Source organism: Anomaloglossus baeobatrachus, chromosome 10 (genome assembly GCF_048569485.1).
Source record: "Anomaloglossus baeobatrachus isolate aAnoBae1 chromosome 10, aAnoBae1.hap1, whole genome shotgun sequence".
NCBI lineage: Eukaryota > Metazoa > Chordata > Amphibia > Anura > Aromobatidae > Anomaloglossus > Anomaloglossus baeobatrachus.
The window spans coordinates 188,136,871-188,281,049 of record NC_134362.1 but is presented as its reverse complement, the minus strand read 5'-3'; the positions used below and the strand labels follow the sequence as shown (position 1 = coordinate 188,281,049).

General features: G+C 46.5%; 1 protein-coding gene across 3 annotated transcripts; it reads right to left on the bottom strand.

The window, feature by feature from the left end:
- Positions 1-39,070: 39,070 nt before the first annotated feature.
- LOC142254742 (cadherin-1-like) lies at positions 39,071-116,608 on the bottom strand. Of its 3 annotated transcripts, none has more exons than XM_075325999.1 (17): positions 116,489-116,608; positions 107,517-107,713; positions 105,059-105,167; positions 66,311-66,516; positions 56,261-56,386; positions 55,976-56,131; positions 55,748-55,892; positions 52,250-52,425; positions 50,282-50,410; positions 50,018-50,200; positions 49,680-49,927; positions 47,739-47,881; positions 46,858-47,082; positions 45,538-45,750; positions 45,288-45,418; positions 45,048-45,191; positions 39,071-43,003 (listed from the first exon to the last, which is right to left on the bottom strand). In XM_075325999.1, exons 2-17 carry the CDS (start codon positions 107,571-107,573, stop codon positions 42,797-42,799), a joined length of 2,598 nt encoding a protein of 865 aa, XP_075182114.1. In that variant the 5' UTR covers positions 107,574-107,713; positions 116,489-116,608; the 3' UTR covers positions 39,071-42,796. The 3 variants fall into 3 exon arrangements, with proteins under 3 accessions (XP_075182114.1, XP_075182117.1, XP_075182116.1); XM_075326002.1 differs by lacking the exon at positions 116,489-116,608 and adding an exon at positions 114,093-114,173; XM_075326001.1 differs by lacking the exon at positions 116,489-116,608 and having other exon boundaries at positions 107,517-107,890.
- Positions 116,609-144,179: the final 27,571 nt, after the last annotated feature.

Below are 144,179 nucleotides of genomic sequence, written 5' to 3'. Positions count from 1 at the left end.
TGAAAATAAAGACAACTCTTTGAATGATAAGGCGTGTCCAACCGTTTGGTTTGTACTATATATATATATATATATATATATTGTTGTATTTTAGGCAAACTTTGTGCCCTATGAAATAGATTATGCTGGGGGCATACTTTCTTGAGGAGAGCAAATCTACTTTACTTACTTTATATCTAGTCAAGGGTTGTTATATATCATTAATATATATATGTATATATATATATATATATATATATATATATATATATATACATACACACGAGTATATATATATTCTTAGTAAAATTAAGACTGATCAAATGGTGGTATTTCTTTTGTAGGGAAAATAAGTAAAATGCTCCCCCTTTCCGGTAAATGTGAGAGACAATATTTGCACAAGTATAGCCCATATGAGTTATTAGGAGAATGTGAATATACGGATCTTTCCGGTATCTTATTTGCCACTACACATCATGCAGTGGCCTTTCTAGTGACTCAGGTTTTCATTCATTGACAACAAGATGGGCTAGGTTCACATAAAAAGAAGCGTGAAGGCAAACCTATTTCTCTATCTGGCACAGATTACATGCGTTGTCATGGAAACAAACAGAGAGCAGAGGCTTCGGCCTAGTTGTCACAGTTCTCTGCTCTGCTACTATGGCAACGGATCAGTCAGCGTGGCAGTATGATGAGGCTGACAAGTTTTATAGGACTTATTGCAACCCATAGTCTATATTCCACCTTTTTTTTTTATTAGGGTAGACTTGACAACTGTCCCAAATTTGCCAGGACTGTACCAATTTATCGGTACCAGTCCTGGCAAATTTGCAGTGTCCTCGGCTGTTTATGGACTTTGTACACAAAACCAGTGGCCATTTTTGTAGGATTGTGGTGGTCCTAGGGGGCGAGAGGGGTCCCAAACTAAAGCGTGGATAAATCACTTACACCAATGTTAGCCATTTTTGGGGGATTTCGGTGGCTGTAGAGGCAAGCGGGGTCCCAAACTAAGGCGTGGACAAATCACCTACACCGATGTTGGCCATTTTTGTGGGATTGTGGTGGTCCTAAGTGACAAGGGGGGTGCCAAACTAAGGCATGGATAAATCACCTTCCCCGATGTTGGTCATTTTTAAGGGATTGTGGTGGTCCTAGAGAGCAAGGGGGTCCCAAACTAAGGCATGGATAAATCACCTACACCGATCTTGGCCATTTTTGTGGGATTATTGTGGTCCTAAATGGCGAGGGGGTCCCAAACTAAGGCGTGGATAAATCACCTACAACAATGTTGGCCATTTTTGGAGGATTTCGGTGGTCATAGAGGGCGAGGGGGTCCCAAACTAGGGCGTGGACAAATCACCCACAACGATGTTGGCCATTTTTGTGGGATTGTGGTGGTCATAGAGGGCGAGGGGGATTCCAAACTGAGGCGTGGATAAATCACCTACACTGATGTTGGCCAATTTTGTGAGATTGTGGTGGTCCTAGGTGACGAGGGAGGTCCCAAACTAATGCATGGATAAATCACCTACACCGATGTTGGCCATTTTTGAGGGATTATGGTGGTCCCAGAGGGCGAGAGAGGTCCCAAACTAAAGCGTGGATAAATCACTAACACCGATGTTAGCCATTTTTGAGGGATTGTGGTGGTCCTAGAGGGCGAGGGGGGTCCCAAACTAAGGCGTGGATAAAGTGCAACCCACGGGCAATCGGCTTTATTTTGGGAGACCCTTTCTCAGAAAATGGGTTTGTAAAAAGTTAAAAAATGCAGTTTACAGACATCTTTCTCGGTAACACCTTCTATATTCACGCATCTTGTGACCTCTAGAAAAGTCAGGATCTCCTTATTGATCTCATCCAGTGTCAACAAAGAAAATGCAGACAATGGCTAAAAAGATAACAGAATTCATTAGGCGCAGCAGATATTGTGTCCCATTAAGCAAAGGGGATCGATTGGGTAGTAAATATATCCTTATCTGCACATAATCTCATACCTCCCAACCGCCTCTGATTCAGGGGGATAGTCCTGAATTCGGGGAGCTGTTTCAGGAGGTCGAGGGCTATCTTCCAAGTTCATCTGTAACTGTATCTCTAGGTCATAGATATAGTTGATCGAATGGTGGAGCAGAGGACGGTCAGATCTCTGCTTTATCAATGGTCCAAGTAATGAAAGCCCAGCAAAAAAAACACAATCCACCGCTTTTTTTTTGCTAAAAAAAAGTTTTCTTTTAATGTTTTTTTTTCTGTTGTAAAAATGCAAAAAAATCACAAGAAAACTGCATCAACAAATCCGCATGGAATTTTACACATTTTTTTTTATGTGCTTTTAGTGCATTTATATATTTTGGGGGTTTTTTTTGTTTGTTTTTTTTTAGTGGAAAATGAGTCTTATTTATTTGAATGGGAAAAAAAGTAGTAAAAACACTGCAAGAATTAGGATACTACATCTATAACAAATAAGCAAATAACAGACATAAAAAATACACATAAAATGACATTATGGCTGAGAAAAGGATTAGAAAGGCTCCACCCCAAAAAAAGATGTTCTGATATGTACTATGTCGGGTGTTGGTATATGGCGTCTATCCTGAGCCCACTTGACACATGGCGGATGCTGGCTGTTTTACATTGCTGGAATCCAACTTAACAGCAGCGACCAGAGCTTGGATATTCAATCACTGCTGTTTAAAGGGAATCTGTCACCAGGTTTTTGCTCCCCCATCTGAGAGCAGCATAATGTAGAGACAGAAACCCTGATTTCAGCGGTGTCACTTACTGAGCTGTTTGCTGTTATTTTGATAAAATCAATGTTTTCTCTGCGGCAGATAGCTCTGTATAAGCTGGACTACCGGCAGCACTCCAAGTAGTCCTTTAATGATAATCTACTGCTGATTTCATCAAAACTACACTAAGCAGCTCAGTAAGTGACGCATCGCTGGAATCAGGATCTCTGCCCCTACATTATGCTGCTCTCAGATTAAGTGGCAAAAACCTGGTGACATATTCCCTTTATTAAGCCCCAGTCAATCTCAGACAGCAGCATTTTAATTCTGCAATCTCTGGAGAGTGACGTTTTGTGCGCCCAGTGTCTACTCTCCTCTTGTGATGCAATAGTTTGGTACTGAAGGGTTGCATTGGCAACCTGGAGCCTGCTAAAGTGAAAGGCTTGGCTTCACAGAAGACCATCCCTATACCCTATTATTTAACTGGTCGTACAGCAAAAAAAAAAGATCAACGTGTCAGAATTGCCGTTTTTTAGTCGCCGCATCTACCCCAAAAAAACCCCCGATAAATAGCGATCAAAACATTGTTTACACCGCAAAATGACATTAATGAATAGTTCAGTTCACCATGCAATAAAACAAACCCTAATAAAGGTCCACTGGCGCAAAAATGAAAATGAGTCAGAAAATAGCGACACAAACCATTTTTTTTTTCTTTAAAAAATTTCTTGATTTTTTTCCCACCATTGATATAATATAAACACTAAAATTTTGGTATCACCGTATTCATACTGACCTGGAATATTAACTTGACCGGTTATTTTGACATCACAATGAACGCCGTAAAAAAAAAACAAACCCAAAAAACTCAATAGGACCATGGCGGAATTGTTGATTTTTTTCCCATCATTTCCTATTTTTCAACGCATTATACGGTAAAGTCAATCATGACCTTCAAAACTTCAACTCGGGCCTCCGAAAAAATGAGCTATGGAAACGTAAATATAAAAAAAAGTTATGGCTCTTGGATGTAGAGGAGGAAAAAAAAAGCAAAGGCGTAAAAACGGATAGAAATGGTTAAAAAACCTTTGGAACTTCAACAACTTTTTATTAATAAGCTTTAAAATTGTAGATATTGGACCAGCAGCGTTTGCTCTTGGAATGACACTTTCATTGTAACAGGGATTTACTTTCCTAATCTCACCCATCCCCGCAGTGTACCTATTAATAGAAGCCTGGGGAGCCCGTCCTCTGCCCTCCCCCAATGCTGAAAAATGAACAGAGCGGCAGAAATTGGCAGTTTATCACAGTGGGTAATTAAGAAATTGAATTCACGCAGGAGCTGAGCTTAAAATACTCACACAGGCTGCTGCTGTATACTACGGGAACGGAATTAACCCTAAAAGACGACTTTAAGGTTTGACGTCCTCACTCGAGGTCCGTACTCGAAGTTCCACACTCTAGGTCAACACTCTAGGTCCACACTCGAGGTCCGCACTTGAGGTCCGCACTTGAGGTCCGCACTTGAGGTCCGCACTCGAGGTCCGCACTCGAGGTCCGCACTCGAGGTCTGCACTCGAGGTCAACAATCGAGGTCAACAATCGAGGTCTCCATACTTGAGGTCCACACTCTTGGTCCGCACTCTAGGTCCACACTCGAGGTCCACACTTAAGGTCCACACTCGAAGTCAAGACTCGAGGTCCCCACTCTAGGTCTTTCACTCGAGGTCAACACTCGAGGTCAACAATTGAGGTCCACACTTGAGGTCCATGTGAAGATGTAATTTACCCTCTCACTGTATATGCTGTGATACTATGTCATGATATGTATATTTCCCTGGTTGTATTAGTTGTAATTCATGTATTTTCTTGGGGGAGCTACTGGTCTCAATGTGTCTCTCTCATACAATTGCAGTCTTGGCATCTAATGTGATTATGTAAATAGCCTGTCCTCTTCTTTCCAGAGTTGTGTATCTAATCTGTAATTGCATTGGCCAGTGAAGGAATAGTCATTGTTCTGCACAGCAGGGGATCCCTTCATCTACTGTGGCTGGCAGACATATTGGAGCCCTGTGATGGACCAAACCATTGATGATAGGATGTGTGACCCCTACCCCCTGAACAAACATGGTGGGCTGGTCAAGCAGCCCAGACAATGCATTTCCCTTTTTGTAACTTCAGAGTGAGCTGAAACTTGAAGGGAGCAGGAGCTCCAGCCTGTGTGGCTGTGGACACGGACGGAGCTAGGCCTGTGTGGCGGCCCGTGGGATTGTGTGGAACTCTTTGGACTACTGTAAGGACGATTGCTTTGTAATCCGGTCCGAGGATTGTCGGGAAGGGCCCCCGAATCTGTTTTACGTGGACTTATCGTGTGCTGTTCCAGTGTTCTGGTGAATAAACCTGTTGGATCGTTCCTCGGCCTGTTGTCTCTCCTTGCTCTGCTGTACACCCCGTCACAAACTGGTGGCAGCAGTGGGATCAGAGCAGAAGGAATGGAGGACAATGGCTCAACATCAGGAACCAGCACTGCAGAGTACAAGACCTGGACTTTGGGGAGCCTGCAATCAAAGGCCCGTGAAGTAGGAGTTTGTTTCAAAGGACTCTCCAAGGAGCAGCTGATTGAGGCGCTAGAAGGAGTCTGCTCGCAAAATGACGTGGAGGAAGGATCCTCACAGCAAAGGGAGGAAAGACGGGAGCTGGAGGTAAATACCCAAAAAAGTCAATGGATTGTGTGGTACAAGGAAAAGATGGCACTGCTTGGAGATGAGGCCACCATAGAAGATAAGAGGGAGGCCATGCGTGGAGCTGAAGAGAAGGAGCGCAGGATGGAGGAGATGGCATTGCTGGATAAGCAGCTCGCTGTGGAAGCCGCGAGAGGTTCCAGACAGACTGTAACCCCAGCACCCATCATGAGGGAACTTCCCAGAGTGTCCCGCAAAGACTTCAAGCAGTTTAATGAGGCTGCTGGTGACATTGAGGGCTTCTTCCAGGACTTTGAGCATCAGTGTCGATTAATGGAAGTCCCGGACAGGGAGCGTGTCCGGCATCTGGTTGGGCTCCTAGAGGGGGGAGCTGCTGAAGCCTATAGAACTATGGACCCTCGGTGGAACTGTGAGTATGCGGATATTAAACAGACTATTCTAGAACATTATGCTGTGACCCCAGACACTTACAGGACTCAGTTCCGTGCTTTAGCCTGTGATGGGGAAGTGTCTTTTAAGATATATGCTCATAGACTCAAACAAATATGTAATCGCTGGCTGGAGGCAGAGGAGGCCTTATCTTGGGAGACCTTCCTGCAGGTCATCCTAAAAGAACAATTCTTTGCCCAGTGCCCCGCTGAGATCCGGGAATGGGTGCGTGAGAGAAAACCAGCGACAGTGGAGGAAGCTGCTGCTCTAGCTGATGAGGTGCTCACTATCAAGCCTCAGTGGAGGGTTCTGTTGGAGGATGGAGAGACGCCTAACAGCTCCACAACACCGGATGCCCCCAGTTATTCTGTCCCCATTGTTCCCCGTTCCTCTAAGCCACCACATGTTGATACCCGTGTTAATGTGCCTCCAGTTGCTTCTACTGCACTTTCTGGAATACGCCGGGGAGAGGAAGTAACAGAGCGCAGGTGTTATGTTTGTAGGCATCCCGGGCATTTGCAGGCCTCATGCCCAGCCAGCCCATGGAGGAATCATCCTCAAACCCCTACAGCACCTTCAGGTGGGAGCCGGCCTCCAAGTTCCCCTACCCCTTACCCAAGAGGACGCCTTGGATGGAGGGAGACCCAGCTCAGATGCTATCAATGTGGACAGCCAGGGCATCGGCAAGTCTCCTGCCCAGCTGTTCAAATGAGGACTGATCCTGCACCCAATCGGATTGTTAATTATTTACAGCCCAGCGCCATGGAGGAAGATGTGGCACCGCTATGTGAGGACTGGCCTAGTGACTCAGCCCCCCATGTTGCACCACCAGGAGTTTACGGGGTGCGACCCGCAGTTATGACGACTTCTGCTCATCGAGGTAAGCACTTGCAGGAGGTTGTGCTGGATGGACAGAGACTTGTTGGATTTTGTGACTCGGGTGCTTTCCTCACACTGGCTGATCCCCGAGTGGTTCGGCCTGAGGCAATCCATAGAGGACCTGGGATTGTTATTGAACTGGCTGGTGGACAATGGAGGACTATTCCCACAGCCACTGTGGATCTGAACTTTGGTTTTGGGGTCAAGCGATGTGTGGTTGGGGTGATGGGTGGTCTGCCTGCAGCTGTTCTCCTGGGCAATGATGTGGGAGAGCTACGATGCCAATTCGTGGCTGCATGAAGCCACATGTAAGTAACGCTCTGCCTGTGTGTACTTAACCAGTGACCTGTAGAGGTCCCTAGTACGTACACAAGTTGGGAGGGGGAGGGATTGTGAAGATGTAATTTACCCTCTCACTGTATATGCTGTGATACTATGTCATGATATGTATATTTCCCTGGTTGTATTAGTTGTAATTCATGTATTTTCTTGGGGGAGCTACTGGTCTCAATGTGTCTCTCTCATACAATTGCAGTCTTGGCATCTAATGTGATTATGTAAATAGCCTGTCCTCTTCTTTCCAGAGTTGTGTATCTAATCTGTAATTGCATTGGCCAGTGAAGGAATAGTCATTGTTCTGCACAGCAGGGGATCCCTTCATCTACTGTGGCTGGCAGACATATTGGAGCCCTGTGATGGACCAAACCATTGATGATAGGATGTGTGACCCCTACCCCCTGAACAAACATGGTGGGCTGGTCAAGCAGCCCAGACAATGCATTTCCCTTTTTGTAACTTCAGAGTGAGCTGAAACTTGAAGGGAGCAGGAGCTCCAGCCTGTGTGGCTGTGGACACGGACGGAGCTAGGCCTGTGTGGCGGCCCGTGGGATTGTGTGGAACTCTTTGGACTACTGTAAGGACGATTGCTTTGTAATCCGGTCCGAGGATTGTCGGGAAGGGCCCCCGAATCTGTTTTACGTGGACTTATCGTGTGCTGTTCCAGTGTTCTGGTGAATAAACCTGTTGGATCGTTCCTCGGCCTGTTGTCTCTCCTTGCTCTGCTGTACACCCCGTCACAGTCCACACTCGAGGTCCACACTCTAGGTCCACACTCTAGGTCCACACTCTAGGTCCACACTCTAGGTCTTTCACTCGAGGTCCACACTCTAGATCAACAATCGAGGTCGATATTTGAGGTCCACATTCTAGGTCCACACTCGAGGTCCGCACTCGAGGTTCACACATGGTCAAAAAGTGCATCACAAGAATTTCCTTTTACAATATGTTCTTGTTTTTTTTAATATGTGTTTTATATGTAGTGATTTTTTTTCTTCAATTAAACATCAGTATATTAACGTGCGTTACTATGTCATTCCCATATGGTACAAAAGAAAAGCAGTGCCAGATTCAGAAGAACAGCAGAGTTTACACCAGGCAAAACCTTTTAAGATATTCATGGAAGGTGACGAGTCTTGTTTAAATTATGTTTTTAAAAATTATTTAAAATAAATCATTGTCTATAACAAAAGCTTCCAACATGGTATTATTCATAAAGAAATAGAAAAAAAACAGTAATACTCGTGGTGATAACATCCAGCCAGTAACTGGTTACGATTCGGTGGTTGCAGGTGTCATAGCTCCATCTCGGTTGCTCTTCACATCAAGAAATTGGATAGTATTGATCGTCTGGTGCCTCTACCGCGTCCTGTGAGCTGAGTCAGCAATGTGCCGCTATACTACGCCACTCACTGACTGTCCCTGAGAGATCAGCGTGATGGGCGGGAAGTTTATTTTAATAACTTCCATATATTATTTTTTGTTAGCCCCCCAAAATACATTGCTGCATCACATACTGGGCTATTTGCTGCAGTTTTGATAAGATCATTGTTTTATCTGCTGCAGATCTAGCAGTTCTCTGAATGCTGAGCTCTGTATAACCCAGTTCACATCACTATATGACAGATTTCTGTGTACACTGTGTAGTCAGAAAGCTGCTAATCAGTGGTGGGGGTGTAGTTGGACTACTGTCAAGCTACCACTAGGGGGCGTAGGGACTAAGTTAGCTACAGTATAGAGTCCTGAGTGCAGTAATATAGAGACCCACTAGAGGATGCTAACAATCGCAGGTATAGTCAATCAGTCAAAGTCTATGTCAGGATGACACGTCTTTACAGAAGAGTAATTAAGGCAAAGTCAGATAACAGAGACGAGGTCAGGTACCAGGAGGACAAGTAAGCACTGGGAAGGATAAAGGAGAGGATACGGAACAGGACCAGAAACAGGAGGAAAGGGAGGTACAGAGGTCAGGTCAGGCAGGAGGAATAGAGGTCAGGTCGGGCAGGAGGGACAGAGGTCAGGTCGGGCAGGAGGGACGGAGGTCAGGTCGGGCAGGAGGGACGGAAGTCAGGTCGGGCAGGAGGGACGGAGGTCAGGTCGGGCAGGAGGAACGGAGGTCAGGTCGGGCAGGAGGGACAGAGGTCAGGTCGGGCAGGAGGGACAGAGGTCAGGTCGGGCAGGAGGGACAGAGGTCAGGTCGGGCAGGAGGAACGTAGGTCAGGTCGGGCAGGAGGGACGGAGGTCAGGTCGGGCAGGAGGGACGGAGGTCAGGTCGGGCAGGATGGACGGAGGTCAGGTCGGGCAGGAGGGACGGAGGTCAGGTCGGGCAGGGGGGACGGAGGTTAGGTCGGGCAGGGGGGACGGAGGTCAGGACGGGCAGGAGGGACGGAGGTCAGGTCGGGCAGGAGGGACGGAGGTCAGGTCGGGCAGGAGGGACGGAGTTCAGGTCGGGCAGGAGGGACGGAGGTCAGGTCGGCAGGGGGGACGGAGGTCAGGTCGGGCAGGAGGGACGGAGGTCAGGTCGGGCAGTAGGGACGGAGGTCAGCACTGGGGAGGGAAAAGGAGAGGACATGGAACAGGACCAGAAACAGGAGGACAGGGAAGTACAGAGGTCAGGTCAGGCAGGAGGAACAGAGGTAGGTCAGAAAGGAGGGAAAGAGGTCAGGTTGGGCAGGAGGGGCAGAGGTCAGGTCGGGCAGGAGGGACAGAGGTCAGGTCGGGCAGGAGGGACGGAGGTCAGTTCGGGCAGTAGGGACGGTACTGAAATAGAACAGAGAACTCTCACAGGAACATTTGCACACAGCAGAGCCAGAATAAGGCACTACCGAGCAAGCCGTCCGACAAGACTTAACCCCATCGGAGTCCTGCTACAGTCATGACACATGGCAGCAGGTTTACTACTTCTCTAGTGATAATCTCCTGCTGATAAAACAATGATTTTAAAGAAGTTACAGCAAGCAGCCCAGTAAGTGACACATCGATGGACTCTATTTCTACGAATTTGGAATATGCGCATTTTTATTGGCTGAGCTTAGAAGATGTACAAATAGGTAGAGCAAGCAAAATCCCATGTGTTGCCCAGTGCTGGGTCTGATATGGCGGCAATGGTGATATATGGGAAACCTGTACCCAGATCACTGGTTTTCTTGCACACGCCCAAAAGGGTTACTGTAAAAAAAAAAGTGAAGAAGTGATCATTAACAATACTGCTAATATAACATCATAAAATGTAATAATAAAACTGTACAAGATATTAAAGCAGTGTCTACCGTCCTAATAAAATACACCGAAACGCGTTCACTGCTATTGATTTGACAATATCTTTCTTGCACCGTCTCACTCAGGCTTTATTTTATTGAAATGCCACATAAGAAGAGTACAGCAGCCAATAAAGATGGATATCCTCCAAGGCCGAGCAGTCTTTGTCATTTTAATTTGTGCAATGAGACATGTTGGATTAAGTCTTACACCGGTGGCATCCGATCCAATTACTGCAATGCTAAAAGGGCACAGAATACAATCTTAGAAAATGCTAATTGTGTATGTCTGCGGGAGAGAAATGCATGTCATTTACCCTACTTCAATCTGTTTGAAATAAAGTATCATGGAGCATTGATTATTAATTACCTTCTATCCTGAAGCCATGTAAAATCATAAAAATATGTGTCTGCTGCTACTTAAAATATTGAATCCAGAATATCTGTTGCGACCTGGAGAAAATCTATACTAACTACTGTCAATCTATCTCCGGGTCACAGCAGTATTCAGAAAGACAGGGTGAACAGCAGTGTAAGCAATCTCTTCTTACCGCAGCTCCCCTGGTATCTACAGCATAAGATCAGATATACAAAGTGAACAGCAGTGTGAGCAGCCTCTTCTTACTGCAGCACCCCTGATATCTCCAGTAGAAGTCCAGATATACAAAGTGAACAGGAGTGTGAGCAGCCTCTTCTTACTGCAGCACCCCTGATATCTCCAGTAGAAGTCCAGATATACAAAGTGAACAGGAGTGTGAGCAGCCTCTTCTTACTGCAGCACCCCTGATATCTCCAGTAGAAGAGCAGATATACAAAGTGAACAGCAGTGTGAGCAGCCTCTTCTTACTGCAGCACCCCTGATATCTCCAGTAGAAGACCAGATATGCAAAGTTAACAGCAGTATGAGCAGCCTCTTCTTACCTGAGTGTTACGTGTATCTTCAGTTTTAGATCATGAAGACAGGGTGGATAGAAGTGTAAGCAGCCTTTTCTTATTTGAGCAATTCTGGTATCTCCAGTATCATATCAGAAAGACAGGGTGGACAGCAGTGTGAACAGCCTCTTCTTATCTCAGCACCGCTGGTATCTCCAGTATTAGATCAGGTAGATATGGTGGATATCAGTATGAGAGACATCTTTTTACCTCTGCACCCCTGGTATCTCCAGTATTAGATCAAATAGACAGGGTGGACAACAGTGTGAAAAGCCTCTTCTTGTCTCATCATTCTTAGTATCCCCAGTATTAGATCATATAATAAAGATGGACAGCAGTGTGAGCAGCCTCTTCTTATCTCAGCACTCATAGAATATCTAGTATTAGATAAGAAAGACAGGGTGAACAGCAGTGTGAGCAGCCTCTTTTTTGCCTCAGCACCCCTGGTATCTTTAGTATTCCATCATACAGATAAAGGAGACAGCAGTTTGAGCAGCCTCTTCTTTCCCTCAGCTCTCCTGGTATCTTCAGTGTTAGATAAGATAGACAGAGTGGATAGCAGTGTGATCAGCCTATTATTACCTTAGAATCCCTGATATCTCTAGTATTAGATCAGTTGGACAGGGTGGACAGCAGTGTGAGAAGCCTCTTCTTACCTTAGAACCCCTGATATCTCCAGTATTAGATCAGATAGACAGGGTGGACAGCAGAGTGAACAGTTTCTTCTTACCTCAGCACCCCTGCTATCTTTAGTATTAGATCAGATAAACAGGGTGGGCAGCAGTGTGAGCAAATCTTCTTACCTTGGAACCCCTGCTATCTCCAGTATTAGATCAGATAGACAGGTTGGACAGGAGGATGAGGAGCCTCTCCTTACCTTGGAACCCCTAGTATCTCCAGTATTGGGTAATATAGATAGAGTGGACAGCAGCGTGAGCAGCCTCTCCTTACATTAGAACGCCTGGTATCTCCAGTATTAGATCAGATAAACAGGGTGGTCAGCAGTGTGAGAAGCCTCTTCTTACTTTGGAACACCTGGTATTTCTAGTATTACAGCAGATAGACAGTGTGAACAGCCTCTCCTTATCCTAGAACCCCTGGTATCTCCAGTTTTAGATCAGATAGATATGCTGGACAGCAATGTGAGCAGCCTCTTCTTACCTTGGAATTCCTGCTATCTCCAGTATTAAATCAGATAGACAGGGTGGATAGCAGTGTGAACAGCCTCTCCTTACTTTGAAATCTCTAGTATCTACAGTATTAGATCAGATATTCAAGGTGGGCAGCAGCGTGAGCAGCCTCTCCTTACCTTGGTACCCCTTGTAACTCTAGTATTAGATCAGATAGACAGGTTAGATAGCAGCGTGAGCAGCTTCTTCTTACCTTGGTACCCCTGCTGTCTCCAGTATTAAATTAGATAGACAGGGTGGACAGCAGTGCAGTGTGAGCAGCCTCTTCTTACCGTGTAACCCCTGGTATCTCTAGTATTAGAGCAGATAGACAGTGTGGACAGCAGTGTGAGCAGTCTCTTCTTACCTCAGCACCTAGATACAAATACTACATATCATTATTCCCAGCCATACAGCACCCTATATTGTCCAAAAGATTGACCATTTCCCCATTGAAATCAGTGGGAGCTACAGAAACCTTTAGGTGAGGGCATCATCCAGATTCTCGGTGATGGATCTGCTTTACCACTGAGTGTTGGATAATTATTAGGATATTCCTTGTGGGATCTTCTTCCTTCTAGACACATGGCTGAATGACTAAGAATCTGCATGGGATACTGATGGTTTCACACCCAGGATATTTCTCCCGTCATCATCAAAGCGTCTTTTCCCACATTTCCTCAGACTTTTCTGTCTTTACTTGCCTGTTTACAGTGTCTGATGCTCGGACATGTAGACGACAAAGCCAATATTAAATGAGGCAGTAAAATCTCTGAATAGGCTTGTTGGCCGGTGGTGGGGGGACATTGTTAAAGATTGCTTCAAGAAAGTAGCATTTTAGGGTCCGCATTATGCCCCCTACACTAAGACTCGCAGTTATAGGCTGTGTTCACACCACAGAGCGCGCAAGTTCATTACATGATATTGGAGATCCTTCAACTAACGAGGTCTGAATATATATATATATAATAGACCCAGCTGATGCCAAAATAGTGACATCCATAAGGATCATATTGCAAGATGCCCACTCCACAGGAACCCATATAGGCTGTGTTCACACCTCAGTGAGTGTATGAGTCAGGAGTTACATTTACCATATAAACTGAACCGCAGACCCTGTGGCGTAACTAGAGTTGGATGGCTCCTGGTGCAAAATTTGGACCTGCCCCCCCTTATGTTGGTCAGATGTATGTATACATTTAGCATTCTAAATCCTATAAAGACATATGAGTTGCCTCCCCCCATTATGTAGTAATGTCCCCCAACCTGTTCTAATGTCCCCCATCCTGGTCTCCTTCCTCGTAAATATGTCCCTCATCCTGGTATATATGTCCCTTATCCTGGTATATCCCCCATCCTGGCATATATGTCCCCCCATCCTAGTATATATGTTCCCCATTCTAGCACAAATCCTGGTGTATATATCACCCCATCCTGGTAAAAATGTCCCCATCCTGGTATATATGTGACCATCCTGGTATATATGTCCCCATCCTGAGCCCCTCCTGGTATCTACTTTCCCCCTCCTGGTATCTACTGTCCCCCTCCTGGTAACTACTGCCCCCCTCCTGGTATCTACTGTCCCTCTCCTGGTATATATTGTCCCCCTCCTGGGGCCCTTCTGGTATATACTGTGCCCCTCCTGGTATCTACTGTCCCCCTCTTGGTATCTACTGTCCCCCTCCTGGTATCTACTGTCCCCCTCCTGGTATCTACTGTCCCCCTCCTGGTATATATTGTCCCCCTCCTGGGGCCCTTCTGGTATATACTGTGCCCCTCCTGGTATCTACTGTCCCCCTACTAGTAACTACTGTCCCCTCCTGGTAACTACTGTCCCCCTCCTGGTAACTACTGTCCCCATCCTGGTAACTACTGTCCCCCTTCTGGTATCTACTGTCCCCCCTCCTGGGGCCCTTCTGGTATATACTGTGCCCCTCCTGGTATTTACTGTCCCCCTTCTGGTATCTACTGTCCCCCTCCTGGGGCCCTTCTGGTATATACTGTGCCCCTCCTGGTATTTACTGTCCCCCTTCTGGGGCCCTCCTGTTGTATACTGTTCTCCTGCTGGGCCCCTCCGCGTATATACTGTCCCCTTCCTGGTATCTAATGTCCCCCTCCTAGTATATATGTCCCCAGCCTGGTAAATATTTCTCCGTTCTGTCTAATGCACAACACAACAACATTGTACTCACCGTCTTTGTCTCCTAAGTCGCACAGCGTCCTCCTGTGTAGCCAGTGCACAGTGGCCGGCAGCTTTTATCAGTGTCCGTGCTATTGCAACGCATGACGTCATTGCCATGCACTGCCCTCAGTCACTGAGACACAGAGGAAAGCTGTCTCTGCACTGGATGTGCACCAAGCTGAGGCAGGGGCTGGGGCCGGCAGGCCCCCTACACCCCTGGGCTCGGTCGCGATCCTTGTGACCGCGATCGTTCCACCCCTGTGCAGACCTCTAAAGGTTTGATGGCTGCCAACAGAGTGGCATCTGCAGGGCGGATATACTTTACCGGTTGCACTTTGGGTCTTGATTGTCCTACCTAGTAGTGCCATGGGAGTCGCACTGCAATCCCATTCATCTGCAATGTAGATGCAGCATGCCCTGTGTCGCTGCTAAGTAAATGTGACTCTTGATGTTGCAGATTTTCCCATTTCCAGTATGCTTATTTTTGTGCAGATGCAAATTTGCTCAATGCATATGGCAAAATCAGCGAGCAAATTTGCCATGGATTTGTTGCGAATTTGCGGCAAAATTTGCTGCGGCTATTCATTGACTTACCTTATATTGGCAATGTAGTTTATTATTTGTGTAGTTGTAACGGGGTGCCAGGGGTGCCTCCGGCCTTGTAGTCGTGGCCCTCGGTATCAGGCTTACCCCTGGTTCCACCGTCACTATGGGGACAGGAGCTGACTTGGTGGGGCAGAGTGTGGTCGTGGTGCAGATGTTGTCCGGCGCACAAACACTCTTCAGGCAGGGTACAATGCGATGAACAAACATTCTTTTATTCTTCACAGTTAAAAGTCCAGACAAAGCAATCCGGTCAGCAATAAATCTGGCAGATGACAATTCCTGTGGAGCTGGGGACACCCTGACCAAACGTCACCTCGGGTGGGGATATGCCCTCCGTACTCTACTTCCTTCGGGCACCCACTATTCAGCCAAGCATACACCGGACCCACACCGGCAGAATAGGCTCTGAGGTTACGTCCACCTCCTTCTCTCCGGTGTCCCCTGCTGTTCTGCTCACACACTCTGCCCGACGTGCACACACTGCTGTCCCGGATGCTACTTCTCACAAAGTCCCGAACAAAGCCATAAAGGTGCTGAGACGCTTTCTTAGCTGGGGGAAGCCTGTCCTTGCGTCCCCTCCAGTGGTGATGTGCCTGACTACTCCACTTCGCCCGGCTCCCACTGCTGGCTACCCACAGTCCGGACCCACACCGGACTGCTTCACACTATGAGGTTCCGCTCGCTCCTTTTCTCACCGGCTTCCCTGATTTCCAGCTCCCTTCTTTCTTTCTTGCTTTCTGCCCACTCAGCTCCACACTCTGCCCCGGCTCTGCTGCTCCGCTCCTGTCCCCGAGACAACTGCTCCCTTGATCTAATCTTTTCCTCACACCCTTGTCTCTGCCGGCTCCTCCTCCCCACTGTGGTGACAGCCGTCCCACCCGGCCACTAGGGGTACCCTAACACAATGCACATGCACATACAAATAAAACATTTTTATTAATAACATTTCCGGGTTAACTATGCTCCCTTTTGCAGGGGGTCTGCTCACCCACTGCATAGTCAATTCTGTTTTATCTAAAAATATAGATGTGCTCCAAAGGGGTAAGTCTAAAAAGAGCCGCCGGGGCATGCTCATGGTGCGGCCATGACGCGACTGCAAACCGGAGTGGCAATTATCTGCTGCTTGATTTTGAAGGGGAAGAGCGGTTTCTTGAGTAAAAGCATGCGACCCATTGTAATTGGGGCACTGGCGGACACATACAGAAAAGGGCCCCTGTGCAAGAACAATACATGGGCCCTTGGCGGCCTAAAAGCTCATCAAAATGCACAATTCCACCTATTTTGGAGGTAGAAATGGGCCCCTAACCTCTCGGGCTCCTGTGCAAATGATCTGTCCGGCCCTGGTTTGGGCGTAAACAACGGTTCCCCTACAAAGTCAATTGAAAAATTATTAAACAATCACCAAACATTAGCATTTAATTGCAGCTACGGTTTGTGACCGAGTGGTGGATATACAATGGGCGCAACCTGGCCGCTCCGTCTGGCTTCACAGGTGTTCCCCAATTTAGATATTCTCCATTTATCCACAGGGTGTGCCATAAATGACTGATATTGTGGGGGCTCCATCAGTGTGGACTCTCAGACTTTCTCTGCATGTATCACGGTTGGCAGGCAATAAAGTGGTTTCTGGCAATAGAAGGTCACAGCATTTGGCTGCGCAGAATGCTCCCTGACTTTCTATTGTTCGTGCTGTTAGTATTCATTGTAATAGGTAGGTTTCCTGCTGGAGTTTCATATCTCCCCTTTTTGGATCCAGCAGGAGCTTGCCTTCCACCCAGCTGCTGATCATCAGTATTCTCTTGGTGCTTAAATGCTTAAATACTCCATTCTTCCCTGGACTGGTGACATTATTCAGTTCATTCTAGCTCTGGTTGCGAGCAGGGGGTTTGTTCTCATCTGATGTATCATTGCTGAAGCTTTACTGAACTTCTACCTGAGTCATCTGTGGATAAGTAGTTCAGGCTTTCCCCCCATGTGTCCTCCTTGTGTCTTCTTTTATCTTCAACCCACCCATTCCCTAATAAGAGTCCAGCACTAGGGATACCTAGGGTCAGGTATCCAGCTCAGCGCATAGGTGCGGAACCTATCGAGGGTGATGAGGGACCCCAGGGACCAGCAGTAGGGATACCTATGGTTAGGTATCCGGCTCGGTGCATAGATGCGAAACCTATCGAGGGTGGTGAGGGACACCAGGGACCAGCACTAGGGATACCTAGGGTTAGGTATCTGGCTCGACGCATAGGTGCGGAACCTATCTAGGGTGGTGAGGGATCCCAGGGACCAGCACTAGGGATACCTACGGATAAATATCCGGCTCGGCGCATAGGTGCAGAACCTATCTAGGGTGGTGAGGGACCCCAGCACTAGGGTACCTAGTGTCAGGTATCTGGCTCAGCGCATAGGTGTGGAATCTATCTAGGGTGGTGAGGGACCCCAGCACTAGGGTACCTAGTGTCAGGTATCTGGCTCAGCGCATAGGTGCAGAACCTATCTAGGGTGGTGAGGGACTCCAGGGCCCAGCACTAGGGATACCCAGGGTCAGGTACCCGGCTCGGTGTATAGGTGCAGAACCTATCTAGGGTGGTGAGGGACCCCAGGGACCAGCAGTAGGTTCCGTCAGGGGTCACTATCTCCCCCTTGCCTAGACACAGGGTTTCCCTTCTCTTACCTTTCACCGCTTGCTTGGTACTTCTCTGTACCTAGCGTGACATCATTAAGAGAGCTCTACAGTGGACCATATGTTGACAGCGTGATTAATAATACGGTTATTGTCACTTTGATCTTGCTGGGGAGGAAACAGGACGTAGTAAGAGAATTTGATTCTTTTATGAACAGATCTAATGAGATACTGTATCAACAAACATCTTCCAGATCTTATAAAAATGATCATTATACCCTGGAGCAAAAATAAGTTACACAATTCCACCCAGTAACGTGTGTTCTACATGAACAGGAAACGTCCTGGAAATTGGCTAGAAGGTTTACCGTAATATTGTTTTACGAGTTGCAATTATTTGCATAATTTCCAATTTTTCCAGATGCTATTACTATGGGGGCATCATTGTATGGGGGGCACTATGGGGGGTATCCGCGTTTGTGGGGGGGGGGGGGGTGTATCACTGCATTTGGAGCAATGGTGTCATCATAATGTGTAGGGGTACTTCGATTCCATCACAAGGACACGGTGGGGGAATCAATGTGTAAGACAGGCGCAGTGGGTGCTTTTTGATGAGGGAAGCACCGTGGGTGCGACATGTGTGGCAAGGTGTGGGGGCAACTTTGGTGCATAATAATGAGTATAGGAGCACTTACTGTGTGGAAGGGGGTACTGTGGGGGCATCAATGTGTATAGGAGGCATCATACTAAATATAGTAGTATTGGGTGCTTCCTGGGTGCTAAGGGAGCTGAGAGCAAAGGTGGGAGGCGTGACAGATGGCCAGTGTAGTTGGCTGTAGAGACAGGCTGGAGAGAGATCAGTTCTGCAGAGGGGTTCCTGGAGTTAAGACGGTACTTTGTAACTTGGGCTTGTCAGGGAACCCGGAGTAGTCCTCCAAGGGTCCGGAGCCTACAGCTCACCACGGGATGGGCTTAGAAGAGTCCAAGGATAAGGCAGATGTGACCAAGAGTTTAGTGTGTTTTGTTGTATACTGTGTTTTACTGCATAATGTGCATTTTATAGTCATTGTATTGTATAATGTATATTAACTAAATATAGTAGTATCGGGTGCTCCCTGGGTACTGAGGGAGCTGAGAAGAAAGGTGGTAGGAGTGACGGATGGCCAGAGGGGTTGCCTGCAGAGACAGGCCTAAGAGAGATCAGTTCTGCAGAGGGGCTCCTGGAGTTAAGACGGTACTTTGTAACTTGGGCTCTTCAGGAAATCCGGAGTAATCCTCCAAGGGTCCGGAGCCTACAGCTCACCACAGGATGGGCTTAGAAGAGTCCAAGTATATGGCATATGTGCCAGAGAGTTTAGTGTGTTTTACTGTATAATGTGTATTTTATAGTCATTGTATTATATAATGTATATTAACTAAGTATAGTAGTATCGGGTGCTTCATGGGTACTGAGGGAGCTGAGAACAAAGGTGGGAGGAGTGACGGATGGCCAGAGGGGTTGCCTGCAGAGACAGGCCAAAGAGAGATCAGTTCTGCAATGGGGCTCGTGGAGTTAAGACGGTACTTTGTAACTTGGGCAAGTCAGGGGACCCAGAGGAATCCTCCAAGGGTCAAAAACCTATGGCATACCTTGGGACGAACTTCGAACCGAAGAGTCCAGGTATGTGCCCAGGAGAAAGTTCCTCAGGATGGACTCAGGATGGGAAGTCGAGGGACTGGAAAGCAATGAGTTGGACCATGGATAGCCACGAAGAGAAGAACAGGGGGGAAGCGGAGGCTTAGGCCTGACAGCTGGAAGACAAGGCCCCAATATGGATACAAACTTTGGCCAAATCTCAGTGGTTTTATAAGCAATAAAAAATGGCCAATCAATGTAAAAACGCACAAACACGCTATTTTTCACTGCTCGGTGGCCGTTTCTACCATAAATGGCCACACAAGCTGAAAATTAAGGTGGCGTCTGCTATACAAGTGATCCTAAGCTCATAATAAGCCCATGATGAAGGCGACCTGAGCTCCTCTAGCACCTCTCCATAAACCTCACCTTGGGCGAAATGCCCCTTAGGCGCCTCAGAGGGTTTCTTTGAAGCCGGGCACCGCCCTAAGAGTATTTTTTAATAATGATTAGTGAGAGGCCTCTCAGCGGTAAGATGAAAGGCTGCTTGGCCGCTCGACTATTGCTCTACAACCTGGAAAGGACTACAAACATAGGTTGTATTGTCTAACTGCCACAATGGGGGCTCTCATGGATCCCCCCACCACAATAACCACTACGTGCCCTCCCCACCTCCCGCCCCGCTATTATCAGTGAAGCTGATCAATGTCTGCGTACCACATTTCTACATATAAATTATTACAAATAATTGGATGTAACGGTCTAGGATCTATATATTCACTTTGCAGTTCTTGCATCGTGACGAAAAACTGCAAAAATAAACCCATGCGACAAAAAAATCTAATAAAAATGTTGCAAATTATGGCACAAATCACGTCTTTGGATTGATTTGCAACTTTTCTGCCACTTTACGACTTGTTTTAGAAGCAAGAGGATGGGACGGCAGATTTACTATAAATTACAGCAATAATTTGCATTCATTTTTCATGCAAACCTCTGCCACGTCATTTTATTTTATGCATTTAAATCATTGGCCTAATATTCAAGACTTATATTAGGCTATGTGCCCACGCTGTGGAAAATGCGCGGATTTTGCCGCGGATTTCTCGCAGAAAAGCCGCGGATTTTCCAGAAATCTGCAGCACAGCTACTCCGCAGCCATTTCTATGGCATTTTGGAAATGCTGTGCCCACGCTGTGGATTTTTCCGCAGCGGAAATCGTGCGGATTTTCGTGCGGAAAAATCTGCAGCATGTCAATTTGTTGCGGATTTTCGTGCGGATTTTGCCTATTCAATTGAATTAAAAAAAAATCTCAAAATCCGCATCAAATCCGCGTCAAATCCGCACAAAATCCGCACCTATGGAAAGGTGCGGATTCCGGGAGAAAGCTGCGGATTTTGATGCAGAAAAATCCGCAGATACAGAGTCCCGTGGGCACATAGCCTTAAGGTTATGTGCCCACGGGCGCTCGTACCTGCGGATGTATCTGTGTCGCCCTGGACAAGCCAGGGGCCACAGAGAACAACACCACAACACCCCACACTCCCAGCAGGCACATCAAGGTCAGACACAAATCCCTTGTTGCCCTCCTCCAGGGGCTGATGTCCACACCAGGGGGTGGACCAGGCGGTTGGTCCCGCCCACCGAGGAGTTCACAGTCCTGGAGGCGGGAAAAGAGACAGTTGAGTGGAGGAAGGGAAAGAGTTGAGTTTGGACAGTGACAGTGGAAGGAGGAAAGTGTAGTAACAGAGCAACTGACTGACAGCGTCCGGGTGTGTGGCCCGGGCGAGACAGCAAGGTTGGCAGGCGGTGGTGACCGTCTGCAGGAGTGGCCGATTGGAGTCTACCATAAGGACCGTGGACAGGCGGTGGCCCGGCGGTACCGGACCGGTACGCAAAGAGAAGCCAGCACCAGTGGCAGGGGCTTTTCGGACCCCGGCAAGGCTAGGAGTCGCTGTGAATTTGCCGAATCCGTTAGTGAAGGGGACCTCCTGGGTTTCCAAACAGTCAAGTCCCGACAGAAGGCAACAGTCCAACTTAGTGAGAGAGACACCGCCACCGCCAAGGCAACCGTTTCTCAGGGCCAGCGCCTGCGGGCAAAAGGGGCTCCTCCGGCCCATATCCAAGCTGGGGAGCGGGTTACCGGTGGGAACCCATTGGAACCGTACAGACAGCGTAGGTGCAGGGAAAACACAGTCACCGCTAACCTGCCGGGAGCAACAACACCGCAGCCGTCCGAGGGACCCATCCATCCATTCGTTTGTTTTACCGTGAACTGTGTCCTCATCATTGGGCTGAGTGAGTACCACCGTGCCGTGCGGCACAGCGCTGCCCCCGCGACCCTGCACCTCATCAGGCCCCGCAACCCGCCTGTCATCCATCCCTACCCCATCACCGGGCCCCGGGACAACCAACCCCCCTACCCACGGAGGGGAGAATTAACAACAAAGCTGCTCCCTGTCACCGCTCCCGGGATCCCCGTCCAGAGCAGCGGTGGTGTCCACAAAATCACCACAACCGTGGGTGGCGTCACGGACAATATCCCTAAAACCAAAACCACCCCTTTTCACTCACGGGCGAGGAGCGCCGCTCGAGTCCCCGGGATCCGGCCCATCGCTCGAGCCACCGAGCAGCAGCAGCAGCCGGACCCGAGCAGTGGGAGAGCACAGCGTACCCTCCTCCGCCCGCGACAACTTGGCGTCACGAACAGGATCTTACCGCTCTGCCGTTGGGTAGAGGTGCGCCTTGTTACCGCCGGAGGTGTCCGGCCGGAAAATTTGAAAAGCCGCCATCTTGGGCGCGAAGAGTTCCCGCTCGAGCGTCTCCTCGAGTAGTGAAGGCGCGAAGGCCAAGACCGCGCCCCGATAGAGGAGGGGCCGGAAAGAGACTAAGGGGGACGAAATGGCGGCTGGCCGCATGTGAGCGCGGCTATGGAAGCAGGGACGCCAGGACCCTGCGGCCATTTACTGGTTCCTGGAAGAGGCCGCTGCTAAGGATGCTGAGTCCGACCGACAACACCGTGGTCCCCGCGCCTGGCACCGCAGCATGGTTGGAAGTCCGGACCGTCCAGCTAAGCAGCCTTCTGCAGGTCCACATGCAGCTCCTCCTGGAGGAGTGGGAGGCCGACATGGCGGAAGTGGTGGCGGCCATACGGAGACGCGAGGTGAAGGGAGTCTTGGAAGGGAGGGTAAGTGACCCACGCCCCTGTACCCCTAGTGGGTCGGTCATCGCGGCTGATGTCCACACCAGGGGGTGGGACAGGCGGTTGGTCCCGCCCACTGAGGAGTTCACAGTCCTGGAGGCGGGAAAACAGACAGTTGAGTGGAGGAAGGGAAAGAGTTGAGTTTGGACAGTGACAGTGGAAGGAGGAAAGTGTAGTAACAGAGCAACTGACTGACAGCATCCGGGTGTGTGGCCCGGGCGAGACAGCAAGGTTGGTAGACGGTGGTGACCATCTGCAGGAGTGGCCGATTAGAGTCTACCGTAAGGACCGTGGACGGGCGGTGGCCTGGCGGTACCGGACCGGTACACAAAGAGAAGCCAGCACCAGTGGCAGGGGCTTTTCGGACCCCGGCAAGGCTAGGAGTCATCGTGAATTTGCCGAATCCGTTAGTGAAGGGGACCTCCTGGGTTTCCAAACAGTCAAGTCCCGATGTGACGCCCTGGGCAAGCCAGGAGTCACAGGTAATGACATCACCACACCCTACACCCCGGTTAGGTACACCAAAGCTAAACCAGAAACCCTTGTTGCCTTCCTCCAGGGGCTGATGTCCACACCAGGGGGTGGGCCAGGCGGTTGGCCCCGCCCACCGAGGAGTTCACAGTCCTGGAGGCGGGAAAACCAGGCAGTTAGAGTTAAGCTAGGGAAGTGAAGGAGTAAGGAGTCGAGTTTGGACAGTGGAAGTAGTGAAGGAGTGACAGCTTAAGAGCCTGAGAGCGTCCGGGTGTGTGCCCCGGACCGAGACAGCAAGGTTAGCAGACGGCGGTGACCGTCTGCAGGAGTGGCCTATCGGAGTTACCGTAAGGACCGCGGACGGGTGGTGGCCCGGCGGTACCGGACCGGTACACAAGGAGAAGCCAGCATCATTGGCAGGGGCCTTTCGGATCCCGGCAAGGCTAGGAGTCGCCGTGAATTTGCCAAATCCGTCAGTGAAGGGGACCTCCGGGTCTCCAAACAGCTAAGTCCCAATTGAAGGCAACAGTCCAACCGTATGAGAGAGACACCGCCACCGCCAAGGCACCAGTTTCTCAGGGCCAGCGCCTGCGGGCAAAGAGGGGCTCCTCCGGCCCATATCCAAGTCGGGGAGCGGGTTACCGGTGGGAATCCATCGCTACCAACAGTGAACGTAGGTGCAGGGAAAGAGACAGTCACCGTTAACTACCGGGGAAAAGCAACCGCAGCCGTCCGTGGGAACCGTCTTACCAGCCGTGTGTTTTACCGAGAACTGTGTCATCGTCTCAGGCTGAGTGAGTACCACCGTGCCGTGAGGCACAGCGTTGCCCCCGCGACCCTGCACCTCACCAAGCCCTGCACCGGCCCCGCCATCCCTCATCCTCCAACTCATCACTGGGCCCCGGGACAACCACCCCCTACCCACGGAGGGGAGAACTAACAACTTTGCTGCTCCCTGTCACCGCTCCCGGGATCCCCATACAGAGCAGCGGTGGTGTTACCAAAAATCACCACAACCGTGGGTGGCGTCACGGACAATAAATCCCCAAAACCAGACCCCTTTCACTCACGGGCGAGGAGCGCCGCTCGAGTCCCCGGGATCCGGCCCATCGCTCGAGCCACCGAGCAGCAGCAAGCCGCAGCAGCAGCGGTAGCCGGACCCGAGCAGTGGGAGACCGCAGCGTCCCCTCCTCTGCCCGCGACACCGACAGAAGGCAACAGTCCAACCTAGTGAGAGAGACACCGCCACCGCCAAGGCAACCGTTTCTCAGGGCCAGCGCCTGCGGGCAAAAGGGGCTCCTCCGGCCCATATCCAAGCTGGGGAGCGGGTTACCGGTGGGAACCCATTGGAATCGTACAGACAGCGTAGGTGCAGGGAAAAGACAGTCACCGCTAACCTGCCGGGAGCAACAACACCGCAGCCGTCCGAGGGACCTGTCCATCCAGCCGCTTGTTTTACCGTGAACTGTGTCCTCATCATTGGGCTGAGTGAGTACCACCGTGCCGTGCGGCACAGCGCTACCCCCGCGACCCTGCACCTCATCAGGCCCCGCAACCCGCCTGTCATCCATCCCTACCCCATCACCGGGCCCCGGGACAACCAACCCCCTACCCACGGAGGGGAGAATTAACAACAAAGCTGCTTCCTGTCACCGCTCCCGGGATCCCCGTCCAGAGCAGCGGTGGTGTCCACAAAATCACCACAACCGTGGGTGGCGTCATGGACAATATCCCTAAAACCAAAACCACCCCTTTTCACTCACGGGCGAGGAGCGCCGCTCGAGTCCCCGGGATCCGGCCCATCGCTCGAGCCACCGAGCAGCAGCAGCAGCCGGACCCGAGCAGTGGGAGAGCGCAGCGTCCCTTCCTCCGCCCGCGACATATCCGCAGGTACGGCCGCATGTTTCCCGCAGCTGCCCGCCGGCATCCGCAGCTATTTTTAGCTGTGAGTTTCCAGCGGAATAGCTGCGGGAAACATGCAGACTTTCACGCGATTTACCTGCGGATGTCCCGGCCTCTATCTCCATAGCGGAGGGCCGGGATCTCCGCAAGTAAATCCGCATGAATAATTGACAGCAGTTAGGTGCGGCTGAGGGATCTCCGCAGGAGATTCCGCAGCCGCACTTTCCGCTGCGTGGACACAGACACTCTCCATGTCCCATAGGGTAACATGGGGAGTGCCTGTACATGCTAGAACCTGCGGATTTATCTGGAAAATCCAGAAAAATCCGCAGGTTTTCCGCGGCAAATTCCGCAGCAAAAAGCTCCCGTGGGCACATGGCCTAAGAGTATGTAAGAAAATTCCATCCTTATGTGATTGCCATTAATATTTCGCTGCATCAGTGGTTCAGAAAGCTGAAATACCATGTTTCCCGCAAAAAAACCCCACGGGACTCTGAATCTGTGGATTTTTCTGCATCAAAATCTGCAGCTTTCCCCCAGAATCCGCACCTTTTTATAGGTGCGGATTTGATGCGGATTTGACGCGGATTTTGTTGCGGATTCTTTTTTTTTTTTATTTCAATTGAATAGGCAAAATCCGCACGAAAATCCGCAACAATAATTGACATGCTGCAGATTTTTCCGCATGAAAATCCGCACGATTTCCGCTGCGGAAAAATCCGCAACGTGGGCACAGCATTTCCCAAATGCCATAGAAATGGCTGGGGAGTAGCTGTGCTGCAGATTTCTGTAAAAACCGCGGTTTTTTCGCGAGAAATCCGCCGCAAAATCCGCGCATTTTCCGCAGCGTGGGCACATAGCCTAATATTTGGTGCAGGAATTTTCTACTTCAAATCTGCACCTTCTGGCAGAATAAAAAAATGCACCAAAACCGGATGTGTTTTTTTGGTGCGTTTTTCTGCCAGGAGGTGCAGAAAATTTCTGCGCCAAATCTGCAGCATTTTTTAGTGTCGTCAATGGCTGGAAGGGCTAAAAAATGCAGGAAAAAACACCCCAAGAAAAAATAATCAGCATTGGCACAACACTTCAGAAATCTCTAAGACTGGTTTCACACATCCGTTTTTCACTATCAGGCACAATACGGCTAAAAAACTGATGTGATGGATCTGGCGAAAAAACGGATCTATCGCATCAGTTTTTTCCATGCTTTCCTTCCGTTTTTTGATGGATCCGTTGTGATATTGAGCATACTCAGTTCAAAAAAAAGGGATCCGTCGTTGGATTCCGTAATATGCCGGATGACGACGGATCCGGCACCCATAGGCTTCCATTATACAACATGCTGGATGGCACCGGATCCAGCGTGGTCCGTTTTTTTGTCGGAGACAAAAAACTCTGCATGCTGCGTCCTTTGCGACAGCCGGACTAAGAAATGTTGCAGGATCCGGCGGACGCCGCATGCAACGCAAGGCCATCCGGCGCTGATACAAGTCAATAGGGAATAAAACGGATTCGTCGCCGGATCTGTTTTATCCGCATTTCGCCAGATTGTGCCTGACAGCAAAAAGCGGATGTGTGAAAGCAGCCTTAGACTTTGCTGGCTTCAGGAGAGGCAGGCAGATTAAAAAAAAACTGCAGCGTGTGCACAAGGCCTAAAGCTTTGTGAAAAACGGACGTCTGAATGAGGCCTAACTTTAGAGGAAAACGTTTTATACAATTAATGTAGGGTAATGGAATACATTAGTGTTCACATTATATGGCTCTTTTGGACGCTCAGGAGGTTTGATAGGATATCCTTTCAGATGTAAAAGGTTAATGCTGCACCCCTAAGGCTGGTTTCACACATCCGGCTTTTCGCCGGTTTGCCGGATTCGGTGCACGCCAGTACAATGTATAGAGTACAATGGCAGCGCAACAAGCGCCGGTCACGTGCTGTCATGTGACTGGAGCATGTGACCCAGAAGTTGCGGCGCTGCTATTGTACTGTATACACTGTACTGGCGTGCACCGAATCCGGCAAAGCCGATGTTTGAAACCAGCTTAATGAAGGCCCTGCAGGCAGACAAGTGGAGATGGCTGCCATTACCTGTAAAAACCCTTAGAAAATGTAGGGAAAATGAGGAAGCAGATGTGGCGCCCTGGACAAGCCAGGGGCCACAGGTAACAACACACACACCCCCCCCCCCCCCAGCAGTTCACAGCAGACAAGTCCAGGCAGAGGAAGAGAGAGGAGGTGTGCAGAGAGGCAGACTGGGGCCTAGGTTGGAGCCTAGGGCCCTCGTGTAGCCAATGAGGTAGACGGTAGTGGCCGTCTACAGGAGCCGGGAAAACAGTCTTGGTGGAACTGTAGGTAGCCGGGACAGGGTAGTGGCCCGTCCGGTACCGAACCGGGGAGAAAGCTGGAAACCGGAGCACAGGAGGAGCGTACATGAAGGTGAAGGAAAGGACTTACACCACCAACCTGGGGTCAGGGGAAAAACACCGCAGCCGCCTGTGGGACCCGTCCATCCAGCCGTTTGTTTGACCAGAGACTCTGTGTGAATTACTGGCTGAGTGAGTACCACCGTGCCGTGCGGCACAGCGCTGCCCCCGCGACCCTGCACCTCACCAGGCCCCGCAACCCGCCTGCCATCCTACCCCTCACCGGGCCCCGGGACAACCAACCCCCCTACCCACGGAGGGGAGAACCAACATCCAAGCTGCTCCCTGTCATCGCTCCTGGGATCCCCGTCCAGAGCAGCGGTGGTGTCACAACCTCACCACAACCGTGGGTGGCGTCACGGACAATATCCCTAAACCAAACCACTCCCCTTTCACTCACGGGCGAGGAGCGCCGCTCGAGTCCCCGGGATCCGGCCCACCGCTCGAGCCACCACCGAGCAGCAGCATCAGCCGGACCCGAGCAGTGGGTGAGCGCAGCGTCCCCTCCTCCGCCCGCGACAACTTGGCGTCACGAACAGGATGCCCGCGACACAGACATCTTTGGTGAGAGGTTACTAGCCAGTGAAAGGGTTAATTGGTGTACGCACATTAATGGGAGAGGCTGTAATTAACTCCTTCTACATTGCAGGGCTCCTACGTGTCTGCACTGTGCCAATACACCCAGGGGTTGGGTAGAGAAGCGCAGTACGTCTCCTGCCATGTTTTCTGCACCTGTGCCTTAGGATACAAGTTCCTTATAAGACTGAACAATACGTGGAACACTTCCATATTGGGATATCATCGCTTGAGAGGCCTAAGGCTGCACTACTGAATCTGATTTTACCATTTGCTTCCATGTAGATACATTTATTTTCCACTACACACTCCAGATAGATCGTATATATATTGTCATTGTCTCCATGACAACATAGCTCCTGACAGAAATATGACAGGTGTGAGGAAAGAGTTAACTTAAAATTGAATAGATGGACATTCATGTTGTTTTGTAAGATGAACAAACAAGCCCAGCTGCGCTATGACGCTGAAAGCGGATTCAAGGACTCTAGACGCTGAGACCCAAGGACAGAGATAAGACCTGCGCCTAGTCTAAGACAATGAGAGTTGTGTTTTTACTGAGAAATGGAAAGTTACGCTTACGCCAAGAATCAAAACTCATTTATGCTTCGTTGGGAAATGAAACTTGTGTCTCTGTACACGACATAGCTACGCCCCTATTAGGTTGATAAACCCTGTATGTGATAATAAACTAGCAGTCTTCTTCGGAGCTCACACTCCTTCCTACCTTATGTGCAGATATCAGCGTCTGTCTGTATCTCATTAGGGCTGAGGGAAGCTGAGGGGGGGCCTAGGACTCCCTCCGCATTTGGTCATCGCTGGCAACAGTTGTGACCTATTGGTCAACCTAACACAGGGAAATGTCAGCAGTAGTGCAGCCTCAGGCTTTGGGCCTATAACTTCTATCACTGATATCTCACTATATGTGTAATATATTACAAAACAGCTTTCCATTTCAATTCTGTGCTCAAGGTCCATTAACCCCCTACCCACAATAGAGCAACTTCTGCTGGAACGCTGCCAGTCGTATTTCCTGCTCTGCAATGAGTTCTCTGGCTCCTGTGAGTTTTGTTGTTCTGATCTTGCCTCCCTACTCCGGACCTTTGTTACACTTCTCTGCCCGTGCCCTAACTCTGACATTATCCCTCTGGATTCTAACCTCTGGCTTGTACCCTGACCTTGTCTCCGCTCACTTCTAGTGTACCTTATCTACTTCCTGGCTTGTACCCTTGGCTCCGCTCGCTCCCTGTGTACCTTGTCTGACTTCCTGGCTTCTGACCTCCACCTTGTACCCTGACCCCGACTCTACTCGCTCCCTGTGTACCTTATCTGACTTCTTGGCTTCTGACCACCAGCGTGTTTGACTTCACTGTCTCTAGTAACTTCTAGTGACATCTAGTGGCGTATCATCACAAGTTGAACACTGCTCCAAAGAGGATTAACTCCTGCACGTCTGGGAGCAGTGAAACAACTCAGCTGATGCCCAGCAAAGCTGAGCACTTAAGAGAGACCAGATCGCCTGTCGGACTCTGCAATGGGAACAGAGTCCAACACCGTAATAGTTATCCATGAGTGCGGATCTGGTCAGCGCATGACATCACATTCACTCTATAATGGCTGCTGAATTCCCTGCTTCAACTTTTATACAGGCTGTTAGTCCTTCCTGATTGACTATTTTGTTATAGTTGTGTGAGGGCTTTGTGTCTGTATCGAGCTACAATTGTTATTAATACCTTTGTTGCATTTTTGGGGATGGGTGTGGCTATTAAAAAGTGACAATTTTGGATTTTCCTTTTTTTTTCATTACACTTTTTTCATTTGCAGCCCTAATCCGGATGTAGAATTGCCCCTGCATTACGGCCGTCAGGATGAGGCCTTACAACTAGGAGGTCTAACCTAAAATCTCTTGGGATAACCCTTCCATGAAAGTGTAATTACAGTAAATGTGACCCAGTTTTCCCGACATTTATGATCAGAGGAAATGTTACTCTCGTCTGTTCACACCATCATTCATCTGACTCATCCTTTATTCCTATAACTTACACTTTTATTAGCGCTTATTAAATAACTTTATTAGTAGAGGAGATGAAAGTTTAAACCACAGTTCACACTACAGAGGGTAATGCGTCGTTAATGCATCTCAGGATTTCAGGTGGCATCCACATTGTGCAGTATTTAGAGCTTTTGGTTATCTCTCCTCTTCTCGCCGTTAGGCCATATTCACACATCTGCACTTTTTCTCTTTCATTTTTACCATCTGTGTCACCAGTTTTTCTCAGATGCAAAAAGTAATTTAATTAAAAAAATATATAAAATTAAATAAATAAATAATTAAATAAATAAATAAATAAAAAAAATAAATAAATATATATATATATATATATATATATATATATATATATATCTAAAAAAAATAAATATATATATATATATATATATATATAGGGGTGGAAATATATATATATATATATATATATATAGGGGTGGCCATATCATAAATAAATAATTAATTAAATAAATAAAAAAATAAATATATATATATATATAAAAAAAAAATATATATAAAATATATATATATATATATATATATATAGATAGAAAATATATATATATAGATATATCTATATATATATAGGGGTGGATATATATATGTATATATATATATGTATATAGATATATATATATATATATATATATAGGGGTGGCCATATCATAAATAAATAATTAAATAAATAAATAAAAAAAAAAAAATATATATATATATATATATATATATATATATATATATAAAAATATATATATAAAATATATATATATATATATATATATATATATAGGGGTGGATATATATATATACATATATATTTATATAGGGGTGGCCATATCATTGATGCAGCTGCACAGGGGCCCTAGAAGTCAGGAGGCCACTACCACCTTCAAAGCCGTGCTGGGTCCCCAGTCTGAATGGAGCTCTATTCAATGCCCATGGGACTAAATTCAAGAAAATTGCTCGGCAAGACTCAGGTCATGTACGATAAAAATTGTAATGTCGCAGTAAGACGAGGCCTATTATTCTTAATAGGTGCCATATTCATTATGTACACCCCTTTCACATGTAAAGCGCCATGGAATTGATGGCGCTATAATAATAAATAATAATAATAATATACAGATCTTCCATTGATGTAACTTTATTAAACTCTAGAAACTTTTTTAAAATTTGAATTTAAAAGATTATAGCGCCACCTTGTGGTAAAAAGGAGCACTGATGACGACTGTGATAAATACAGTATATACTGTATATAATATGCTGGTGGTACGTTATGCTGTATATAGCTCATCACAAGTCTTCGTGGCCCATTGATCAGGAGCTGGTGGTATTCAGTGGGGGCAATGGTACCCGCTAGCTTATTGTTAGAAAGGCATCTATATAGAACAGATTTCTCTTTCAAGCCACACATCCAAGCCTTTTTCACCTCCTGCCGCCTCTAACTCAAAAATATTTCGCGGATTCATACATTCCTTTTACAAGAACCTGCAAAACCCCTAGTGCATGTGTCGCGGGCGGCGGGGAGCTGCGCTCGCTAACGCTCGGGTCCGGCGCTGCTGCTGCTCGGTGGCTCGAGCGGTGGGCCGGACCCGGGGACTCGAGCAGCGCTCCTCGCCCACGAGTGAAAAATAAGTGGTTTGTTTTGGGAGATAGTTCGTGACGCAACCCACGGGTCGTGGTGATAATGGGCACCACCGCTGCTGGTGACGGGGATCCCGGGAGCGATGGTAGGGAGCAGCTAGGATGTTGTCCCCTCCGTGGGTAGGGGTTGGTGGTCCCGGGGCCTGGTGGTGTAACGGGGAGGCTGGATGGCTGGGGTGCAGGGTTGCAGGGGCAGCACGGCGCGGTGCCGGATGGCACTGTGGTACTCACTCAGCTACAAATTCACAGAGTCTCTGGTAAACCAAACGGCTGGATGGACGGGTCCCGCAGCCAGCTGCAGTGTCTTTGCTCTCCCCGGTTGATGGTGGCTGTCTTTCCCTGTACCTGTGTAGAATGTGTTGACTCCGATGGTTTCCCAGCAGTAGTCCGCTCCCCGGCGTATAGGTACCGAAGGAGCCCGTTTTGCCCGCAGGCGCTGGCCCTTGGATCTCTAGCCTATGGCGGTGGCTGTGTATCCTCACAGTGTGGGCTGTTGCCTTCTGTCGGGTCTTGGGTGTTAGGAAACCCCTGGGGTTCCGGTCACTTTCGGATTTGACCGTTGTCGGCGGCTCCAAGCCTAGTCGGGGTCCAATGGCCCTGCCTTTGTGCTTAGCTTCACTCTGCTCCCCGGTTCGGTACCGGCGGGCCACCACCCGACCCCGGTCTTACGGTTCCGCAGAGATCCACTAACTCCTGCAGACGGCCACCACCGTCTGCCGACCTTGCTGTTTGTGTCTGGGTCCCCACCCAGGCACCGACAGTTTCTGTCCTCTCACTTTCACCTCCAAACTTAATCTGTCACTTTTCCCGCCTCCAGTCCTGTGAACTCCTCGGTGGGTGGGGGCAACCGCCTGGCTCCGCCCCACCTCGTGTGGACATCAGACCCTGGAGGGAGGCAACAAGGGTTTTTGTTTGACTGATGTGAACTATCCAGGGGAGGGTGTGTGTTATGTTTGTGGCTACCTGGCTAGTCCAGGGCGCTACACGTGCCCTTATTATCTCCCACCTGGACTAGTGCAATCTCCTGCTCTGTGGCCTCCCTTCTAAGGGGCCCTTTTCTCACTACGATATCGTAGGTGCGATGTCGGCGGGGTCAAATCGAAAGTGACGCACATCCGGCGTCGTAGTCGATATCGTAGTGTGTAAATCATTTTTGATACGATTAACAAGCGCAAAAGCGTCGTTATTGTATCATCGGTGTAGGGTCCGGCTTTTCCATGAATTGGGAAATACCGATGTTACGATGTTGTTCCTCGTTCCTGCGGCAGTACACATCGCTGTGTGTGAAGCTGCAGGAGCGAGGAACATCTCCTACCTGCATCCTGCGGCTCACGCCGGCTATGCGGAAGGAAGGAGGTGGGCGGGATGTTTACGTCCCGCTCATCTCCGCCCCTCCGCTTCTATTGGCCGCCTGCCGTGTGACGTCGCTATGACGCCGCATGACCCATCCCCTTAATAAGGAGGCGGTTTGCCGGCCAGAGCGACGTCGCAGGGCAGGTAAGTGCATGTGAAGTAGCCGTAGTAATAATGTTCGCTACGGCAGATATCACCATGATATCGCAGCTGCGACGGGGGCGGGGACTATCACGCACGGCATCGCAGCATCGGCTTGCGATGTCGTAGTGTGCAAAGTGCCCCTAACACTCTTACTCCCCTACAATCTATTCTAAACTCTGCTGCCCGAGTAATCCACCTGTCCCCCCGCTACTTCCCGGCCTCTCGTCTCTGCCAATCCCTTCCCTGGCTTTCCATTGCCCAGTGACTCCAGTTCAAAACCCTAACCATGACCTACAAAGCCAACCACAAACTGTTTCCTCCCTACGTCTGTGACCTAGTCTCCCGGTACTTACCTGCACGGAACCTTCGATCCTCACAAGATCTCCTTCTCTGCTCCCCTCTCATCTCCTCTTCCCACTATCGCATCCAAGATTTCTCCCGTGCCTCCCCCATACTCTGGAATGCTCTGCCACCATATATCAGACTCTCACCTACCTTGACAAGCTTCAAAAGGAACCTGAAGACTTACCTATTGGACAAGTCTACAACCTGCAGTAACCCCCAGTACTCCATAGCACCGCACGACCATCTCCACCCTCACCTACTGTATCCTCACCCATCCCTTGTAGACTGTGAGCCCTCGCGGGCAGGGTTCTTTCTCCTCCTGTATCCTCACCCATCCCCTGTAGACTGTGAGCCCTCGCGGGCAGGGTCCTTTCTCCTCCTGTATCCTCACCCATCCCCTGTAGACTGTGAGCCCTCGCGGGCAGGGTTCTTTCTCCTCCTGTATCCTCACCCATCCCCTGTAGACTGTGAACCCTCGTGGGCAGGGTTCTCTCTCCTCCTGTATCCTCACCCATCCCCTGTAGACTGTGAGCCCTCACGGGCAGGGTTCTCTCTCCTCCTGTATCCTCACCCATCCCCTGTAGACTGTGAACCCTCGTGGGCAGGGTTCTCTCTCCTCCTGTATCCTCACCCATCCCCTGTAGACTGTGAGCCCTCACGGGCAGGGTCCTCTCTCCTCCTGTACCTGTCTGTGCCTTGTATTGTTTATGATTATTGTACTTGTCCCTATTATGTATGCCCCTTTTCACATGTAAAGCGCCATGGAATAAATGGCGCTATAATAATAAATAATAATAATTTATAAATTGGTTTATGTAAGGAAAGCTCAAGAAACAATAAAAAGCGCAATAGAGTCCTATTCGGTGAAGGAAGATAACACGTTGCGGTTTGTCCTGATGAAGAAGTTGGATGACTTCGAAATGCGTTGACAATAAGCCACTTAGAAAATTACTTCGGTCTCCTGGATCCTTCTATTGTCATCAGCGTCAGCGCAGTTAACCCACTTCTCTCTATTACCTTTATGACAGATGAGAGATTTCTGGTGTAAATACGTTGAAAAACTTAGTGGTCAAGCATATTGTGCGCCTCGGCAAAAGCGTGGGCCAAGCTTCATAGTCATCTGTGCATATTGTGTATGTGAATTGTGCAGTATATGTATATAGTTTGTGCTTTCATACATGTAAATTGCTTACCCCTTCAGCCCCGGGGCAGTTTCCGTTTTTGCGTTTTTGTTTTTTGCTCCCCTTCTTCCGAGAGCCGTAACTTTTTTATTTTTCCGTCAATCTTGCCATATGAGGGCTTGTTTTTTGTGGGACAAGTTGTACTTTTAAATGAAACCATACGTTTTACCATATGGTGTACTGGAAAGCAGCAAAAAAATTCCAAGTGTGGAAAAATTGCAAAAAAAGTGTGATGGCACAATAGTTTTTGGGATGTTTTATTCACGGTGTTCACTATATGGTAAAACTGATGTGTGGGTATGATGCCTGAGGTTGGTGCGAGTTTGTAAACACCAAACATGTATATATTTACTTGTATCTAAGGGGTTAAAAAAAATTCACAAGTTTGTCCAATAAAAGTGGCGCACGTTTTGCGCCATTTTCCAAAACACGTAGCGTTCTTATTTTTTGGGATCTATGGCTCAGTGATGGCTTATTTTTTGCGTCTCGAGCTGATGTTTCTAATGGTAGCATTTTTGCGCAGATGCTACGTTTTGATCGCCTGTTATTGCATTTTGCGTAAAACTTGCGGCAACCAAAAAACGTAATTTTGGCGTTTGGATTTTTTTGCTACTACGCCGTTTACCAATCAGATTAATTGATTTTATATTTTGATAGATCGGGCATTTCTGAACGCGGCGATACCAAATATGTGTATATTTATTTATTTTTTAACCCTTTAATTTTCAATGGGGGGAAAGGGGGGTGATTTGAACTTTTAGGTTTTTTGTTTTTTTTTTAATTTTTTAAAACTTTTTTTTTACTTTTTTTATTTTATTTTACTAGTCCCCCTAGGGGGCTATAGCGATCAGCAATCCGATTGCTGATCGCTATCTGCTGATCACAGCTATACCGCTGTAAACAGCAGAAATAGTCACTTTCTTTTTTCCTCTGCTCCGTGCCGAGGAAGAATGAAAGTGAAACCTCATAGCATCAGGCGTCATCACATGACCCTGTGCTACGATGGCAACCACCGAACGTCACGTGATCAATCACGTGACGTCCGGAGGGGGCGGCGGTAAGTAAAAAACATGGCCGCGCGCATATAGATCTCGCTGCCAGACTTTGGCAGCGAGATCTAAGGGGTTAATGTTCCGGGTGGAATGCGATTCCACTCGGAACATGTAGGCACACATGTCAGCTGTTGAAAACAGCTGACATGTGTGCCGATCCACGCCGCCTGCCCGCGGCAGGGGGCGGGGCTTACCGGGACATGATCCATGACGGAAAGATCCGTCCATGGTCGTGAAGGGGTTAATGGGTTATCCCAAAAGTCAATGTGATGCTACCACCAGGGGGAGCCAGTGCTCAGAAAAGATGTACTGCTTCTAAGTGTAGTTAGGCACAAGCCCATTAGAGGTCACTAGCATCTGCGAAAGGATGCAATAGAATGGTCGATCAAGCCAAAGGTCCGTGCCAGGAAGTCACGTAAGTACAGAGGGGTAAGCAGAGCAAGAGTTAAGGGAGAGCCGAGGGTCGGAAAGCCAGGAGGTATCATCAGGAGCCGGAGGGAAGCAGAGCCGTAGTCAGATAGCAAGCCAAGGTCAGGAACCGATACGACAAGTCAGTATAGAAGAGGGGACGGGTTAGGGAGACAGGGCAGTAAGACAGGATGGGAAGGACAGAGGACAGAGGTCAGGGAAAAGAGAATTAGGTAGCGGGCAAGATATGAACACACTCACAGTAACCAGAAGCACCCACTGCAGAGCAGGAACTATCACTGGCAGCGTACCAAGGAAAACAGTTCCAAGATAAGGCACCCTGACCCTCGAATGAGGCGCGGCAGAATATGCTCCTCCCATCGGATCTAACCTCGGAGAATGCAGACAGCAGGAAATCGACACATACAATCAGAGCCATACGTGAATCATGACAGACTTGAGATATAATTTACTGACTTTTTAAGCATAGAATATACCTTTTTTTTACATTATATTTGCTTAGATGTGTTTGCCATTGGTGCAACTGTAATAATCTATACACAGAATCAGTCTCCTTCCCCCTCTAGCAGCTAAACATGTCACAAGTGTCTCCTGTCGTTAGGAGACTGGGAAAGGTTTGGGAATGGAGTCTCACATTGCATGGATTTTAAATGTAATTTGCTTTCTTTTGGTACAGTGAGGGTTAATGTAATTTTCCTTGCTAGCAGCTCCTGGTTAGTTCTCCTCAGGTGCAGCTGGTTTGTGACCTCTCCCATCTCCTTTAAATAGTCACATGATACATCACCTGATGCCAGTAGAATTAATTCTGCTTCTAACCACTTTAGAGGGAGGAAATTCTCTAGGAGCTGCTGGTGTTCTGCTACTGGCGCTTTTGAGGTGTTCTTTGGGGCCACGTTGTCTGCAGCCTTGATGTCTGGCTGCATCCGTGAAGTTCATGTATCCTTTTGTGTATGTCCCTGTGTCTGTCATCCTTCCCCTGTGCATCGTTACTGTTGTGGTGACGTCTAGTGTACTCACTGGCCTTGTCACTATACAGGTTGAGTGGACAGTAAGGGACTAGGCACGAGATGGCGATGACGGGACGGACTCGTATAGGGACATTAGTGGAGCTTAGGGACCAGACACAGGTCAGTGTCAGGAGATATCTCATCGCCCGCTCCTTACCATTAGGGTCCTCCTCCGCTATAACAACCCCATTGAAACCCATGTATTGCCGTGCGCCAGACAGTTGTTGGTCCATACGTGTTTCGGACTCTCGCCAGTCTGAGCGTGACAACACATCCTCCTTTTGTACTTCTCTTGCCAAAGGAGTCCTCAGCTATACTGTCCGCTATGCTGCAGCAAAAGCTCTGCTCCTGATATGAAGGCAGAAAGATAGTTTTATTGGCTGCTCCGCAATGCACAAAGGATCACTATGCAGATATCTGGCTGCCTAAATAGCACATCTCCGTGTGCTGCATGGTCGCTGCACCCCACTACTGCAGCTCTGCTCCTATTAAAGGAAATAAGCAGCAGTAAATAATGATGTCAAGGAACAAACGTGTGCAATGTTTATGTGGGAGAGGTGTACTGGCAGTGTGACTCTCAACTTTAAGGGGTTTTCCAAAAATTCCTACAGGATTGAAAAATTGGTAGGGTTTGCCTGCTGCAGCCAACAATTGCAAGACGAATGGAGTGGAATCGTATGTAGCATAGGCTGAGCATGCATTTACCATTCTTAAGGGGGATTTACACGCAGCGATATCGCTAGCGAGCATATCCGCCCCCGGACAAATCGCTGCCCATGGCGCGCAATATTGTTAGGAGCCGTCACACGGACTTACCTGCCTAGCAACGTCGCTGTGGCCGGCGAACCGCCTCCTTTCTAAGGGGGCGGTTCGTGCGGCGTCAGAGGGGCGTCACTAAGCAGCCGCCCAATAGAAGAGGAGGGGCGAAGATGAGCGGCCGTAACATCCCGCCCACCTCCTTCCTTCCTCATTGACGGCGGCCGCAGGTAAGCTGTAGTTCATCGTTCCCGAGGTGTCACACGTAGCGAGGGAACAATGAACAACCTGCGTCCTCAACAATCAACGTTTTTTTGAAAATGAACGACGTGCCAACGATGGACGATTTGGTGAGTATTTTCCATCATTAATGGCCACTTGGTGTCACACGCAACAACGTCGCTAACGATGCCGGATGTGCGTCAGGGAATCCGTAACCCCGCCGATATATCGTTAGATACGTCGTTGCGTGTAACGGGGCCTTAACTGCTACACTGGAGTAGAAGCAGCCGGGCACTTTAATGTTGTTGGACAATCTTCAATATTTTTCATGACTGATCTGCATGAAAAAAGAAATTTTGCAAACTGCTTAATTTTCCAGTATATAATATTTTTTTTTCTAACTTTTATATCCCTTTATAGAGGACCGATCACCATCAATAAGTTGTTGTGTTTTTTACCTGGTGTAAATGCCGCTGTGCTCCTGAATCTAGCGATGTTTCTTTTTTTCCTGCGCCTCTCCGTTCCTAAGATATGGGCCTCTCTTCCCTACATGTAAATCTAGTCTTATTAGCCAAGTGGGCGTAGTTCTTAACTCTGCTCTGTTGGCGCCCTCTTGAGGACCATGCCCAGTTGGCTAAAAGATTCCATTTATATAGAGGGAAGAAAAACTCATTATCTCAGGAACGGAGAGGCGCAGGAGCAAAGGAAAAACATCCCCGGATTCAGCAGAACAGCGGCATTTACACCGGGTACATAAAGTACATATTTATGATATGTGCTCTTTATGACTACATTCAAACATGGCGGAAGGAAACACTATAGATTTTCTTCTGGCTTCTGCTGTTCTTACAAGGTTTTGGTGTTTAGTGAATTAAGCAGAGACTTAATGATCACTGTAAAACATTTTATTTTATATAAACAATTTTATTTTTGTACAAAAAATATATAAGCGAGTATAAACAATGAATATCTGAAGCTTTCCTTAGGATTTTTGATGTAGACATAGAGGTTCCGTCCGGAAAGCTGCAGTTTTTGTAATATCTAAGCACATTTTCTAGGGGTTTTTTTGTGCCAGAGGCGAAACGTAAAGAAGAGGCCCAAGGTAAAGCTTGTAGCCAGATCCTCTTTAAGCCTATCCCTATGCCGGTGTTTCACGGTCCTTGTATGGACCACGATTTGCAGACTGGGTGTGGGACTCCTGGCCCCAAAATGGCTATGAGGCTGTTCAGTTCGGGTTAGGCTAGTTTCACACTTGCGTTGAACGGCATCCGTTGCATTGCGTTGTGTGACGGATGCAACGGATGCGTTGCATATAGTGGCACAACGGATGCAACGGATTGTACAAAGGAACACAATCCGTTATAGTTTTTTTTCTTGACTTTACACATCTGGGCATGCGCACTTGTGTAAAGACGGTTGCGTTAACGGAATCCGCCAAATGACGGATTCTAATGGAATCCGCCACCATAGGCGTCCATTATAAAAACAATGGACGCCAACGGAATCCGCCGCTCTGCGTCATTTTAACGCACGAAAAACGTTACATGCTGCATTCCTTCCGCCTGGCGGAAGCAACGCAGCGTCGACCAACGGAAGCAACATAGGTCCATCAGTCGCAATCCGTCGTCCATACAAGTTTATGGGAAGCAGCAGAATCCGTTGTTTTCCAAAACGGCAGATTGCGACTGAAGGAAAAAACCGCAAGTGTGAAACTAGCCTTAAGAGAACTGCAACTATTCTGGAAATCGTGGCCCATGAATCATGGACGTATGAAACTGGCATCATCCGGTGTAATAGATTTTAAGGCTACAGGTTTTACATGGCAACTTTGGATATCACAAAGGCTAAAGATCACTCTGTGCCACTGCTACATGATGGTAGCACAATGCAGTTGAATGGGGTTGCATTACGACCGCGCCAAGCAAGTAGCAAAAAATCCAACTGGTTCTGACTTTTTGCAACCTGTCATGGTACCCTACAGGTAACAACATGACCATCCACCAGCTTTATGTCTCAGTGTGGCAGCGGCACTGAGCAATCTGTGTCCATGCCACCTGTGTCGTGGTCGCAGTCATATTTTATATATATATATATATATATATATATATATATATATATATATAATATTATATTATATATCCACGTAACGTAATAGTTTCTTTACATTGGCCCATTCTGCTTTTAATTAGATCCCAGTTCCATGCTCTCTATAGTCACCATTACAGTATGGTTTCCACATTGTAGGAGCGAGAGGTTGCAATCCCCAATGACACCTAGTTTCCCAAGACACTGATTGTGTCAGACTCCACATATTTATCTAATATAACTAAAGGACAGCGCCGATCTTGAGGAGGCTCTTTAAGATTTCATTTTGCAAATAAGAGTACAATAGTTACAGAATTAATAGTTGCAGAGGTAAAAGGATAAAGGTAGAATACTTACAGGGGTTAAAGGTTAAGGGTAGAATAGTTGCAGGGGTAAAAAGTTAAGGGTAGAATAGTTGCAGGGGTAAAAGGTTAAGGGTAGAATAGTTGCAGAGGTAAAAGGTTAAGGGTAGAATAGTTGCAGAAGTAAAAGGTTAAGGGTTGAATAGTTGCAGAGGTAAAAAGTTAAGGGTAGAATAGTTGCAGGGGTAAAAGGTTAAGGGTAGAATAGTTGCAGAGGTAAAAGGTTAAAGGTAGAATAGTTGCAGAGGTAAAAGGTTAAGGGTTGAATTGTTGCAGAGGTAAAAGGTTAAGGGTTGAATTGTTGCAGAGGTAAAAGGTTAAGGGTTGAATTGTTGCAGAGGTAAAAGGTTAAGGGTTGAATTGTTGCAGAGGTATAAGGTTAAGGGTAGAATAGTTGCAGGGGTAAAAGGTTAAGGGTAGAATAGTTGCAGAGGTAAAAGGTTAAAGGTAGAATAGTTGCAGAGGTATAAGGTTAAGGGTAGAATAGTTGCAGGGGTAAAAGGTTAAGGGTAGAATAGTTGCAGAGGTAAAAGGTTAAAGGTAGAATAGTTGCAGAGGTATAAGGTTAAGGGTTGAATTGTTGCAGAGGTAAAAGGTTAAGGGTAGAATAGTTGCAGAGGTAAAAGGTTAAGGGTAGAATAGTTGCAGAGGTATAAGGTTAAGGGTTGAATAGTTGCAGAGGTAAAAGGTTAAGGGTTGAATAGTTGCAGAGGTAAAAGGTTAAGGGTAGAATAGTTGCAGAGGTAAAAGGTTAAAGGTAGAATAGTTGCAGAGGTAAAAGGTTAAGGGTAGAATAGTTGCAGAGGTAAAAGGTTAAGGGTAGAATAGTTGCAGGGGTAAAAGGTTAAGGGTTGAATAGTTGCAGAGGTAAAAGGTTAAGGGTAGAATAGTTGCAGAGGTAAAAGGTTAAGGGTAGAATAGTTGCAGGGGTAAAAGGTTAAGGGTAGAATAGTTGCAGGGGTAAAAGGTTAAGGGTTGAATAGTTGCAGAGGTAAAAGGTTAAAGGTAGAATAGTTGCAGAGGTAAAAGGTTAAGGGTTGAATTGTTGCAGAGGTAAAAGGTTAAGGGTTGAATTGTTGCAGAGGTAAAAGGTTAAGGGTTGAATTGTTGCAGAGGTAAAAGGTTAAGGGTTGAATTGTTGCAGAGGTAAAAGGTTAAGGGTTGAATTGTTGCAGAGGTAAAAGGGTAAGGGTTGAATTGTTGCAGAGGTAAAAGGTCAAGGGTTGAATTGTTGCAGAGGTAAAAGGGTAAGGGTTGAATTGTTGCAGAGGTATAAGGTTAAAGGTAGAATAGTTGCAGAGGTATAAGGTTAAGGGTGGAATTGTTGCAGAGGTAAAAGGTTAAAGGTAGAATAGTTGCAGAGGTATAAGGTTAAGGGTTGAATTGTTGCAGAGGTAAAAGGTCAAGGGTTGAATTGTTGCAGAGGTAAAAGGTTAAGGGTAGAATAGTTTCAGGGGTAGATGGGTAGGGGGTAGAATAGTTGCAAAATTAATAATTTCAGGGTTACAAGAGTAGGGGTTGAATAGTTGCAGGTGTGGAATAGTAAGAGTAGAAAAGATACAGATGTCATGTTCAATAATAATATTTTAGTACATCCCCTCCTCCCGATACATTTATTATGGGTAGGCATAAAAATATAGTTCTCTGGATAGAATCTTTATCGCATCTTCATTAACATAATTAACATATCCCAAGGATAAATTATATAAAGAGACTAAATCACATTGTATAAAATAACAAAAAAAACCCTTGTATAAGCACAATATAGACAACTGGCATATGTTTGGCAAACAGCAATTGCTTCTCTAACCTTGGGATGTTGCAAAACTACAAGGCCCAGCATGCTCTGACTACCTGTCGGGGCATAATGGGGGCTGTCATTTAGCAACAGGTGAAGAAGAACAGATCACTGCTTTAAAGGCACAAAGGACAAAGAAAATAATAGAATTTGTTAGGATTTACAGCTGCTTCTCTTATAGAGATCCTGTAGTAGTAGTAGTAGTAGTAGTAGTGATAGTATAACCACTGTCCTGTGACGACACCGCAGCTGTAGATAAAAGGGCAGCAGAGCTGAGCAAACTCCTGTCCAGGCTCTTTTTTTAACCAGTGCGAAGTGATAAAATTTCACAATTTCAGCCGTTATTCTCAGGTGTCAGCCGCAGTCACATTCTAGTCCTCATCCCCCCCGTACATGTCCGCAAGTTTACTAAAGCGTGGACCCCAGTTGTTCAGAGCAGTGTAATCCTGATCAGTATCAGAATTGGAGGAGTTCAAGGAGCTGAGAGAGGCGGCCTCTGATCCGCTGCCTTCATAATCGAACACCAGGAGGGAGTCGTACGGAGGGGCGGTGGGGTCGTTGTCAGCCGCATTCAGATTCTGGTTAAGGAAGAAAAATGCATTTTATTAGATTTATTTTTCATCATCCTTGTCATTTGACCCATTATGCTGGAAAAAAGCGTGTATAGTATATATATGTGTGTCTCTGTCTCTTACCCTGTCAGTCTGTCTATATCTGTGTCCCTGTCAGTCTGTCTCTTTCCCTGTTTGCCCCTGCCTATCTCTGTCTGGTTCTCTGTCTCTTCCCCCCCCATCTGTCTCTTTCCCTGTCTGCCCCTGTCTATCTCTGTCTGTCTGCCTGCCTCTTTCCCCCCGTCTGTCTCTTTCCCTGTCTGCCCATGCCTATCTCTTTCTGTCTGCCTGCCTCTTTCCCCCGTCTATCTCTGCCTATCTCTGTCTGGTTCTCTACCTCTTTCCGCCGTGTCTCTTTCCCTGTCTGCCCCTGCCTATCTCTGTCTGTCTGCCTGCCTCTTTCCCCCGTCTGCCTCTTTCCCCCGTCTGCCTCTTTCCCCCGTCTGCCTCTTTCCCCCCCATCTGCCTCTCCACCCCCCGTCTGCCTTTCCACCCCCCGTCTGCCTCTCCACCCCCTGTCTGCCTCTCTCCCCCCCGTCTGCCTCTCCCCCCCCCGTCTGCCTCTTCCCCCCCCCGTCTGCCTCTTCCCCCCCCGTCTGCCTCTTCCCCCCCCGTCTGCCTCTTCCCCCCCCCGTCTGCCTCTTTCCCCCCCCGTCTGCCTCTTCCCCCCCCCCCGTCTGCCTCTTTCCCTGTTTTTCTGTCTCTTTGTACCTGTCTCTGTGTATCCGTCTCTCCACAGACATTTTATTACCTCACACATAAGCTTTTTATACTAACAATGTCCTTTGTTCCTATAGCAACCAATCACAGCTCCTATTATTGACCGGTAGATTTCAGCTCCATTGACTTTAATGGAGGCAGGTTTTTTGGTAAATAACTGTAAAGCGTGGGGTTAAAATTTTCCCTCAAAACATAGTCTCTGACATTCCCTGAGTATACTGTATATTCCCTGACATATTTTATGATCCATATACAAGCCACGATGCCCAGACTGATGGTGGATCTAATGACCCAAAACTTATAAGCCTCATATATGTTGGGTTGGTGTATATCCGTATTTTTACTGATTCTAGGAGTGTTTACTTTTTGCTCTTTATTATTCTGTGTAGAATCTTAATCATATTACAGAAGGTCCAATAATTTCCATCTGCAGCCTGAATGTGTCTATGGTTCTTGATGAACCCCTGCTGACATTTCCTGACTGTCCATTCATTACTCCTTTGCTCTCCAAGTGCTGAAAATCACCTCCTGTAGTGCCTCTGTCCCTAGACCTGGGGGGGGAGAGAGGCCTGAAAACCATCCTACCTATCTGCTTACCGGCGGATATAAGGATTGGGCCTAAGGAGGACAAGGAGGCAGTAAGATTCATCCTTTGTGGGTAGCTGATGCTACGTTCAGCACCCCAGAGAGACTTGGAGAAACTGATTACCCTGGAAAAGACTATTGGAGGATGATGACTCTCATCTCCGGGCACATTTATCCCGTTACTTGACTATATTCATGTTCTTGGACTATTTTATTCTGTGTGGTTGATTTTTTTTTTTATGGACCTTTTGGTTTGCGTGTAATAAAGGTTCTTGGGACTGTTCACCCATCTCTTGCTCTGTTGATTGTGTGATACGAGGGAAGGGCGTTATGACATATGCCTATGAGGTTTTAGGTTTGGGTCAGGAGACCAGCTAACTGTCCCAGCATTGTGGTCCATATGTGGCCCATGAATAGGATGGTTTGGACATTGACTTCTACTGGAACCTCAGGGTCATAGCTGATCCTCTGTGCCAAAAGATTCCCTCGGCACATGTTATGATCATCAGGCGAAGACTATTGGGTTGGCGCCATACAAAAACAAGTCTTCAGTTGAAACTCTGACCAAGCCAATAGGGTTGTAAGGGAACTTGTCCCTACTCAAGTCTTCAAAGTTGAATTTTCATAACAAAGGGTTCTACTGGAACCACAACCACCTCTTTCCAAACAAATCAAGGAGAACCCATTTAACCAAAACCTGTCCTACCTCATCAATGAAGTTTCCTATTTCATCTGGATTGGCCGGACGTGGACGGTATTGAGGAGCCGGCATCAGTGTAGGCGCGACATCATTACGGATGATATCCGGACGAGCATCGAGACCACGGTGAAGTTGACCCAGATCGAAATCCTTTAAAGGAAGGAGAACGTTATAAGCCGTCCATTAATAAGGGGACATTTGTGAGAGGAGATCCTCATGGTACGGAGGATCCTCGTGGTACGGTACCTGGTCCTCCTCTCCTCCGCCCTCTTCGTCGTAGTGATACACATTATCACGGTTCTCATCTTCTGGAGGTAATAAAGGCTCCTTCACAACTTTCTTCTTTCTCACGAACAGTAAGAGAAGTAACAGTAGGACTAGAGATAAAGAAGCAAAGAAAATATTAGTATCCATGTAGGATTTTGTTTTCTTACTGTTTTTACTTTTTATATGTTCTTCCATTTTTTTTAAACTTTATATAAACAGAGTGACTTACTCAAAAGTGCCAGGATGCCTCCGAGTATGCCAAGTATCACAGGGATCCCGAGCCCTCCATCCAGCGCCTTTGCCTCGTTACACGTCCCGTATTCACATTGGCACACTTGTATCGTTAGCATCGTGTTGTTTTTCATCCCATCGGCGTCCAGCATGGTGACCGTCATGAAGTATATGTCTTCTTCCAGTTCCTTCTTCGGTTTTATCTCAAACTCTGAAAAACAAAATGGAAAAAACTTTGTATTTCCAGAATCATTCAGCAAAAGGGACTCCGTATCAATCGATGGCCAATGGATCAATGGTCAACTGGCCTACTTTGTCTATGAATTTCAGCCATGTTTTTAAAGGATCACACAAACAGATATATGCATTAACTGTAGGGAAAATGGGGTGCATAGTTTGGACAGCTGTTTTTTTGTTATTTTGGATACTTCCTTTGAAAACCTATTAGGGGTGTTATGGATATTTTGGTTATTAATGATATTTGAATGGTACTCTTTAAGTTAAAGAGTCAAGACAGAATTCGACATAGTGTCATCTGCTGTCCGGTTCCACACACACGGCTAACTACTTCTACGTCGGACTCTGTTCACATTGCAGAGTCCGTCATGCAGCCTGGTCTCTGTTAAGTGCTCAGCTCGCCTGGGCGTTGGCTGAGTTGTTTCAATGCTTCCAGCTGTGCAGGAGTTAATCATTTTTGGAGCAGTGTGCAACTCTTCTGTGAGCCAGGCTGCCAATTACCATCTCCAGTTGGTCTCTTCCTATTTAAGGCTGGGGAGTGTAGTAAGAGGCTGCCGAAGATAGCTTCAGCGATTCCGGTCTTAGTAGTTCTCTGTTAATGGTGAACAGCAGTTTTGTTGCGTGGTGTGAACATTCCCCTGTCGTGAGTTTTTCCCTACCCTTTTCTTTATTCCCCAAGTTCACATATTGTCTCTCCTTTGTTTGTGAGTGCAGTGTGTACGAGGTTTCATTCTCCTGTGTCTATGTCTTTTGTGTTGGGTTTTGTTGTTAAGGTTCTGGCCCGCTCCTAGGGTTGATGGGAGAAGGATAAGGGCCGGACAAGAGACAGGGCCAGGTCGGGGACCCGGGCCTCCCTACCTTCAAGGGTACCCCCGGGGTGAGGGTGAGCGTAGGGGCCCCTGTCTTTTGGCCATCTCAGGAACCCCTGGTCTGTCAGTACCACCCCCATGACACATAGATACTCTGTTATGTCTTGTTATACTTTTTGAAAATCAATAAAGTTTACGTTACAGAAAACTTATTAGGGGTTATCCTCTGTAAGAGCATTAACTAGAAAAATCCCATTTTGTTATCTACTTACGGTTATTCACCACCGCGGTCGTCCAGTTTTCCCGGGCCTCGCGATTAATTTCTGCCATATAGGGGTCAGTGTATGGTTTTTCATCTCTATCGATGATGTTGATGAGCAGAGGGTCGGTGTTCTTCGTACACCATGTAATCTTGTCGTCTTCCAAAAAGGGACCATTATCATTTACATCAAGGAGATTAAGCTGGAGGGTCCCTGTTCCGGTTGTCACTGGAGAACCTGTGTAGATGAGAGTAACGTCAGGTACAACAGTACGTCGGATGTAGATTGTCACACGGTTATGTTGCTTCAGTTTCACAACAAGAATGGTTCCATTCAGGGGCATAACTACAATAGGTGTAGGGGTTGCAGTTGCAATGGGGCCCTGAAGCTTAGGGGGCCCAAAAAGTCTATAAAAGACTTACGATAATTAGGGGCTCTGTTGGAGCTTTGGCATTGGGGCCCATGAGCTTCAAGTTAGGCCATTGGTTCCATAATCTGAGAACTAACATATCTTATTGCAGAATGTTCCATGATGACGTCCATGTATCATGGTCACAGTATGGAATGGCTGTGAATCTATCAACGCAACCTCGACAATCTTGAGGCTGCCGAGTTAGGGTTAGGAGAAGCCCATCTTCATCCATTCTTGAACCGTGATACATTGATGTCTGAATTCGGCCTTGGTTCATGAGGCTCAGACTACATAGTAGCACAAGATAAGATCACATCACTACAATTAATGGTAGTAAAGTGTGTTATGTGCTACGGACATGGGATTGTTGATCATTTCCATCAACATTGGTGGGATCTCTCCTATTTTGTATAGAAGGGCAGTTTATATATTTTGCAGCATACAGCTCCACATCGAGCTTCTGGTATAAACTGATACTTACCATTGTCCACAGCTAAGATGATGGCTTTGTATGTGTTGTTCTTGACAAACATGGACTCTCGATCCAACTGGCCATTTCCGGTGATAATGCCATTCTCTGGGTTCACCGACAACCATCTAGCGGGGTCATTACCAATATAATACCTGCAAGGGACAAAAACCGAGGTCAAAAACAATGCTATTATAATACACTACATTAATGTTATATTTGCAGGTATTGTAAAGCTACAATGAAGCCCAGTCACAGGTTGGTGTACACACATGGCCATCAGTAGGTCCTTGGCTGTCATCACAATGCCATTGGTACTCCGCAATCACATTGTGGGGAGACGATGGGCTTTGGGATACACCTTCATCTATCTACAACCTCTTAAACACCGCAGTCACAATTGACAGCTGCATTTAAGAGCTTAAGGGTGCTTTACACGAGACGAGCTATCATGCGATGCATCGTCGGGGTCACGGTTTTCGTGACGCACATCCGGCATCGCTTGCGACGTCGGGCTGTGTGACACCTCCGAGCGACGCAGTATCGCTCACAAATCATGAGTCGTGTACTCATCGCTCGGTTTCATAATCTCGTTTAATTAAAATGGCGCCGGTTGCTCATCGTTCCCGGGGTAGCACACGCCGCTCCGTGTGACACCCCGGGAACGATGAACAGCAGCTTACATCCGTCCCGCGGCACCCGCCGGCTATGCGGAAGGAAGGAGGTGGGCGGGATGTTTACGTCCCGCTCATCTCCACCCCTCCACTTCTATTGGCCGGCCGCTGTGTGACGTCGCTGTGATGCCGAACGTCCCTCCCCCTTCAGGAAGAGGATGTTCGCCACCCACAGCGACGTCGCACAGCAGGTAAGTGCGTGTGACGGGGGTTAACGACTTTGTGCGCCACGGGCAACTAATTGCCCGTGACGCACAAACGACGGGGGCGGGTATGATCGATCGTGAAATTGCACGATAGATCGTACCGTGTAAAACCGTGTAAAGCAGGCTTTAAACTGCTGCAATTGGAGCCAACTCTGCTTTCAGCAGTTATTGTAGGCTTGAGTGCCAACTGTGTAACACAGCCTTCACCTTGGCTCCTAAGCCCGCTCTATACATGCAGTGCTTACAAACGCCGAACTTGTTCGGCAGATGTTGCCGATAGAAATCTGAACTAAGGGGGTCTTACAGTCTATGAGTGTCACGGCCGAGGATAGAAGCTATACCAGCCGTATAGTACAATACAAAGAGAAGGGGAAAGGAATGCCCTATTGCTAGGGAAAGGGGGAAGTGGTGACTCCTGACATCAACCTGCAGCTCACTTTCACCAGCCCTCTACAGGTTCCGCACCTGTCGCCCAGCAGGAATACCTCACCCTAGGCAAACCATGATCTGGGCCCTAAGTAAGGATGGCGGGTATGAGCTCTTGTCAACACCACTAACACAAAGGGAGGCAAAAGGAAACAATAAAGGGGAAACACAAATGCTACCACCTGAGCCCATGTAGATAGCAAAAGTCAAACACTTATCTTAGGAGCATCTGCCACAGAAGTCTCTGGAACAAAAAGAGGAGACCACAGCCAGGAACAACTATAAACCGCACCCAAACTACCCCAGGGTGAGGTTTATAAAGGAAGTCAGAGGCTGAAAACTAAGAGGGAAAACTGTCTTTTTTCCCAGGGTGATAGAGTCCGCTGCTGCAGAAACAGGGAACTGATAAATAACAACATATGCTGCCAGTCTCTGGGATTTTCTAACACTCGCTGCCACTGGATTGTCAGCTGGGCGTGACAATGGGTTTCCTTGTGTGTAAGGTCATACTTCCCCTATGGTGGTGCTGCACTTACTGTCAGATTCCCTAGAGATTACAGCTGATCGCTGGGGGTTCCAGCAGAACCCCCTTTTAAAGTACTAATGATAAAATGGTCTGTCTAGGAAACAATATATAACCAACGTACGTGATCTTTTGATTCTGAACCTTGTCCGGATCTACGGCTGTATAGGATGCCACCTCCTGGCCGCTTGGCAAATCCTCTGAGACTGAAACCTTTTTTTCTACTGGATCAAACACGGGGGCCTCATTGACATCTGTAACAATCACAGTCACCGTCGCTGTGGAGGTCGGAAGAGTCGTCACCGAATAATTTGCCTTGTTTGTAGCTGTCACAGACAGAATATACTCCCTCTTCGTCTCAAAGTCTAACCCCTACAAAGAAAAAGGGTCAAGAGAACGTTACATAGGCTCTCCTGAAATCCTCTGTGCTGAATTGGACATTGCCAATTTTTAAGACTTTACCTTTACGGTTGTTATCAGGCCCATGTTGTCTTCAGTGGTGCTTATTCCAAAAACATTGCCCTCATTGCCTTTGGTGATTTTGTACACCGCACGCCACGCGTCAGTATTGGGAGTGTCCTCGTCTGTGACCGTCAGCCGAGTAACTTCAAATCCAACGCGATTTTCGGGAACTTCCGCCCTGTACTGGAAATTTAAGAAAAATTAAACCCCTACCGTGGAAAAATATGGCTTTTCATTGTAATAAAGGGGGGTTTCTCTACTTACTGTCATGGGGTCAAAAATCGGATTGTTGTCATTGGTGTCCGTGATGGTGATCACAGCTTTACCCATCGTTTCGAAGCCCATGCCTTCTTGGTCTGTTGCTGCGATGACTAAGTTGTATTGTGGATATTTCTGGAAATGGACAAAATGTTATAAAGATATATATACTATCAACTAAAGATAGGCACACAAGAAGAATTGTGTTTTTTATCAGCGCACAGGGGGTCTCCATTCTAGGGGCGGACATATCATTGGTGCAACCATTGCCCAAGAGGTATGGGGGCTCATTTCTACCTGCAATTTTGTACTTTTATGAGCTCTTGAGCTGCAAAGGGCCCATATGTTGTTCTTGCACAGGGGCCTTTTTTTGTCTCTGTCTACCAGGGCTCCATATACAACAGCTGGTTGCACAGGGAACCATAATTCGACTGGCCACAGTCTCCCCCGACTCACCCATACAGGCGAGCGCTCGCTCTGCTGAGCATTTCTGTGTTATTTTTGCAAAAGTCTCTGCAAGAATTTTCTGGCGGAGGCTTATACCACCGAGAACAAAAGTGTCAAGCTTCCACTAGGGGGCACAGGGACTAGAGAAGATCAGATGCAGTACCACAAAAGCCCACAAGAGGTCACTAGCACCACATCAGAAAGTCAAACAAGCCTTAAGTCAACATCGGGATGTCACGTCAAACCAAAGGAGTGAGCAAGCCGTAGTCAGGTAGAAGCAAGGGGGTTGGAAGCCAGGAAATCACATTAGGAGCCGAATGGGAGCGGTGCCGTAGTCAGGGAACGTAGCCGAGGTCGGAGGCCAAGAGATCAGATAAGTACAGAGGTCAAACAAGCCTAAAGTGAACACTGGGATGTCATGTCAAACCAAGGGAGCGAGCAAGCCATAGTCAGGTGGAAGCAAGGGGTCGGAAGCCAGGAGATCACGTCAGGAGCTGAAGGGGAGCAGAGCCGTAGTCAGGGAACATAGCCGAGGTCGGAGGCCAGGAGATCAAATAATTACAGAGGAGACGTAGGAGGCAGAGACATAGAACGGGACCGGGGTCAAGTAAACAGGATGGGAGAACAGGACTAGGGGAGCGGAGGTCAGGGAGAGGTAGGCTGGGTAGCGGGACAGATCAGAGTCAACTTACAGGGACCAGGACGCCGCAGAGCAGAGGTATTATTGGCGGCGCTCCGGAGCTATACAGACAATAATAAAGCGAAAAGAGTCATAGAACGAGGCACGACCAAACTGACTTAACCCCGTTAGAGCCAAGTTATAGTCATGACAAAAAGAATCGCCAGTCCAAAATCGGACTTGATGGATCCATACCTCTCCTGATATCAATAGTCGGGAGGCCACCCATACACATAAGTCCATTTCTATTAGCAGACTACCCCTTTAAGGCTCCCATCCTTAGTAGACTATTGTCGGCCAAACCCGCCAGAATCCTCGATCTTGTCTGACAATCTAATCTGTATGGAGGGTCCTTAACCCTGCATTACAATCTCTCATTGTCCTTGAATGTCTTTACCAGTAATACCCGCTGTCACACTGCCCCCTAATGACGACAATAAAGAGAACTGCAAGAATACACAGATTTTCTACCATGGATTTTCTCAATTTCCTAAAAATTGGTGCATAATGATCTTGCGGACGGATACCGGTAACAGGTCCTAGTTAGTGATCGGCGGACTCGCAGATAACCGGGTACCTTTGAAACCGCACGTATCTGGACTTTTACAGTCCGGGTCTGCCCATGACTAGTCCTAGTGTATAAAGTGTGAAGTCTAAGCAAATCATTGAATTAATATGATAAAGGAATTGTAAAATGAGAACTAAAATCTTATTCTTGGCTGCATTTTTATCACACTGGTTTTGGTAAATGTAGTGTGGCATTTGGAACACTAGTGGGCGCTCTAAATCTGTGAAATCTAAACCAAAATGTGAGCCGTTAGTAATAAAACATATAGAACGGATCATACCTCGCGATCGAGACCGGTTTGCAAAACACTGATCACACCGGACACGGGATCGATGGCAAACATATTAGAAGAGGGAAGTGGCGGGTCCTGACTGATGATGCTGTAGGCGACAATCCCATTGTTCACGGTAACCGTATCGTCTAAGTCTAATGCTTCCACCGTCATCACAGATGTACCTTTAAATAACAAAGGGATATAAAAGTAGGGTTACTCGATTTGATGTCAGGTTTTCCTCGAGACAACAGCTAATACATGGGGGCGTCCTAGCTGGGAGACGCTTAGTTATGTACTTATTACCAAGAGCTCATGTTCATGCTTTCTCCATACTCTCTATTACTAGTGACCCACTCGTACATATGTATTATTCGCATAGTAAGCACCTATTATGGCTGCTTATATCTAATAAGGACAAATCATCGGGCATGTTGAATTTCAACATGCTCATCCTTTCTTTCCCCCATACACATGAGATTCACGGCTGGCTCCAAAATTAATCATATGCGTATGGGCAAGAAGAAATTGTCCAAAGTGGTCCACCCCTTAAAGGAGTTAAAGGGAACCTGTCACCAGATTTGGGGCCTATAAGCTGCGGCCACCACCAGTGGGCTCTTATATACAGCTTACTTTATAATACTCAGGAGGTCACTCCGGTGCAGACTGGTTAAATGGGTGGCGACCTTCTCCGGGACCGGCACCTCCTCTTTCGGACAACTTTGTTCTCCTTCTTCTGAAGCCGGCATGACGCGTCCTACGTCATACACACGCGCCGGCACTGAGGTCCTGCACAGGCGCACTTTGATCTGCCCTAGGCAGATCCCTACACTAAACTGTTGGATCATCCCACCAATATCTATGGATTTCCACTGACTATGGTCTAACACTGTATGTATGGTGGCTTTTTCTCTACTAAGACATAGGAACAGCCCGGGCTGCTGCCCCTGAAGGGGCTCAAGGGAGGGCAGCATGACTGAGGAGGGATGCTAGGCCCTAAGGCCGCTTTACACGCTACGACATCGCTAAAGCGATGTCGTTGGGGTCACGGAATTTGTAACGCACATACGGCCGTGTTAGTGATGTCGTTGCGTGTGACACCTATGAGCGATTTTGAATCGTCGCAAAAACGTTCAAAATCGCTAATCGGTGACATGCCCCCCTATTCCCAATTATCGTTGTTGCTTCAGGTACGATGTTGTTCGTCGTTCTGCGGCAGCACACATCGCTTTGTGTGACACCGCAGGAACAAGGAACACCACCTTACCTGCGGCCGCCGGCAATGAGGAAGGAAGAAGGTGGGCGGGATGTTACGTCCCGCTCATCTCCGCCCCTCCGCTTCTATTGGGCGGCCGCTTAGTGACGTCGCTGTGACGCAGAACGAACTGCCCCCTTAGAAAGGAGGCAGTTCGCCAGTCACAGCGACGTCGCTAGGAAGGTAAGGAGTGTGACCGGTACGCGCGATTTTCTGCGCCACGGGCAGCAATTTGCCCGTGACGCACAAATGATGGACGCGGGTACGCACGCTAGTGATCTCACTAGCGAGATCGCAGCATGTAAAGCGGCCTTTAGTCTCAGTTAGGGCCAGAGTCACACTTGCGCATGACTCGGCGAGTCTCGCATCGGCACCACCCGACACAGCTACATACTCTCGGACCGGAGCGGGTCTGTGGCGCCCCTGCGGCTCCAGTCGCCACAGAGGTACTGCACGTCAGTCAGAGGTGTGGTATACCATTGCGGGGTAAGGAGTTGGGATGCACACAAACACAGAAACACTTAATTTAGCGACACTCCATCAGGCCAAGTAGGAGTGAAGGAGAACGGACCTGTGGTCTGGAGCTGGATCAGGAGAGAAGGGGTCCTAGGAAGTGCGCCAGACACCCATGGTCTCATTTCACAAACGGCATACCGGAGTGGAGGGACTTGGCCGCACAGGGAACAGTCCCCTCAACTAGTGGAGAACTACAAGGCTCAGCTAGCAAAATGGAGGCTAAGGATACGTTAAGTACCGAAGCCACATCTGCACACGAATCTGCTGGAAGGTGACCACATAGGGCCAAGTGACAGAGCTTCAAGCCACCCGACAGTGTCTGCGGACACCAGCTCATGGCACTGTGTGTGCAGGCGAGAGGCCAGCGCAGGAAGACGACCAGGAAAGGAACACAGAAGGGTGCACCGGGTTCTGCCTTCGAACTATCCTGGGATCGGCTGGGGCCCATCACAGCAGGACTCAGCACTCCGAGGGTAGCATGTGACTATTCGTGATAACCTGGAACTCTCAACAGGGAGTAAAAACCTTGAGACAGCATCCCTGTGTTGCCCAGTTATTTGCCTGCGCCTCCAGCCGTGCACTCCGTCTTTACACGCCACCATTACTTATCCATCATTTGTAAAGACTACTACTTCCAACAGCCCTGGGGCCCAGCTCTACCTGTAGAGAGCTATACCAACTCAGCTGCATCACCACCTACCCCCAGGGAACTGAATAACAGCGGGGGCACCTATCTTGCCGCATACCACAGGTGGCGTCACGACAAATCCCCTGTAAATACTCCCCAACGCCATTTATTAAAACAACACTGCCGGGGTCACGGAACCGGGCCCTGTCACCGTGACATCCTCCAAGCAGAACAGAGCCGGCCCGCTAACGAGTACCCCAAGGCCCCGATGCGGGAGTGTCAGGTCAGCTGCATAGAGATACATGCAGCTGAGAAACTCCTGTCCATAGAGTGTGTGGCCGCCCCGGGTGATGCTGATGCGAGACTCGCCGAGTCATACGCAAGTGTGACTCTGGCCTTAAGGGGTTAATCTGTGGGGTTTATTTTTGTGCGGGAAAGGTGTAGGGTGGGGCTGTAGGGTCAGTTGAGATTTGGGGCACTTTGATTGGTTAAGGAGTGGTGTTTGGGGGCAGTATATAGGTCAGGTCCCTAGTCATTAGGTGGATTGGTTATTCTTACCTGGAGGGTAACCAGAATCGTTTCCCGCCCACCCGCCCTGTTGCAATTTCGGTCAACCCACGAGGAGAAGAGGATGCAAGTGACTTTCGTCGCAGCAGAGGCGGAAAAGAGGGGGGGGTATTTGAAGCTGGGGGTTTGCACAAAAGTGCAAGGGGAGGAACCCAGTGCAGGAACAGGTTACCCCTGGTGGTGCAATTGATTGGTGTAACATGGGTCCTTGTTGGGTTGAGTCTCAGTGGGACATTGTTTGGGCAACATTCGGCTAGGTGCCCTCGAGCCGGTGTAGTGCGGCTGAAGGCAGGTGGTGGAGCTGATGTTGGAATTGAATGGTTTGGGAACCTTCATTTACCCCTCCAATTTTCGGGTGCTTTCATTGGGTATATAAAGTGTTATTCATAGTTCGAGGTTTTGTTGTTATTTAGTAAACGGGGCTGCTGTGGCCTTTTATAGCCAACGTCACGTCAGAAATCGGGAAGTGGGTAGGGGTGGTGGTTGGTCGAACAAGGTAAGGCCGTTTAGTCAGACTTTCCGGAGTCATGATATAACTTACCTGGCTTAGAGCCTTCAGCTACTTCACCCTCAAAGACAGGCTGGATGAAGTACGGGCGATTATCATTCTGATCCGTGACCCTGACAAGAATCTCTACCGGAGATTCCAAGCTCTGTCCGCTTCCGGATACGGCATAAACAAAGATCTGGAAATACAGATACCCATCAGAGATCACAGGTCATGAACACGTCACATAGGTCTGCAGTTTGGGCTTGATGGTGGACTTACATTGTAGATCGGTATCTCTTCTCTGTCCATTGGCTTGGTGACGTTTAACCAACCGGTAGACTTCTCCATGACGAAGAGTCCTATAGGTGGAGAATCAGCCCCGCGGCCGGTGATGCTATAGAATACCGGTATCTCATCGGCTCTGCTGGATTTAATCTACGATACAAAACAAAAGAGATGTCTTCTAAGTAAAAGAAAAGCGCTTCACTTACTACATGGGTCCAGCCTTAATAAATAACGGCAGTGACAGCTATGTACGTATTATTCTGTCCGTGTACTACCTACCTGGATAACCCTTTTGGGAAATGGACCTCTCTCATTTTCGGGTGAGAATACTGGAGGGATGACCCAGTCTCGCTTCTGTCTTCTGAGGCTGTGTTCAGAGTTTTTGTGGTGGTGGCCATGTTCAGGCTGGAAAGATCAAAAGTAAGAAAATAGAAAATTATCTATCACACTTTAATACATCCATGTGAGCAGTGAGGTAGCGCTGGTTGCCAGCCCCCAAGACAATTTAAGTATTTTTCGGCCCCTAACCCATGAACATTCCAGAGTCAGATACCAAGGGAGTATGTCGTGAACCAAGGGGCAAGACAAAGGCGTAGTCAAGTCGTGGCTCGAACCAGAATAGCGGATCAGAGCAAAGGGGCAAGGCAAACGTATGGTCAGAGGAGGTAAAAAGTCTGGCATTAATAAATCAGAACACAGACAAATGAAGCCAACAAGCACCACTGAGCAAATGCTACAACTGGCAGTGATCTGGGACTGACTGCTCAGCTTAATAGATGGGCAATCACTCAGAACAGAGAACACCTAAAGAAGACCAGCACCTCCCAATTTGAGATTGAATGACTGAGCTGTCACTCACCAAACTGACAGCTTAGCACTCCCTGATCTATCTATCTATCTATCACTATTTTATACACCCATGTGAGCAGTGACGTACCACTAGAGGATCAGAGCAAAGCGGCAAGGCAAACACCTAGTCAGAAAAGGTAAAAGGTCTGGCATTAATACATTAGAACGGAGCACAGACAAATGAGGCTAGCAAGCACCACTGAGCAAATGCTACAACTGGCAGTGATCTGGGACTGACTGCTCAGCTAAATAGCTGGGCAATCACTCAGAAAAGAGAACACCTGAAGAAAACCAGCATCTTGCAATCTCAGATTGGACAACTGAGCTGTCACTCATCAAACTGACAGCTTAGCACTCCCTGATCAATCTATCACTATTTTATACACCCATGTGAGCAGTGACGTACCACTAGAGGATCAGAGCAAAGCGGCAAGGCAAATGTGGCGCCCCAGGACCTGGTCGCCACAACAGCATTGCCCTCCCAAAAGGGTTAATGCTGAGCCTGGAGGTAATTGGGAGATCTATTGGCCAGTAAGTTAACACTCAACACAGTTCTCCCTCCGGCCAGCAGGGGGAGCTCTGAACCTGGAACTTCAGGGAGCATTCCTTAAGTCTGGCTGGAAGGAGGAAGTGGTGGTTAGTCTGGAGACAGGAGTGAAAGAGTGCAGACGCAGAGTAGTGCTGCCTTGTAAACTGGGGCCTAGAGCTGGGATAGCTTGGCCCAGTGAAGCAAGGGGAGCAGAGAGGCACAGCAGGGACTCGGACATCGGAGTCTGTAGTTGCCAGGGCATAAAATCCATCCCTGGTAGCTGAATCCGGAGGGCAGGAGAGCTGTAAGCCCCCTGTCCCAGAAGCAATCTGAAGGTACAGCTGCATCCCAAGGGCCCGGTGTAGACTCCAGCAGAGAAGCACCAGAGAGGGCCTGCGCAGTCTACCACACAGAAAAGGGGACGAACAACAAGTCCCAGCAGCAAGAGGGCAATTGCAAACCCAAAGTGCAGTGTCCTAACACAGCAGAGAAAGATTAAGGAGTAGGCCTCATACTCAACTGGCCAAAGATCACCCCAGGCACTTCCAGGCCGGCCGGACCATCTTTACCATCTGTGACGGTCTCCCTGGACTAAGTTTCTGCCGAGTAAAAGAGGAAAAGGTAAAGAGACTACTGTTTGTGCCTGTTTCTTTCATTGCTGGTCGGCCCTGCACCGTGTTAGTCACGCAGCACCATAGACTTCCACAAACACCAACCGTGCCCCGGGCATTGCTCCACCTGTGGGGAGCAGTACTACCATTGCTGCCATAACATCATCCCGGAGGCCTCACACAGCAGCGGCGGCTTAGTAGCCGCATACCACAGGTGGCGTCACGAACACAAACTTTAATTCAAGCCACATATTCAACTGACACCCACCAGGGCCACGGAGCCGGGCCCAGCCACCACTGACTACCACCGGACTAGTCCGGTCCGGCACCGGGTGTCCCATAGCCCTGGGGTGGGCGAGTCAACTTTGGCGCTGTGAACAGGATTTCGTGCCCGGTCACACCGGGTACTGTGCGCCTGAAGAACTGTGTAAAAGACTGTGTACTGGTTGTAAATTGCCGCCGCCATTAGCCGCGCCGAGCGCAGGAAGAAGGGGGGCGTGCCTGACAAAGAGCGCGAAGGGAGCGCGCCATCAGAGCAGAGCGCTGTTAACCCCGCGCGACCCGGAAGAAAATTTGAAAAGTGAACGGAGCCTGGTAAGGTTCACTAAGGGGGAGGAAGATGTCCGACTCCGAGGGAGAGCAGGTGGCTGCCATCGCCCAGGGCGCCGCAGCACCGGCCGAAGTAGTCCCAGTCGCCGTCGCCCCAGCCCCCACTGTAGCGCCGGTAATGCCGATCACCATGCCGTACATACCAGGAGCAGAATGGCTGCCGCAGTACTCCGGGGAGTCCCATACCTTGAGTGACTTCAGAGAAAGCCTGCACAGCTTGTTCCGGGTGTATCCTCTGACTGAGAGCCAGAAGGTGGGCATAGTAATGGGACAGCTAGCCGGCGCAGCCCAGCGTGAAGCGAAGTCCTGGCCTGATACAGATAAAGGGACAGCAGCCCAGATACTGGCCAAGCTAAAGAGTACTTTTGACACCCGCACCGCAGCAGAGATAAAGATGAGATTCTTTGGGTGCAAGCAACGGGCCACGGACAGCATAAGGGACTATGCCTTAAACTTGCAGGAGGCCCTGAAAGCAGTTAAACAGGTGGACCCAGAGAGTGTACGTGAAGAAGACAAACTCCTAACTGAGCAGTTCATAGAGGGGCTCCTGTCAGATGCCCACAGGACCCAGCTGCGTATCCTGGTCCTGCAGAACCCTGCTCTGGACTTTGCCAAGTTTAAGGACCAGGCCATCAGGGTACTGAGAGAATCTACACCGAATGACCCAGTACCCCTCCGGCCTCTTGCTATCACGTACCCCGGGGTGGTGCCTGCAACACGAGCCACTGCAGGGGCTGAGGCGCAGTCCCTGGATAAGGATCCCACTGCAGAGCTCAGACAGCAGTTCCAGGAGCTGACCAAGACTGTGGCTGCCCTTGCCAAGACCGTGCAGTCTCTACAAATGACCCCCTCGCCTGCAAAAATCGAGTTGGCCTCCAGCCCAGAAGACGTCCCATGGATGCGACAGAGGAGGATTCCGCCGACCCGAGGCAGAGACACAGACCGGTATGATTCAACAGGACAACCGATCTGCCGCCACTGCAACCAGGCGGGCCACATTGCACGACGCTGTCCTTTAAACGGGCCGAGCCTGGGGCCAGGAGCCAACCCCCAGGTGTGAGGAAGCCCGGCTCAAACCCCAGCCGCAGCAAGTATGTGGGAGGACGCCCGGTCCTTCCCATTGTGCTGGATGGGATCCCTTTGAATGCCCTCCTGGATACGGGGTCCCAGGTAACAACCATCCCCCACAAACTGTACAAAAGATATTGGGCTGATTCAGACATTGACCATGGCCCAGATGATGATTTAACGATTGTGGCCAGTAATGGTCAGCCCTTACCTCAAATTGGGTACAAAGAAGTAACCATTAAAGTGGGGCGGGTGGAATTGCCATGTCAGGGGATGATAATTGTAGATATAGATCGCAAAGAATCTGACCCACTGCTAACCCTTGGTACAAATGTGATAGAAAATTGTATTGCCGAAGTGATAATTTTGTTGCAACAGGCGTCTGAAACTGCCAGCTCCGGGCAGCAGCGTGTCCTACAGAGGGAGATCAGAGCCCTGATGAGGAGGCAGCAAGTAGAGCTAGCCGGAGGAGAAATTGGCAGTGTGAGGGTAAGTGACCCCCTCCCCATTGTAATACCCCCAAGAAGTGAAATGTTGATATGGTGTCGGGCAGCAATAGGCCTCAAGGGTCAGGATTACCATGCCTTGGTAGAACCAGTGTATTCAGACAGTAGGCCTGGAGTCCTGATAGCCAGAGGGGTAGCGGACGTCCGCAAGGGGAGAGTGCCCGTCCGTGTCCTGAATTGTGGGGAGGAGGAGGCCAAATTGCCCCGGTACGCCACTGTAGCAAAACTGTACACTGTCAGTAACAATACCATTAAAGCAGTGGAACCCTTGATCCCGTCCGACCAGGCGGAAGACAATGGCTCCAAGGGGCAGCCGGAAGACTGGTGCCAAAAATTACATGTAGGCACCGACTCCACCCCCTCGCACCAAAAGCATGGGGTTTACCGGGTGGTACAGGAGTACGAGCGGGTCTTCAGCAAACACCCCCTAGATTTTGGGCAGGTGAAAGGGGTTAAACATCAAATCCCCACGGGTGATCATCATCCCATTAAAGAGAGATACCGCCCTGTACCCCCCGCACAGTATCAGTGTGCCAAGGAAATGTTACGGGAAATGAAGGAGGCTGGGGTTATCAGAGATAGTTGTAGCCCCTGGGCAGCTCCACTAGTGCTCGTAAAGAAAAAAGATGGTACAATGAGAATGTGTGTAGATTACAGGCAAATTAACCGCATTACACATAAAGATGCTTATCCACTGCCCAGAATAGAGGAGTCACTAACAGCCTTAAAGTCAGCTAACTATTTCTCCACCTTGGATCTCACCAGTGGGTATTGGCAGGTTCCGGTGGCAGAGGCGGACAAGGAGAAGACTGCATTCACGACACCAATGGGCCTCTGTGAGTTCAATTGTATGCCATTCGGGCTCTGCAACGCCCCAGGGACATTCCAAAGGTTGATGGAGTGCTGCTTGGGCCACCACAACTTTGAAACCGTGCTGTTGTACCTGGATGACGTAATAGTCTACTCCAAGACTTATGAGGACCACCTGAAGCACTTAGCAGAAGTGTTTGAATCCTTGTCGAAATATGGCCTGAAGATCAAGCCGTCCAAATGTCACCTCTTGAAGCCAAAGGTACAGTACCTGGGTCATGTGGTCAGCGCAGAAGGTGTGGCACCTGATCCGGAGAAAGTCACTGTAATCAAGGACTGGCCAAGACCCACCACAGTGAAGGAGGTGCGGCAGTTCCTTGGACTGGTGGGCTACTACCGAAGGTTCATTGATGGTTTCACCAAGATAGCAGCGCCCCTTCAAGATCTCCTGGTGGGCCAGCCAAAGCAGGCTAAGAAGCAGAGCCCTCCATTTGAATGGAGCAGCCAACTGGAAACATCCTTTGTCCGGCTGAAAGGGGCTCTCACGGGAGAAGAAATTCTGGCCTACCCTGACTACAGCCAACCGTTTGTACTGTATACAGACGCCAGCAACGTGGGACTGGGAGCAGTTCTGTCCCAGGTACAGGGAGGCAGAGAGAGGGTGATAGCGTACGCCAGTAGGAAGCTTCGGCCCACAGAAAGGAATCCAGAAAACTACAGTTCCTTCAAGCTGGAGTTCCTCGCTATTGTTTGGGCAGTGACTGAACGCTTCAAGCACTATCTGGCATCGGCCAAGTTCACCATCTTCACGGACAACAATCCGTTGACACACCTGGCAACAGCCAAGTTAGGTGCGATGGAGCAGCGATGGATGGCCCGGCTGTCTAACTTTGACTTTACCATCAAGTATCGGGCTGGCAAGAAGAATAACAATGCTGATGCGCTGTCCAGAATGCCTCACTTGCCCGAGTCTGGAGAAGACATGGATGAACTCGAAGAGATAGAGTTACCGGCTTTCCATCACCAAGGTGTGTCCCAGTGTGAGCATGCTGTGGGAGTGAAGCGCTCAAGCCAGCACGGGGTCTCGGTCAACCCCTTACTCCACCATAATTGGGAAGAAACACAGAACGGTGACCCGGCCGTGCGATTGGTCAAAGAGAAGCTAGCGCAAGCTGAGACCCATCTTGGCCCAGACGCTCCAGAGGAAGCCCAGCAGCTGTGGAAGGAGAGGGGACGACTGTTCACCTACCAAGGCAAGCTCTGCAAGAGATATGTCAACTATCGAACAAATGAACTTGTCTGGCAGATAGTGGTTCCGCAGAGAGATGCTCCAATGGTCCTAGCAGCGTATCATGATAACGCAGGACACTTCGGGTGGAAGAAGTTGGAGGCCCTACTCCGTGATCGGTTCTATTGGGTGCACATGAGAAAGATGATCGAGAAGTGGTGCCGAGACTGCGGCCCGTGTAACCTGAGGCGGAAAGACGATGCCAGCCAAAGGTCTCCCTTGCAGCCAATTGTCACAAAGCAGCCCCTGGAGTTGGTGGCCCTGGACCACGTGAAGTTAACACCAAGCCGGTCAGGCTATGTGTACGCCCTCACCATTGTGGACCATTACTCTCGTTTCCTGGTAGTAGTGCCTGTGAAGGACCAGACAGCCAGGACAGCAGCTAGAGCGTTCCAGGCATCCTTTTGCCGACCTCACGGCTATCCGGAAAGGGTACTGACTGATCAGGGTCCTGCATTCGAGGCTGAAGTGTTCCAAGAGTTCTGTAACATGTACGGTTGTAAGAAAATCCGAACCACACCGTACCACCCCCAAACCAATGGACTGTGCGAGAAAATGAACCATGTGGTTATTGATATGCTGAAGACCCTACCGCTGGAGGAAAGGAACCAATGGCCAGAAAAGTTGCCAGATCTGGTAGACCTGTACAACCACATCCCAGTGAATTCGACCAACTGCAGCCCCGCTTACCTGATGCGAGCCAGACCAGGCAAGTTGCCTGTAGACTTTGAGATGGGGACTGTGTCGCCTGTGGCGGTTCAAGAAATAGAGGATTGGGATACAGAACGGCAGCAGCGGTACCGTAAGGTCCAGGAGTGCGTAGAGAGGAGCCTGTCTCAAGCAAGAACGAGACAAGAACAGCATTACAATCAAACAGCCCCAGCAACTCCCTTAGCACCTGGAGAACAAGTCCTCAAGAAGAAGCGGAAGGCGCATAAATTGGATGATCAGTGGGAAAGCGAGCCCTACACCATTATCCCCTCCAACTTTGACAATAGTAAGGTATGCCTCATAAGCAAAGATGAAGGCAAGACCTATCAAGCAATTTCCCGAGACCGCCTGAAAGCGTGCCCTGAACGGTGCAGAATCCAAAGAGAAATGGAAGGAGTACAAGGAAGTCCCCAAAGTCAAGAGAAAGAAGGGGAGATGATTCAAACCATCCTTGGAAAGTTCCCCAAAACTTGGACCCGAATAAACAATGCCATAGTGGTACCAGTTTTGACGTTTCCGCAGTTGGTCGAGCCAGAAACGGAAAAGGTTCCGGATCCACCTAAAGAATCGTCCGCTCCAGCACGAGATGACACGCCAGCAGTGGAACAGGAGGATCAACCCCCTGTCAGTGGTGAACCTGTCATACCCTTGGCGACTCTTAGATCACAAAGGCAACCATCACGCTTACCTATGGGGGTTAGGCCCACCTGTAGTGCTGAGATAGAAGACGCACCACGTAGTCAGGGGCAAACACCAGAGCTACGTAGGTCCCAGCGCAGCACTCGGGGACAACCCCCTCTAAGGTATAGGGAGTCAACTGTATAAGGGAAAGAGTACTTATTAGAATGTAAATAGTTATGCAAAATGTCTGTCATGTTGTGTACAAAATGTTTTCTTTTTCTTTGATTGCGAAAATGGACAATTGGGCCACTGGACTATGGGTGGCCAACACCTAAATTGTTCATAGTTAGCACCAGTGTGCTCAACACCCCTGAAGAAAAACCCGTCCGGCGTGCATAGAGTGGGGTCATCAATGCTCTGACGCACGCCCAGAGCCTACGTTGGGGGTTTGAACGCGGCGGGTCCCCCATGGAGCAGTGTAATGGACACCCGGCAGGGAGCCACACTGGACTCTTATAGTAATGTTTAAGGTTGTAACGTTAAAGTATTTGCGCCTCCCATAATGGGATGAAATGTTCTAACATGTCATGTTTGTTTCTACAGTCCGGGAGTACTGAATTTAACTAAGGGGGAGTGTGGCGCCCCAGGACCTGGTCGCCACAACAGCATTGCCCTCCCAAAAGGGTTAATGCTGAGCCTGGAGGTAATTGGGAGATCTATTGGCCAGTAAGTTAACACTCAACACAGTTCTCCCTCCGGCCAGCAGGGGGAGCTCTGAACCTGGAACTTCAGGGAGCATTCCTTAAGTCTGGCTGGAAGGAGGAAGTGGTGGTTAGTCTGGAGACAGGAGTGAAAGAGTGCAGACGCAGAGTAGTGCTGCCTTGTAAACTGGGGCCTAGAGCTGGGATAGCTTGGCCCAGTGAAGCAAGGGGAGCAGAGAGGCACAGCAGGGACTCGGACATCGGAGTCTGTAGTTGCCAGGGCATAAAATCCATCCCTGGTAGCTGAATCCGGAGGGCAGGAGAGCTGTAAGCCCCCTGTCCCAGAAGCAATCTGAAGGTACAGCTGCATCCCAAGGGCCCGGTGTAGACTCCAGCAGAGAAGCACCAGAGAGGGCCTGCGCAGTCTACCACACAGAAAAGGGGACGAACAACAAGTCCCAGCAGCAAGAGGGCAATTGCAAACCCAAAGTGCAGTGTCCTAACACAGCAGAGAAAGATTAAGGAGTAGGCCTCATACTCAACTGGCCAAAGATCACCCCAGGCACTTCCAGGCCGGCCGGACCATCTTTACCATCTGTGACGGTCTCCCTGGACTAAGTTTCTGCCGAGTAAAAGAGGAAAAGGTAAAGAGACTACTGTTTGTGCCTGTTTCTTTCATTGCTGGTCGGCCCTGCACCGTGTTAGTCACGCAGCACCATAGACTTCCACAAACACCAACCGTGCCCCGGGCATTGCTCCACCTGTGGGGAGCAGTACTACCATTGCTGCCATAACATCATCCCGGAGGCCTCACACAGCAGCGGCGGCTTAGTAGCCGCATACCACAGGTGGCGTCACGAACACAAACTTTAATTCAAGCCACATATTCAACTGACACCCACCAGGGCCACGGAGCCGGGCCCAGCCACCACTGACTACCACCGGACTAGTCCGGTCCGGCACCGGGTGTCCCATAGCCCTGGGGTGGGCGAGTCACAAACACCTAGTCAGAAGAGGTAAAAGGTCTGGCATTAATACATTAGAACGGAGCACAGACAAATGAGGCTAACAAGCACCACTGAGCAAATGCTACAACTGGCAGTGATCTGGGACTGACTGCTCAGCTAAATAGCTGGGCAATCACTCAGAAAAGAGAACACCTGAAGAAAACCAGCATCTTGCAATCTCAGATTGGACAACTGAGCTGTCACTCATCAAACTGACAGCTTAGCACTCCCTATCTATCAAAATTTTATACACTCATGTGAGCTGTGATGTAGTACTGGTTGCCAGCCCCCAAGACAAGATAATTCTATTTACGCCCCCTAATCATTGGTATTTCCGGAGACCCTTCCACGAGTCCAATATTGAACTCTAAACATATCCTTAACCCTTCTAATATAAAAATATAATAGCAGCTCTTGGTAATGAATGGAGACAGTATTGAGTCATATACAGCGCAGTTGATTCAATACTGTCCTCATTTATTATGCCCTAATTTTCTGCCTTCTCCGTCGCTGATTATGCAGAGCGCAGAAGTGGAAATTTTGTCATCAACTGCTGTGCTTTGCATAGGCAGTAACTGAGATGGCAAAGCTCTGTTCATTATATTGAGTTTTGTCATTTTGAGACGACCTATGCAGAACACAGCAATGGAAATTATTTTGTCAGCAGTTGCTGCGCTCTGCATAGGCAGTGACCAAGATGACAAAGCTCATTTTGTCATACCGAGCTTTGTCACTTTGTCTGCTGCCTATGCAGAGCGCAGCAGCTTTTAACAGACTCCTTTCACCTGTTACGCTACAGATAGGCGCTCACGGCACACTTGCATGTACCGATCACCTGGCAGTGCATGAAGCTTTTGGAAGTGGCGGGAGGCAAAAATTTGTAGGCTCATAATGCACACTACGGCATGGGATTTAAGTAGACTTCATATTGCAGATAGCAAAAAATGGATAGAATATTAATGACAACTATGTCTGTGTGAACGCAGCCTATGGGTCATACCCAGACGTTGCCCGCGTACCTTTCTGTGGTGACCATGCTCCTTCAGGGTCACAGTGGTGGAGGACACTCGAGTCTTGTCATCGTGTGCGTCAACCTGGAACTTTCTTTGTGTCCGAATCTTTACGTGATTCTTCACTGTGATTGTACCGTCCGCTTGGACCTGGAAATCGGGGTCTCGTGAGACATATTTGATTGCAATCGGAGCCTCACACTTCTCATAGTCAACTGGAAGAAAAATGGAGAAAAGATTGATCAGATTGATTTACTCTAGAGTCACTAGGATAAAACCTGCAAGTGGCATAGTTTCATCACAATACTGTTCTGCAAACTCGGTGCCAAGGTCTGGTGCCGTCTCCGATTAGGTGCCGTATAGTAGTACCCCCAGCCACTTGCAAAGCCTGTAGCAGTGGAAGCACAGTAGGCAGCAAAGGAGAAGCACAATTGAACCCACAGGGTGAAATTTTAATTTTGCACCCCTTAAAAGTGCACATGACTTCTGCTGGGTTTCGCTGGATCTACATTTTCAAAGGTATCGAAGTCAACATGGCACCAATAGTAGTTGGATCCTATGGCAGAGCAGGTAGCCACTAACCATTGCTGCCTATGGGCTACAATATGTTGGCGTCCCGACTCACTATGTATACAGCTGAGAAGAGGAATTGGACCCTCGGATAAGGGGATCATAAGGGGGGGCACAAAGGTATCATTGTTTTTGAAGTAGGTGGGATTAATACTCTATAAAGGGGTGCTCAGGGGACAATGTTACTGGGTTAGGGGTGCAATATTTACCTAACTGGCAACCAATGAACCAATGGATATCTATTGCCAAAACAGTGGTAATACCGTTTAAACTATGACAAGCAGGTACCCATAGTATAATTTCAGCCCCATTAGAGCCAGTACAAAGCTACTGGAAATCTATTCCGTTCCCAGAGAGAATTTCAGTGGCTAAATGCCTACCGAATCCCATTGGGATGGTAGCCTCTACACGCGGACAAGCCAAGAGGCAGGGTAGTCAAATATTTCAGGGTCTGATACCAAGGGAGCACATCGTGAACAAAGGGGAAAGACAAAAGTGCAGTCAGGCCATGGTTTGAAGCAAAATACTAGGAGGATAGCGGATCAGAGGAAAGGGGCAAGGCAAATGGATGGTCAGAGGAAGTCCAAGGTCTGACAGTAAAAGATCAGAACAAACAGACAAGCGAGGCCAACAACCACCACTGAGAAAATGCTTAAACTGGCAGTGAAATGGGACTGACTGCTCAGCTAAGTAGCAAGGCAATCACTCAAAACAGGGAACACCTGAAGAAGCCCAGCACCTGCTAATCTCAGATTGGAAGATAGAGCTGTCACTCACCAGCAAACAGTCACTCATTGCGTCCAAGACACATTGGAAGGAGGAATCGTGACAAATATACGGTAATATTAAATATAAAGGACTTAAGGAACCTGACCCATCTTCTATGATTTTATGAGATTAGAACACAGAGCACAGACAAACGAAGCCAACAAGCACCACTGAGCAAATGCTACAACTGGCAGTGATCTGGGACTGACTGCTCAGCTTAGTAGCTGGTCAATCACTCAGAACAGGGAACACCTGAAGAAGCCCAGCACCTTCCAATCTCAGATTGGACAACTGAGATGTCACTCACCAGCAAACAGATACCAAGGGTGCAAATCGTGAACAAAGGGGAAAGACAAAAGTGTAGTCAGGTCACGGTTTGAAACAGAATACCAGGAGGATAGTAGATCAGAACAAAGGGGCAAGGCAAATGGATGGTCAGAGGAAGTCCAAGATCTGACAGTAATAGATCAGAACAGACGAGCGAGGCCAACAAGCACCACTGAGCAAATGCTACAACTGGCAGTAAAATGGGACTGACTGCTCAGCTAAGTAGCTGGGCAATCACTCAAAACAGGGAACACCTAAAGAAGCCCAGCACCTGTGAACCTCAGATTGGATGACTGAGCTGTCACTCACCAGCAAACAGTCACTCATTACATCCAAGACACATCGGGCAAATGTTCTGGGGTCAGATACCAAGGGAGCTCGTCGTGAACAAAGGTGTAATCAGGTCGCGGTTCAGAACAGAATTCCAGGAGGATAGTAGATCAGAGAAAAGGGGCAAGGCAAATAGATGGTCAGAGGAGGTCCAATGTCTGGCAGTAATAGATCTGAACACAGAGTACAGAAAAACGAGGCCAACAAGCACCACTGAGCAAATGCTACAACTGGCAGTGATCTGGGACTGACTGCTCAGCATAATAGCTGGGCAATCACTAACAACAGGGAATACCTGTAGAAGCCCAGCACCTTCCAATCTCAGATTAGAAGACGGAAATTGACAACTATTACCCTATTGTTTGTCAAAACTTCCCATTTTGGAAATAGGGCTGTGCCGGATGTTGTAGGAGCACACCCTATTGACAAAGGGAATGGTAACACCAAGTTATCAATTTGTTCATAAATCTCCAAGGAGGAATAACAAAGGAATGATGATCATCCAGCTTTTCCAGGAACAGATATAATAGTTGAATGGGATTTCCAGAGATGCAATGTGACAATTATCCTGAATTGCTTACAGTCCGGAACACTGATGGAGTAATTACAATAGGCATTGTCATCTCTTCGCCAGGAACAGGGGTGTAATGTGTGAAGGTTTTCAAATCAGGTATCTCCGGATACACAAATATCTAATTATTTCATGTGGTCACCTACAATGGATGAGTAATGGGCTGGGTGCACGCTCCACCTATTACTAATCCCATTCATTAATATTCAATGTGACACTGTGCACCCATAGTGAGCAGTATTAATGAGTATCTTCGGGGATGTCAATGTATCCCTGGCGTGGGACAAATATCATCTATCCCCTTGAAGTAGCCATTTAAAAAGAAAAAAAAAGCATCAAACACCCAGGTATAAAACCAAACTAAAAAACAAATTAAAGACGTCTTCTACCACTAGAGGGCGCTCTGGCACGTACTGCATATTAATTTATTAATTAGATATTCCCATTATCTAACATTAGAAAATTGTAGACTCCCATCCAATCCTAAATAAAGTCCATAAATTCAAAAAAGGCTGAATAACCTCTTTAAAGGGACATTCCATTACTGATGACCCTCCCATAGGACATGGGGTGACTACCACATGGGACTGCAGCACTGAATTCTATAACAAAATGTCACATTTTTTCTACAAGGGTGCAAAAGAAGTTGAGGTTCTGCAGCCTGTAAGTCATCGACAGTGCCATTAGTTTATTCATAGTCCTTCTGCTTCTTGCATCAACTCAGGAGATGGTGTTTCATAATGCAGAGCCCAGACACGGAAGGAAATAATTGCACGCTTTTAATAGATTTTTTTTGCAGAAATACTGCAAATGTAAGTGTGCGGTCATTATGGGTGATGACATATTCGACCACTAAGTCTGGTACAGAGACAATGCCACACCATTACCAATGAGCGAGCATTGAAAACATTTACAGATGTCGCCATCTTTTCTATAGCTTCTCTATTTCTATTGTCTTATGACAACACTGAGTGCTTTTGCTATTCAGTGTTATCATAGGGACACTGGAAGTAACCGAACACCATCCACATCAATGCCATAAATCAGCTAGGATCATATGTGCTAACTTTTCCTGCAGAATCTTTGCAAAAGATTTTCTGGAGTCTGGGGGAATCTTCCCTTTTGGCCATGGTCCTACCAGAGTATTGGAAGTGGTCTCGATCCTACCAGACTCTCGGAAGTGGTCTCAATACTACCAGACTCTCGGAAGTGGTCTCAATCCTACCAGACTCTCGTAAAGTGGTCACGATCCTACCAGACTCTCGGACGTGGTCTCAATCCTACCAGACTCTCGTAAAGTGGTCTCGATCCTACCAGACTCTAGGAAGTGGTCTCAATACTACCAGACTCTCGGAAGTGGTCTCAATCCTACCAGACTCTCGTAAAGTGGTCACGATCCTACCAGACTCTCGGAAGTGGTCTCAATCCTACCAGACTCTCGGAAGTGGTCTCAATCCTACCAGACTCTCGGAAGTGGTCTCAATCCTACCAGACTCTCGTAAAGTGGTCACGATCCTACCAGACTCTCGGAAGTGGTCTCAATCCTACCAGACCCTCGGAAGTGGTCTCAATCCTACCAGCCTCTCAAAAGTGGTCTCAATCCTACCAGACTCTCGTAAAGTGGTCACAATCCTACCAGACTCTCAGAAGTGGTCATGCCTAAAGGCATGCTCCATCATTTTCTGGAGTCTGGTGGGTCTTCCCTTTTTGCCATGCTCCAACCAGACTCTCGAAAGTGGTCTCTATCCTACCAGAATCTCAGACATGGTCATGCCTAAAGGGATGCACCATCATTTTCTGGATTCTGGGGGGAGGGGTCTACCCTTTTTGCCACTATCCTACCAGACTCTTGGAAGTGGTCTCAATCCTACCAGACCCTCGGAAGTGGTCTCAATCCTACCAGCCTCTCAGAAGTGGTCTCAATCCTACTAGACTCTCGTAAAGTGGTCACAATCCTACCAGACTCTCAGAAGTGGTCATGCCTAAAGGCATGCTCCATCATTTTCTGGAGTCTGGTGGGTCTTCCCTTTTTGCCATGCTCCAACCAGACTCTCGAAAGTGGTCTCTATCCTACCAGAATCTCAGACATGGTCATGCCTAAAGGGATGCACCATCATTTTCTGGATTCTGGGGGGAGGGGTCTACCCTTTTTGCCACTATCCTACCAGACTCTTGGAAGTGGTCTCGATCCTACCAGACTTTCGGAAGTGGTCTCAATCCTAGCAGACTCTCGGAAGTGGTCACGATGCTACCAGACTCTCAGAAGTGGTCATACCTAAAGGGATGCTCCATAATTTTCTGGAGCCTGTTTTTTTTTCCCTTTTTGCCACGATCCAACCAGACCCCCGGAAGTGGTCTTGATTCTACCAGACTCTCGGAAGTGTTAATGCCTAAATGCCTAAAGGGATGCTCCATCATTTTCTGGAGTTTGGGGGGTCTTCCCTTTTTGCCACGATCATACTAGACTCTTGGAAGTGGTCTCAATCTTACCAGACTCTCGGAAGTGATCTCTATCCTAACAGAATCTCAGGTGTGGTCATGCCTAAAGAGATGCTTCATCATTTTCTGGATTCTGGGGGGGGGAGGCTACACTTTTTGCCACTATCCTACCAGACTCTCAGAAGTGGTTTCGTTCCTACCAGAATCTCGGAGGTGGTCACGATCCTACCAGAGTCTCAGAAGTGTTCATGCCTAAAGGAATGCTCCACCATTTTCTGGAGTTTGGGGGGGTCTTCCCTTTTTGCCACGATCGTACCAGACTCTCGGAAGTGGTCTCTATCCTACCAGACTCTCAGACGTGGTCATGCCTAAAGAGATACTCCATCATTTTCAGGAGCCTGGGGGGATCTTCCCTTTTTTGTCAATATCCTACCAGACTCTCGGAAGTGGTCTCGATCCTACCAGACTCTCGGAAGTGGTCATGCCTAAAGGAATGCTACATAATTTTCTGGAGTCTGGGGAGGTCTTCCCTTTCTGCTACAATCCTACCAGATTCTTAGAAGTGGTCTTGATCCTACTAGACTCTCAGAAGTGGTCATGACTAAAGGGATGGTACGATTTTTCAGCCACTTGTCTGACCCCAGCCTTATTATCAGTACTACCTGCAGCCTAACAGACCTTTACTATAACTTCTCCCAGTTCCTTGATGAACTTAAAGTTTTTTTAACAGTTACAGGCGCTTAGGACAACATAGTCGGTGTCAACGACAAGACAAGCCCTATGTACCTGCATCCGCACCTTGAAAGCTAACGCCCCAATCAAAGTTCTCCGCTGTAACCAGACACGTCTCGTCCACAATGCACCACTTGTCTTAGCTTTGTTACGCCTGCAGTGAATAGCATCCAGCGGCGTTTGCAAAAATCACAAGAGAAATGAGATCCAGGTAGAGAAAGTTCCTGGACGTTCACAGATGGATCTCTTATATCAGTAATGGCGAACCTGTGGCACTCCAGCTGTTGCAAAACTACAATTCCCATCATGTCTTCACAGCCAAAGCTTTTGCTTTGAATGGCCAGGCATGATGGGAATTGTAGTTTTGCAACAGCTGGAGTGCCACAGGTTCGCCATCACTGTCTTATATCGTATGATTGGGGGGGGTAACAAAATATCTACGGTGTATTGTGTGAAAACAAGCCGAGTAACAGAGATCTGATCTTCCTGGTAGGCGGTGGCTGCGGTGCTCTATAGCGCACCTGTCACCTGTTCATGGCACTATTCATGAGGATGGGATTTTATGGTTTTATGTAAATGGAGAGAGGGCTCCACGGCATCTTTGGTTGCATGATATCAAGTAGCGCAACCGTAGCATTTCAGCAGACAATGTACACAGTGTGTGTGGACAGGACGATCATGCTAAAGGGAAATTCTCAAGTTTGAAAGCTGTCCATTGAATAAGTGATAACCTTCCGATTGCTGGGGTCTGACCTCCGTGGTCCCTGGCGGTCATAAGAACTGAATGAGTAGAGGTTGCCTCTTGAACTCCAAATTAATAAGATTTGTTTTATAAGCGCTCGGGCAATCGATACAGCACACACATGCTTTGTGGTGTCACAAGGTCAATCTTGCGCACTGCCGAAGAGTGCCAGCAATCTTCGGCGCTCCTGTTACGATTCAATGGAGCTGTAGCGCGCATGATTGGCCATGGCTCTGGTTTTCGGAATCACTGGCGGCCCATAAACCGGACCCCCTGAGATAAGTTTCAAACTTCAGAATACCCCTTTAATGATTACCATGTCCCATATAGTTTGTATCTGATGTTGTGAATGGTTCCTTGAGATCAGGGGCAGACACATCATTGGTGCAACTTGGGGGCCCAAGAGGTCAGGGGCCCATTTTACCCCCAAAGCAGGTGCAATTTTGTATGAGCTCTTGAGCTGCAAAGGGCCCATATAGTCTTCGTGCACAGGGGCCCTTTTCGGTCTGTGTCCGCCAGTGGCTGAGATGGTGATTTATGACTTACAATTTTGGGAGACGGAGCATCATACGCTTCATATAGTGTGAATTATCAGTCTCGGGTTAACTGTGACTATCCAGAGGTCAATAAGGCACCAATTTGTTTTCAAGATACAAAGGTCGAGGTGCAATCAGGGATGATACAATGGGACCATTGTGTAGCCTCACGCTCTGGTGGTCCTGGATATAAGATTCCTTCTAAAGGACTGTAGGGGGTCCAACTAGTGAAAACAGCCTCAATCATCTATGTAGGGGAAGCTGCACATTGCCTCTTGTACCTTCTGGCAACCGTGAAATTCCGAGCACTGCGAGTCTGCGAGGCCTTCACCTCTCGAAACACCTAATATTAGAAATACCCAACAAGACAATGGAAGGGTTATGAACTGTCCTTGTCGTGAGAGTAGTAAGCCCCTTAAATCAACACTTTTACTCTGTTGTCGGTGTCCTCGCCCATTGGCGAAAAAAATGCGTTACGGTAAAACAGCGTCGTATATACACAACGTCTGCAAGACAATTAAGAAGCCTCAAGGGTCCTCGCGTGACGATATGCAGGTATGAGCAGCGCAAATGTAAGTTTACTTAGGGAAAAGCACAAATATTCGGGTTAGTCGCTCTACTCCTGAAGCAAGGAAGGTAGTGATGCGTTACCCTATAGCTATGGAATTTTGCCCTTTAGGATTCTCGGGGGTTGTGTTCCTAGTTTGGGTTGAGCGGTGGTCATCTTGTAGGTCGGCTGCCACTTTATTGTCTGTGGGACTGATGAAAATGAGTTGAACCCATGAGCTTGGGGGTACCTGGTGCTAAACGCCCTTTTCATACCAGGTCGCTGCCAGCAGTTTTACACAGCAGGCACCTATCGGTAACTGCTGCAACTGGAGCTGGCTCTGATCGCTGCAGTTTAACTACTTAGAAGCTGTAACGAACAGCAACCACAGCATCTAAGCGGTTAGAAAGGACCGCGCCACTAATGGGTTATGTAGTGGCAGTCTAGGGCCCATGGGGGGCTTCAATTCAGACTTTACTATTTGCCACTCCTTTGTAAGAAGCGGTTAGTCTTTGAATTCAGTGACTGACCACCCTTCCATTGGCACTATTAATAGGGGTCTCAGCAGATCAGACCAGCACTGATATAGCAGTTACTATTACCTGTCCTATGGATAGGTGATAACTTGTTCTAACCAGAGTAGCCCTTTAAGAGGAAGACTAACGCGTTTTTGGACTTAAAGGGATTTTCAGGTTTTGGAGAATCCCCGGCTACAGTGTGTTTACAAAAACAAATTGTGCTTTGCTTTTTCTCTCCGTGTCCAGCACTAAGTTTCTGCCACTGCTTCCAGTGTTTGTTATTGTCTTCAGTGTTAACGTCATGCTGCAGCCAATCAGTGAGATCAGCACTTCTGAGCGGCTGGTGTCATCAACTTGAGAAGAGTCACTGATTGGCTGCAGCATTGTCGATGCGATGTCGGTGCTGAGGACAATAAAAACCATTGGGAGCAGAGACTCAATGCTGGACCTGGGAAGTGTGAGTATAGCACAGTTTGTATTTTAAAATAAACTAATTTTTTTTTATTTAGGTTTTTACATTTTTTGTGTCAAATACCCTGTTATGAGAACCTTACATATTACAGGGGGTTTCTGAACCGTCATCTAGAATGGTATAAGTGTACACAGGTACGTGGCTACTTTGGTTCAGAAACAGCGCCACACCTGACTGCAGGTTGTGACTGGTATTGCATCTTTGCTCCATTGAAGTAAATGAGGATGAGCTGCATTACCATACACAACCTGAGGGCAGGTGTGGCGCTGTTTTGGAAATGACACTATGTTTTACTTCTGTATAACCATTTTATTGCTGTAATAAATACACTTTGCGGACAGGACATTTCCTTATTATACGTATAAATCAATAATATATCTTATTGCTCAATGTGTCTGGTTTGGAAGTGTAGACGTTACATAGGATTATATATTTTGGCTCAGTGGTTAGCACTACAGCCTTGCAGCGCTGGGGTCCTGGGTTCAAATCCCACCAAGGACACCATCTGCAAGGAGTTTGTATGTTCTCCTAGTGTTTCCGTGGGTTTCCTCCCACACTCCAAAGACATACAGATACTGACTCTAGATTGTGAGCCCCAATGGGGACAGGGTTGCAAATGTATGTAGAGCGCTGTGGAATTAATAGCGCTATATAAATGAATAAAATTATTATTAAAAATTATTATTATTATTTTCAGAAATCAGCAAACCCCCTCCCCGGAGTAGATGGCTACCTTCATAAACCGGACTGGACACCCCCTCCCACATAAACCAAGCAAAGCAAGCAGGCAGGCAGAAACCAGCACTTACTGGTAATGAAGGCAGGCACACCCAGAGATGATGCACCAGTATCAATATTCAGAATGCTCGGCTCTAATTACAGGCTAATCTAATGGCAATTTACATGCAATTGCAAAAAATAAAAAATAAAATTTTATTACTGATGGACCAATTGCTAAAGATAGAACTGCAATGTTCTCCATCTGTGTGGCTCCATTTGGACCTTAACGAGTGCCGATCTGATTATTATCAACCCAAAGCCACATGTAGAAATCTCATGGGCACTGTCATAAAATAGTGTCGTACAGTGGATACATAATACCGACACACACTGCCAAATGATTGCAGATGTCTTTAAATGGGCTGCATCAGTAATGCAATCTTATCTGGTCCAGCTGTTTTTCTCATCATCATTACGTGAAAGTGCCTATAGAGTGCCTATATGATAGTACCCACATGACAGTACCATACAGTGTTCACAATAGTGCTCTTTAGTACCCACATAATAATGTGATATGGTATAGTAAATAAATAATAGTGCCATATGGTAGTCAGATGATAGTGTCATACAGTGTATACAAAACAGGGCCATAGATTAACCGCATAATAAAGCCATACAGTTTCACAATACTGCTTTTCAGTACGCATATAAATGTCACATAGTGTCTAAATAACAGTGCCTTTAGAGTCCCACATAATCGTACAATAAAGTCTTCACATCAGTGCAACTGTTTTCCATAGTCAACATAAAACATGCAGAATAGTGCTATATAATATCCACATAATACTGTAGATGTACACAGTCTTCACATCACAGTGCCATACAGTCCTACACAGCACAGATCATACTGCCACAATCTCACACATAAGAGTGCCTTATAATACTCATACAATGGTGCTATACAACACCCACATTATAGAGCTACATGATCTTCACATCACAGTGCCATACAGTCCTACATAATATTGTCATATAGTACAGATAATACTGCTACACTATCCCACATAATAGTGCCTTATAATACTCATACAATTGTGCAATACAATACCCAAATGATGGTGCCATATAGTGTTTACAGAACATTGCCATAGAGTACCCATGTCATAGTGTCATACAGTCCTCACAACACAGTACCATGCAAAACCCTCATAATAGTGCCATACAGTACCCACATCGTAGTGCCATATAATCTTTACATAGCAGTGCCATACAGTACTCACATAATACTGCCATAAAGCATCACGTTGCCTCACAGCGTCACATAATGGTGCGATACAATACCCAGGTGCAACAGAGTACCCACATAATAGTGCCATATACTATAGTTCTCACACTATGCTTTTCAGTGCCCAAATAATAGTGTCACATATTGGCCTTACAATCCCATATAATAATACATTTTTCACATTAAAGTGCCACCCAACCCCACATAATGGTGCCATACAATACTTAGGTGATACCGCAGTGCAACACAGTACCCACATAATAGTGCCATATAGTGCTCACACTAGTTATTTTCAGTGCCCACATAATAGTGTAATATAGTGCTCACACTAGTACTTTTCAGTGCCCAAATAATAGTGTCATATAGTGGCCTTACCATCCCATATAATAATACATTTTTCACATTACAGTGCCAGCCAACCCTATATAATGGTGCTATCCAATACGCAGGTGATAGTGCAATACAGTATCCACATAATAGTGCCATATAATGCACCCACTAGTGCTTTTCAATGCCCATATAATAATGTCTTACAGCCCCATATAACTGTGCAATACATTTTTCACATCACAGTGCCACACAACCCCATATAATGGTGCCATTTATTATCCAGATGGTATTGCAATACCATGTCTACAGAACAGTACTATGTAGTACCCCCTTTAAAGTGCCATGCAGTCTTTACAAATCCAGTGCAATATACTATATGCCATGCCATATATATATATATATATATATATATATATATACCAGTACCCACATTGTAGTGCCATACTCCCATGACATACTGATGGGGACTTTAGATTGTGCGCCCCGATGGGGACAGTGATGATCACACCTTTACAGCACTATATAAGTGAGTAAAATAAATAAGTCCTTACATCACAGTGCAACGCAGTCTTAAATAATGATGCCATACAGTACCCATACAATAGTGCCGTATAATATTTACATAATAGAGCTATAACATTATGTAGGGCAGGATAGGACAAGTGTCACATTCCCTGTCCATACATGGCCATTCCTGGGAACAGTTGACGATACTGTCGCGTTTCGCGCTGAGTTTCCAGGATGTTTGTATTGTGTCATTTTTCATATATCTTAGTAACACAGGTTCAGGTGAAACGATGACATCAGCACCTGCAGCTCCCACAGCCATGTCTGAATCACCACAAGCCCAGAGGGGGAGAGACTGAAACAGGAAATTCATCCTCCCCATGAAACCCTAGAATTTCACTGATAAGGAAAGGAAGGCACTTAACCCTCACACTGCTGATCACTTTACCAAATTGTGTTGTTTCGCCATGCAGTACACAGCATGCGCCATATTTATTATGTCCTTTACACACTTTTCACACCCTTTCTCATCGCCAAACCAGTGTTTTGTTTTGTTTTTTTGCCTCAAACTACAGAAATAAAACCCTCTCAGTCATCCGTTGGTATAAGAGGAGAAATATGTCTCGAGAGCTGTGCTGAATTTATAATTAAATTTGATCAACTAAGGCTTCTTTATGAAAGTAGGCCTTGTTGCTCATAGCAACCAATCAGAGCTCACCTTTCATTTCAATATCTGCTTAAGAAAAATGAAAGGTGAGCTCTGATTGGTTGCTAAAGGCAGCTAGGCCAGATATGAAAAATGAAGCCTTTTTTTCTCTCGCTATGTTGTAGCTCTGTTTGCTGTTAGTGAATGTAAACATTCCTATTTATACTCCCAAGCGTTACAGATGAATGTAAACATTCCTATTTATACTCCCAAGCGTTACAGATGAATGTAAACATTCCTATTTATACTCCCAAGCGTTACAGACCTACTTCTATCTCCGCAACTAGTTAATATTTATCTAAGAAATTCACAATGAGCTGCCCCAAAGTGAGGTCTCTCGCTTTGGTCCCAGGAAATAATATGTGCACCATATGGCGACATAGATAGTCCCTGAAGCTTCATAATACAGAATTATGGTGACCATATGGCCATACAGTGTTACCATATTTGTGAAGACATCCACTGACACATTGTACCAAACTCCAGCAGTCATACAAATTCCATATTTGCTGAAATTGCAGTCCACACTGAAGACATTGTGTTTTCCTCCTACTCCTTGTACCATTACAATAGTGCTGGGAGACCGCGCCTTGTCCTTCCTACACAACAAGGCGGCCATTAAATATTTATGTTCCACACTGACTCAGCTCATTGTATGGTGATGGAGGAGCGCGCTGGTGGTGGCGGTGCTTTGAAGATCTACTATATTTGCATATATCTGAGAGCTTGTATATATTAATGTGTCAGCGCTGGGCTAACACAACCACTTCACAAGAGCTGACTGATCGGCGGCAGGAGTCATCCTCGGGGAGGCTTAACACCATTTATTATGTTTCATAATTAATTCATGCTCATGAGACGTTGGGAGTTATAGTTTGGCACCTCTTACTGTGTGGCGGGTGCATTGCTGCCGTAGTAGTAAAATCCATAAAGACTGATGGGCACTAAAACAATATACAGACCCTCCTGCCTTCAAAAACAAGGTGGATAGACAATTTGAGCCCCCAGATAAATATAAATCACCAATATTATACTATTATACTATTTAGGATGAGGCTACATGGCCGCACAGCCAAAGTTGCAGTATTCTAAACCAAGCAAGTGAATGAGGCCACATTGTGACCCACAGGGGACCACGACAGAGACAAGCACGTTGCAAGAAAATAATAAAAAAATAATCAACTTTTTGCAACTTCCTTGTTGCGGTACTTTACAGGTCACTATGCTACAATATGGCAACAACATAAAGAGATCTTTGTCTCAAAAGACTCCATGTTGCCCCAATCTCTTAATGAGTGCACCTCGATGGCTCAGAGAAAGTAATGTCTACATTTATTACCTTTTTTGCTGATTACACCTTAAGGGTTCAGTTCCACTTACGATTTGCATGGTCGAGTGAAATCCGATAAAAGATCGGCTTGCACTAGCACCAGTGAAAAACTATGGGGCAGTGTCCATCTGCGATTGATTTCTCATGCCATAGCGGTATGCAGAATGAATTGCAGCATGCTGCGTTTGGCAGCGAGTCTCGGCTCATGCACCCCCATACGTGTCTATGGGAGTGTGAAACATCGCACTATACTTGCATGTCATCCAACCGCAGTGCGATATACGCAGAGACAGGCAGCGGAGGAGATGGGGAGAAAGTGCTCCCTCCCTCTTCTCCGCAGCTGTGATCTTATCGCAAGATCGGATCACAGTTGCATGCCCTCGGCTGACGCTCGCAGCAGAGAGTCATTAGCATATCGCTTCCGATGCTCTAGCATTGAAAGCTATGCGCAAGTGGAACCAAACCCTAATTTGTATTATTTTGCTGCAGATGGCGGAAACCATCACCATTCTGCAGTTACCAGATCTACTATTGGTATCCATGTCACCTCTACAGTTTTGCACATTAACTGGTTAATATCAAAATAACATGTAAGATTATTTAGAAGTTTGTGGGTTACTTAGTAGAGCTTACAGGATAAATTAATGCCATACCCAGTTTGCCTCCTTGTTGATAGTTTCCAGTTAGTAACAAGGTGTTAATCTTAGACCCTAAACCATGTCCCCAGATGGCAAAACAATCTAAATGGGTACAAAGCGCCATAATTTTACTAATCATGGACATCAAAATCAAGTGTCAGACTACTTTGATGTTCGTGTATTAATAAGTAGGACTATCTGGATGAAATATTGTTACATTTTATATAGGTTTTTTCATTTATTTTCAATATATAACGGGAAGGCAAAAAATGTTTGATAGCTATAAACCATCAAAAAGGAGGTAATTAGTTATAGCTCTAACTACACTAGGGTGATGGCAAACGCCGGGTCTTGCTGCATGTGTCTCAAACTCTGCCACTGTAATGCGCAAGGGCCATAAGGCATCACGTGGGGGGCGTGGAGTATGGGATGCATGCAGCTAGATGTAGCATAATTAGAACCATAACTAATTTGCTGCCATAAGACATCACTTCGGGGTGGAGTTTTGGATGAATGCAACAAGATAACAAGATGCAGCATAATTAGAGTCATAACTAATTTGCCGCCATAAGACATCACTTCGGGGGCAGTTTTGGATGAATCCAACAAGATAACAAGATGCAGCATAATTAGAGCCATAACTAATTTGTCGCCATAAGGCATCACATCGGGGAGGGGTTTTGCTGCATATAACAAGATAACAAGATGCAGCATAATTAGAGCTATAACTAATTTACTGCCATAAGGCATTACGTCGGGGGCAGTTTTGGATGCATGCAACAAGATAACAAGATGCAGCATAATTAGAGCCATAACTAATTTGTCGCCATAAGGCATCACATCGGGGAGTGGTTTTGCTGCATATAACAAGATAACAAGATGCAGCATAATTAGAGCTATAACTAATTTACTGCCATAAGGCATTACATCGGGGGCAGTTTTGGATGCATGCAACAAGATAACAAGATGCAGCATAATTAGAGCCATAACTAATTTGCCTTCTTGTTGATGGTTTCCATGTAGCAACATATTTTTTTTCTACAGTTAATGCAAATAACTGAAAAAAGGAAAAATAACTATATAAAAAATGTAACAGTATTTCATACAGATTTTACATTTGTTGACTATGTAAATGCATTTCTTTCCTTCTTGTCCATAAGGACAAGCCTTTTAAGTGCACGCGCCAGTAATGTATTACACTGTATTGATTATAATAGCGTCCTGTAATAGGTATTTCTCAAAAGCGCCATTACTTGTTAGAAATAATTGATATTTTGAGATACGAAAACATATTAGAATCCACTTGTATGTAATAAAATTTAAAGGACCCCAAACATTAAAATTCTAGAAAACATTCATAAAAAAGAATGCTAATGTCATTCCTTAGTATACTGTATATACAGTTACAAAAGTTTCAGCTGATTATCAAAAATGAAGATGTCTGATATATTTCTATATGTGGAGTTTCCGATGAAGGATGGTCCACTGGGAACATAAACATATAACATGCACCAAATTTAAAGGGGTTGTCAAATACAGATAAGTCATCACCTGTCTATGGGATCGGCGTGGGTCCAACCTCTGGGACCCCGACCAATTGCCAGAATGTGGCTGAATTGAGCGGCAGTGCACGTGTTCAACTTCAGGGCGGGCGCCACCACCTGACGCACCCGGGCAAGTGCTGGGGCCCTGGACAAACATGCATTTTCTTGGTGCAGATTGCTGCCCAAATCTACATGTCTATCCCTATGCCAGCAAAGTCAATGAGAATTCTTAAATGCTGTACACACATTGCTTCTTTTTGCCTTGCAGTTTTGGGCGCAGAAAAAGAAACAGCATGTCAATTGTTGGTGCGTTTTTTTTTCCCTGCATTTTGAAGCCTTTCAGTTAATGATTTCACTAAAAAAACGCATAGCAAAAAAAGAACCAAAAAACGCATTAAAAATTTTTGGTACATTTTTCTGCACCAAAAACTCAACATGCGCACATACCCTAAGGAAAACTCAGCATGCGCACATACCCTAAGGAAAACTCAGCATGCACACATACCCTAAGGAAAACTCAGCATGCACACATGCCCTAAGGAAAACTCAGCACGCGCACATACCCTAAGGAAAACTCAGCATGCGCACATACCCTAAGGAAAACTCAACATGCACACATACCCTAAGGAAAACTAAGCATGCGCACATACCCTAAGGAAAACTCGACATGTGCACATACCCTAAGGAAAACTTGACATGAGCACATACCCTAAGGAAAACTCAGCATGCGCACATACCCTAAGAAAAACTCGACATGCACACATACCCTAAGGAAAAATCAGCATGCGCACATACCCTAAGGAACACTCAGCATGCACACATACCCTAAGGAAAACTCAGCATGTGCATATACCCTAAGGAAAACTCACAATGCGCACATACCCTAAGGAAAACTCAGCATGCACACATACCCCAAGGAAAACTCAGCATGCGCACATACCCTAAGGAAAACTCAGCATGCGCACATACCCTAAGGAAAACTCAGCATGCGCACATACCCTAAGGTTTCACTCACACTGATATATAGCATCTGATGATTCTTTCATGCAAGTTTGCTATATGCAAACTTTACTGCGAGCGCAAGCTGAGTGTCATTCTTTGTGATGCACTTCTTGGAGCATCGTTGCGGAGAAGATGGAGATCTTAATTTCTCCATCTTCTCCATTGTCTGAGTCAGCGTATATCGGACCTTACTTGAATGACATTCCAGTGCAGTCCGATGTTTCACACGTATCCATAGACTTCTATGGGTGCGTGTATGTCGATTTGTGGAGGTACTTGTCATATGCAGATCTGGACTGCCACATAGCATAACATTGTAGTGAGGGCTATCCAATAAGACATCGGCTAACACACGGGCGTGTTATACCCTTAAAAACGCTCTTATCATGGAGTCAAAGAGGAATTTTTTTATTTAAACATTAACTATGTGGAAGTTAATGATTAATGAAGTCAGCAATGGCGATAAAGGGAAAGTGTGTGCCTGGCAGGGATCAGCCATGACTTTACTACCTGCCTATAAAAATAGTAGGGTAAAGTCTACTGACTTGAACATTACTCATTGTATAAACTCAATAAAAGCCAGTGGAAAGCACCTCTACCTGATCACGAGGGAAGGGTGATGGAGCCTATAGAAACCTATAACCTCCATATTCTAAAGCATGGATTTTGAAGGCCGAGCGATGGAAGACATTTGTATCAGTTCTTTTGCTTTGTTACATGGTGACCATGCATTTAAAAGGTTTCTCCACTTTGGACAATTTATACTTAGAAGGGTCCTAGTTGATCACGGGTGTTTCTCTGCTGGGATCTCTAGTGATCCACTAAACTCAGAGTGAACCTCTGGCACTAAACACATATTTGGCCAAACCCAACAGATTTGCTTCCAACTCTACTGCGACAGATTCATTCTTGCATGCGGGGAACTTCGTACATGTAACCTTTGGTTGAACGATCATCCAAAATATTTTTCGGCCTACGGTTATCTATTTTGTATGGAGATCTTAGATGTTAAAATTCCGCGTAGCACCAAAAGAGGACAAAATTGAGCATTGCCCAACACCCAGTCAACTTAAAGGAGTTTTTCACTTTGGGAAAAGTGGTCCCGAAACGATACGATATTAATATATGTGAAAGATGTTCTCTATTCTGGCCAAAATAATGAGGATCGCAAGCAGAGGATCCTTCCACCTCTAAAATCCAATAGCATATATTAATAAAAGGTTTTTCTATACTTTTAACATGGGCATGGGATTTACATTATTTCAATCCACTTGGGTTTTTAGCTCAAAAATTGGCCAATTCTTGTGGGTCAATCAAGGTGATCTTTCTTTGACGGGACCCTATCCTAGTGTCATGTTGTCACAAGTGTGTCACGGGTGACAGTCATGTGGTTTCTGGCAGTAGAAGGTCACAGCTTTTGGCTGTGCAAAATGATACCTGACTTTCCGTTGTTCCTGCTGTCAGTATTCACTGGTATAGGTAGCTTTCCTGCTGGATTCATTGTCTCCCTTTAGGATCCACGGTAGCTAAACTTCTGTCCAGCTGCTGATTATCAGTATTCCCCTTGTGCTTAAATACTCCCTTCTTCCTTGGACTGGTGCTGGTGATATTATTCAGTTCATGCAAGCTCTGGTTGCGAGCAGGAGGCTTGTATTCATCTATGGCATCGTTACAGAAGCTTTGCTGAACGTCTACCTGAGTCATCCGTGGATAAGTAGTTCATGCTTTGTCCCCCCTGCGTGTTGTACTTTAGCGTTTAGTGGAGATGACAAAGAGCTGATTTCACCCGTTCCTTATTTAGGACCCAGCACTAGGGATACCTAGGGTCAGGTATCCTGCCTGGCGCATAGGTGCGGAACCTATCTAGGGTGGTGAGGGACCTCAGGGACCAGCTGTATGCTTGGTCAGGGGTCACCATCTCCCCCTTCCCTAGATGCAGGGGTTCCCTTTTCTTCCCTTTTACTGCTCGCCTGGTACTTCCCCATACCTAGCGTGACACATGCCTCTCTACAAATATATGGGCAGATAGGATCTGGAACTAATTCAAACCACCCGGGTGGAGAGCACAGTCAGAATAGGAGGCTGTCTACACCTGCAATATGTAGTGCAAACACCCCCCAAAAAAACTGCATCTGCAAATAAAACATAGCAAGTGTGAACAGGTGTCAACTACACGAAACACAAACAATATATATATTTGTAGACTTTTAGTCCAGGAGAGGCATAACACTAGGATATGGTCCCATCAAAGAAAGACCACCTTGCCGTGGTAGATGGGCTCACATGATTTGCCTATTTTTGTTCTAAGAACTTCCATTTTTCTAAGTGGATTGAAATAATGTAAATCCCATGCACATGTTAAACGTATTATCATGTATAGATAAACCTTTTATAAGGGCCCAATAACTCATCAAAATGCACAATTTCAACTGTTTTGGAGTTAGAAATGGTCCCCCTTACCTCTAGGGTCCCCGTGCATCTACACAGGTTGCACCAACGGTATGTCCACCCCTGTATCAAAGAAAGGTTGCCTTGACGTGGTTGATGGGCTCACATGACTTAGTCCAGGAGAGGCATGACACTAGGATTGGGTCTCATCAAAGAAATGTCACCTTGCTGTGGTTGATGGGATCACATGATTTAGTCCAGGAGAGGCATGACACTAGGATTGGGTCCCATCCAAGAAAGGTCACCTTGCCATGGTTGATAGGCTCACAAGAATTGGCCAATTTTTGTGCTAAGGACCTTCAGTTTATTCTATATAGCATTATAAGCCACAGGTTTTTGTACTGTACTCTCATATTGATTTTTGTATGACATCTACACTGTAAATCCTCAACAAATCCATCCAATCTGTACGTAGTCTTAAGACCCCATTTAGCATCCTGATGATAATGGATTTGTTATCAGATATCAGCTGTAAAATTGCACAAAAGTTCCTTTTGATCCTAGATTAAGTCGCTCCTATCAGCGACCATAGAGAACAGCACATTACCCTATGGCGTAATTATACAGATCTACAGGGTACAGATACCAGCCACCATCCAACTGCTTTGAACATTTCCTCGCTTACTCAGCAATTACTTCATTAGCATAGGAGAGGTCTCTTTGAAGTGGGGTAACTTGGCTGCAGATGTGTTTTTTGCCATTATAACCCCTGGGCTTGGCCACAGCACAACACCCATCCCTCCGCCTTGGGGCACAACTGCATCATGGCATTGTGCAATATCACATTCCTTTGCAGGCTGTCGACTAATATAGTACAGTACTATTACAGTACCAGTACATAGTACCAGTACCAGTAAATAGTACAGTACCAGTAAATAGTACAGTACCAGTAAATAGTACAGTACCAGTACCAGTAAATAGTACAGTAGCAGTAAATAGTACAGTACCAGTATATGTACTGTGTGTGTGTATATATATATATATATGTATATATATATATATATGTATATATATATATATATATATATATATATATATATATATATATATATATATATATATATATGTATATATATATATACAGCATATATGCTGCTCCATAATGACAGAGGATTATAAGGCGGTGGGTGGGTGGAGGTTACAAGTATTGGGAGCCAAAAGAATGACCATTGATTGGTGCCCAAATAATACGCTACGAGCTTGAGCGTGCCCTCCAACTTCATGCAATCCTCCGGACCTGGCAAAAAGTTCATGCATCCGTCCTCCTTACTTCTAACCCATATCCTGATACTATCAGATGATGCAAATATTGCACTTGCCAGCCATTTTGCATGGCCTCACCAATGCATTTCAATGTATCATCTGAGCAGGAGAGTTAAAAGATTTGTGTTTATAGGAGGGGCAACATCCATAGACATAAAAGTTGCCATCATAGGTTGCATTAATGGGGTGGACTTTTTTTTTTTTTTTTTATCTGGACTGAATATGATTTTTGCATTCAGATATCATTACAAATTTGGCACTGGCTGTAGAATGAGTTAACTGAGAATCCTTCAGTGAACCCACTATGACGTTTCATCATTTCATAGTGTTTAAAGTTGCAGGTAGACGTAAGTCCATCGAGTTCTGAAAGAGTTTGCAACTCTTTTGTCTGTTTTTATCCTTTTCAAGCTCCAGTAACATCTAAATACATGTGAAATCCCACTCCTTAAAGGAAGTATACAAATGTTTGGCTGCTTTCAGAAATTGCTTGATCCTGTTGAGGCTGTTTCACAGGAGGTCTCAGGACCTCCTTACCATTAATATGGCAGTACGTGTGGATGCTACCTTCCTATCATATTTCCACTGGATTGAAACGATGCCAACCTGAATTGGATCACATATAGGCACATCCTTGAAATGATCAAAATCAGATGATAAAAAGCTCAGGCTGTGCATGATGGGAGTTGTAGTTTCGTAGAGGTTGGAGCCACTTGTTGGGGATCACTGCCCATAATGTGGGGTCACTCTCATCCAGGGAAGTCAGGAAAGTGATTGCGTTGGATCCAACGATCGTTGTTACCATTTATATCAATATTGAAAAAAATGCTATATTTTTAGCTTTTCAATCTAATTTTTTTCCATTTTTTTGTGCTTTGCTACAATCACTTATATTCATTATCTAGCTGTAGTACCCGGCCTTGCCCGGGATAGTAACTGTCTCTCTGTCTCTCTGCCAGTCTCTGTCTGTGTGTCTCTGCCTGTCTGTGTGTCTGTCTCGGTCTGTTTGTATCTGTCTCTGTCTGTCTCTCTCTATCTCTGTCTGTCTCTATCTCTGTGTCTGTCTGTCTGTCTGTCTGTCTCTCTTTCCCGTCTGTCTCTTTCCCTGTCTGTCTTTTTCCCGGTTTGTCTCTTTCCCCATCTGCCTCTTTCCCCGTCTGCCTCTTTCCTCATCTGTCTCTTTCCCCGTCTGTCTCTTTCCCCGTCTGTCTCTTTCCCCGTCTGTCTCTTTCCCCGTCTGTCTCTTTCCCCGTCTGTCTCTTTCCCCGTCTGTCTCTTTCCCCGTCTGTCTCTTTCCCCGTCTGTCTCTTTCCCTGTCTGTCTGTCTCTTTACTTGTCTCTGTCTCTTTACTTGTCTCTGTCTCTTTCCCCGTCTGTCTCTTTCCCCGTCTGTCTCTGTCTCTTTACTTGTCTCTGTCTCTTTCCCTGTCTGACTCTCTCTCTGTCTGTCTCTTTCCCAATGTCTGCCTCTGTCTGTCTCTCAGACTGTCTCTGTCTCTATCCGTCTCTCCACTGACATCTTATTACCTCACACATAAGCTCTTATACTAACAATTTATTTGGTTCCTATAGCAACCAACTACAGCTCCTTTTAATAAGCTGTAGCTCCTATCTCCATTCACTTTAATAGAAGCAGGATTTTTGGAGAGTAACTGTAAAGCGCGTGGTTAAATTTTCCCATCAAAATATAGTCTATGACGTTCCTGGGGTCACATGAGGAGTCTGCGCAAGATTTCATGATTGTAAATGTGATGGTGCGGATTCCTTTAGCAGACATACACACACACACATACATACACTCAGCTTTATATATTAGATTATTCATGTCTGTCTCTTCACAATAGACCAGGTCTCAGCAATTTTCCAAGAAATAGAGACAAAAAATAAGCAAGAAACCTTCAAATGTAAACAAAAAAAACGAAAATTTGCTTTCACTTCCCAAAAGCTGCAACGGAACCCGTACGTTATTCATAGCGGCCAATCAGATTGCAGGGTTCGTCATTTGCATTCTATTTACATACATATATGTGGGGTTTTTTTTATTTATTTCTTCACTTGCCCAGTCTGGATATTGTGAGAAAAATAAAAAAAGGAAGTGACCCTAAATAGTATCATTTCAAAAAAGCTGCTTTAAGCTTGAACCGAACATGATTGATGTCTTGCTAGCCCTAGGACATCTTTGGTAGTCGCTCAGTCTGTACGTGTTGTCAAATGCCAAAGCACAAACACTAGACAAACCTCCCAACAGCCTAAAAGGGATTGTGTCACCAGAAAATGAACTACTGTTTAAATCATGTTTTTGTCATATAATTTTATATTTTAAATGTTGGCATTTTTTTTTTTCATGATATGTTTAAAAAAATAATAATCATACAATTTACTCTCCGGCCACTGAAACTGTTTTAAACTCATATGTCCTGTCAGGAGGAGTTTTCAGTAGTCTCATTATCATCAGAGGTAGAATTACAATGATACGTAGTGCTCTATATAGGGCTGATAACACAAGATCCACTATTATCCACTATTCACAATAGGTGATGTCACAGCTCACCTCCTCCTCCAGTACAATCACTGATGATACCTCTATATACACAGTTAGGTCCAGAAATCTTTGGACAGTGACACAATTTTCGCGAGTTGGGCTCTGCATGCCACCACATTGGATTTGAAATGAAATCTCTACAACAGAATTCAAGTGCAGATTGTAACGTTTAATTTGAAGGTTTGAACAAAAATATCTGATAGAAATTGTAGGAATTGTCACATTTCTTTACAAACACTCCACATTTTAGGAGGTCAAAAGTAATTGGACAAATAAACCAAAGCCAAAAAAAATATTTTTATTTTCAATATTTTGTTGCGAATCCTTTGGAGGATCACTGCCTTAAGTCTGGAACCCATGGACATCACCAAACGCTGGGTTTCCTCCTTCTTAATGCTTTGCCAGGCCTTTACAGCCGCAGCCTTCAGGTCTTGCTTGTTTGTGGGTCTTTCTCCGTCTTAAGTCTGGATTTGAGCAAGTGAAATGCATGCTCAATTGGGTTAAGATCTGGTGATTGACTTGGCCATTGCAGAAGGTTCCACTTTTTTGCACTCATGAACTCCTGGGTAGCTTTGGCTGTATGCTTGGGGTCATTGTCCATCTGTACTATGAAGCGCCGTCCGATCAACTTTGCGGCATTTGCCTGAATCTGGGCTGAAAGTATATCCCGGTACACTTCAGAATTCATCCGGCTACTCTTGTCTGCTGTTATGTCATCAATAAACACAAGTGACCCAGTGCCATTGAAAGCCATGCATGCCCATGCCATCACGTTGCCTCCACCATGTTTTACAGAGGATGTGGTGTGCCTTGGATCATGTGCCGTTCCCTTTCTTCTCCAAACTTTTTTCTTCCCATCATTCTGGTACAGGTTGATCTTTGTCTCATCTGTCCATAGAATACTTTTCCAGAACTGAGCTGGCTTCATGAGGGGTTTTTCAGCAAATGTAACTCTGGCCTGTCTATTTTTGGAATTGATGAATGGTTTGCATCTAGATGTGAACCCTTTGTATTTACTTTCATGGAGTCTTCTCTTTACTGTTGACTTAGAGACAGATGCACCTACTTCACTGAGAGTGTTCTGGACTTCAGTTGATGTTGTGAACGGGTTCTTCTTCACCAAAGAAAGTATGCGGCGATCATCCACCACTGTTGTCATCCGTGGACGCCCAGGCCTTTTTGAGTTCCCAAGCTCACCAGTCAATTCCTTTTTTCTCAGAATGTACCCGACTGTTGATTTTGCTACTCCAAGCATGTCTGCTATCTCTCAGATGGATTTTTTCTTTTTTTCAGCCTCAGGATGTTCTGCTTCACCTCAATTGAGAGTTCCTTAGACCGCATGTTGTCTGGTCACAGCAACAGCTTCCAAATGCAAAACCACACACCTGTAATCAACCCCAGACCTTTTAACTACTTCATTGATTACAGGTTAACGAGGGAGACGCCTTCAGAGTTAATTGCAGCCCTTAGAGTCCCTTGTCCAATTACTTTTGGTCCCTTGAAAAAGAGGAGGCTATGCATTACAGAGCTATGATTCCTAAACCCTTTCTCCGATTTGGATGTGAAAACTCTCATATTGCAGCTGGGAGTGTGCACTTTCAGCCCATATTATATATATAATTGTATTTCTGAACATGTTTTTGTAAACAGCTAAAACAACAAAACTTGTGTCACTGTCCAAATATTTCTGGCCCTGACTGTAGTAGATAGAACAGGATCCACCATTCATAATAGGTGATGTTACAGCTCTCCTCCCCCTGTACAATGAATGATAACACCTATAGACACAGTAAATAGCACAGGATCCATTAATCACAATAGGCAAATTCACAGCTCACTTCCTCCTCCTCCTGTACAATGACTGATAACACCTCTATGTACAGTAAATAACACAGAATTCACCATTCACAATAGGTGATGCCACAGCTCCCCTCCTCCCCTCCTGTGCAATGACTGATAATACCTATATATACAGTAAATAACACAGGATCCAGTAATCACAATAGGTGATATCACAGCTCACCTCTCCCTACTGTACAATGACTGATAACACCTCTATATACAGTAAATAACACAGGATCCAGTAAGCACAATAGGTGATATCACAGCTCACCTCCTCCTCCTCCTGTACAATGACTGATAACACCTCTATATACAGTAAATAACACAGAATCCAGTAAGCACAATAGGTCACATCACAGCTCACCTCCTCCTGTAAAATAACTGATAACATCTCCTACAGTAAATAACACAGAATCCAGTAAGCACAATGGGTGATATCACAGCTCACCACCTCCTCCTGTACAATGGCTGATAACTTCTCTATATTCAGTAGATGACACAGGATCCACCATTCACAATAGCTGATACACCTCTATATACAGTAGATAACACAGGAATCACAAATTCACAATTAGTGATATCACAGCTCACCTCCTCCTCCTCCTGTACATCTGACTAATAAAAGAGGATACTATCTGTATGATCAGAATGGAGAAGTTTACAAAATATTGGACTTTTTGTCAGCCACTAAAACAAGAAACAAATCCTCCAGGATCATTTTGCACTTAGTTTGGTGTCAATATCAATGTACACAATTTATGTGTCAATACCAAAGTTATTTATCCAGGCAGCAGGGTGCAGGATGATGACAAGTGGAGGCACGCTGTGTTATTTCCAATTTGCAGCAGGCCTTTAATGGCTCAGGAATTTGTAGAGCTGCTGGAATCCCACTGGGAGCCGTGTCACTAATAATCCTGATAATTGTTCTCTGTCTCAGGTAAACAGGAATCCTAATCCCGTAGGCCACTGAAATAATATTCAACCTTTTCCAAATATAGGAAAATAAATCCCCTAAATGAAGGCTCCGGCTGCGTCTCTAGCCGTTCCAGTCACAGTCAGATATATTGACGACATATTACTGCCTAAAAAATGCACAACTTTTGAGTGTCCTTTAAATTTTATCTATTTTGTTGTTTTCAGAAAACCGGTCATTGTTTTTTTATTGGAAAACCCATCATTGTTTTAACCTAAAAACCCGTCATTGTTTTTTTTTTACCAGAAAACCTGTCATTGTTTTTACAGGAAAACCCGTCATTGTTTTTTACCGAAAAACCCGTCATTGTTTTTTTTACCAGAAAACCTGTCATTGTTTTTACAGGAAAACCCGTCATTGTTTTTTACCGAAAAACCCGTCATTGTTTTTTACCGAAAAACCCGTCATTGTTTTTTTTACCAGAAAACCTGTCATTGTTTTTACAGGAAAACCCGTCATTGTTTTTTACCGAAAAACCCGTCATTGTTTTTTTTACCAGAAAACCCGTCATTGTTTTTACAGGAAAACCCGTCATTGTTTTTTACCAGAAAACCCATCTTTTTTTTTTTACCGGAAAACCCGTCAGTGGTTTTACCGGAAAACCCGTCATTGTTTTTTACCAGAAAACCCGTCATTGTTTTTTACAAAAAAAAAGTCATTGTTTTTACTGGAAAACCCGTCATTGTTTTTTTACCGCAAAACTTGTCATTGTTTTTTAACTGGAAAACCTGTCATTGTTTTTTTACCGGAAAACCCGTCATTGTTTTTTACTGAAAAACCCGTCATTTTTTTTACCGGACAACTCGTGATTGTTTTTTACCGGGAAACTCGTCATTGCTTTTACCGGAAAACCCTTCACTGTTTTTACCGGAAAACCTGTTATTGTTTTTTTTTACCAGAAAACCCGTCATTGTTTTTTTACCACAAAACTCGTCATTGTTTTTTAACTGGAAAATCTGTCTTTTTTTTTACTGGAAAACCCGTCATTGTTTTTTACTGAAAAACCCGTCATTTTTTTTTACCGGAAAACTCACCATTGTCTCTTTTTACTGGAAAACTTGTCCTTTTTTTTTTACCGGAAAACCTGTTATTGTTTTTTTTTACTGGAAATCCTGTTATTGTTTTTTACCGAAAAACCCATCATTGTTTTTTTACAGAAAACCCGTCATTTTTTTTTTACCGCAAAACCCGTCATTTGTTTTTATTTTTTCTGAAAAACCTGGTTGCAGTTTAAAAAACATGTCATATCGACAGCACTGCAGCCAATTATTATTATTATTATTATTTATTATTATAGCGCCATTTATTCCGCTTTAAGTGAAAGAGGGTATACATGCAACAATCATTAACAGTACAAAACAGACTGGTATAGGAGGAGAGGACCCTGCCCGCGAGGGCTCACAGTCTACAGGGAATGGGTGATGGTACAATAGGTGAGGACAGAGCTGGTTGCGCAGTGGTGTACTGGACTGAGGGTTATTATAGGTTGTAGGCTTGTTGGAAGAGGTGGGTCTTGAGGTTCCTCTTGAAGCTTTCCACGGTAGGGGAGAGTCTGATATGCTGAGGTAGAGCATTCCAGAGTATGGGGGAGGCACGGGAGAAATCTTGTACAAAGATTGTGGGAGGAGGAGATAAGAGAGGAGTAGAGAAGGAGATCTTGTGAGGATCTGAGGTTACGTGGAGGTAAGTACCGGGAGACTACGGTAGGTCACACATGTAAGGAGGAGACAGGTTGTGGATGGCTTCGTAGGTCATGGTTAATATTTTGAACTGGAGTCGTTGGGCCAATCAAGTGAGCACAGTGATTCTGGATGGCTCGTGCCAACTATGCTGCAGACAATAACAGATACCTGGAGCAGCGGTGGAGACTCAGTACTGGACCTGGGGAGGGTGAGAAATGCATTTTAAACAAAACCCCACTGCAGCTGGGATGTCAGGGGGATTTCAGGGGTTTTCCAAAACTGCAAAACCTCTTTAAGAAAATGTTCCAAGTGTTTGTTCTATGCCAGGAGGATGAATTGTTCATCAACGTCTCCGCATCATCAACTAAGACAAGACACTACTGGCCGATCTCAAGCTGCCGCATGTTACCTGCCGTGGTGAACAAATTACATATCCCTGCCCTTGTCGTAACTGGATTTACAGGAAACACAGGACTAGGAGAAAGGTGATCTCTTATTTACACAGTGAAATTAAGGTGTGAGATATTTAACTACTTACGCCTGGCTTTGGTCACATTGACACCGGGCTGGATTCATACTATATGATTTTGGAGCCTGCTTATTATTATGACTTCCTAATATTGATAGGATGCAAATTACACCAAATCACGGTTTGATAGGTGTATCGCTATCCTCCAGGGTCCAAAGGCAAAGGTGAACCAGGACACCTTCCCTACAGTGTGCTATTTGCTTCTATGTGGCGGACAGTCCTTTGGGCGCCCACACACCCGGTTGCATGCACACCCTCTTATCCAGTGGTCTAACTTGAATCTCATAAGCCCCAGTTCAAAATCTCCAACAGAGCCCCCAACTATCAAGGGGTCTTTAATACTATTGGCCTTTTCATTTGGGTCAAAGGGACCTTTGGTCTCCCTAAGTTCCTGCCCCTATAGCTATGTCTATGATCTTTCCTGCCCCTTTGACGAAATGGTGGGGTGTAACTTGAATCTCAAGGCCCCAAATTCCAAATCTCCAACAGAGCCCCTAACTATCAAAGGGTCTTTAGTACTATTGGCCTTTTCATTTGGGTCAAAGGGACCTTTGGTTACCCTAAGCTCCTGCCCCTATAGCTAGCTATGTCTACGATCTTTCCTGCCCTTTAGACGAAATGGTGGGGTGTAACTTAAATCTCATGGCCCCAAATTCCAAATCTTCAACAGAGCCCCTAACTATCTAGGGGTCTTTAATACTATTGGCCTTTTCATTTGGGTCAAAGGGACCTTTGGTCACCCTGAGCTCCTGCCCCTATAGCTATGTCTATGATCTTTCCTGCCCCTTCGACGAAATGGTGGGGTGTAACTTGAATCTCATGGCCCCAAATTCCAAATCTCCAACAGAGCCTCTAACTATCAAGGGGTCTTTAATACTATTGGCCTTTTAATTTGGGTCAAAGGGACCTTTGGTCACCCTGAGCTCCTGCCCCTATAGCTATGTCTATGATCTTTCCTGCCCCTTCGACAAAATGGTGGGGTGGAACTTGAATCTCATGGCCCCAATTCCAAATCTCCAACAGAGGCCCTAACTATCAAGGGGTTTTTCATAATATTGGCCTTTTCATTTGGGTCAAAGGGACCTTTGGTCACCCTAAGCTCCTGCCCCTATAGCTATGTCTATGATCCTTCCTGCTCTCGAGACAAAAAGCTACGTAGAACGTACAGGAATTTGAGACTAAGAAAAAGTGAAACTGAAAACTGATGATGGATATGTTTCATCTTTGAAAGTTAGGGGATTCTCAAAGGTGTGGTCCAACCCTGACGACATTTTCGAGAAGTACAGGTTATCAAATCCTAACAGTATACAAAGTACACACTACTAGGACTTGGTTCTGCTTGCCAGTTCTAGCTTTAGATCTTGTGACCACAAGTGCTTCTCATCTGCTTCTTTCAATGGTCAAGAGGATGAGAAATTAGTCGGCACGTGACCGTAATTATGCAAATGTCCTACCTGAAGTAACCGGAAAGCAAGACCCAAAACCTAATAGATTGGATATTACGCGTTGTTAGATCAACTGCACATGTTCTGGGCTTCTTGAAAATTTTTCCCCGGGATGGACAAACCCTTTAAAATCATAACAGCTGAAGAAAAGTGATATTCCCCATTAGGTCTATACCAGATGGAATCTCCGAGATCCAGAGAAACTGTCTGGAGAAAGACCTTGCCCAACAAGTCTACACTTATGCTCCCAAAAGGCTATGACCTGGTGACCAAAGAGGTCCTGAAGATTAAAGATTGGCCCAATGTGAGTTGTAGCTCCGACAATGAGTTACCAACTTCAATAAAGGTTCTAGATCCAATAAGAAATACTGAAATCCTAAGGCAAATTTCAGCGGGCACATTAATTTCGGAAAAAAATAAGGTAGAATGTTGGAATTGGTAGTGACAATCGGGAAAAAAAGTTGGCCATATAGATTAGATGAATGCCGGCCGAAGCTATGGATTTTGATTGGACTAGGTTACCATCTGATATGTCTAGTGTTGTGCTGACTCTCCCCCTTACAATAGATGTAAGAGGGAAGAAAGGTGGGACATGTTGGATATCAATATGCCCGATTCTTTTGCTCTTACAGAAGAGCCACCACCTTATAGCTCTTTGTCCATACAGATTAGATGAATGCCGGCTGAAGACATTGATTTTGGTTGGACTAGGCTACCATCTAATATGTCCAGTGTGGTGCTGACTATAGATGTTAATGGGGAGAAGAAAGATGGGACATGTTGGTTATCAATATGCACGATTCTTTTGTTCTTACAGAAGAGCTGCTACCTTATAGCTCTCGTTTAACATGTATTAGCTATATAGATTAGATGAATGCTGGCCTAAGCCACCATTTTTGGTTGGACTAGGTTACTATGTAATATGTCCATTGTTGTGTTGACTCTCCCCTTAACAATAGATGCAACGGGGGGGGGGGGAGGAAGAAAGATGGGACATGTTGGGTATCAATATGCCCAATTCTTTTGCTCATACAGAAGAGCCACCGCCTCTTAGCTCCATACAGATTTGATGAATGCCAGACGAAGCCACCGTTTTTGGTTGCACTATAATACCATAATATGTCCAGTGTGGTGCTGACTCCCCCCTAACAATAGATGTAACGGGGGAAGAATGGTGGGACATGTTGCATATCAATATGCCCGATTGTTTTGTTCTTACAGAAGAGCCGCCGTCTTATATCTCTTCTTTTATTGTATTATCTAAACAGATTAGATGAATGCTGACTTAAGCACCGTTTTTGGTTGGACTACGGTACCATAATATGTCTAGTGTTGTGCTGACTCTCCCGGAAGAAAGGTGGGACATGTTGGATATCAATATGCCCGATTCTTTTATTCTTACAGGAGAAGAGCTGCCACCTTATATCTCTTCTTTTATGTAAATGAAGATATATTTTTATTGATCCTATCTGGGCAATTTAGTTTATTTTGTCTTTTATTGCGTACAACCATTTTTTATGAAAAATTATTAAATTCTTTCTAACTCGTATTTATGCGTCATTTGTTTATGCTTGTTATAGTTGAGATCCTACATTTGGCTCATCGTGTATCACTCTCAGGTTCACTTCTGCATTGGATCGTTTTAGCTTTTTGCTTAGATGTGTGATTTTAAAGCTTCACAAGCTGCGTCTCTGCCTGACTCTTAGAACAAGGGATGAGACCACATGATACAACCAAAGAAAAAAGAATACGGGGAGAGGGAATTAATGTGGATCTCCAACGTCTTATAAGCCGCCATCACAGATTTCATCACATTGGTTAATTCTTCTATCAAAACGACAGTAAAAACGGCGGAACATGGTGAATCCCGTCATAACTCAACCGGCTAAATATTTAGCAATTCCCGTACTATGATTTTGTTGTATGAAAAGGCAAAAAAAGAAATGGGAGCGCTTCCTTGGGTTGAACATGTAAAGAAATGGTGGATGGTTGTGCAGGATTAGGCACAACTATAAATAAATAAAGCGCGGCTGGGTGGGATGATTGCACCTTCCAGGGGGTGTAGGCTGCTTCACCATAGGGCTATAATACTCCAATGTTTGCTGTCTTTGGAGTGCAGAGGTGTTCCAAGGGTAGAAAGAGACTCTTGTAGATAGCCGGATGTCGGCTGCTTCCTGGGAGAGGACAGCGTGAAGTCTAGGTAGGAAATAAAACAAAACAACACATTTTGGTGCAGTGTCTACACTGAAACGCGTTGTTTTTATCCAATAAACCTTCTCTTTTATTTCCTACCAGAACTTCACGTCATCCTCTCCCAGGAGGCGCCCGACATTTGGCTCTCTACAAATGGATCTTTCTACCGAAACTTCACGTCATCCTTTCCCAGGCAGTGCCCGACATTTGGTTATCTACAAATGGATCGTTCTACCAAAACGTCACGTCATCCTCTCCCAAGCAGCGCCCGACATCCAGCTCTCTACAAACGGATCTTTCTACCAAAACTTCACGTCATCCTCTACCAGGAAGCGCCAGACATCCGGCTCTTTAAAAACGGATCTTTATACCAAAACTCCTTGTCATCCTCTCCCAGGAAGCCCCCGACATTTGGCTAACTACAAACAGATCTTTCTACCAAAACTTCACGTCTCCTCTCCCAGGAAGCGCCTGACATTTGGCTATCTACAAGCGTCTCTTTCTCCAAAACGTCACGTCATCCTCTCCAAGGAAGCGCCCGACATCCGGCTCTCTACAAACACATATTTCTACCAATACTTCACGTCATCCTCTCCCAGGCAGTGCCCGACATGCAGCTCTCTACAAACGGATCTTTCTACCAAAACTTCACATTATCCTCTTCCAGGAAGCGCCAGACATCCGGCTCTTTAAAAACGGATCTTCCTACCAAAACTTCATGTCATCCTCTACCAGGAAACCCCCGACATCCAGCTCTCTACAAATGGATCTTGGTACCAAAACTTCACGTCATCCTCTCCCAGGCAGCGCCCGGCATTTGGCAATCTACAAACGGATTTTTCTACCAAAACTTCACGTCATCCTCTCCCAGGAAGCGCCTGACATTTGGCTATCTACAAGCGTCTCTTTCTCCAAAATTTCACATTTTCCTCTTTCAGGAAGTGCTTGATATCCGGCTCTCTACAAATGGATCTTTCTACCCAAAACTCCTTGTTATCCTCTCCCAGGCAGCGCCCGGCATTTGGCAATCTACAAATGGATTTTTCTACCAAAACTTCACGTCATCCTCTCCCAGGAAGCGCCTGACATTTGGCTATCTACAAGCGTCTCTTTCTCCAAAACGTCATGTCATCCTCTCCAAGGAAGCGCCCGACATCCGGCTATCTACAAACGGATCTTTCTACCAAAACTTCACATCATCCTCTACCAGGAAGCCTCCGACCTTCGGCTATCTACAAACTGCCCTACTACCAAAACTGCATGTCATCTTCTACCAGGAAGACTACAACATTTGGCTCTCTACAAAGGGTTCTTGCTACCAAAACTTCACGTCATCCTCTCCCAGGGAGTGCCCGACATCCGGCTCTCTACAAACGGATCTTTCCACCAAAACATCACGTCATCCTCTCTCAGGAAGCCCCCGACATCCGGCTATCTACAAACGGATCTTTCAACCAATACTTCACGCCATCCTCTCCCAGGCAGCGCCCGACATCCAGCGCTCTACAAACAGATATTTCTACCAAAACTTCACGTCATCCTCTCCCAGGAAGCGCCTGACATCCGGCTCTCTACAAATGGATCTTTCTACCAAAACTTCACGTCATCCTCTCCCAGAAAGCAACCTACATTTGGCTATCTAGAGACGGATCTTTCTATCAAAACTTCACGTCATCCTCTCCCCGGCAGCGCCCGGCATCCGGCTCTTTCTATAATTGTGTTGCGCTGATATTATGCTAATATATACCGTAATAACACAGCTGTATAATATTATTTTTTGTAGCCCTCAGATTAGGGCAAGGCATGGACTCCACTCCTAATTCCCAGACACCCAGGAAAACAGAATGTCACACAACTGGTTTTCTACAATTGTTCCAGCACGGCCCATAACACACACCCGTGACCGCAGCGGGCCTGTGATAACAAGTCTCTGCACACGCCAAGGAACAAAGGTCTGGGGAAATAAAAAAAAGTGCGGACGGACAGGACGCCATGTGGAGAGGGTTCGCAGAATAGAAACTGAAATAAATATGTCTGACGTGATATAAAAGGATTTATCTTGTTTTACATGTCAGGGGTTTCTGTGGCAAGTCCCCTTCTATCATCAGAGATGGTGGCATTTAGATGGGTATTGCAACCTCAGCACCAGGCAAATCTCCGAAAATGCCAAGGCCTACTGGGCTGGTGTCTGAGCTGACATGTGGCCCCTGGCACACCTGGTGTGGGCCCTGGTTTATTTATGGATTGTATAAACATGGCTATATAAAGAGCAGGCGGAAATACATGTGGCTACTCCTTAGATAAGTATCATGGGGAGAATTAAGAGGTTGGGCAAGTGGGCTGTGACACATGGCGCAACAGGTGACAAAACTGCAGGTGCCACATAACATCTACATTCAGGATTAGGGTGGTGCCCACTGTGCCCTCCCTATAATTCATCCATTAACATTAACTAATGGGCCCAGGAAGTCCATTGACCAAGTATTTTAAATTGAGATATAATTACACTGTTCGTGGAAACATCTGTCATCCCGCCCGAGCAGCTAACAACATCCAGAGAGATGCATTACAGCAGCCACATGCGTCATAGGAGACAATAATCTGCAGATGTTCATTGACATCTATAGGAGAGAAGTGTGGGTATACTCTGTGATCTGTGTAAAGTGCATGACAGGCATTGTACAGGAGGAGGAGGAGGAGGTGAGCTGTGATATCACCTATTGTGAATGTTGGATGCTGTGTTATCTACTGTATATAGAGGTGTTATCAGTTATTGTATAAGAAGAGGAGGAGGTGAGCTGTGACATCGCCTTTTGTAAATCATGAATCCTGTATTATCTACTGCATATAGAGTGTTATCAATCGTTGTACAGGAGGAGGAGGAGGAGGTGAGCTGTGACATCACTTATTGTAAATCATGAATCCTGTATTATCTACTGCATATAGAGGTGTTATCAATCGTTGCACATGAGGAGGGGGAGGTGAGCTGTGATATCATCTATTGTGAATGGTAGATCCTGTGTTATCTACTGTATATAGAGTTATCAGTCATTGTACAGGAGGGGGAGGAGGTGAGCTGTGACATTACCTATTGTGAATGGTGGATTCTGTGTTATCTACTGTGTATATAGATGTTATCAGTCATTGTACAGGAGGGGGAGGAGGTGAGCTGTGACATTACCTATTGTGAATGGTGGATTCTGTGTTATCTACTGTGTATATAGATGTTATCAGTCATTATACAAGAGGGGGAGGAGGTGAGTTGTGACATCACCTATTGTGAATAGTATTATCTACTGTATATTGAGGTGTTATCAATCATTGTACATTAGGAGGAGGTGAGCTGTGATATAACCTTTTGTGAAAAGTAGATGCTATGTTATCAGTTATTGTTCAGGAGAGAAGGTGAGCTGTGACATCACCTATTGTGAATGCTGGATGCTGTGTTATCTACTGTATATAGAGGTGTTATGAGTTATTGTATAAGAAGAGGAGTAGGTGAGCTGTGACATCGCTAATTGTAAATCATGAATCCTGTATTATCTACTGCATATAGAGGTGTTATCAATTGTTGTACAGGAGGAGGTGAGCTGTGACATCACTTATTGTAAATCATGAGTCCTGTATTATCTACTGCATATAGAGGTGTTATCAATCGTTGCACGGGAGGAGGGGGAGGTGAGCTGTGATATCATCTATTGTGAATAGTGGATCCTGTATTATATACTGTATATAGAGGTGTTATCAATCATTGTACATTAGGAGGAGGTGAGCTGTGACATCACCTATTGTGAATGGTGGATCTTTTGTTATCTACTGTATATAGAGGTGTTGTCAGTCATTGTACATTAGGAGGAGGTGAGCTGTGACATCACCTATTGTGAATGGTGAATCTTGTGTTATTTATATAAAGATGTTATTTATCATTGTCATTCTTTCTGTGATGATAATGAGACTGCTGAGAAGGGATCTCTACAGATCAGTAAGTTTCAGTTATATGAAACTCAGTGACCAGAGTGAGAACTTTAAGATGTAAGAATTTTCTTTAACTATAGTAACGTGAAAAAAAAATACAATAAAATCTCAAGAAATAAAATTGGATTAATAAATGTCATTTTCTGACAACACATTCCCTTTAAATGGTACATCAAGAGCGGAATCTTATAGAGTACACCATACATCAGTTCCTGCAGTCATTAACGATGGAAATAGCAATGGACACAATGTATCTAAGGTACAAAACGACTCTGAATTATACATGGTGATCACGTGACGAGGCTTTTTACGGCTTCTCTCTACCTCATCAATGTCCTAATGATACAATTATGTTCAGTTGTACGGCTCCTCCCATGTACAGGGGAGGCTGAACGAGGAAGCTATGGCAATGTTCTTCTAAGGGAACAGTAAAAATAAAAAAAAACAACCCAGCCCAGACCTGGGGGCAGAAGGAAGAAAGCAACTTCAACCAACACATGGAATTCAACTTCTGCAACTTCTCCAAAGATTGGCCAAAGTTGTCCTACAAGCTCTTACATGATCACATTCCGCTATGACTCCCAGATACAAAGTCCATAGAAGCTACCTATCACACAGATTCAGAGAGCAGAGCTATGCTAATTTCCACAAAGACATGCTTACATCGAGAGAATATTGTTGGGTAGCACTTATAAAGACGTCACCCAAGAGTTGACCGAAACTGTGGAAATTAACCATGGAGCACTTGCCATAAAAGTGTCAAGTCCCTTGGATTCAGTGAATATATGTTGCGTACCAGTCTTGGTCATGATCAGTTCTATAAAGAATTGACCGAAATGGTTGATATTGTCCATCCGGTGAATATCTGTTGGGTAGCACTCTTGGGTATAAAGACGTCACCCAAGAGTTAACCAAAACCGAATAAATTAACCATGGAGCACTTGCCATAAAAGTGGCAATTCCTTTGACTTCAATGAATATCTGTTGTATAGATATGATCAATTGTATAGAGAATTGACCGAAATGGTTGAAATTGTCCATCCGGTGAATATCTGTTGGGTAGCACTCTTGGGTATAAAGACGTCACCAAGAGTTGGCTGAAACCGAATAAATTAACCATGGAGCACCTGCCATACAAGTGGGAAGTCCCTTGACCTCAGTGAATATCTGTTGTATAGATATGATCAATGGTATAGAGAATTGACCGAAATAGTTGAAATTGTCCATTCAGTGCATCCAGTGAATGTCTGTCGGGTAGTACTCTTGGGTATAAAGACGTCACCCAAGAGTTGGCCGAAACTGTGGAAATTAACCATGGAGCACCTGCCATAAAAGTGTGAAGTCCCTTGACCTCAGTGAATATATGTTGCTTAGATATGATCAATTGTACAGAAAAATTGACTGAAATAGTTAAAATTGTCCATCCAGTGCATCCAGTGAATGTCTGTCGGGTAGCACTCTTGGGTATAAAGACGTCACCCAAGAGTTGACCAAAACTCAATAAATTAACCATGGAGCATTTGCCATAAAAGTGGCAAGTCCCTTGACTTCAGTGAATATCTGTTGGGTAGCTATGATCAATTATGTAGAGAATTGACCAAATTAGTTGAAACTATCCATGGAGCACCTGCCGTAGAAGAACCAATTCTAAGCCGAAATGGTGCATAGTACCAGAACCAGCCATACTTCCTGTCTCGGTGCCAAATTTACAGAAAAAATGCGATGGGCATAGCTAGTGAGCAGATGAAGGAAAGGTTGGTGGCTTTGGAGATGTGTGACGGGTCGTGGTGGTGGTGGGAATATGGAGTATTGGTGCAGAAACAGATGAAGGAAAAGTTGGTGGCTTTGGCCATGTGTGATGGGTGGCGATGGTGGGAATATGGAGTATTGGTGGAGAAACAGAGATAAAGGAAAGGTTGGTGGCTTTTGAGATGTGTGATGGGTGATCATGGTGGGAATATGGAGTATTGGTGTAGAAACAGATGAAGGAAAGGTTGGTGGCTTTGGACTGTGGTACTGGGAATATGGAGTATTGGTGCAGAAACAGAGATGAAGGAAAGGTTGGTGGCTTTGGCCATGTGTTATGGGTGGTGGTGGGAATATGGAGTTTTGGTGTAGAAATGGAGATGCAGGAAAGGTTGGTAGCTTTGGCCATGTGTGACATGTGGTGGTGATGATGGGAATATGGAGTATTGGTGTAGAGACATAGCTGAAGGAAAGTTTGGTGGATTTGGAAATCTGTGATGGGTGGTGGTGGTGGGATATGGAGTATTGGTGCAGAAACCAAGATGGAGCAAAGGTTGGTGGCTTTGACCATGTGTGATGGCTGGTGTTGGGTCCAGAAACAGAGATGAAGGAAAGGTTGGTGGCTTTGGACATCTGTGACAGGTGGTTGTGGCAATATGGAGTATTGGTACACAAACAGAGATGGAGGAAAGGTTGGTGGCTTTGGACATCTGTGACAGGTGGTTGTGGCAATATGGAGTATTGGTACACAAACAGAGATGGAGGAAAGGTTGGTGGCTTTGGACATCTGTGACGGGTGGTTGTGGCAGTATGGAGTATTGGTGCAGAAGTGATAGCCAATACTAAAAGACGCGCCATATGCATCTCCCTTCTGTTCATACATCCCTGAAGAAAGCTCCCACATAGTGTGTAAGGTAGATTAGACCTGTGCTGAATGTTACCACTGAGCATATCTTAGGCTTTATCTCCTCCTTGAATTTTCAGTATTGCTAAGAACAGAGGAACTTGGACAAGGAATTAAGATATCAGGGGACATTTAAGGGATTATTGAAAAGCCCAGGAGCAAAAAGGAGAAGATAAGACACACATTAGAGAAACCATAAACAGGAGGGACAGTATTTATCTAAGGAGACCTCCCAACTACATAGTTGATCAGGGTGATAACTAGCTCTACCTGACCATCAGCATTCCCTGAGATGTGGTGGGAGGTCATACAATTAGGATAAGAACACCTTTTTCTGGCCCATGTGTATGTGAATAGGATCAGCCTAAATCATATGTCCTTTTCTTAGGTCGCCCCAATTGGAGAAGCTCAATGCAAGCAATAAATAGCAATGGCCTACTACAGATAAAGTGGCCACCAAAAATGACCAAATTTTGGGCTTCCAACTGGATTTGTCCAATTTAAACAACTCTTCCCAAAGGCAGAAAAAGGAAAGCGTGCCAGGGTATCCATGGAAAACTTTTTTGTCCATTTTTGTCAAGTAAATCCACCACCTTGTTCTTACCTTGACCCACTACCGCTCCTTCTTCCAAGGACTTGGACACGGGGAATTGGTATTTTTTATTCGTGAAGCCGAATACACAAATTTCCCATTCTGCCAATCCTCCAGCAATCTGTCACACAGACGAAAATGGGTTTGCAATGCAGAACTGGTACCATACAGTATATATACATTTTATATTCCATCTCCTATGGAGATTTCCGGGTGTACATGGTATACAGTATTTGGGTGATGGTTAAATTTGGGGCTACATGTAGTAGGTAAATCTATAGAGTGGGTCATACTTGGTATCATGTTCTTCAAGATGTGTATTCCTCATGCTATACCCACAATGAATAAGGGGGGGGGGGTGTTAAAATTAAAGGGGTTCAATTTAGATACCTGACATATAACCTGAATTAAAGGGGTTCTATATAAATCCATGACTCATATAACATAAGGGGTGTTTAAAAAATTAAAGGGGTTCAATTTAGGTACATGACATATAACCTGAACTAAAGTGGTTCTATATAAATGCATGACTCATATAATATAAGGGTGGTTGAAATTAAAGGGGTTCAATTTATATACATGACATATATCCTGAATTAAAGGGGTTTTACATAAATCCATGACTCATATAACATAAGGGGGGGGGTGAAATTAAAGGGTTTCAATTTAGGTACATGACATATAATCTGAATTAAATGGGTTCTATATAAATCCATGACTTATGTAACATAAGGGGGTGTGTATGAAATTAAAGGGGTTCAATTTAGATACATGACATATAACCTGAATTAAAGGGGTTCTGTATAAATCCATGAATCGTATAACATTAGGGGGGGGGGGGTGAAATTAAAGGATGTTCAATTTAGATATATGAAATATAACCTGAATTAATGGGGTCCTATATAAAGCCATGACTGATATAACTTATGTTACATTTTAGCCCCCAGTAGCTGATCTTGGGGTTCAAAGGCAGCACTGGTCAGGGTGAGGGGGTCCTGTCTTTCTGTAGCTTGGCTATATCTATACAGAGAGGCTCGTTTGTATTAAACCTATTTAGCATCTCGACTATATGGATTATCATTATAAGGTCTAAAGACACTGATCGTGACATCAAGGGGTCCTCACTGGTGGAAGAGAGGAGTCCTATCAGTAGGTAGAAGAAGTGAGGAGTCCTATCAGTAGGTATAAGAAGTGGGAGTCCTATCAGTAGGTAGAAGAAGAAGTGAGGAGTCCTATCAGTAGGTAGAAGAAGTGAGGAGTCCTATCAGTAGGTAGAAGAAGTGAGAAGTCCTATCAGTAGGTAGAAGAAGTGAGGAGTCCTATCAGTAGGTAGAAGAAGTGAGGAGTCCTATCAGTAGGTAGAAGAAGTGAGGAGTCCTATCAGTAGGTAGAAGAAGTGAGGAGTCCTATCAGTAGGTAGAAGAACTGAGAAGTCCTATCAGTAGGTAGAAGAAGTGAGGAGTCCTATCAGTAGGTAGAAGAAGAAGTGAGGAGTCCTATCAGTAGGTAGAAGAAGTGAGGAGTCCTATCAGTAGGTAGAAGAAGTGAGGAGTCCTATCAGTAGGTAGAAGAACTGAGAAGTCCTATCAGTAGGTAGAAGAAGTGAGGAGTCCTATCAGTAGGTAGAAGAAGAAGTGAGGAGTCCTATCAGTAGGTAGAAGAAGTGAGGAGTCCTATCAGTAGGTAGAAGAAGTGAGGAGTCCTATCAGTAGGTAGAAGTGAGGAGTCCTATCAGTAGGTAGAAGTGAGGAGTCCTATCAGTAGGTAGAAGTGAGGAGTCCTATCAGTAGGTAGAAGTGAGGAGTCCTATCAGTAGGTAGAAGACTGAGGAGTCCTATCAGTAGGTAGAAGAAATGAGGAGTCCTATCAGTAGGTAGAAGATGAAGTGAGGAGTCCTATCAGTAGGTAGAAGACTGAGGAGTCCTATCAGTAGGTAGAAGAAATGAGGAGTCCTATTAGCAGGTAGAAGTGAGGAGTCCTATCAGTAGGTAGAAGAAGTGAGGAGTCCTATCAGTAGGTAGAAGAAGTGAGGAGTCCTATCAGTAGGTAGAAGTGAGGAGTCCTATCAGTAGGTAGAAGTGAGGAGTCCTATAAGTAGGTAGAAGTGAGGAGTCCTATCAGTAGGTAGAAGTGAGGAGTCCTATCAGTAGGTAGAAGACTGAGGAGTCCTATCAGTAGGTAGAAGAAATGAGGAGTCCTATTAGCAGGTAGAAGTGAGGAATCCTATCAGTAGGTAGAAGAAGTGAGGAGTCCTATTAGCAGGTAGAAGTGAGGAGTCCTATTAGCAGGTAGAAGTGAGGAGTCCTATTAGCAGGTAGAAAAAGTAGTTGATATATTGAGCAGATTTGTTAGAAAGCACAATAGTACAGCAGACCAGAAGGATCACGTCTGCTGTCAATGGTCCAAGGGTAACGAATAGTCAATGGTTAACTTATTTGGGACATGAGGTTATAAAAGAGATTCGACTGACCTGAAGAAGGACACCCAGCAGCACAAGTCCAAGGTAGCTCCTCTTGTTCATCCCCATTGGGGACCTCAGGTGAGAAGAAGATGTAAGAAGTTGTCCCAGATGTCCTCAGACAGTGATGTATCCTCTGCAGACCTCTGCTCAGTGTGACTGTGCTCTGCTCTTCTGGGCTGGGCAGGGCTTTCTCCAGGTGTGGTCACCTGGGGGTGGCCAGGTAGAGTAATCAGTGGGTGGTGACTTCACCAGTTTGTATCAGGGTGGGTACAATACAGTATCAGTGACGGCAGATTAGTCATGATTGTTCAAGAAGGAGGTGTCAGATATTGCAGGAGGAGTGCTATAGGGAGCAATCAGGTCTCTGAAGCCTGGACAATATCTGCGGAGCCTCAGCTCACTACTCTGACTTCTCCATTAGTGGTAAAAGCAGGGAGTGTCCGAGTAATAATGAATGTAACTGATGACAGGACATCTGCCTATTTGTAAACCAGCACAGATCTGACACATTCCACTTATTCTCAGTTTATGTTTTCGGACCCTCTCAGACGGACGTCCCGACAATCCATTATTCATTCCATTGTCTGAGCTGCTCCTTTATAGGTTACGTTCCATTAAAGGATAATAAACTCTCATATTTCCCATATCGGCATTTTTGATTGTTTGTATGGTTTTTTTTCTATTGTTTTTATTGCTTTTCAGTATGAGAAAAGTCAGAAAGTCTTAAATACGATAACAAGTGCGTAATATACAGTAACACTGTAGAAGAGATGCCAATCTATAGGATCGTTATCAGTAATTATAATTACTTAATAAAGCCCCTGATATATCTTAATTGGCTTCTTCAGCCGTCAATCATCTCAGCCATATCTCCCATACAAAGGAGCAATCGCTGTTGTCTACGAGAGAGCCACTGCCGGACTCCGCATCGGCAATCTGTAGCGCCCCTGAATACATCAGGGTGCTACAGGGAACTGCATCCTGTCACCCAGGGGCAGGGCCTACCCCCCTATGGTTCCAGGTTCCCAACAACGGTGTCACTAACATCCGCACTACAAATCCCAACCACACCTCACACCATGACCTGTACAGACACCAGTGGGTTGGTCAAGTTGGAGCATGGCCGCCCACCTAGGGGTCAGGCAGACTGGTGGGAGGGGAGACAAAGAGAGTGGAGTGTTAGCCCTCAAAGAGTGAGGAGCAGGGGAGTTACAGCTCCCAGGGAGGTGACAGGTTGGGTCACAGACGGTGGTCTAGGACCATAGGAGTCGGGGACCGGTATCAGAAACACTGGACAGGGGTGTGACGGATGCAGTTTAGGAGAACTGCTGGCACCAGAAAGCCCAATTATCTTACCAGTACCGAGCACGGCGGGGTACAGGACCCTAGATTAGGGAAGAGCTTCAGGCACCTTGATAATTAACCTGTGGAGGATAGTCTCTTTATGAACTTTCCCCAAGAACTCAGAGGTTGAAGGCACCAACACAATGAGGGAGATAGGGGTCTCCAAAGAACACAACCCACTAAAATCCCAAGTGCCAGCCATCAAGAGCACAGCTGCCTTACACACGGGTAGCAGTGCCCTGAAACCTTCAAGCCGAAGGGCCACAACAGCCAATCAATTTATGCACGGAGGCAGAGCTCCGGACTTACCAAGTGACAGCGGTGGGAGCGGGACCTGGACGGGCTTTCCCCGTAGAGACTGCGGTACCTAGAGACTTTGGTTTACCATCTGTGTGACTGTCTGCTTATTCCACCTAATCCAGCACCAAGACTACCACAGTGAGTAACCTGACCCCTGCACCCTGCTTTCCCAAGGCCGTGCCACCCGATCACCAACCCTACTTTCCCCTCACCAACCGGGGCCTTCCCTACCTGCGGAGGGACTGACACCTGGCTGCCCCCATACCATCTGCCACGGTACTCCCTTCGGCAGCGGCGGTACTCCCCTTACCGCAACCCGCAGGTGGCGTCACGAACATTTATCCCCTGTAAATACTCCCTTTACATTGGAGCAGCCACAAGCCCCCGGGTCCGGAGACCCTCGAGCCACAGCAACCCCCGAATCCAAACTGTTCGACTGCTGCAGGGGCGGCACAAATCCATAATCAGACATACCAGATCCTTAACTCACCCGACATCATCTGTCCAGGGTCCCCATACACATTAAACATATCAGTTGGCATCGGCAGGTTTGGGCTATGTTAATCCAATGTGTATGCAGGGCTTAGAGCCCATTTACACCACTGATGGACACAGAGAGAAGAGGGCCCCTGTGCAAGAACAGTAAATGGGCCCTTTGCAGTCCAATGGCTCACCATAATACACAATTCCACGCCTTTGGAAATGGCAATGGGTCCCTTACTTCTTTGGCCCCTGGTTGCACCAATGATATTGTGACGCCCTGGGCAAGCCAGGGGTCACAGGTCAACACACCACCACACCCTACACCCCAGTTAGGAACACCAAAGCTAACCTAAAATCCTTGTTGCCTTCCTCCAGGGGCTGATGTTCACACCAGGGGGTGGGCCAGGCGGTTGGCTCCGCCCACCGAGGAGTTCACAGCCCTGGAGGCAGGAAAACCAGGCAGATAGAGTTTGGAGGAGGAAGTGGAAGGAGTGGAAGATTAGCCCAGGCAGGGCTCGAGTGAAGTTGAGTTTAGGGAGAGGAGTAAACAAGTAGTGAAGTGAAGGAAGTAAAGTGGTAAAGGAGGACAGTAAGAGTGGTGACAGGAAAGAAAGAGTGTGAAGAGCCTGAAGTGGGTTCAGCTGTGTGCAGGACAGAGTCAGCAAGGTCAGCAACGGCGGTGATTGTCCGGAGGGGTGACCGTTTGGAAGTTCCTGGAAGGACCGCGGACGGGTGGTGACCCGGCGGTCTGGAGCAGTGTACAAAGGACAGTCAGCACCAGGGCAGGGGCCTCTCGGACCCCGGCAAGGCTAGGAGTCGCCATAATTTGCCAAATCCGTCAATGAAGGGGACGTCGATCCCCCAACAACCAAGTCCCGATTGAAGGCAACAGCCCAACCATTACAGTAGAGACACCGCCACCGCCAGGGCACCAGTTTCTGAGGGCCAGCGCCTGCAGGCAAAGAGTAGAGCTCCTCCGGTCCAGCTTGAAGCCGGGGAGCGGGTTACCGGTGGGAACCCATCGAAACCATCAACAACATTAGGTGCAGGAAAAGGGACATCACCGTCACCTACTGGGGAAGCAAGTGCAGCCGTCCGTGGGAACCGTCTTTCCAGCCGTGTGTTTTACCGAGAACTGTGTCCACGTCTCAGGCTGAGTGAGTACCACAGTGCCGCAAGGCACAGCGCTGCCCCCGCGTCCCTGCGCCCACCAAGCCCTGCATCTCCCACCTCATCACTGGGCCCCGGGATCACCAACCCCTACCCACGGAGGGGCAACACAACAACTTGCTGCTTCACATCATCACTCCCGGGATCCCCACACCGAGCAGCGGTGGTGCCAATAAATCACCACAGCCGTGGGTGGCGTCACGAACAATAGACAATATCCCAAAACCCAATCCCCTTTCACTCACGGGCGAGGAGCGCCGCTCGAGACCCCCAGGATCCGGCCCACCGCTCGAGCCACCACTGAGCAGCAGCAGCCGGACCCGAGCAAAAGGGGGTGAGCGCAGTGCTGACACCCTCCTCCCCGCCCGCGACAATATGACCAGCCTTGATTTACACTGCGCAAATTGCAGTGTTATACATTTTTGACCTTGTATCAGATGTCCACTAAATCATCAATGCCCATGATTACACAGGACAATGTGCTACCGAGCACTGAAAGATCAGTAATAGATAAGTGCACATAGGCTGCTATTGTTCTCAGCAGCACATGTCCTGTTACTCAAGAGGATGTGCTGCCGAGCACTGAACGATCAGTAATAGATCAGTGTGCATAGGCTGTTATTGTTCTTGACGTCATAAGTCCTAATTACACAGGATGACGTGCTACCGAGCACTGAATAATCAGTAATAGATCAGTGCGCATAGGCTGCTATTGTTCTTGGCATCATGAGGCCTGATTACACAAGACAATGTGCTGACGAGCACTGAATGGTCAGTAATAGATCAGTGCGCATGGTCCTGGATACACAAGAGGATGTGCTGCCGAGCATAGAACAATCAGTGATAGATCAGTGCGCATAGGCTGCTATTGCTCTCGGCAGCATATGTCCTGTTTACTTATAATAATAGGATGTGCTGCCGAGCACTGAACAATCAATAATAGGTCAGTGTGCAAAGGCTGTTATTGTTCATGGCATCATGAGTCCTGATTACGCAGGATGATGTGCTACCGAGCACTGAACGATCAGTAAAAGATCAGTGTGAATAGGCTGCTATTGTTCTCAGCGGCGCATGTCCTCAAGATGATGCGCTGCCGAGTACTGAACAATCAGTGATAGGTCGATAAATATCCAAATCTGATGGATATTCAGTGTATGGTTGGAAGTCACTTCATATTCCAAAAATGAACGTTATGTCTGATGGCGACAAGCAAAGCTTCTCCACGGGGATTTATTAACCCAACGGAGGCCATAAGTACCCTCAGGTTGAGATACATATATATATAGGTATAATGCATAAAAGCTATGTATTTTATAAGGAAACACTAAGGGTCTATGATTAGGTTTTACTTACATAAGACTGGACAGGATCAGGTAGCAGTGTTAGACTTGTCAGACACTGATCATCTACATACAAATATTACATTCACAAATTTACCAATGCTTCTATATCATAATATACTGGGTAGTTTGTAAAATGAATAAGGAGATGCTTCCTTTGTCTGTAAATAGTGAAACAAGTGTATTGTACCAACTCCTGATCATGTTTGGGGGGTAAATCACATGCAATGGGGCCCACCAGATTATTCTCCGGCTCTCCTGTGGGCCAGACCGAGCCTGGCTAAAAGTGGACGAAAAGTTTCAAACTGTAGATTTGTTACACTTTCTAACCAAGTGTCCTACTTTACAGCACCGTGGTCAAAATTTGGTTCATTGTCCTATCCCTGTATCGAAATTCAGGAGGACCGCGATGGGCACGTGCGCCTCTGCCCATAACTACCTAATGGGTTGTGCTGGTATCTCAAAGCTCTCCAGAAGACACTTCTGTCCAGTTTCACTGTAATTATTCTCTCTCTGCTCCATAGCAAAGGGTGGAAATGTGCATTTAGCTATGTAGGTACTGAAAATGGACAGATGGGTGTGACTGGCCACGACCGTGCCCCCCAGCCAGGAATTTTAACCCACTTGTCCATTATACTCCTGTGAAAATAACACAGTAAGCCGGGCGCTATAAAACAATCAAGCGCCCATAATTGTATCTGACGGGGAAAACAACCTCTCGGACACGTATCTATATTTAAACTGGAAACTCGATTAGTTGGCGCTAGGTTCTAGATAAACTGCTTACTGTTTGTGGCGTGGACTTTGGTCTGTAGATTGATAAGAGCCTTGGTTTCTGTAGCAAATATAGTCAAACCAAAACTGTACTGTGTAGTACATACAGTATATATATATATATATATACACACTCACACACACAGTACAGATCAAAAGTTTGGACACACCTTCTCATTCAAAGAGTTTTCTTTCTTTTCATGACTCTGAAAATTGCAGATTCACATTGAATTAAAACATGTGGAAGGAAATACTTAACAAAAAAGTGTGAAACAACTGAAAATATGTCTTATATTCTAGGTTCTTCAAAGTAGCCACCTTTTGCTTTGATTACTGCTTTGCACACTCTTGGCATTCTCTTGATGAGCTTCAAGAGGTAGTCACCGGAAATGGTCTTCCAACAGTCTTGAAGGAGTTCCCAGAGATGCATAGAACTTGTTGGCCCTTTTGCCTTCACTCTGCGGTCCAGCTCACCCCGAACCATCTCGATTGGGTTCAGGTCTGGTGACTGTGGAGGCCAGGTCATCTGGCGTAGCACCCCATCACTCTCCTTCTTAGTCATATAGCCCTTACACAGCCTGGAGGTGTGTTTGGGGTCATTGTCCTGTTGAAAAATAAATGATGGTCCAACTAAACGCAAACCGGATGGAATAGCACGCTGCTGCAAGATGCTGTGGTAGCCAGGCTGGTTCACTATGCCTTCAATTTTGAATAAATCCCCATCAGTGTCACCAGCAAAGCCCCCCACACCATCACACCTCCTCCTCCATGCTTCACGGTGGGAACCAGCCATGTAGAGTCCATCCGTTCACCTTTTCTACAAAGACACGGTGGTTGGATCCAAAGATCTCAAATTTGGACTCATCAGACGAAAGCACAGATTTCCACTGGACTAATGTCCATTCCTTGTGTTCTTTAGCCCAAACAAGTCTCCTCTGCTTGTTGCCTGTCCTTAGCAGGGGTTTCCTAGCAGCTATTTTACCATGAAGGCTGCTGCACAAAGTCTCCTCTTATCAGTTGTTCTAGAGATGGGAAGGTGTGTCCAAACTTTTGGTCTGTACTGTATATGTATATATATATATATATATATATATATATATATATATATATATATAATATATTTTAGAGTATAGGGTCTGTAATGTATTTGGACAAACATGGAAAGAATCGTCACCTTACACCCGGAATATGAGCCTTGGGAGTTTTCCCCCACTGCAGTTTTTTTTTTGCTGCTGCTGCTGTCAATCACCATTCCACCGGTGCCTGTGACTTCCACCAATGCCTATCTGAATGGGTGTAAAAGCACAAATCACAGAATATGGTCACTTGTGTTGTCAGATTAATGATTGCCTCATTTTCTCAGCATTTCTAAAGAAATTTTGCTTGCTGTCAGTGAATGGGAACAAAATAATCAAACAGCCATAGATATAATCGGTCCTGAGGATGTATCAAGATAACTACGGGATAGCAGAGAACCGATGCTCCTAAGCTGACACTATGCTATCCCTAACCTCAGTGATACTCCTAATGGTGGAGAGGCCTGAGTCTCCTTTCTGGCCCTGCTCCTGACCAGTCCTGATCTGATTTTCCCTCCCAACAGGGAGGGGCGAGACATGAGTGTGATGAAAACCACAAAAACAGAGGAAACCAAAATTCTGTTAGTACATGCACACAGAGGTATAAAATAATAAGAGATTAGGAGGAAAACAAGAGCAGGAAGGAAGCAACAAGACAATAGGGGTAAGGATTGGAGAGGACTGTGATAAAGACCACAGAAATAAACAGACAGGTGAAATCAAAGCTCTATTACTCAGCACATGGACAGAGAGGTATAAGATAATAAGAGATTAGGAGGAAAACAAAAGCAGAAAGGAAGCAATAAGACAACAGGGATACAGTTAGGAGAGGAGTGTGATGTAAACCATAGAAATAGACAGATGGGAAACCAAAACTCTTTTACTCAGCACGCAAACACAGAGGTATAAGACAATAAGGTATTAGGAGGAAAACAAGAGCAGGAAGGAAGCAAAAATGCAACAGGGATACAGAAAGGAGGGGAGTGTGATGAAAACCCAAGAAATAGACAGACAGGTGAAACTAAAACTCTGTTACTCAGCATGCACACACAAAGGTAAAAGATAATAAGAGATTAGGAGGAAAACAAGAGCAGGAAGGAAGCAACAAGACAACAGGGGTAAACTCTACAACCACTCCAAGCAAAAGCAACACTTGCACTACAAAGTCTTGGACATCAAAGCTCACAGATTAACACAGGATAACCCAAAGCTGGCATGGGTAGAAGATTTCATCCAGCTTAAATAGGAGGGAAGCAGATGTGATTGGCCTCCCCACCACATGTGATCACAGGAGCCTATCAAGCAGACTAACAGAGATTAACTCTTGCTAGCCTGCCTATGAATCAGTACACAGCAGGTTGACGCCTGAGTCTGCCTGTGTTGATCCCAGACACCAGAGGAACCATCGGGCGAGTATCAGAATCTGCAATGTGAACAGAGCCCAACCCCACCATTACAGTCGGCGATGTTTGTGCAAAACTGTGTGACAATAAGACAGGGAAGACATGTGCTTCCGTGTTCGGTAGTGAGAAAAACAATGCATTGTAACAAACCCCCAGCTGTGTCCAAGTCTATACACCTTTTTCAGCTTTCTATTCATTCACTGACAGCAATCTGAAACCAGTAAGTAATAGAAACGCAAAGGTTATTAGAAAACCACATCGCTTTTCATATGACAGGAGACGCATTTAAAGGAGAACCTGTCAGCAGATTAAAAGTGGTCAGTTTTTGCTCCTGCTTTATTCTCGCCGCTCCTCTGAGCAATCCGCTTTTTGTTTTTTTCAAATCTGCCATACGGGTCCAGAGATATGGACCTTTATATTTACTGCTAATTTTTATGTTGTTTACTAATGGGGCGTGTCTCACAGGATTCTTTGGGGGCGTGTCTTTAGGCTGCTTTATGAGCCACACCTCTTTGTAAAACGGCTCATATCTCTGCAATCGTATGGCGGATTTGAAAAAAATAAAAAACATAATGCTTAGGAAAGTAGGAGGGATGAAATAACAGCAAAAAATAGATACTTTAAATTTGGTGACAGATCCCCTTTAAACTGAGTAGGCAGTCCAATTTTTCGGGAGAGACAATCAATATGTGGCTATAGCACCAATGTGCCAATTTAAAGCATGGAGAAGGAAGCCCAACTTCAGTGAGAACCATTTCTTTTGCCAAATGGTGATGGGCACCTGTGGCAAAATTTCTCCTCCTAGGCTCAAGCAAATCATCAACGTATAAGGATTAGACACTATGAGCAATTTCTTAATATGATTTATTATTGATTCTTAAGACAAAATAACATTCTCTGCCAATAAAGACGCCATTTACAGTACATAATACTGTCTGCCATACACTGTGTGCATGGTTTACACAGAATAGCGGTACTAAATTGGTAACATAGTGCAAAGACGACATATTAATAACAATATAGCAGGAAATTGCTCAAAGTGCAACTCCCTTAATGAGGCAGGTCGCATCCTCCGGACATCAGACACTTACCAATAATTTCCAGCGCAAAGTTTTCCGGCCTTAGTCTGGAGAAGACAGTAGATTGCGGTAGTATAATATGACAATATGATATCAACCATCACCGACTCCGTCCTCCTCCCGTTATGAAGGAATCCTCCAGGCCGGGCCCCGCACGAGACAACGGCTCTCATTTACCCTCTCTTTGTGTTTTTCTTAGACATTTTTTATGATGTGGGTCGTAAATATGCAAGAAACAAATACCAGGCCGAGATTCTCCTACTGAGAGATGACATCATGGTCATGAAACCGCTGGAACTTATAGAAGCACTACAACTCCCAGCATGATCTGACATGTACATAGCCCCGATGCAAAGTTTGGACCTGGGGTCCCCCAACCGTACACCGATACTCTTATAATTCACCCCATAGTCCTCCATATATTATACTGCACCCTATAGTCCTCCATATATTATACTGCACCCCATAGTCCTCCATATATTATACTGCACCCCATAGTCCTCCATATATTATACTGCACCCTATAGTCCTCCCTATATTATACTGCACCCTATAGTCCTCCATATATTATACTGCACACCATAGTCCTCCCTATATTATACTGCACCCCATAGTCCTCCATATATTATACTGCACCCTATAGTCCTCCCTATATTATACTGCACCCTATAGTCCTCCATATATTATACTGCACCCCATAGTCTTCCATATATTATACTGCACCCCATAGTCCTCCATATATTATACTGCACCCCATACTCCTCCATATATTATACTGCACCCCATAGTCCTCCATATATTATACTGCACCCCATAGTCCTCCATATATTATACTGCACCCTATAGTCCTCCATATATTATACTGCACCCCATAGTCCTCCATATATTATACTGCACCCCATAGTCCTCCATATATTATACTGCACCCTATAGTCCTCCCTATATTATACTGCACCCTATAGTCCTCCATATATTATACTGCACCCCATAGTCTTCCATATATTATACTGCACCCCATAGTCCTCCATATATTATACTGCACCCCATACTCCTCCATATATTATACTGCACACCATAGTCCTCCATATATTATACTGCACCCCACAGTCCTCCCTATATTATACTGCACCCCATAGTCTTCCATATATTATACTGCACCCCATAGTCCTCCCTATATTGTACTGCACACCATAGTCCTCCATATATTATACTGCACCCCATAGTCCTCCAAATAATATACTGCACCCCATAGTCCTCCATATATTATACTGCACACCATAGTCCTCCATATATTATACTGCACCACACAGTCCTCCATATATTATACTGCACCCCATAGTCCTCCGTATATTATACTGCACCCCATAGTCCTCCGTATATTATACTGCACCCCATAGTCCTCCATATATTATACTGCACCCCATAGTCCTCCATATATTATACTGCACTCCATAGTCCTCCATATATTATACTGCACCCCATAGTCCTCCATATATTATACTGCACCCCATAGTCTTCCATATATTATACTGCACCCCATAGTCCTCCATATATTATACTGCACCCCATAGTCTTCCATATATTATACTGCACCCCATAGTCCTTCATATATTAAACTTCACCCCCATAGTCCTCCATATATTATACTGCACCCATAGTCCTCCATATATTATACTGCACCCTATAGTCCTCCAAATATTATACTGCACCCCAAAGTCCTCCATATATTGTATTATACTGCACCCATAGTCTTCCCTATATTATACTGCACCCCATAGTCCTCCATATATTATACTGCACCCTATAGTCCTCCCTATATTATACTGCACCCCATAGTCCTCCCTATATTATACTGCACCCTATAGTCCTACATATATTATACTGCACCCCATAGTCCTCCATATATTATACTGCACCCTATAGTCCTCCATATAATATACTGCACCCCACAGTCCTTCCTATATTATACTGCATCCTATAGTCCTCCATATATTATACTGCACCCCATAGTCCTCCATATATTATACTGCACCCCATAGTCCTCCATATATTATACTGCACCCCACAGTGCTCCATATATTATACTGCACCCCATAGTCCTCCATATATTATACTGCACCCCATAGTCCTCCATATATTATACTGCACTCCATAGTCCTCCATATATTATACTGCACCACATAGTCCTCCATATATTATACTGCACCCCATAGTCCTCCATATATTATACTGCACCACATAGTCCTCCATATATTATACTGCACTCCATAGTCCTCCATATATTATACTGCACTCCATAGTCCTCCATATATTATACTGCACCCCATAGTCCTCCATATATTATACTGCACCCCATAGTCCTCCATATATTATACTGCACCCCATAGTCCTCCATATATTATACTGCACTCCATAGTCCTCCATATATTATACTGCACCCCATAGTCCTCCATATATTATACTGCACCCCATAGTCTTCCATATATTATACTGCACCCCATAGTCCTCCATATATTATACTGCACTCCATAGTCCTCCATATATTATACTGCACCCCATAGTCCTCCATATATTATACTGCACACCATAGTCCTCCATATATTATACTGCACCCCATAGTCCTCCATATATTATACTGCACCACATAGTCCTCCATATATTATACTGCACACCATAGTCCTCCATATATTATACTGCACCCCATAGTCCTCCATATATTATACTGCACCACATAGTCCTCCATATATTATACTGCACACCATAGTCCTCCATATATTATACTGCACACCATAGTCCTCCATATATTATACTGCACACCATAGTCCTCCATATATTATACTGCACACCATAGTCCTCCATATATTATACTGAACCCCATAGTCCTCCATATATTATACTGCACCCCATAGTCCTCCGTATATTATACTGCACCCCATAGTCCTCCGTATATTATACTGCACCCCATAGTCCTCCATATATTATACTGCACACCATAGTCCTCCATGTATTACACTGCACCCCCATAGTCCTCCATATATTATACTGCACCCATAGTCCTCCATATATTATACTGCACCCTATAGTCCTCCAAATATTATACTGCACCCCAAAGTCCTCCATATATTGTATTATACTGCACCCATAGTCTTCCCTATATTATACTGCACCCCATAGTCCTCCATATATTATACTGCACCCTATAGTCCTCCCTATATTATACTGCACCCCATAGTCCTCCCTATATTATACTGCACCCTATAGTCCTACATATATTATACTGCACCCCATAGTCCTCCATATATTATACTGCACCCATAGTCCTCCATATATTATACTGCACCCTATAGTCCTCCATATAATATACTGCACCCCACAGTCCTCCCTATATTATACTGCATCCTATAGTCCTCCATATATTATACTGCACCCCATAGTCCTCCATATATTATACTGCACCCCATAGTCCTCCATATATTATACTGCACCCCACAGTGCTCCATATATTATACTGCACCCCATAGTCCTCCATATATTATACTGCACCCCATAGTCCTCCATATATTATACTGCACCCCATAGTCCTCCATATATTATACTGCACCCCATAGTCTTCCATATATTATACTGCACCCCATAGTCCTCCATATATTATACTGCACTCCATAGTCCTCCATATATTATACTGCACCCCATAGTCCTCCATATATTATACTGCACACCATAGTCCTCCATATATTATACTGCACCCCATAGTCCTCCATATATTATACTGCACTCCATAGTCCTCCATATATTATACTGCACTCCATAGTCCTCCATATATTATACTGCACCCCATAGTCCTCCATATATTATACTGCACACCATAGTCCTCCATATATTATACTGCACACCATAGTCCTCCATATATTATACTGCACCCCATAGTCCTCCATATATTATACTGCACACCATAGTCCTCCATATATTATACTGCACCCCATAGTCCTCCATATATTATACTGCACTCCATAGTCCTCCATATATTATACTGCACTCCATAGTCCTCCATATATTATACTGCACCCCATAGTCCTCCATATATTATACTGCACACCATAGTCCTCCATATATTATACTGCACCCCATAGTCCTCCATATATTATACTGCACACCATAGTCCTCCATATATTATACTGCACACCATAGTCCTCCATATATTATACTGAACCCCATAGTCCTCCATATATTATACTGCACCCCATAGTCTTCCATATATTATACTGCACCCCATAGTCCTCCATATATTATACTGCACCCCATAGTCCTCCATATATTATACTGCACCCCATAGTCCTCCATATATTATACTGCACCCCATAGTCCTCCATATATTATACTGCACCCCATAGTCTTCCATATATTATACTGCACCCCATAGTTCTCCATATATTATACTGCACCCCATAGTCCTCCATATATTATACTGCACCCCATAGTCCTCCATATATTATACTGCACCCCATAGTTCTCCATATATTATACTGCACCCCATAGTCCTCCATATATTATACTGCACCCCATAGTCCTCCCTATATTATACTGCACCCCATAGTTCTCCATATATTATACTGCACCCCATAGTCTTCCATATATTATACTGCACCCCATAGTCCTCCATATATTATACTGCACCCCATAGTCCTCCATATATTATACTGCACCCCATAGTCCTCCATATATTATACTGCACCCCATAGTCCTCCATATATTATACTGCACCCCATAGTCCTCCCTATATTATACTGCACCCCATAGTTCTCCATATATTATACTGCACCCCATAGTCTTCCATATATTATACTGCACCCCATAGTCCTCCATATATTATACTGCACCCCATAGTTCTCCATATATTATACTGCACCACACAGTCCTCCATATATTATACTGCACCCTATAGTCCTCCATATAATATACTGCACCCTATAGTCCTCCATATATTATACTGCACCCCATAGTCCTCCATATAATATACTGCACCCTATAGTCCTCCATATATTGTACTGCACCCCATAGTCCTCCATATATTATACTGCACCCTATAGTCCTCCATATATTATACTGCACACCATAGTCCTCCATATATTATACTGCACCCTATAGTCCTCCATATATTATACTGCACCCCATAGTCCTCCATATATTATACTGCACCCTATAGTCCTCCATATATTATACTGCACCCCATAGTCCTCCATATATTATACTGCACCCCATAGTCCTCCATATATTATACTGCACCCTATAGTCCTCCATATATTATACTGCACCCCATAGTCCTCCATATATTATACTGCACCCCATAGTCCTCCATATATTATACTGCACCCCATAGTCCTCCATATATTATACTGCACCCTATAGTCCTCCATATATTATACTGCACCCCATAGTCCTCCATATATTATACTGCACCCTATAGTCCTCCATATATTATACTGCACCCCACAGTCCTCCATATATTATACTGCACCCCATAGTCCTCCATATAATATACTGCACCCTATAGTCCTCCATATATTATACTGCACCCCACAGTCCTCCATATATTATACTGCACCCCATAGTCCTCCATATATTATACTGCACTCCATAGTCCTCCATATATTATACTGCACCCTATAGTCCTCCATATATTATACTGCATCCTATAGTCCTCCATATATTATACTGCACCCTATAGTCCTCCATATATTATACTGCAACCCATAGTCCTTCATATATTATACTGCACCCCACAGTCCTCCATATATTATACTGCACCCCATAGGCCTCCATATATTATACTGCACCCCATAGTCCTCCCTATATTATACTGCACCCCATAGTCCTCCATATATTATACTGCACCCTATAGTCCTCCATATAATATACTGCACCCCACAGTCCTCCCTATATTATACTGCATCCTATAGTCCTCCATATATTATACTGCACCCCACAGTCCTCCATATATTATACTGCATCCTATAGTCCTCCATATATTATACTGCACCCCATAGTCCTCCATATATTATACTGCACCCCATAGTCCTCCATATATTATACTGCATCCCATAGTCCTCCATATATTATACTACACCCTATAGTCCTCCATATATTATACTGTACCCCATAGTCCTCCATATATTATACTGATCCCCATAGTCCTCCATATATTATACTGCACCCCCATAGTCCTCCATATATTATTGCAGCAAAAAGTGAACAAGTCCTGCACCGCCTGCCCTCAGTTTACCTTCAGGTTCAGTGGCTCACTGGCTGGTTGTAGGCGCAGCGTGCTGGTCGGTGGGAAACAGTTAGGAGATCCAACAACAGGAAGATGAAAAATCGACCGCATACAGCTGCTATGCCAAACAAATTCTTTTATTTAGACGATTTTCTCCATAGGTGCAGATAAAATTGCGGGAGGTGGCTTGGATGCGAGTCCCTCCAAAGGACGACGGCCGTTTCGTCTGTAGGTCAGACTTCTACGGGTCCACGAAGTCTGACCTACAGACGAAACGGCCGTCGTCCTTTGGAGGGACTCGCATCCAAGCCACCTCCCGCAATTTTATCTGCACCTATGGAGAAAATCGTCTAAATAAAAGAATTTGTTTGGCATAGCAGCTGTATGCGGTTGATTTTTCATCTTCCTGTTGTTGGATCCTCCATATATTATACTGCACCTCCATAGTCCTCCATATATTATACTACACCCTATAGTTCTCCATATAATACACTGCACCCCCAAAATCCTCCATGTATTATAATTCTCCCCTTAGTCCTCCATATATTATAATGCATCTCATAGCCCTCCATATATTATAATGCATCCCATAGCCCTCCATATATTATACTGCACCCCATAGTCCTCCATATATTATAATGCATCCCATAGTCCTTCATGTATAATAATGCCCCCACGTAGTCCATGTATAAGTGTCCTTCATGTTGTATTATGTAGCCCACATACTGTTTAATGCATACTCTCTAATGAAAAAAATAAAGGAAATTAAAAACAGTGCCACCCTTGTCCACTGGCTGGGTCTCGTATTACAGCTATCACAATTCGAGTGAATTTGGTTGAGCTGTAAAACAAAATCACCCCCTTAAAGGGGACCCATCACTTTTCCTAAATATATAATTCTTTTACGTCATGTAAACGCCGCTGTTCTCCTGCATCTGGCGCTGTTTTCATTTTTTTCCTACTCCTTTCCGTTCTTGAGATATGGCCCCATATTCCCTGTATATAAATCTAGTCTTTTTGCCAAGAGGGAGTGGTTTTCAAACATCTTCTTGATCACCACACCCAGTTGATTAGATTTTTATGCAGAGAAGAAGGGGTTATATCTCGGGAATGGAAAGGCGTAGAAACAAAAGAAAAACATCGCCGGAATCAGAAGAACAGCGACATTTACATCAGCTTACAAACAATGCAGATATTTGTTGTTGGGTTTTTTTTATCACAGAGCCCATGGAATCTTTATATTTAGCCTTTTTTTCCTTTTTGCATTCAGCTTTCGCTTTTGTCATGTGTTTGCAGGTGTTTGAGAGGATATAGAAATAAAAATCATGATCACATGGCACGAAAACTTGTTTGGTAATTACCTAAAATTCTTACAAAATGTAAAGGCAGGTGACAGCAGGAAGATTGTGCAACATTTCCGTCCACACGCCTGAGGCTGGGAAAGCAGACGTAGGGGAATGTAGCAGGGTCTGGTACCCCTCCCCTCGCCTGACATCAGAAAAACTGCGCTGCTCTTAAAGGGGGTTTCCAGTAATGAATATTTCAGCCATATTTGACACCAAGGAGGACGCCCACTGACCTAAAGCCTTCAAAGTCAACTGTTATGGGACCCAATATGCCGGCGTGCCACTTTTATAAGGCCTCTATTATTGACTATTCCTAACCCAAATTGCATTTTGGCTGAAGAGCTAACACTTTATGAATGCTCCAACAACGACAGACTGCCAGGGCATGCTGGGAGTTGTAGTTTTCTCACAGTATTGCAGACCACTGCTCCTGAGGAGCTGACAATACCGATGACTAAGATTTCAGGTGATTCTGTAAGACGTGAAACGGCCAAAGGCAAAGAGACTAAGAGTCCGGAAGAAGGGGGCAGGGCGAAAAACTTATCAGTTTACGAAATGAATGACAACATCACATATCCAGACAGAAACTGAAGTTACTTTTCGTTTTGTACTTCACGTAATTTCAGCCATGACAAGACCTACCAAACTATGTAGAAAAAAGTATATGCCCCCTCCACATTCCAAGTCCAAGAGCTTCTCTGACCTCCCATTCTACATCCATAGACATTAACACGGAGTCGTCCCCTCTGTAAATGTGACCGCTTCCGGGAAGGATTTTGGTGGCGTCTGTGGGAATTTTTGCCCTTTCATCCAGGACAGCATTTGTGAGGTGACACTGATGTTGGAGAGAGGCCGGGGGTCACAATTTCCTTTATAGGTGTTGGATGGGGCTGAGGTGCGGGCTCTGTGCGGCCGTCATGTTCTTCCCCCTCCATGTCTGTATGGAGCTTGTGTCTTGGGCACAGTCATGGGGGACAGAAGAGGCTTAAACTATTCACACAAAGCCGGAAGATATAATGTTTTGTACTGAACTATTAAGACTTCTCTTCACTGGAACTAAGAGGCTGAAGCCGACCCCTATAACAGCCCAGAGCATTTACCTCCTCCATCATACTGTTCAGCGGGTACAATGCGGTCAGGACGGGTAGCGTTGTCCATCCATGTCATTGCATAGAACACGTCTCCTCCTGAGTCCGTGAGTCCGATGGTGGTGGCTTTACACCACTCTATCTGATGCTCAGCATTGTGCTTGGTGATGTACGGCTCGGCATTGTGCTTGGTGACGTACGGCTCGGCATTGTGCTTGGTGATGCACGGCTCGGCATTGTGCTTGGTGACGTACGGCTCGGCATTGTGCTTGGTGATGTACGGCTCGGCATTGTGCTTGGTGATGTACGGCTCGGCATTGTGCTTGGTGATGTACGGCTCGGCATTGTGCTTGGTGATGCATGGCTCGGCATTGTGCTTGGTGATGCACGGCTCGGCATTGTGCTTGGTGACGTACGGCTCGGCATTGTGCTTGGTGATGTACGGCTCGGCATTGTGCTTGGTGATGTACGGCTCGGCATTGTGCTTGGTGACGTACGGCTCGGCATTGTGCTTGGTGATGCACGGCTCGGCATTGTGCTTGGTGACGTACGGCTCGGCATTGTGCTTGGTGATGTACGGCTCGGCATTGTGCTTGGTGATGTACGGCTCGGCATTGTGCTTGGTGATGTGCGGCTCGGCATTGTGCTTGGTGATGCATGGCTCGGCATTGTGCTTGGTGATGTACAGCTCGGCCTTGTGATTGGTGACGTACGGTTCGGCATTGTGCTTAGTGCTGTCCTTTGGCTGCTGCAGCTGCTCAGCCGTGAAGTTTCTGGTGATGCAATGTTTGTGCTGACGTTACCAGAGGAGGTCTGGACTCTGCAGTTATGGGGTCAGCAGAGCGGTGGTGACTTACCTGCCATCATCCCCTTAGCACTTGGCTCCCCGCTCTGTAACATTACGGAGTCTCCTTTTCATGGTTCAGTTGCTGATTTCCTTTCAACTTCTCAAGAACATTACTCAGGTGATGGGAAAAATTTCAGAGGAAGAAATGTCATGAACGGACGTGTTACTGTGGCGCCCCAGGACCTGGTCGCCACAACAGCATTGCCCCTCCAAAAGGTTGATGCTGAGCCTGGAGGTAATTGGGGGGTCTATTGGCCAGTAAGTTTAACATCCAACGCAGTTCTCCCTCAGGCCAGCAGGGGGAGCTCTGAACCTGGAGTTCCAGGGAGCATTCCTTAAGTCTGACCTGAGGGAGGAGTTAGTGTTCAGTCTGTAGGAGAAAGCAGAGAGTGCAGACGCCGAGTGTGCTGTCCTGTGGAACTGGGGCCTAGAGCTGGAGCAGCTTGGCCCAGTGAAGCAGGAGGAGCAGAGAGGCAGAGAAGAGACTCGGACATCGGAGTCTGTGGCCACCAGGGCCTAAAATACTCCTGTGTCGCCCTGGGCAAGCCAGGGGTCACAGGTCACAACACCACCACACCCCACACTCCAGGTAGGCACATCACAGCTAACCAGAAATCCTTGTTGCCTTCCTCCAGGAGTCTGTTGATGCACACCAGGGGGTGGGCCAGGCGGTTGGCTCCGCCCACCGAGGAGCTCACAACTCTGGAGGCGGGAAAAACCAGGCAGATAGCTCAGGAGACAGCTCAGGGAGGAGCAGGAGTGAGGAGCTAAGTGGAGGAGTTAAGAAAGTGAAAGTAGAAAAGTGGAAAAGGAGGAAAGCCAGTGAGGTGACAAGAAGGAAGGAAAGCCTGAAGGGTCCAGCTTTGTGCAGGGCCAGATCAGCAAGGTCAGCAACGGCGGTGACTGTCTGGAGGGGGACCGTTTGGAAGTGCCTGGAAGGACCCCGGTGGCTGTGTGCCCGGTGGTCTGGAGCAGTGTTCTGAAGGACAGTCAGCACCAGGGCAGGGGCCTCTCGGACCCCGGCAAGGCTAGGAGTCGCCAAATTTGCTAAATCCATCAGTGAAGGGGACGCAGATCCCCCAACACCAAAGACCCGATAGAAGGCAACAGCCCAACCTGAAGCAGAGAGACACCGCCACCGCCACGGCACCAGTTTCTCAGGGCCAGCGCCTGCGGGCAAAGTGTAGAGCTCCTCCGGCCCAGATTGTAGTCGGGGAGCAGGTAACCGGAGGGAATCCACCGCTACCACAAACCAACCATAGGTGCAAGGAAGAGGGACATCACCGTCACCTACCGGGAGTGCAGGTGCAGCCGTCTGTGGGACCGTCCTACCAGCTGTTTGGTTTACCGTACAAACTGTGTCCGTGTCTCAGGCTGAGTGAGTACCACAGTGCCGCAAGGCACAGCGCTGCCCCGCGTCCCTGCGCCCACCAGGCCCTACACTTTACATCTCTTCACTGGGCCCCGGGATCACCAACCCCTACCCACGGAGGGGCAACGCAACACCTGGCTGCTCCGCATCACCATCCCCGGGATCCCCGTATTGAGCAGCGGTGGTGAAATCACCACAACCGTGGGTGGCGTCACGAACTATAACAATCCCCACACCCAACAAACCCCCCTTTCACTCACGGGCGAGGAGTGTCGCTCGAGAAACCCCGGGATCCGGCCCACAGCTCGAGCCACCACTGAGCAGCTGCCGGACCCGAGCAGAAGGGGTGAGCGCGGTGTGCTGACACCCTCCTCCCCGCCCGCGACACTCCCTCGTAGCCGAATCCGAAGGGCAGGAGAGCTGCAAGCACCTGGCCCATAAACAGACCGAAGGTACAGCTGCAGCATCAGGGCCCGGTGTGGACTCCAGCAGAGAAGCACCAGAGAGGGCCTGCGCGGCCTACCACAGAGGGAAAGGGACGTACCAACAGTCCCAGCAGCACAGAGGGCCATTGCTAAATTCAGAGAGCAGGGTCCTATCACAGTAAGGAAAAGAACAGGAGTAGGCCTCATACTCATTTGGCCAAAACGACATCTCCGTTACTTCCAGGCCGGCCGGAGCCCTGTACCACCTGTAACGGTCTCCCAGGACTAACCGTTTGTGAAGTAAAAGAGGAGAAGGTAAAGAGACTGTTGTTTGTGCCTGTTTCTTTCATTGCCTGTCGGCCCTGCACCGTGTTATCCACACAACATCACACTATAGACTCTCACGAGCACCAACAGTGTCCCCGGGGCACCGCTCCACCTGTGGGGAGCAGTACCACCATTGCTGCCATATCATCACCCCGGAGGCCTCACACAGCAGTGGCGGCTTAATAGCCGCAAACCACAGGTGGCGTCACAACAACCATAAACTTTATTCACCAGCCATATTTAATTGACACCCACCAGGGCCACGGAGTCGGTCCCCGCCACCACTGAGGACCCCTGGACTAGTCCGGCCCGGCACCGGGTGTCCCATAGCCCTGGGGTGAGTCATTACTCCGGAGGCTCCTATACAGCATGCGCTGGTATCAGTGAGCTCTGCACCACCGGCTGTCCTGTTGTCGCGGGCGGGGAGGACACCGCCACTGCTGCGCTCTCGCTAACACTCGGGTCCGGCGCTGCTGCGGCTGCTGCTGCTCGGTGGCTCGAGCAGTGGGCCGGATCCGGGGACTCGAGCGGCGTGCCTCGCCCGTGAGTGAAAAGGGTGGTTGGTTTGAGGGATTTAGTCTGTGACGCCACCCACGGGTCGTGAAGATGGGCACCACCGCAGCTGGTGACGGGGATCCCGGGAGCGATGGTAGGGAGCAGCTGGGATGTTGTTTTCCCCCTCCGTGGGTAGGGGTCGGTGGTCCCGGGGCCCGATGATGTGACGGGGAGGCAGGGTTGGTGAGGTGCAGGGTTGCAGGGACAGCGCAGCGCGGTGCCGGATGGCACGGGTGTACTCACTCAGTAAGAAATGTACAAAGTCCTCGGTAAACTAAACGGCTGGATGGACGGGTCCCACAGCCGGCTACAGTGTCTCTCCCCGGACAGGTGATGGCGGCTGTCTTTCCCTGCACCTTGATGTTCTCATTTGACTACTATGGATCCCCAACGGTAGTCCGCTCCCCAGTGTATGGGTACCGGAGGAGCCCGTTTGCCCGCAGGCGCTGGCCCTTGGGTCTCTAGCCTTAGGCGGTAGCTGTATACCCTCACGGTGCGGGCGGTTGCCTTCAATAGGGAGTTTTGCTGTTAGGAAACCCCTGGGGTTCCGGTCACATTCAGATTTGACTATTGTCGGCGGCTCCAAGCCTGGTCGGGGTCCGATGGCCCTGCCTGTGTGTGCTGGCTTCACTTCGCTCCCCGGTTGGTACCGGCGGGCCAATGCCCGACCCGGTCCTACGGTTCCACGTCGCTTCACCACTCCTGCAGATAGCCATCACCGTCTGCCAACCTTGCTGTCAGTGCCTGGGCCACAAAACCAGACACCCAAGTGTTCACTCCTCTCACTTCCACCTCCTGGACTAAACTGTTCTTTTTCCTGCCTCCAGGCCTGTGAACTCCTCGGTGGGTGGGGCCAACCGCCTGGCTCCGCCCCACCTGGTGTGGACATCAGACACTGGAGGGAGGCAACAAGGGTTTTGTGTTTGGCTGGTGTCCCTGTCTAATGGGGGTGGGGGTGTTTGAGTGTTATCTGTGACGACCTGGCTAGTCCAGGGCGCCACACATGCACATGTCTGTATTATGGATCTGTGTTGTACCGATCTGTAATATGGCACTCATGACTTACTATAGACTCATACTGTTCCTCATTCTTGTTTATATCTTGATTCCCCGATGCACGAACACTTGACCCTACAGCCAAAAAATATAGGGCATAGTGAACTAATGTGCCCGATCCCTCTCACCTGACATAGGGAAAGCCAAGATGCCCCCATAGAGAGAGTGGAGATCGATGAAAAACAAGTAGTTGAGAAGAACCGAACAACTAAGCTTGGTTTGAACAGTCATTTTGTATTGAGAGACTCCTTTTATATACCCAGCGTGTTTTAAGACCCATCCACATTGGCCAATTTCAGTCAATTACAAAGTGCAGATTGATAATATACATGTGGCCCATTGACAATCAATACCTGTATGAGGAAGAACAATAGTTAATAAAATGGTCCCCCTGTTTAAACAGGACGACATGCTGCCAACAACAATGATTTTTACGCCTACAAACAAACCAAATCATATTTTTCTCCTCTGTGGCCCTTCTAAGAGGGTCACCTGCATTGGTAAGTAATCTCCGAGAACTGTCTATATGGTGGCCTTCCAAATAACCAGCCGTCCATGTAATGTATGGATAAGATGGGTCTACTAGAGTGACCTTCAGTGGGTCTCCCATTGACTTCCATTATATTCAGTACTCAAGTCGCACCTATCTGAGCGTCCAACTGCTCATCACGAGTACAGAGCACCCGGACATGGTAGTGCCCGCTCATCACTAGTTACGAGTACTGAGCACCCGAGCATGGTAGTGCCCGCTCATCACTAGTTACGAGTACTGAGCACCCGAGCATGGTAGTGCCTGCTCATCACTAGTTACGAGTACTGAGCACCTGAGCATGGTAGTGCCCGCTCATCACTAGTTACGAGTACAGAGCACCCGAGCATGGTAGTGTCCGCTCATTACTAGTTACGAGTATTGAGTACCTGAGCATGGTAGTGCCCGCTCATCACTAGTTACGAGTACTGAGCACACGAGCATGGTAGTGCCCGCTCATCACTAGTTACCAGTACTGAGCACCCGAGCATGGTAGTGCCCGCTCATCACTAGTTACCAGTACTGAGCACCCGAGCATGGTAGTGTCCACTCATCACTAGTTACCAGTACTGAGCACCCGAGCATGGTAGTGCTCACTCATCACTAGTTACGAGTACTGAGCACACGAGCATGGTAGTGCCCGCTCATCACTAGTTACCAGTACTGAGCACCCGAGCATGGTAGTGCCCGCTCATCACTAGTTACGAGTACTGAGCACCCGAGCATGGTAGTGCCCGCTCATCACTAGTTACGAGTACTGAGCACCCGAGCATGGTAGTGCCCACTCATCACTAGTTACGAGTACTGAGCACCTGAGCATGGTAGTGCCCGCTCATCACTAGTTACGAGTACAGAGCACCCGAGCATGGTAGTGTCCGCTCATTACTAGTTACGAGTATTGAGTACCTGAGCATGGTAGTGCCCGCTCATCACTAGTTACGAGTACTGAGCACACGAGCATGGTAGTGCCCGCTCATCACTAGTTACCAGTACTGAGCACCCGAGCATGGTAGTGCCCGCTCATCACTAGTTACCAGTACTGAGCACCCGAGCATGGTAGTGTCCACTCATCACTAGTTACCAGTACTGAGCACCCGAGCATGGTAGTGCTCACTCATCACTAGTTACGAGTACTGAGCACACGAGCATGGTAGTGCCTGCTCATCACTAGTTACGAGTACTGAGCACCTGAGCATGGTAGTGCCCGCTCATCACTAGTTACGAGTACAGAGCACCCGAGCATGGTAGTGCTCACTCATCACTAGTTACGAGTACTGAGCACACGAGCATGGTAGTGCCCACTCATCACTAGTTACCAGTACTGAACACCTGAGCATGGTAGTGCCCGCTCATCACTAGTTACCAGTACTGAGCACCCGAGCATGGTAGTGCCCACTCATCACCAGTTACGAGTACTGAGTACCCGAGCATGGTAGTGCTCACTCATCACTAGTTACGAGTACTGAGCACACGAGCATGGTAGTGCCCGCTCATCACTAGTTACCAGTACTGAGCACCCGAGCATGGTAGTGCCCGCTCATCACTAGTTACGAGTACTGAGCACCCGAGCATGGTAGTGCCCGCTCATCACTAGTAATGAGTACTGAGCACCCGAGCATGGTAGTGCCCGCTCATCACTAGTTACGAGTACTGAGCACACGAGCATGGTAGTGCCCGCTCATCACTAGTTACGAGTACTGAGCACACGAGCATGGTAGTGCCTGCTCATCACTAGTTACCAGTACTGAGCACCCGAGCATGGTAGTGCCCGCTCATCACTAGTTACGAGTACTGAGCAACCGAGCATGGTAGTGCTTGCTCATCACTAGTTACATATACAGAGCACCCAAGCATGGTAGTGCCCGCTCATCACTAGTTACATATACAGAGCACCCAAGCATGGTAGTGCCCGCTCATCACTAGTTACGAGTACTGAGCACCCAAGCATGGTAGTGCCCGCTCATCACTAGTTACGAGTACTGAGCACCCGAGCATGGTAGTGCCCGCTCATCACTAGTTACATATACAGAGCACCCAAGCATGGTAGTGCCCGCTCATCACTAGTTACATATACAGAGCACCCAAGCATGGTAGTGCCCGCTCATCACTAGTTACGAGTACTGAGCACCCAAGCATGGTAGTGCCCGCTCATCACTAGTTACATATACAGAGCACCCGAGCATGGTAGTGCCCGCTCATCACTAGTTACGAGTACTGAGCACCCAAGCATGGTAGTGCCCGCTCATCACTAGTTACATATACAGAGCACCCAAGCATGGTAGTGCTCGCTCATCACTAGTTACGAGTACTGAGCACCCGAGCATGGTAGTGCCCACTCATCACTAGTTACATATACAGAGCACCCGAGCATGGTAGTGCCCGCTCATCACTAGTTACATATACAGAGCACCCAAGCATGGTAGTGCCCACTCATCACTAGTTACGAGTACTGAGCACCCAAGCATGGTAGTGCCCGCTCATCACTAGTTACGAGTACTGAGCACCCGAGCATGGTAGTGCCCGCTCATCACTAGTTACATATACAGAGCACCCGAGCATGGTAGTGCCCCCTCATCACTAGTTACGAGTACTGAGCACCAGAGCATGGTAGTGCCCGCTCATCACTAGTTACATATACAGAGCACCCGAGCATGGTAGTGCCCCCTCATCACTAGTTACGAGTACTGAGCACCCGAGCATGGTAGTGCCTGCTCATCACTAGTTACTAGTACTGAGCACCCGAGCATGCTAGTGCCCGCTCATCACTAGTTACATATATAGAGCACCCGAGCATGGTAGTGCCCGCTCATCACTAGTTACATATACAGAGCACCCGAGCATGGTAGTGCCCGCTCATCACTAGTTACATATACAGAGCACCCGAGCATGGTAGTGCCCGCTCATCACTAGTTACAAGTACAGCGCACCCGAGCATGGTAGTGCCCGCTCATCACTAGTTACATATACAGAGCACCCGAGCATGGTAGTGCCCGCTCATCACTAGTTACGAGTACAGAGCACCCGAGCATGGTAGTGCCCGCTCATCACTAGTTACGAGTACTGAGCACCCGAGCATGGTAGTGTCCGCTCATCACTAGTTACATATACAGAGCACCCGAGCATGGTAGTGCCCGCTCATCACTAGTTACATATACAGAGCACCCGAGCATGGTAGTGCCCGCTCATCACTAGTTACAAGTACAGCGCACCCGAGCATGGTAGTGCCCGCTCATCACTAGTTACATATACAGAGCACCCGAGCTTGGTAGTGCCCGCTCATCACTAGTTACATATACAGAGCACCCAAGCATGGTAGTGCCCGCTCATCACTAGTTACATATACAGAGCACCCAAGCATGGTAGTGCCCGCTCATCACTAGTTACGAGTACTGAGCACCCAAGCATGGTAGTGCCCGCTCATCACTAGTTACATATACAGAGCACCCGAGCATGGTAGTGCCCGCTCATCACTAGTTACGAGTACTGAGCACCCAAGCATGGTAGTGCCCGCTCATCACTAGTTACATATACAGAGCACCCAAGCATGGTAGTGCTCGCTCATCACTAGTTACGAGTACTGAGCACCCGAGCATGGTAGTGCCCACTCATCACTAGTTACATATACAGAGCACCCGAGCATGGTAGTGCCCGCTCATCACTAGTTACATATACAGAGCACCCAAGCATGGTAGTGCCCACTCATCACTAGTTACGAGTACTGAGCACCCAAGCATGGTAGTGCCCGCTCATCACTAGTTACGAGTACTGAGCACCCGAGCATGGTAGTGCCCGCTCATCACTAGTTACATATACAGAGCACCCGAGCATGGTAGTGCCCCCTCATCACTAGTTACGAGTACTGAGCACCAGAGCATGGTAGTGCCCGCTCATCACTAGTTACGAGTACTGAGCACCCGAGCATGGTAGTGCCTGCTCATCACTAGTTACTAGTACTGAGCACCCGAGCATGCTAGTGCCCGCTCATCACTAGTTACATATATAGAGCACCCGAGCATGGTAGTGCCCGCTCATCACTAGTTACATATACAGAGCACCCGAGCATGGTAGTGCCCGCTCATCACTAGTTACATATACAGAGCACCCGAGCATGGTAGTGCCCGCTCATCACTAGTTACAAGTACAGCGCACCCGAGCATGGTAGTGCCCGCTCATCACTAGTTACATATACAGAGCACCCGAGCATGGTAGTGCCCGCTCATCACTAGTTACGAGTACAGAGCACCCGAGCATGGTAGTGCCCGCTCATCACTAGTTACGAGTACTGAGCACCCGAGCATGGTAGTGTCCGCTCATCACTAGTTACATATACAGAGCACCCGAGCATGGTAGTGCCCGCTCATCACTAGTTACGAGTACAGAGCACCCGAGCATGGTAGTGCCCGCTCATCACTAGTTACCAGTACAGAGCACCCGAGCATGGTAGTGCCCGCTCATCACTAGTTACCAGCACTGAGCACCCGAGCATGGTAGTGCCCGCTCATCACTAGTTACGAGTACTGAGCACCCGAGCATGGTAGTGCCCGCTCATCACTAGTAATGAGTACTGAGCACCCGAGCATGGTAGTGCCCGCTCATCACTAGTTACGAGTACTGAGCACCCGAGCATGGTAGTGCCTGCTCATCACTAGTTACGAGTACAGAGCACCTGAGCATGGTAGTGCCCGCTCATCACTAGTTACGAGTACAGAGCACCCGAGCATGGTAGTGCTCGCTCATCACTAGTTACCAGTACAGAGCACCCGAGCATGGTAGTGCCCGCTCATCACTAGTTACCAGCACTGAGCACCCGAGCATGGTAGTGCCCGCTCATCACTAGTTACGAGTACTGAGCACCCGAGCATGGTAGTGCCCGCTCATCACTAGTAATGAGTACTGAGCACCCGAGCATGGTAGTGCCCGCTCATCACTAGTTACGAGTACTGAGCACACGAGTATGGTAGTGCCCGCTCATCACTAGTTACGAGTACTGAGCACACGAGCATGGTAGTGCCTGCTCATCACTAGTTACCAGTACTGAGCACCCGAGCATGGTAGTGCCCGCTCATCACTAGTTACGAGTACTGAGCAACCGAGCATGGTAGTGCCCGCTCATCACTAGTTACAAGTACTGAGCACCCGAGCATAGTAGTGCCCGCTCATCACTAGTTACATATACAGAGCACCCAAGCATGGTAGTGCCCGCTCATCACTAGTTACATATACAGAGCACCCAAGCATGGTAGTGCCCGCTCATCACTAGTTACGAGTACTGAGCACCCAAGCATGGTAGTGCCCGCTCATCACTAGTTACATATACAGAGCACCCGAGCATGGTAGTGCCCGCTCATCACTAGTTACGAGTACTGAGCACCCAAGCATGGTAGTGCCCGCTCATCACTAGTTACATATACAGAGCACCCAAGCATGGTAGTGCTCGCTCATCACTAGTTACGAGTACTGAGCACCCGAGCATGGTAGTGCCCGCTTATCACTAGTTACATATACAGAGCACCCGAGCATGGTAGTGCCCGCTCATCACTAGTTACATATACAGAGCACCCAAGCATGGTAGTGCCCACTCATCACTAGTTACGAGTACTGAGCACCCAAGCATGGTAGTGCCCGCTCATCACTAGTTACGAGTACTGAGCACCCGAGCATGGTAGTGCCCGCTCATCACTAGTTACATATACAGAGCACCCGAGCATGGTAGTGCCCCCTCATCACTAGTTACGAGTACTGAGCACCAGAGCATGGTAGTGCCCGCTCATCACTAGTTACATATACAGAGCACCCGAGCATGGTAGTGCCCCCTCATCACTAGTTACGAGTACTGAGCACCCGAGCATGGTAGTGCCTGCTCATCACTAGTTACTAGTACTGAGCACCCGAGCATGCTAGTGCCCGCTCATCACTAGTTACATATATAGAGCACCCGAGCATGGTAGTGCCCGCTCATCACTAGTTACATATACAGAGCACCCGAGCATGGTAGTGCCCGCTCATCACTAGTTACATATACAGAGCACCCGAGCATGGTAGTGCCCGCTCATCACTAGTTACAAGTACAGCGCACCCGAGCATGGTAGTGCCCGCTCATCACTAGTTACATATACAGAGCACCCGAGCTTGGTAGTGCCCGCTCATCACTAGTTACGAGTACAGAGCACCCGAGCATGGTAGTGTCCGCTCATCACTAGTTACATATACAGAGCACCCGAGCATGGTAGTGCCCGCTCATCACTAGTTACGAGTACAGAGCACCCGAGCATGGTAGTGCTCGCTCATCACTAGTTACGAGTACAGAGCACCCGAGCATGGTAGTGCCCGCTCATCACTAGTTACGAGTACAGAGCACCTGAGCATGGTAGTGCCCGCTCATCACTAGCTACGAGTACAGAGCACCCGAGCATGGTAGTGCTCGCTCATCACTAGTTACCAGTACAGAGCACCCGAGCATGGTAGTGCCCGCTCATCACTAGTTACCAGCACTGAGCACCCGAGCATGGTAGTGCCCGCTCATCACTAGTTACTAGTACTGAGCACCCGAGCATGGTAGTGCTCGCTCATCACTAGTTACGAGTACCCGAGCATGGTAGTGCCCGCTCATCACTAGTTACGAGTACTGAGCACCCGAGCATGGTAGTGCCCGCTCATCACTAGTTACCAGTACTGAGCACCCGAGCATGGTAGTGCTCGCTCATCACTAGTTACCAGTACTGAGCACCCGAGCATGGTAGTGCCCGCTCATCACTAGTTACGAGTACTGAGCACCCGAGCATGGTAGTGCCCGCTCATCACTAGTTACGAGTACTGAGCACCCGAGCATGGTAGTGCCCGCTCATCACTAGTTACCAGTACTGAGCATCCGAGCATGGTAGTGCCCGCTCATCACTAGTTACGAGTACTGAGCACCCGAGCATGGTAGTGCCCGCTCATCACTAGTTACGAGTACTGAGCACCCGAGCATGGTAGTGCCCGCTCATCACTAGTGGCAAAGACTTTCAAAGATTAATTCTAGGAAACAGAAACCAGAAACTGCAGTGTTTCCCTCACTGTAGTAATTAAGAAAAAGGAAGAAAAATGAGGAAGAAAACAATGATTGCAGCATGCTTACAAATACGTGCAGATCTTAACCGCGATATGTGATGGAGATTTCCCCAGTCACTGTTAGATCATATGGACTGGTTGTCACATTAAGATTATATGATCGCTATCACTAGTGGGAAAAATTCTTGCTGGTTTCTTGACATGCAAAGTAGATATTAAATCTCCCATCTGTAATAAAAAAAAAAATATATAAATCAGAACATCTTTAGGCGCAAATGCAACGTTAGCCGCAGACATCTTGGGCTGCGTTCACATGTTGTGGCCCTAAATGTGTATGTCCACAACCGAAATTGATACACTATGGATATATTCGAAATAAAAAGATCTAGGACCAAAAGAAAATATAGCATGAGGATAGGATTAAGGTAAAATTCATCCTCTGTGCTGTAAAATAGACAACGCATGAACCTAGACTCAAGAGAGATCTCCCTGATCATACATGGTGTAAATTTCTATACATTCACCAGGGATCCTGTATAACTGGTGTTAATCCCGCCGTTCTCCTGAATCCGGCGATGTTTTTCTTTTGTTTCTGCGCCTCTCCGTTCCTGAGATATCATTCTTTCTGTATATAAATCTAATCCTGTAAGCCAAGTGGGCAGTCTTCTTGATAACCACGCCCACTTGAATACATTTACATACAGGGAAAGAGGAGGCCATATCTCAGGAACGGAGAAGCGCAGGAAGAAAAGAAAAACATCGCCGGATTCAGGAGAACAGCGGCGTTTACCCCAAGTAATAAAATTACATAGCTATGTCAAGTCACAGGTCGTCTTTAAGGGAGCAAATAAGCCAAATTTCTCAGTGGATTTAGTGGAAAACCGGCACTAAACCTGTTAGATGTGACCTTAAAAACTAGCAAAGTACTCAAGCTCTTAAAAAGGAAGCCAACCCCCACCATCCTCCCGTCTCACCTGAATTCCTGAGAATCCTGCTGCTCAGGTTACAATTACTGGGAATGACGTAATATACGGGAATACAGTGGGAATTGTACATAAGCGAGACTGATGTACCCTATAACAGGTATATTGCATATCCTACTGGGTCCTAAGACCTGGGGATCACGGCACAAGCCCCTCTTCTTCTAGAGTGCAGCTCTATGGATCAATGATGTATAGGATAGGTCACTAAGTTAGCAATCTGTAGCACTATAGCAATTGTGAAACTACAAATCCCAGCATACCCTTATTATAACCTCAACTCTCAGGTCTTGAAGGGAGAAGTCTTTATAATGGTTTATGGGAAGTCACCTCTACTACCGGCAGGAGTAACCGCTGCAACCAATTAGCCCAATAGGACTGGTGGCCAAAAAGCATAAGAGCAGAGCCACCTGGTGGCCAAAAAGCAATAGAGCAGATCCACCTGGTGGCCAATAGGTAATAGAGCAGAGCCACCTGGTGGCCATAAAGCAATAGAGCAGAGCCACCTGGTGGCCAATAGGTAATAGAGCAGAGCCACCTGGTGGCCAATAGGTAATAGAGCAGAGCCACCTGGTGGCCAATAGGTAATAGAGCAGAGCCACCTGGTGGCCAATAGGTAATAGAGCAGAGCCACCTGGTGGCCAATAGGTAATAGAGCAGAGCCACCTGGTGGCCAATAGGTAATAGAGCAGAGCCACCTGGTGGCCAATAGGTAATAGAGCAGAGCCACCTGGTGGCCAATAGGTAATAGAGCAGAGCCACCTGGTGGCCAATAGGTAATAGAGCAGAGCCACCTGGTGGCCAATAGGTAATAGAGCAGAGCCACCTGGTGGCCAATAGGTAATAAAGCAGAGCCACCTGGTGGCCAAAATGCAATAGAGCAGAGCCACCTGGTGGCCAATAGGTAATAGAGCAGAGCCACCTGGTGGGTAATATTTAATAAAGCAGAGCCACCTGGTGGCCAAAATGCAATAGAGCAGAGCCACCTGGTGGCCAATAGGTAATAGAGCAGAGCCACCTGGTGGCCAATAGGTAATAAAGCAGAGCCACCTGGTGGCCAAAATGCAATAGAGCAGAGCCACCTGGTGGGTAATATTTAATAAAGCAGAGCCATCTGGTGACCAATGTTTAATTAATTTTTGGCATTTTTTTTTTTATTTAGAGCAAAAAGTCGAATGATGCTTTAACTGTTGCCCATATGTCTATTGCGCAAAAAAATTACAGGTTCTCTTCACATTCAGTCGGATGTTTAATTTGTCCATACAGGTTTTTACGAAAAAACAATTCACATTCAAAATTAAATCAGTTGCGTAAGTGATATAAATGAAAGTAAAAAGGACTCAATTGATTACTGTAGGGTCCAACTGGGATCTGTTACATGGAAGATTTCTAGAACAAAAAGTTCTGCAAGATGTGTTTTTCTCTCAATCTAAAAACAGACCATAATGCACTGCAGCTATGAAGACATAGGAGCTAGAATGAGCTCACTGATGGATTCTCAGATAGCTCATTCTGCAGACTGCAATGGACCATGTAACAGAGGCTATAGAAGAAAACTATTGCAAATTGCAGAAATTTTTACTTTAAAAAAAAAAATAAATAAAAATGAACTTATGTCTGTTAATGGGTCCAGGGATGTGAAAAGGTGCAAAAATAAGAATTACCACCAGCCATATTGCTGAACACTCAGTAGCTTTTAGGTTTTTATAAATTGTGATAAACATACTGTATATAGCACATTACAACCAAAGAAAACAAGTTTAGGACCTAAAATTTATTTTATTATTGCATGAGATTAGGATACAATAGATATACACTTATGGTAAAAATGACCTCGGAATAGGAGTCTCCTCATCAGTATGGTTACAACAAGGACTTGGATAATGATCCTAAACAATCCACAATAGATGACCTCAAAAGGTGCAAGCTCAAGGTTTTACAATGGCCCTCACAGTCCACTGATCTGAACATCATTGAAAATCTGTGACAAGACCTTAAAAGAGCAGTGTATGCAAGATGAGCCAGGAATCTCACAGAACTGGAAGACTTTTCCAAGGAAGAGCAGTGCATGCAAGATAAGCCAGGAATCTCACAGAACTGGAAGTATTCTCTAAGGAAGAGCAGTGCATTCAAGATGAGCCAGGAATCTCACAGAACTGGAAGTATTCTCCAAGGCAGAGCAGTGCATTCAAGATGAGCCAGGAATCTCACAGAACTGGAAGACTTTTCCAAGGAAGAGCAGTGCATTCAAGATGAGCCAGGAATCTCTCAGAACTGGAAGTATTCTCCAAGGAAGAGCAGTGCATTCAAGATGAGCCAGGAATCTCTCAGAACTGGAAGATGTCTCCAAGGAAGAGCAGTGCATTCAAGATGAGCCAGGAATCTCACAGAACTGGAAGTATTCTCCAAGGAAGAGCAGTGCATTCAAGATGAGCCAGGAATCTCACAGAACTGGAAGTATTCTCCAAGGAAGAGCAGTGCATTCAAGATGAGCCAGGAATCTCTCAGAACTGGAAGTATTCTCCAAGGAAGAGCAGTGCATTCAAGATGAGCCAAGAATCTCTCAGAACTGGAAGATGTCTCCAAGGAAGAGCAGTGCATTCAAGATGAGCCAGGAATCTCACAGAACTGGAAGTATTCTCCAAGGAAGAGCAGTGCATGCAAGATGAGCCAGAAATCTCTCAGAACTGGAAGACTTTTCCAAGGAAGAGCAGTGCATGCAAGATGAGCCAGGAACCTCACAGAATTGGAAGCCTTTTCCAAGGAAGAGCAGTGCATGCAAGACGACCCAGAAATCTCACAGAATTGGAAGCCTTTTCCAAGGAAGAGCAGTGCGGCTCAATCCGGCTGTGAAACCTATACAACGGATGCGGCGAAAACACTGCATCCTTTGCATAAGTTTTTACATGCGGCCCATCCGTTTTTTTCCGGTTGCGGCACGCTGAGCATGCGCAGTGGAAGAAACCGCATGCGGCGGCCGGATGCGGTTTTTGCCGCGTCCATAGGCATGCATTGAAAAATGCGCCGCAGCGGGCAGATGCGGTGCTATGCGGGTTTTTTTTTTGCCGGAGCAAACAACGTGCCAGGCAACGTTCCATCCGGCCGATGCATCGGCTAAATCAGCTGCATGCGGCAAAAACCGGACAGAAAGCAAGGCCATGCAGCGCCAATGCTGGAAAAAACGAAACCGGCGGCAATAAAAAACGGTTTCGTTTTTCAGAGCGCCGGATTGTGCCGCACTGCTACAACCGGGTGTCTGAAAGCAGCCTAACACGAGCCAGGAATCTCACAGAACTGAAAGCCTTTTCCAAGGAAGAGCAGTGCATGCAAGACGATCCAGGAATCTCACAGAACTGGAAGTAGTCTCCAAGGAAGAGCAGAGCATGCAAGACGATCCAGGAATCTCACAGAACTGGAAGTAGTCGCCAAGGAAGAGCAGTGCATGCAGGACGAGCCAGGAATCTCACAGAACTGGAAGTAGTCGCCAAGGAAGAGCAGAGCATGCAAGACGCGCCAGGAATGTCACAGAACTGGAAGTAGTCGCCAAGGAAGAGCAGAGCATGCAAGACGAGCCAGGAATGTCACAGAACTGGAAGTAGTCTCCAAGGAAGACCAGAGCATGCAGGACGAGCCAGGAATGTCAGAAATTTTAAAACCTTTTCCAAAAGGAAGAATGAATGACGATCCCACAAACATGAACTGAAAGATTCTTGGCTGCTACAAAAAAAAAAAAAGTGTACAAGCTGCGATATTTGCCAAAGGGGGTGCTACTAGGTACTAACCATGCATCTGCTCATTTTTCTTTTGTTAATGTAAAAATGAAAATACTTTTGCCTAAAATAAAGTAAAAAAGGTGTCATCTTTAATTTTCTGCCTTTTAGAGATAATTTCATCTTCAACTTAACTCTAAAATAACAGGGGGGGGGGGGGTGCCTGGGACATTTAACCTTTAGATCAATTGTTGTCACTGATTACACGGATCAGTTCCCTTTATATTTTGCTTGAATTGTTCACCCTTCACTCAGGTCACCAAGGTTTTCTGGGAAAATGTCCAAGTGTCTGTGCCTATAACACACCTGGATACTCATACAGCCAAGGTAACGGAAAGATTGCATTCGTTCTATTAGTTTAGTGTAATCCTCTGTTCTATAGTTCCAGAAGAAAATTCTGCACAACCATAGTGAAAGGAGACCATGCATCTGCCTCAGCAGCTTTCAACCAACCTTTGAAGTGTGGATCTGTGAGGCCTCAGAAAGTCAAATTGACAATACCTAAACTCAGGCCTGATACTTTTTTTTTTTCTTTTTTGTTCCCCAGTGTTCTATTCTCACATTAGCCACTAGGGTAGCAACCATGATTAGGAAAGCAAGAGATCACACAAGGATCAGAGGAAGATATTACAAAACACACTTTTATAGAAAGCTGAAGCAAGCGGCTACAGCAAGAATATGTTTGCTTTTCTCCCTGTAGCTGCATTTTCAAATACAGCTACAATATTTAAACCGATATCTACAAATTACCCTGATTGCTTTAGGAAACACTTTCATGGCATGTTACCTTTAAAGTAACGCTCCAGCAAATTTCCTTTATGGGCAGTAAAGGGTACACTTAAAACAAAAGCATCTAGATTTTAAGCCTTACGTACCCATGTTAGTTGACACGCCATTTGAGTGGATTGCCATCTTGAGTCTCTTCCCCACCCTTAAGATAGGGCTCTGTCTCCTCCCCGCCAAAAAGGTGCATTGCAGCCACTAGTGCCTTTTACTCTGCAGGGGGCTAAAGTTCCATTGAACAAGGGTTACCATGTCCCAAGATCAACAGACTGCATTGTGTGAGGACCGATGTTCTCATGTGATGCGGCTCATCTCTGCCTCCTGCTGGCGTTTCTCCCAGTCAGCAGTCACAAGCAGGTGACAGGGAACACTGACTGGCGCCTAATCACATAGTATATACTGACTCTAGACAGCGCTCAGTATGAAGTCTATCTAGTGTAGTTCGGGCGAGAGATTTATAAAATTCTGCATGCACTTGTAGAGGAGGCAGAATCCAGTCTCAGGTCAATGGTGTGTAACACACACGAATTGCATGAGTGCAATGTGAGAAAACCTCACATTGAACTCGGACCAAAGTTATTCAATGAGGGAGAGCAGATTGGATGAAAAAAAAAACTGACAGATTCTGGATGAGCGAAAAGTTGCAGCATGCTGCGATTGTCAGCGAGAGCCATGTCACTCACAACCATACAAGTGTCAGTGAAACATCAGCCTGCACTTGTATGACACTGGAGTGCAGTGCAATAAAAGCATCAGCTGACAATGGAAGGGTTAGTCCTTCCCTCTCCTCCACAGCGGTGATCCGATCACATGGATCAGATCACAGTTGCATGACCCTTTGCTCACGCTCGCAGAACATCAGGAGCCAAGGGTCATTAGCATATTACATCCAATGCACTCACATCAGATGCCATACAATCATGTGAGTCCAGTGTAATAGTGGATGAGTATATGCACAAGGAAGGTGGAGAGAGGAGATATTGGCCTTTGTACATGTTATACAGGGCATTCATCAGTAAGGTACACAGCTCAGTTTATTTGGATTCTGACTGCAGGCCTTGGCAGCCCCTATACAGTATGGAGATGTCCCAAATCTGATCACACCTGGTGCCAAAAACTGTAAATCGGTAAGTGTGCAGGTGACAAACACCCCCTACCAAGTTTTCATGTCACAAGAATAAAACCTTAAACCGTATGCCCTAGTTGGATCAAGTGTGAGATACCCTGGCAAAAGTCAAAATTCAGAGAAAGGCCAAAGTTGGACTAAAATGCTGAACAGAACCAGGTCACCAGTTCTATTAGCC

Coding starts and splice junctions, on each gene's coding strand:
- LOC142254742 (XM_075325999.1), bottom strand. CDS start 107,573: ATGGGGATGAACAAGAGGAGCTACCTTGGACTTGTGCTGCTGGGTGTC. Junction 45,419..45,537: donor AGGCATCCTGGCACTTTTGA/GTAAGTCACTCT, acceptor CTTTATCTCTAG/TCCTACTGTTACTTCTCTTA. Junction 45,192..45,287: donor GCGGAGGAGAGGAGGACCAG/GTACCGTACCAC, acceptor CTTCCTTTAAAG/GATTTCGATCTGGGTCAACT.